Source organism: Podarcis filfolensis, assembly GCF_964270895.1.
Source record: "Podarcis filfolensis genome assembly, chromosome: 9".
Taxonomy (NCBI): Eukaryota; Metazoa; Chordata; class Lepidosauria; order Squamata; family Lacertidae; genus Podarcis; species Podarcis filfolensis.
The window spans coordinates 19,694,836-19,839,014 of record NC_139610.1 but is presented as its reverse complement, the minus strand read 5'-3'; the positions used below and the strand labels follow the sequence as shown (position 1 = coordinate 19,839,014).

Here is a 144,179-nt window from a genome sequence, read left to right as displayed (position 1 = left end):
CTGAATTGTCAAAAGCTCACAGATGTGCTGCCATGCAGGTTATAATTACAAACACACACCTCTGAGTAGCACCACTGACCACATTAATATCAAGAAAACCCAACAGAGGTATGTACAGATGAGTCCAGACCTGGGACCTTGATGCCCAGTTACTTCATTGCAGGCCTCTCTTCCAGTCGGCTTTGCCATTTTAGTTCCTCTCAGGTTGCAGTTTCTCAATAGGTTCTGCTTCTTTCCTCCCAAATGGGAGGATTTAATTAGCTCAAGTCAGGGATCATCTCTTCATCCACCCCAAACACCAGCAGGGGACACTGAAGGCTACACACATGCCATGTGCCCTGCTAGTTGTGTCTCCACAGCCACAACTTCTCACTCCTCTCTCTTGTCATTGACCAGATGTGTGTTTAGCCTTTACTCAGTCCAGTCACTCTTTCCTTCCCTCTGATTTTTTCACCAGGGACGCAGGTGGTGCTGTGGTCTAAAACACTGAGCCTCTTGGGCTTGCCGATCAGAAGGTCGGCGGTCCAAATCCCTGCGATGGGGTGAGCTCCCGTTGCTCTGTCCCAGCTCCTGCCTACCTAGCAGTTCAAAAACACGCCAGTTCAAGTAAATAAATAGGTACCGCTGCGGTGGAAAGGTAAACGGCGTTTCCGTGCACCCTGGTTTCCATCACGGTGTCCCTTTGTGCTAGTAGCAGTTTTTTCATGCTGGCCACATGACCCAGAAGCTTTCTGTGGACAAACAATGGTTCCCTTGGCCTGAAAGTGAGATGAGCGCTGCAACCCCATAATCGCCTTTGACTACACTTAACCATCCAGGGGTCCTGTAAAGGTAAAGGGACCCCTGACCATTAGGTCCAGTCGTGGCCGACTCTGGGGTTGCGGCGCTCATCTCACTTTATTGGCCAACGGAGCCGGCGTACAGCTTCCGGGTCATTTGGCCAGCATGACTAAGCTGCTTCTGGCGAACCAGAGCAGCGCACGGAAACGCCGTTTATCTTCCCACCAGAGCAATACCTATTTATCTACTTGCACTTTGATGCGCTTTCAAACTGCTAGGTTTTTTTTTAAATAAATTTTTATTAAGGTTTTACAAAAAGGAAAGATAGAAATTCTCAAAATAAAAAGCCATACATTACAGAAAAAACAAAACACACAGAGATACAAAAAGAGAATCACAATTAATTAAAAAAAAGTTAAATTAAACAAAAAACAAAAAAATAAAAACAAATCCATTATTCCCAATAACCTCAAATTCATATACTTATGTTCTTGACCTCCTCACGCCTCCCCACTTTTGTATTCCCGTATAAATATTTAATTCAGCAAATTCTTACCCTTTTTCAAGTATTTTAACTTCATACCATAACATATTATACATCAATATTTTTAACCATTTATCAATACCTTTTTTACATAATCTTATTGACTTTTGTCACTAATTACCACTTATTACCAATCCAAGCATAATTTTAACATTCATTAATTTTGTAGTATTTCTGAAGATAGTCTTTAAATTTCTTCCAGTCCTCTTCCACCAACTCTTCTCTCAGGTCTCGGATTCTGCCAGTCATTTCCGCTAATTCCATATAGTCCATCAGCTTCATCTGCCACTCTTCCAGAGTGGGTAACTCTTGTGTCTTCCAATACTTTGCGATAAGAATTCTTGCTGCTGTAGTTGCATACATAAAGAAAGTTCTGTCCTTCTTTGGCACCAATTGGCCGACTTTGATGCGCTTTCAAACTGCTAGGTGGGCAGGAGCTGGGACTGAGCAACGGGAGCTCACCCCGTCGTGGGGATTCAAACCGCCGACCTTCTGATCGGCAAGTCCTAGGCTCTGTGGTTTAACCCACAGCGCCACCCGCGTCCCTCTGCTAACTTACTAGGAGTCAAATACCACCGGTACATCATTTGCATATATTTTTTTTCCAGCGTGCAACATGCCGTGAATTTCAGATCTGTTTTCCATAACCTTTCCCAATCTACCATCTGAATATTATGTCCCAAATCCTTTACCCAGTGTATCATTACAGATTTAACTTGTTCATCTTTTGTATGCCATTCCGAAAGAACCTGACCACTTCTTACTTTGATTCTACCCATAGGAGCCAACTCCTCAGGCAGAGGTCCCTTGGGTTTCCCCAATAAAATATTTGAAGGAGCTGCAAAAAAATGGTGGGCATAGCCATTCAAATGGTGTGTGTGAACTGTGTCTCGTGATCCATTAGACAGGGTGGGGCTTTAGGCTTCCCCAATATTTTATTCAAGTTAGCTTTTCCTTTTTAGCTCCATTTGCCACAGCTGAGACATATTCTTTCTCCAGCTTCCTCACTTACCATCAGGCATTTATCCGAAACCCCTTTTCCTGCAGTGACACACAATTTTCTTTTCCTTTTTTTCTTTTTCTTTTGCCATGTAAGATTTTTTAACTCAGAGACTATGACAACGAGAAGTTTTTAAAAGAGTGGGAATCGTTAATTGTTTCTGTGCAAAAATTACTGTAAACAAGTTGATGCATCGGCAGGATTTTAAGTAAGTGCTTGCAACTAGCAGAAAATTAGATAAAATTAAGGGAAATAATAATTGGAAAAGTATAAGTATGGAAATGCAGAAGAACTTGGTTAATATAAGGAACCAGAAGGGGGTGTGGAAGGAAGTCCAGAGATTTAAAGAATCTCAAAGAGAAGGGTTGTGAAAAGGTACTTGTATAAATTTAGATTTGGTAGAAATGTCAGTTAATTACTGTTTTTATTTGTGAACATGTAACTGAAAAATTAATAAAAATTTATTTACAAAAAAAGAGAATTTTTCTCTCATAATACAGTAAAATTATAAATGGAGCATTTTCTTCAGTGCTTCCTAGACTTATCTAGGATATCATCAAAGGGCAGCAATTTATTGTTTATTTAACTTAATTATTGTTGCATTTCTGCTGCCACGGATTGGAAGAGGTGCTTGTGGGGCTTTTGTGCCTCAGTTGTCAAAATAACTTGACCGGCCTTGGGTACTACACACCTTGTCCTCTTTGCCACTCTGTCTTGGGCAGTAAGATCTTTTGAGACAGCCCAGTTGAATGCTGCCACTGCTAGGACCACGTGAACAGGCTGCAGGAGTGGGGAAAAATAACTAAATTGGGATGAGCACAAAACCCTTCTCCTCCCACTCAGCTCTCTGATTTAAAGCAAAAAAAAAAAAAAGTTATCAAAAGAATGTTTGCCTTGCTTCTACTTTATAGTTTATCTCTCTTGGGAGTGCTTCAGGATGCATGATAGCATATTTTTATAGTAATTACTTGTAAAGGACAGTAAATGATGCCGAAATACTATTGGGAAATATTACTTGGTTCATGTTATGTAACCATAAAATGAGAGAGAGAGATGAACAGAGATGGAGTGGAAGGACAGCAGTATGGAAATAGCAGCGGTAATATGTGTTTATAATAATGTTGATGACGGTTGGTATGTATTTTACAAGATTATTTGTTGAATGTTCTTTCTTTCTTTCTTTCTTTTTAATAGACTGGTGCGTTTCATTGCATATAACTTTTAATGTATAAATAAAGCAAAAGAAGATTTTAAAAAAGGAAATACCAGTGTTGGAGCAGAGAGAGGTCCTACTGATATTACTCACCATACTTAGAAAGCAAAGTCTTTTGTGACACCTTAAATACTAATACAGTGGTACCTTGGGTTACAGATGCTTCAGGTTACAAACACTTCGGGTTACAGAGTCCGCTAACCCAGAAATAGTACCTCGAGTTAAGAACTTTGCTTGAGGATGAGAACAGAAACCGTGCGGCTAAAGTGCTACCTTAGGTTAAGAACAGTTTCAGGTTAAGAACGGACCTCCAGAACGAATTAAGTTCTTAACCTGAGGTACCACTGTAAATGTTTTATGACATAAGCTTACCATGGGGGTTGTAGCTTATATCAGTTAGCCAGAAAGGGTGGCATTGGTTGGTCTGATGAACGTTGGGCTTCCGTTCAAAAAGTCCAGCATCCATACCCGGTTCCTCTCTTCCTACACAAGAATAGCCTCAATCACAAGATTGTTCAGTTTATTAGGAACATGGTGTTACACCACACATTCATCCCCCAGTGAATATCCCTCTGGCAATTCCAGTTGTCGGGCACAACCTGCAGCTCAGCAGGCCCTCAAGTTCCTTCCCAGCAGCTTCTCTCTGCTGCGACTCCAGACAGGTCTTCCCTTCCTCCTCAGTTATCTCTGAGGCTTCACTGTTAATAGCTGAACCTACACTCTACACATGACAGCACAGGCACTGGGTTCCGCCCAACTTTGAGGGGGTCTGTCGCAGCCACAGGAAGGCCTGATGGGGCTTGACATGGCGGTGGGTAGGCTCGAAAAGGCCCATTGCGGCTGCCGGGAGGGCCCATTGTAGCCTTGGGGAGACCCGGCAGGAACCGCCTCAGGCCGCAGAATATTGAGGGGTCCCAGCCCTCTGCATGAGAGAAACCCATGGGGTGGGGGTGTCCATTCCCTGGCAATTATTAACACTGAAAAATAACAAATTTGTAACTTCTGAGAAGGCTGATGTGGTTTGAGACCAGAAAAAAATATAAAAAAATAAAAATGTTTGTAACAGGTACAGTGGTACCTCGGGTTACAGACGCTTCAGGTTACAGACTCCGCTAACCTAGAAATAGTACCTCAGATTAAGAACTTTGCTTCAGGATGAGAACAGAAATTGCACGGCAGCGGCATGGCAGCAGTGGGAGGCCCCATTAGCTAAAGTGGTGCTTTAGGTTAAGAACAGTTTCAGGTTAAGAACGGACCTCTGGAACGAATTACAGTAAGTACGTAACCAGAGGTACCACTGTATAGGGAATCTTTGGCTCTCCATCATCCCTTGTGGCCACTGGCCTTCTTTTTTAAAAAAACAACAACTTATTTTTCAGTTATTTGCTTTTCACTGGCCACGTTGACACCTAGTCCTGACATCCAGCAAAATGTGGGCATGTTTAAGGGGGTGTATTCAATGTAAAGGTAAAGGTAAAAGGACCCCTGACTGTTAGGTCCAGTCGTGGTCAACTCTGGGGTTGCGGCGCTCATCCCGCTTTATTGGCCAGCATGACTAAGCCACTTAATTGGCCAGCATGACTAAGCCGCTTCTGGTGAACCAGAGCAGCGCACGGAAACGCCTTTTACCTTCCCGCCAGAGCGATACCTATTTATCTACTTGCACTTTGATGTGCTTTCATACTGCTAGGTTGGCAGGAGCAGGGACCGAGCAACGGGAGCTCACCCTATTGCAGGGATACTAACCTCCAACCATCTGATCAGCAAGCCCTAGGCTCTGTGGTTTAGACCACAGCGCCACCCGCTTCCCGTATTCAATGTAGGAAAGTCCAAACAGGAAGAGCATTGTGAGTGTTTGAGAGGTTGTTTACTTGACCATTTGTGGGTGCTGTAGAAGGTACTGGTGGGCGAACCACCACAAAGTGAAAATCCAGCAAAGTTGTTGAGCTTTTTCCTAAAATAATAATAATAATAGTAAAATCTTGGGGCTTTTTCTTGGATTTTTACAGCATTTGAATTGGTACCATCAATGTATCCCTTTCGCTCTTCCTACAGGTAGAACAGTTGCTTTTATTCCGGTCTCAATTTTTTTTAATGAAAGAGTGGCATGTGTGATTGTTACTATTACTCCAGATGACAGATTTGCTATGGGTGGCTTATAATGAGTTAATCAGTCTAATTCAGCCTGCTAAAAAACGACAGACTTCATTATACCATTTCACTAATTATTCCTTCTTAAACAGATACTGGTGATTGGCCACATGTAGGGATGAGAATTTGGCAGCCCATCCGCATTATGACTCGGGGCAAAAGCGCTGATCATTTTTGAGGAATTTGGCATTCCGTCTGTGCCTTGTTAATTTAAACCATTTTTATATTCCATCCCACAAGCTCCTTGTCTATAGCATGCCATGTATAATTAGCAGAAGAAGCAGCTCCCGCCTCCCCATAAAAATACATATAAATGGCAAGACTGAGCAAAATAATATCTGGTAAGGTGGCCAATTTGGCTCTACTTTTAATGTTTATGAGAAGGAAAGAAAAAGAGGCTGTGTTGAATGATGCAGATAAAAAAAAGATTTTTTTTTAAAGTTATATAATTGAGGGTTGGTTTGCATAGGCAATTAGCCTGCATGCATACTTTCTTGACTATTCCCAGGTACAAAGAGGGCATGGAAAATAATGTATTATGTGACATACAATAGATACGTTGTGTGATTGCAAGGGCACACTTTAAAGTGGCTATGATTGCACAAATTACAGTGAAGGTGACCTCCTTTTCTGAAGGCCATTTCCACGTGGACGCTAAGTTTAAGTAGAGGGAATGGACACACACAGTCCCTACTCTTCGTGATGCTCATGCGTACATGGCAACGGGATGTATTTGTGTAGGCTTCCTTTTGCTGATGCCCCACTCATGGACATTGGGGTGGGGCCTAGGAAGCACACGACATAACTGTTGTCAGGAGCTTGTGCTACACTTGAGAAGAACCCTGGTAGAGATACATGCCTGACTGGCATGTTCTCTCCCTCCTGGTCGATCGTTCGGGAGCTTCAAAAGCTTTCTTCAGCCCAAACATCACAGGGCCCAATGCCAACAGACATTGGCACACTTAGGGTTCTGCAGAGTCTTCGCAGATGCATAACAGAACTCAGCAACTCAGCATTTTGGCTAATCTACTTTATTTACATATAAACACACACAGAGCACTGCAACATGGCTCCTTCTCTCTCTAGCATCAGACAGCAAAGAGAAAATAACAAAGGCAATAGTCCCACTTCACGGAACACAGTAACACAAACATCCTATCTCCATCACTTCCCGCTTTGTGGAGTCAAAACATACACTGTCGTGTGATAGACAACAATCCCATGACTGCAATCACAGAGCAGGAATTCTATCTAACAGGCCCCACCAGACCCTCCAAGTGTCCCTATCTTCCAGGGATGTCCCTGATGTGAAGACTCTGCGGATCCCTAAGTGTGCCGATGTCTGTTGGCATCGGTCGCTGTGATGTTCTGGCTGAAGAAAGCTTTTGAAGCTCCTGAACAATTGACCAGGAGGGAGTGAACATGCCAGTCGGGCATGTGTCTCTGCCAGGGTCCTACTCGAATGTAGGACGAGCTCCTGACAGGGCCACCGGAGGAGTTGTTCCCTCTCCACATGTAATGGGCACACATGGAGGGAACCTTCTGAAAACAACTCTTTCTCCATGCAGCTGGGGATGGCTAAGAGGAATCCCGTGCAGTGCAGGCCTTGCGGGAACTGAGCCTTAGTAGCATTTTCAAAAGAAGGAAGTATTCAGTGTGCACAGCCATGTGGTAACACCATTGAGAATGGGACAAGAGGTGCAGATCCCCTTCCCATGTTTCAAACGGCATGTGGTCATTACAGTGGTACCTCGGGTTACAGATGCTTCAGGTTACAGACTCCGCTAACCCAGAAATAGTACCTCGGGTTAAGAACTTTACCTCAGGATGAGAACAGAAATTGCAGCGGGAGGCCCCATTAGCTAAAGTGGTACCTCAGGTTAAGAACAGTTGCACGTTAAGAACGGACCTCTAGAGCGAATTAAGTTCTTAACCCAATGTACCACTGTACTCCGAGCAGCTGTTCCAAGCTGTTACTTATCTCCTTAGCTCAGGGGTCGCCTGACTCCATACTGTATGAAGAAAATAGTATGCAGGAGGTACTTTAATCCACATGTGGTGGCAGTGTAAAAGGGAAAAAGAATTTTGGGGAATGGTCCATTAAGAACTTAAGAAGATGCTCCAATGTTCATCCCCCCCCATTAGAATCATTCCTGCTAGCCCCAAGTGGACAAAACCTCCCAAAACTAAAAAAAACTATTTCTCTACGTGACAGCAGCAGCAAGGATAAACTATGCGAAAATGTGGAAAGAAAAGGCAATATGGACAAAATATCAGGGGCTGTTTAAATTAATCGAATTTATAGAATTAGCCAATATGATGGCTACAATAAGAAATACGGTTATGAAAATAATAAGAAGCGAGTGAGAATTACTAGAAAAATATATTTTTAAAAAGTGGAATAATGTTAAATATACAAGCAGGGATAAATATATGAACATCAGCAAAAAAAAAGGGTAAAAGATATACAATCATACCTTGGTTTTCAAACAGCTTAGTTCTCGAACGTTTTGGCTTTGGAATGACACAAACCTGGAAGTGACTGTTCCGGTTTGTGAATTATTTTTGGAAGCTGAACATCCGACATGGCTTCCGCAGATTCTGATTGGCTGCAGAAGCTTCCTGCAGCCAATCAGAAGCCGTGCTTTGGTTTCCGAACATTTTGAAGTTGAATAGACTTCCGGAATGGATTCCATTCGACTTCCAAGGTATGGTTGTATAAGAAAAGGGGGCAGGGGCATAAAACAAGGAGTCGTAGCAAAACCAAATGGAAATTTAGTATGTCAAGGAAAGACAGGCTGGGAAGTCTTCTTTTGATAGGAAATAACTAGAGATGTTTCATGGCTGTAATCAATAATTATCATTGTATTAGATATTGTATTAGTGGCTCAAAAGAGCTGATGGGGGGAACTAGAATATCACAGTGAAAGAAATGAATGTTTGTAATGGAAAATGCAAAAAGAAAAGAAAAAAAGAAAAGAAATAGGGATGTCCTACTATACCCAACGCAGGTGGTGCTGTGGTCTAAACCATAGAGCCTAGGGCTTGCCGATCAGAAGGTTGGTGCTTCAGATCCCTGTGACGAGGTGAGCTCCCGTTGCTTGGTCCCTGCTCCTGCCCACCTAGCAGTTTGAAAGCACGTCAAAGTGCAAGTAGATAAATAGGTACCAATCTGGCAGGAAGGTAAACGGCGTTTCCGTGCGCTGCTCTGGTTTCGCCAGAAGCGGCTTAGTCATGCTGGCCACATGACCTAGAAGCTGTCTGCGGACAAATGCCAGCTCCTTCGGCCAGTAAAGTGAGATGAGCGCCACAACCCCAGAGTCGTCTGTGACTGGACCTAACAGTCAGGGGTCCCTTTACCTTTACCTTTACCTTTACCATACCCTCCAAACCCTCCAACATTTCTTCCATAAAAATAGGGACGTCCTAAGGAGAAGTGGGACATTCTGGGATCAAAGCAGAAACCAGGACGGCTTCTGTAAATCCAGGGCTGTCCCTGGAAAATAGGGGCACTTGGAGGGTCTGCTAGTCTCGACAGTGTTTGTGTGTGGATGCTTGTGACAACGGTGAAAAGTGCTATAGAAACAACACACCAGGGAAACAAACAAACATTATAGTAAAGTTTACCCGTAAACTATTATGGTGTAAAAATATGTTGTGTGCATTCCCAGCCCCCTTATCTAGGACTTTGGATTAATATGCACCACACATGTGACAGAAACCACTCCACTTGCAAATGTATATTCAGCAGGCTGCTTTATCTGCAGTTACCAGGTAACACCCAGAGCTCACTCCCTGCTTTCCCTTTCATCCTTTTCTGTTTGCAGGGGAGGTGGGTAGGGTGGGGGTGATGCAGCAGCTAATGTTCTCCAATCCATCACAAAAACCAGCCCCAGAGTTAATGTGGGAGGAAAGGGGTTATAACATGAGTAACTGCTCTGAATATTTTTTGTCACCAACTGAAGAAAAGACTGCCAGCAGTGTGCTACTGTGGGTAGTGAAAAGAACCGGGAGCTAACCAAGCCCAGGCATAGATAGGCCTCGGCGTGGGCTGAGAGACAGTACCTCACAGTTAGGCTGCAGGCAAGCAATTTAAGCTAATTCAGTGCCTTGGTCATATTACTGAACTACAAAAAGGCCCCAAACACAGCATGTCAACAAGAATCAGATGTGTAAAAAAAATAAAAAAAATAAATCCTTTCAAGAAGGAAAAACAAAATCAACAAGCTGACATTTTTGTGTGCATACCCTCCAACATTCCTCCAGTGAAAATAAAAGGTAAAGGGACCCCTGACCATTAGGTCCAGTCGTGACCGACTCTAGGGTTGCGGCGCTCATCTCTCTTTATTGGCCGAGGGAGCTGGCATACAGCTTCCGGGTCATGTGGCCAGCGTGACTAAGCCGCTTCTGGCGAACCAGAGCAGCGCACAGAAACGCCATTTACCTTTCCGCCAGAGTGGTACCTATTTATTTACTTGCACTTTGACGGGATTGGTGCTGGCCGCAATCCTTGCTGGCCAAGGAACAAGCAGAAGCTTTGATGTCAGGTGTGGAGCAGGTGGACATGGTTTGAATAAAATGACCTCATAGACAAAATTAAGACCCATAATTTGGCCTGCAAACTGGAGGTCCCCCACCCTGATGTAATGTCTTGTTCTGGCCTTTTACGAAATCTTTCCGATAGCAAAACACCTCCATGACCACTGATTTCCTTTTGTGTTGTGTAGACAAAGGCTGTGGCATTTTGCTCATCTAAGAATGTTAACATCCCGCTGAGGACATTGTGCAGAGGACTGCAGGCAAAAACATCCAGCAGCCATAGCTGTGGCAAAAATCCAGATCATGACAACAGCTTGAAGCTAGACATGAGGTAAAATGTTTTGCAAGCAACGGAATACTAGGGAGGCACGACATCTCTCCCTCTCCTTTCCTTTTAAAGCAGCTTTAAAAATGATTCTGACCTGCTGCTTTCACCATCTACCAGTTTTGGTAAAGCTCAATTCTTACTTTGCACACCCACAGACCATCTGCCTCAATACAAAGTTAGCTTATAGTTCAGACTCTCCACTGCATTAGAAAATAGCAACATAACAGATTCCAAACAACAGAAGAGTGGTCCCCGTAGCCTCAGCATGGATGTAGATGTCCCTGGGGTTCTGGTAGCGCTTTGCTTCGCCTGATTTCCTCTCCCTCGAAGAGAACCAAGCAAGAGCAGAAAACTGCAATATCTCAAAGCACTTGTTACAAAAAGAGGCACATAAGATGCAGACCCTCTTGAGTGTCCCTATTTTCTAGGGACAGTCCTAGATTTACAGAAGCCGTCCTGGTTTCTGATTTGATCCCAGAATCTTCCGCTTTTCCTTAGGACGTCCCTATTTTCATCCGAGAAATGTTGGAGGGTATGGAATTATGTGACCCCCTGAGCCATGGAGATAAGTAACTACACAACCTTTAGAAGACATCTGAAGGCAGCTCTGTATAGTTTTATTATTATTATTATATGCTGGAAGCCACCCAGAGTGACAGGGGCAACCCAGTCACATAGCCAGAGCATTAATAATAATAATAATAATAATAATAATAATAATAATAATAATAATTTATTTATAAGGCACTCATCTAACTAGGTTACCCAGCCACTAAGTGTGGTTTCAAACAATTCAAAACACAATACAACATCAAACGTTAAAAACTTTCCTGAGTTTGGAATACTTGAAGTATATCATAGAATCATAGAATCACAGAGTTGGAAGAGACCACAAGGGCCATCGAGTCCAACCCCCTGCCAAGCAGGAAACACCATCAGAGCACTCCTGACATATGGTTGTCAAGCCTCTGCTTAAAGACCTCCAAAGAAGGAGACTCCACCACACTCCTTGGCAGCAAATTCCACTGTCGAACAGCTCTTACTGTCAGGAAGTTCTTCCTAATGTTTAGGTGGAATCTTCTTTCTTGTAGTTTGGATCCATTGCTCCGTGTCCGCTTCTCTGGAGCAGCAGAAAACAACCTTTCTCCCTCCTCTATGTGATATCCTTTTATATATTTGAACATGGCTATCATCTCACCCCTTAACCTCCTCTTCTCCAGGCTAAATATGCCCAGCTCCCTTAGCCGTTCCTCATAAGGCATCGTTTCCAGGCCTTTGACCATTTTGGTTGCCCTCCTCTGGACCCGTTCCAGTTTGTCAGTGTCCTTCTTGAACTGTGGTGCCCAGAACTGGACACAGTACTCCAGGTGAGGTCTGACCAGAGCAGAATACAGTGGCACTATTACTTCCCCTGATCTAGATGCTATACTCCTATTGATGCAGCCCAGAATTGCATTGGCTTTTTTAGCTGCCGCGTCACACTGTTGGCTCATGTCAAGTTTGTGGTCAACCAAGACTCCTAGATCCTTTTCACATGTACTGCTCTCAAGCCAGGTGTCACCCATCTTGTATTTGTGCCTCTCATTTTTTTTGCCCAAGTGCAATACTTTACATTTCTCCCTGTTAAAATTCATCTTGTTTGTTTTGGCCCAGTTCTCTAATCTGTCAAGGTCGTTTTGAAGTGTGATCCTGTCCTCTGGGGTGTTAGCCACCCCTCCCAGTTTGGTGTCATCTGCAAATTTGATCAGGATGCCCTTGAGTCCATCATCCAAGTCGTTGATAAAGATGTTGAATAAGACCAGGCCCAAGATAGAACCCTGTGGCACCCCACTAGTCACTCTTCTCCAGGATGAAGAGGAACCATTGATGAGCACCCTTTGGGTTCGGTCAGTCAGCCAGTTACAAATCCACAATTTTAACCTTTCAAAATGTTGCAAATATAATGTATTCCTTCCTTTTAATGAGACAGTAGCATGTGATGTGTTATTTTGTGGTTTTTAAGATTATGAGAATGTTTGAAATATATGCTGTGACCAATAAATTATTTTTAAATGAAGAAAGAAAACATTCCCTGAACAGGGCTGCCTTCAGATGTCTTCTGAAAGTAAGATAGTTGTTTATTTCCTTGACATCTAATGGGAGGGTGGGCACCATTGTCGAGAAGGCCCTGTGCCAGGTTCCCTGTAATCTTGCTTCTCGCAGTGAGGGAACGGCCAGAATGCCCTCGGGCTAGATCTTAGTGTCTGGGCTGAATGAGAAGAGTGCAGAAGCTCCTTCAGGTATCCAGGGCGAAAGCTGTTTGGGCTTTAAAGGTCAGCACCAATGCTTTGAATTGTGCTTGGAAACGTACCAGGAACCAATGTAGATCCTTTAACCGGTGTTATATGGTCCCAGCAGCCTCTCCCATTCACGTATCCCCATGTAGAACACATTGCAGTAGTCCAAGCAGGATATATTACCAACAACAACAACAACAACAACAGCATATTTTCTTTTCTTGTGATTTTGGCATTTATGCCAGAGGCCTTACAACTCAATAGGCTGATTTCTACGCTACCAACGGTTCAGGGCATGCTTTCGGACAGTAATGATCAAATTACTTTAACAGTGGCTGAATTCTTGAGTGCTGTCCATGTAGAAAGACTGGGCCATTATAAAGAGATTTAGTGGTTGTCTTGTATTATTTATGCAAAATGATTTTCTCTGGAGTTAAAGATCTGACTGGGACAAGCCTTGTTATGTTGAGCTTGTATTTTGCACAATTTGTGTACGGTGTTTGTTTGATAATGTGTGGTTTGCCATGCCTAATAAAGGATATTTGAGAAATAATAATAGTAATGCAGAATAGGACACCCCCATTTTCATTGGAGAAATGTTGGAGGGTATGAAGAAAGAACCATGTTGCATCAGGCTGAGGGTTTATTTAGTGCAGCATCCAGTGGCTAGACAGCTGCCTTTGGGAAGGCAATGAGTATGGCATCCAGGGCAACACAGAACCTATGAATCTAAAGCAATGTAATTATCAGAAGGGCCAGGTCATTGCAGCAACCTGGGAGCCCTAAAAAGATGAAAGTAAAAGAACCAATGGTCAGAAGTGAGGTGGAAGGGGGATATGGACTGAATTTGGAAATATCAGACTTTCCCCCACTCCCACCTCAAGCAGGCTTCTAGTAATCCCCAGTAATCCGCAATATTACTTTAAGATTTAGAGCATAGTGACTCTTTAAAGGACGCCTAGTGATGTTATAGCAAAGATGAGGTTTGAAGTAGGGGCTTTCCTGCTGTTCTCTTGCATAAATACAGACACTCTTCACTTTAGGTGTGCATGTGTATGTAAAGGAAAGATGCATTATATACTGCCTAATTGGAGATAATTCTTTTAATCTGTTTTCATTACTGAAAAAACAACCGAATCTGAAAAATGAGAATGACATTTGAAATGTGTCCCACTGTCTTTCCTCATTTGTGGCCTAATGTTTTTAGGAGTTGAACCACTTGGAATATTTGTGTTCAATTGCCCTGAACAATAACAGAGTTCTTTTCTGTTGCAGATATTGGTATCATGCGGTTTGAAGTGAGTGGAAGCATAAGAACTGACTCCTTTTGGAATAAATCATTGTCCAGACCCATAAAAATATTATTCAAACTTTTACTGGCAGAACTCTTTAAAATAAAACAGAATGCATCAAATGATATGTCCAAAATATCCAGACAATGTCTTGTGGTGTCCAGCACAGGCTCAGCATCTTGCAAAATATGAAATAAACCAAACAGGCCTAAATGTAAAGGTCCCTTTCTCTTCAGAGTCTGCATTCCAGCCTCCATACTGTTTATTCTCCCTTCAGGAGAGCTTCTTTTACACCTTCATACTTCATACATCTTACATACTCCATTGAGTTTGGGAGAAAAGATGCAAAGGCAACTCCCTTCAAAATGGAGATTTGCAACTCAGTACCTTTATCACATGATATAAGGTTACAACACTCACATGTTAGCTACCAGAGAGCAACAATCAGTTAGTTAATCATTAACTTAGCAAGAGCTCTCCTTGGTTTTAATACAAACCCAAGGAAAAAAACCCCAGGTTAAAACTTCTGTAATATAGCCTCAGTCATTTTTCATTTCTGTGTCAATTTAAACCATTATACCTCTCTTCTTGTAGGTCAGTATTTCATTGGAACGATACAGCACTGAAAATACTATAGATTGACAATGCCTGTGACCCTCCACATCAGGGATGGTCAGGGAGGATGGGAATTGCCATCTGACAGCCTCTGGAAGAGCACCTATTCCCCATCCCTGTTGGAGATGATAGGTAGAAACTGACTAAGTTTGAAGGAAAAAGTTAAAATGGAAATGTGAGTCACCATTAATCTTACATTTGAAATAAAGTTGGATGCTATGTACTGCTTGTGTTGATCTATTTTGAACCTTCAGAGGCAGGATGAAGGATAGAGAAACTCCACCATGGAATCTTCTTCTCTGGCAATCACTTGTAGCTGAGTAAAATTGTCTTCCAAACATGGTCTATAAGTGACTGTGGAGGCCAATTCTGGATCCACATGTCCTTCCACAGTGGGGACATAGTTTTCCGGGCAGGAGTTGATCACAGTGAGGGTTTGCCAAACGTGTCTTCCTCTTAGCACGTTTCTCCCTTTTGTCTTGAGTTTGAGCATCTTCAAAGGCCATGACACATTTGGTAAAGGCTGTTCTCCAATTGGAGCGCTTGCAGGCCACTGTTTCCCAATTGTCAGTGTTTATACTACATTTTTTAAGATTTGCCTTGAGAGAGTCCTTAACCTCTTTTGTTGACCACCAGCATTATACTTTCCATTTTTAAGTTTGGAATAGAGTAGTTGCTTTGGAAGATGGTAATCAGGCATCCGAACAACATGACTAGTCCAACGAAGTTGATGTTAAAAAATCATTGCTTCAAAACTGATGATCTTTGCTTCTTCCAGTACACTGGCATTTGTTCACCTGTCTTCCCAAGTGATATATAAATTTTTTTGGAGACACCGTTGATGGAATCTTTCGAGGAGTTGGAGATGGCGTTTATAAGTGGTCCATGTTTCACAGGCATACCATAAGGTTGGTAGTACTATAGCTTTGTATACATGCTCTAGTTACCTCCCGCTTGGACTACTGCAACACGCTCTATGTGGGGCTACCTTTGAAGGTGACCCGAAAACTGCAACTACTGTAATCCAGAATGTGGCAGCTAGACTGGTGATTAGGAGTGGTCACCGAGACCATATAACACTGGTTCTGAAAGACCTACATTGGCTCTCAGTATGTTTCCGAGCACAATTCAAAGTGTTGGTACTGACCTTTAAAGTCCTAAATGGCCTCGGCCCAGTATACCTGAAGGAGTATCTCCACCCCCATCGCTCAGCCCAGACACTGAGGTCCAGCTCCGAGGGCCTTCTGGTGGTTCCCTCACTGCGAGAAGTGAGGTTACAGGCAACCAGGCAGAGGGCCTTCTCAGTAGTGGCACCTGCCCTGTGGAACACCTTCCCATCAGATGTCAAGGAAATAAACAACTATCTGACTTTTAGATGACACATGAAGGTAGCCCTGTTTAGGGAAGTTTTTAATGTTTGAAGTTTTATTCTGTTTTTAATATTCTGTTGAAAGCCGCCCAGAGTGGCTTGGGAAACCCAGCCAGATGGGTGGAGTAGAAATATTATTATTATTATTATTATTATTATTATTATTATTATTATTACAAGCATTTTGGTTTCCCAGCGAATGTCCCGGTCCTCAAACACTCTGCACTTCAATTGGGAGAAAGCTGCACTCACAGAGCATTCAGCTATGCAGCTGCAAATAAAATGTTTTAAGTGTGTTTTAAGTGCAATATACAAATGTGACACTAGATGGTGATGGTGAGCTAATGGCAAATTCAATGTATATTTTAAAACATTTTTTTAAAAAGCATTTTCAGAGCATTTTTTTTAATATATGTGTAGATTCAACCCATGTCTTCTCCACTCTAGAAGATGCAGTCCCAGACAGCCAGTGTTTACAGCACCATTCCCATTTGTGGGAAGCAAGATGCTGTCTACCTGTACTCCATTATATGCCTGTTGTCTTTGTCGATGGAGTTTTCTTGGCAGGGATACTGGAGTGGCTTGCCAGTTCCTGCTCCAGGTGGCTCATGTTTGGTCAAAACTCTCCACTATGACCTGTCCATCTTGGGGGGGGGGGGGGGGCTGCACTGCATAGCTCATAGCTTCTCTGAGTTATTCAAGCCCCTTCGCCACAGCAAGGCAGTGATCCATGAAGGGGATGCAGTGATCCGTGAAGGGGAAACCTAGACAGCATCTTAAAAAGCAGAGACATCACCTTGCCAACAAAGGTCTGTATAGTTAAAGCTATGGTTTTCCCAGTAGTGATGTATGAAAGTGAGAGCTGGACCATAAAGAAGGCTGATCGCCAAAGAATTGCTGCTTTTAAATTACGGTGCTGGAGGAGACTCTTGAGAGTCCCATGGACTGCAAGAAGATCAAACCTATCCATTCTTATGGAAATCAGCCCTGAGTGCTCACTGGAAGGACAGATCTTGAAGCTGAGGCTCCAATATTTTGGCCTCCTCACGAGAAGAGAAGACTTCCTGGAAAAGACCCTGATGTTGGAAAAGATGGAGGGCACAAGGAGAAGGGGACGACAGAGGACGAGATGGTTGAACAGTGTTCTCAAAGCTACATCATGAGTTTGACCCAACTGCGGGAGGCAGTGGAAGACAGAAGTGTCTGGCATGCTCTGGTCCATGGGGTCACGAAGAGTCGGACACGACTAAATTACTAAACGACTAAACAACAACAACATACTCCATTAACTAAGTGTAGATGTCTATTTTCTGTCAGAGGTTGTACATCCACCTGGTGGATCACACTTTTCCTTCCTGTCACAGAGGAGCAAGGAGAGTATACAGCCATCAAAATGTGGATGGGTTTCATAGGGAGGAAGAGACAGCAATATTTAAGACCAAAGGGGGCTATAGTGGCAAATATTTGGCTCCAGCTTTGTTTGAAAGTCATTGGCAAGTTGACTCAACCTCATTTTCAATTTTGATGAGTAATAAGAACTTTATTGCACTCACTGCCATCTATCACTTGGTTGTTATTGTGGGAGAAGCTGAGAATTTGGATTAAAATGATTTTTGAAACTTGTATAGACAGTGAAAAATGACATCTCAAATGAACATATTTACTTACAAGTTTAATCTTCTTTGAGACAAAGCATATTGTAGTATTTACAGAAAGTCTGCAGTAAAAGAAACTTCTTTTTTGCAATAAAAAGGGCAGTATTGTATCTCAGAAGTGATTTCTGAAGTGGATTTTATTGTATTCCGCCTTAACTATTTCAGGAGATATTGGCCTGATTCTGCTTTCATTGCTGGGTAATAAAGCACAATGAATAATCTATAGGCCAACAGTTTTAAAACCAAATTATCATAACATTCAGTGTAAACACAGTATAGGTTTTGAATACTTTACTGTAGCATTGGTTTTTACCAAAATACCTAGGGGAAAGATGCCAGTTAGAGGTTTAAAAGCATCCTATCATTTTTACCAATTCTCTAGTAATGTGAAAAAACAGTTACTAAATTCCAGAATTATATGGTGCCATCCACTGGTCACAGGAAGGAAGCAGCCTAGCATGTCTCTGGGGGAAAACATGTGGTCCAATGAGGAAAAAAAAGCTATTTCTAATTATCATTGAGAATGGGAAAAGTAGGCTGCCCTAATATTTACAAGTCAAAATTTAGAGGTCTTTCATATTCAGTAATATGTAAGACCTGTTCTAAGGACTTACGAGTCATTATTACTTTTCCTTATGTCTTGACATTTGAACCGAGGCATTCAGTACCTCTGTCTATGGCATGGATTCACTGAGGACTGGCTATAAAACTTATTAATTGATTAGTGTAAGTCAGGGGGCCAGCAAACATTTTCAGCAGGGGGCCAGTCCACTGTCCCTCAGACCTTGTGGGGGGCCAGACTATATTTTGGAAAAAAATATGAACAAATTCCTATGCCCCACAAATAACCCAGAGATGCATTTTTAATAAAAGGACACATTCTACTCATGTAAAAACACGTCCGTGGGCTGGATTGAGAAGACGATTGGGCCGGATCTGGCCCCTGGGCCTTAGCTTGCCTACCCATGGTGTAAGTTATACAGACACACCCTTGTTATGTTTTCATTCATGAGTTGTTACACATAACCAATTGGGTATGGTGGGCATAAATATTTGATCTGATACCCATTTGGATTCGAACATTTTGTCAAGTCAGATGTGAACTGTATACGTAATATGATGATGTTTTGAATTTTTTTAAAGCACACAAACACACACATTCAGTTTTCAGTATCAGGAATGGGGAAGGTGGGCAAGCCTCATGTCTTAGGGCTCTTTTCTTTGCCTGGTAACAGAGATACAGTGTCCTTTTGTGACCCAGTTGTAGAAAATGGAATGGGGAAAGCTGTTTGTTTTATCATTTCAAAGGCACCTCTTCCCATGGAGATTATGCCATCACAGCTTGCAATTTCATAGGCTCTCTGTTAGTGGCTTTATTAAACCTTTATCCTTTTTTTAAAAAAAATATAGTTGCTCACATGTATGTCCCAAGTGCTTGGATAATACAATTCCAGCTGCTTAATTGAATGTGATTGTGTAACAGCTCAGCAACCTAACCTTGCAAAACCTACCATTTCAAATAAACCACCATAGTAGTTAAGAGTTTCTCAAGCCTAGAGCTAAAATATGCTCTCTGGGAGCACACCTCTCAGTAGATTCTTGCTGCATCCACCATCTAATAAATATTTGATCCAAAGTTGTTGCTGATTTTGTACAGCGTCTCCTGCAGTCCTGTGTATTAATGCAAGTTGGCTTTATCAAAGAATACTCGGAGAGCAATTAAAAATATAAGGAGGTGCTTCCATTGCTCTCCACAATGACTTAAGAGAATGTGTGCTTGTTTTTTAAAGTTTATGTAAAGGCTGATGAAAATGGTTTTGAATTTGCTGCCCAACTTTCATTAAAGGTTTTAACTGCATGATTTCTTTTTTGATATGATATTAAGAAAACAATATCCTTTGGGGAACGTAGGAACATCGGAGGACGTGCAAAGCATGTTTTAGTACTGGAAGAGAGATCATACACCAGGCTGCCTTACATTACAGCGCAGGCGAGATTGAGGCGAATGCGTTACTGACGATTCCTTTAAAAGGACGTGGAAATGTGTTATAAATAATGAAATCAATGCGTAAGCTCTGTTTCAGTAGGACTTGTTCGTAAGTGTGGGGTAGTGGTGGCATATTCCTTTTCAAATACTGGAAAATTTATCTAGGCAGAGGGTTCTTGATGCCTGGCTAGCAATATTGTGCCTGCCCCCCGTACCCCATAAGCTCATTTTCAAAAAATTGAGCAAGAGCTAAGTGGGGAGCCACTGACTCCTTCCTCTGTGCACCAAGACACAAGTGGAGAGATATTTGACAGCCTCCTTCCTGGTGGCAACAGCAGCAGAAGCTTGGGCCAAATTCTCCCTCGATTGTGCACTTCAGCCATTCACTTTTATTGATTGTATGTTGTGGCATGAATGGGAGCAAGCAGCTGAGGCACACATAACCATGGCTGTTATGTACTGAAGTTCTCACCCTAGGCCAGCAGGGGGATACTGTAGATAGTTTTCACTCAGGTCCACATATGCAAATAAGGGATTGAAAGTGACGTTCAGTGATTGGATAGTTACAGAAAATGGTTACTGTTGCATTGTAGTGGAGCTCTATATAAGCAGGCTGCCTGAACCCTTCAGTTCAGTTCAGTTATGGCCTGTGAATAAACAAGAGCTGTTTGAAGAATCGCTGATATGTTCACCCACAACTTAACAATGGCATTCCTCTGTTGACATTTATTCTTGGATTTTGTGTTTGTGTGTTTTAATGGTCCCTTTCTTTTGCCAGGGCCAAACTAGACATGATGCTAAATTTTTAATTTCAAATCACATCAGTTGAAAAAGAAAAAAATATTTTACTTAGTGGGGTTTGTATTGCTTCCTTCACCAGACAACTACTGACGGTGATTTTAATTTCTTTTTATTTTAATGTGAATTGAGAAAAGCAAAGTATTTTTGAAGCTTCAATTTTTTATAACTCCATAAATCCAGGACTTATCTAAAGGAACTTTGATGCTATGAATGTCATCTAGTTCTGCCAAAATACCAAACGACAACAACCCCCAAACCCATCCCATACCCTTTTAAAATGTGACTCTGGGGGGGTATTATTGGGTTATTGCTTTTATTTTTATTTTATATACTGTGATCATTTTATGCTAACCACCCTGAGACTTCTGGGTATAGGGCGGTATATAAATTCAGTAAATGATGATGATGATGACGACAACAACAACAACCTCAAACCCATCATAGACACTTGTTGATCTTCCCATTATAGTCTATATACAAGCCTTCAGAAACTGAAGCAAAATGCAACTCCACTTTGGATCTGACCAAAATAAAATGTCCATCCAAATGTCCATCAATCAGGTATTCAAGTCCTCTTTCTCTTTCTTTCCAAGCTATTAAACTCTGAGAATATGAAGCATGGCTGAATCATTATGTGGATACTTTTCTTATCTAAAACTCACCTTTTCCTATTTTCATCCACTGTTATTCCAAAATTATTTCCAATTGGTTTCTCTTTTTGTCACACTGGTTTCTTTTTTAAAAGTTTCTTCTGAGTTTACCTTTAGCCTCCAACTTTTGTTTCCTTTGAAACTAGTCTGTGTTTATTTTCCCTGTGCTTGCTTGTTCATCTGCTTGAATGACTTGAGGTTGTCTGTCTTCTGGGTATCATTCCTTTCATCTTAAAAGCATAGTGTTTTTCTGCAGAGGTGAGTTTAAGCTTTTGAGTGTCCTCCATGGAACTAAACATGGTTATGGGAATATAGCTAGCTGAACAGGAGAGAAGGGGATAAGAGACGTCATAGTGGACCAATCCAGGTTGTTAGTTCCATGGCAAACATCAGGTTTAGTCAAATAGACCATCATTTGTTGTTTCTGCTTTATGATCCTATTGGACTCCTCTGTTAAATTAGCAATCTTGGCTCTATTCAAATGTCATTTAGGCAAAGCTGAGCACTCATTTTGTCTGTGGAATCCACAGAGCAGATTTGATGCAGGTTCTGACTCACACATAAGTGCAACCTATCAGTATAAATTATCATGAGTGCTTTTCATTATTAGCTTCTCAAACAGGATACATTTAAGTGAGCGTTTATTAGGAGGGAGTGACAAGATAACTCTTGAGGTATTAAAGAATTGGTTTCCCACCCTCTCTGTAGGGAGTAAACTAAATCCATCTTTCAAAGAGGGGCAAAAAGCTGTTGTAGAAAAGGTCAATACAGCACTTCTCTGCAACTTCGGGTATAGCACAATATGTGCCAAAACCATCATTATCATCGTCAATAGGAATATTATGATAGCTCTGATGTCACTCCACAAGGAAATCTCAGCCAAGTAATAAACAGTCTCTCAGCACAATCCTATGTGTGTCTACTCAGAAGCCAGTGCTACTGAACTGTGAATGGAACCTACTCACAGAGTCTCTGCTAAGTGTGAATAGCTGCAATGGGAAATTTGTGGCCCTCAAGACTCCAGACGTGGTCATGGTTGAAGGGAGTTGTGGTCCCCAAAATGTGGTGGACCACAGGTTGCCCATCCTTTTGGTAGAGGATTTCAGTCTCAGTCTCTCATGTGCATTTCATGCCCCTTCCACTACCATACAGTAGAAGTAACCATTGGACTGGGCTGTACTGTGTACATTTGAATTTGAGAGGACGGACCTTCCTGATTCCACAATCCATAACTCCTTTTACAATCTGGAGATGGATTGTGGAGCCAGGGAGATGCCATGCTACCTGAATGGCAGAAGCTGAATCATCTGAGATGGAGGGGTGGCACACAGCACCATTGGCAAGGCCAGGCCTGATCAGGAGTTTAAAACCCCTGATACATCAGCATAGGTAAGGGACGAGAGAGTCAGAGACTGCGGCCTTTCCTAGTGAGCTGCTACTAGTATATTCTTTAGACCTCCGAGGGAATAGGGATGTCAGAGATTGCTAAACAGTTTGAAACTTCTGGGTTCAGATCTCAGACAGAATGAGTCTAGCCTTCTGCCTTTGCCTGTGCCACAGAGCAGTGCTTTCTGCTTTCTGCTCTCAGCTTTGGCTGCTGATTTCAGGAGCACTGCGCTATAAAGTGTATGGTCTGGTACTCTAGACTAGGATGCAGCCATCCATAGTCTCAGCCTGGGCTGATCCCAAGCAAGCCCTTAATCTGTTTTCAGAGCTCTGAAGACTCAGCCAGGTTTGGTCTGAAACGGAACTAGAGGTTCTCATAAATAATCTCAAATGAGATGCTAACCTTTACTAATCCTGGATTTTGGCACTATGCATCCCTCCTATGAATTTCAAGGTAACAGCAAACAAGGTACCATGCAGCTGCAGTTTAGTCTTGCAAAGCACTCATTTTTTGCCTTAGCAGAGCATACCAAATAGCCTAGGCTCGCTTGCCAAGAACCTCTAGCCCTTTGGATTGATGGATGTCCAAAGGGTTTAGATTCAGGCTAATTCAGGTCTTATCTGAAGTGGCACGTGCAGCCCCGTTTATCACTGGAGTAATTGCTACCATGTACCACAAATTAGCCATGCCGTGTTCACTCGCTCGGTTGCTGCGGCAGTGGTGAGGAAGCAAAGTGCAGTGACATTTTACAAAAGTCACCAAGTGCGGCTTGGAGTCGCTGTTAAGGTTCAGCGTCGACATACACAGCCTGGAGCAGATAAACAGAGAGGCAATGGCAGCATTTTTGAAAAGCAATCCTCGCCAACAACAACCCAGATTTAGGAAGGAAACAAACGCTGCAACAGACAGCAGCTGACCATTCACCAGCGGCTCATAGAGGGCAAGAAGCTGGTGGGAATCATTTGTTTATTTTTGGAGAGCTCCTTAGATCAGAGGCAGGGAATCTTTTTCAGGCAAAGGGCCACACTCGCAGTGACTTCACCCTCCCAGGAAGCAAGGCCTGAGCCAAGAGAGTGAACAGACTGGACAAGACAATGTTCTGGGATTTAAAAATTGACCATGACTTTATTGATTCCGTCTGTAGGTTGGACTTTGCTTATGCATTGGGTGTATATCCTTCACAGCCTCCCTGGTGGAGGACAGGGTCAAGCCCAGGATTAACCACTCATCCACAAGCCACAGGTCTAATAATAATAATAATAATAATAATAATAATAATAATTTTTATTTATACCCCGCCCTCCCCATCCAAGGCCGGGCTCAGGGCGGCTAACAAGCAATAATAAAAACAAGTTGAATGAATACAACTTAAAAAACAAGATTAAAATACAACATTAAAATATTGAAACATTAAAATATTAAACTGCAGCCTCATCACAAGAGGAGAAAGGAAAAAGAAAGAGGGGGAGGGAATCAAATTGGCTCCAAGCCAAAGGCCAGGCGGAACAACTCTGTCTTACAGGCCCTGCGGAAAGAAATCAGATCCTGCAGGGCCCTGGTCTCATGAGGCAGAGCGTTCCACCAGGCCGGAGCCAGTGTTGAAAAGGCCCTGGCTCTGGTTGAAGCTAATATAACTTCCCTAAGGACCGGGACCACTAGGGTGTTGCTATTTATGGACCTTATTTATGTCTACACATATGACCCTCCCAAGCCACTGAAGGAAGCTTCATGGCCCATGGGGTCAGTTGCAGCCAGCCTTTATAGGGTCCCACGCCCTTCTTACCTGGCCTGGCCAGATTGGCCAGGAGTCAAATAAGGCTATGGCGGGAAAGCCCCCAGCCAGCCTGGAAATTCTCCCATGTCTCACCTTGATGTTGCTCTCAAGGGGGAGGAGGCTGGTACAACTGGTTGCAACAGCCATCCACCCTGTGATCAGGTAAGCAGCCATTTCCATCAGGGCAACCTGCCAGTGGTTAGTGGGTCCAGAGGCAATAAAAATAATGTATTATTTATTTATTTTTTTAAAAAGATATTTATTGAAATTTTCAAAAAATAAAGAAAAAACAAAAAAAAATAAAAATAAAAAACACACATATAATTGCATTCCTTTCTTTCAATAACATATTTCCTTGACTTCCCCACACCTCCCCTTCTTGTATTCCAATTCAATTTTTAGTTCAGCAAGTTCTTATCCCCAAATTTTACCTTATTATATTTAATTCATTTTAGTTAACCAATTTTAACATAAACCTCAGTCTTTATGCATCAGTACTTATTCTTAATATCTTTTTCTAAGGTCGACCCCAATTCCCTTTCACGAGTTCCCCATTTTAATATAGGTAACAAAACAAAATACATAAAAACAAAGTATAATTGTACACCCTTTGGATTCCCAAAGCCCCACTCCCCACCTTTCCAGGTTTCGAACTCCAACAAATGTCCATCAGTCTATCTGCAGTCAGCCTGGTGACCTCACATCCGAGGCTCTTAATTCTCTCTCAATTCCTCTCTGCCGGTTTTTTTGATAGTCCTTTATATTAAACACCAAATCTCGGAGAAGCTCTGTCCCAATAAGGTCCATATTTCTTCCAGCCAGACCTCCATATTTAAAAGTGTAGTCCAAGTCTTGTTTCTTACTTCTTTTAAGTCCAAATGTCCCAGAAACTCCAGTTTCCACTTTAGTCAAGTTTGTAATCCATAAGTCTTCAGATCTCCACAGGAGGAGATCTCTCCATTCCTCATTCTTCCATTCAAACCAGATTTTCATAATCTCATTCTTATTTTCCTTTATATCTATCTTAGCAGGCCTCTGGCTCTCCTTAATCATCTGCAGGATTATAGCTCCTCCTTCCTTTCCCTTCAAATCTTCATATATCTCTTTCCCCACTTTCTCAAATTTCTCAGATTTCTTTTCTTCTTCAGCTGCAAAGATTTTTAGTTCAGCTACAAAACCTTTTTGTTCAGATACAAAGACTTGAATCAAGTCCCTTCCAGATTCAGCAAGTTTATTTACTGTTTCATTCAATGTTGTGACATTTGTAGCCAAAACATTGCTTTGTTCTTGTAGCTTTCCCAGGAGAAGGAAAGCCCTTTCCAGTTCAGTCAGTATTTTTCCACTTGCAGCCATTCTTGTAATGTCCCAGAGCCCCCTCTAGAGGAGTTCTGGTTACTTAGTATTCCTTCCAGTTCCAATTCAAAAGTCAAATTAACTTTTCCTCTTTATTTTCAACAATTTATTCCCTGAATGCAACAAATATAACCAGCAAAGGCAACAAAAACAAAGTTCTCTCCCCCCCCCCCCGCTTTGACAGCTAGTTTGACAGCTGTCAAAATCTTCTATGTCTCTTCAACAGGCTCTCTCACGGATCGCTCCCGGGTCCTGGGTGTGTGTGTGTGTGACAGTTCCACTCTCAAAATTAACTCTTATCCTCCAGCAAATTCACTTATACTGCCAAAACGTGAAATTAATTACTTTTATCCTCTCAAGAAGAAGGTGTTCTCTCAACCTTAGTTATCTAGTCCTTGCTTTAAAATGTTTACAGGACGGGGAGACGGACTTCCTCTTTGCGCCTTCCCCGCTCGTGCCAAATCCAAAAAAGAAATTTAAAGTCCAATTTCCGTATTACTCACGGGTTGTTACTTTTAGTCCAAATGTTCAAAGGAAAAAGTCAGCGCTCTCCGACCATGGCATGCGGCTTCACTCCGTAGGGGAAGCAGTCGACTCACAGCACCGCGCCGCTCCCTGTCCCCCGTTCCGAAGCCTTTAAAAAGGCTCCTTCATGGGTCGGGGGGGGGCGCAAATGGTGCCCGCCGAGTCACCAGGTCCACAGGCTTCAGCGCCTGTGGTTTCTGAGGGTCCCCGCGTCGCCGCCACGGCAGGACCCGTCCCCTACTGAGCAGATTCCCTCCGGAGCTCGGAGGGAATCAGCCATTAGTCGATCGCGCTAACCCGGAAGTCTCAAAAATAATTTATTATTTATACCCTGCCCATCAGGCAGGGTTTCCCCAGCCACTCTGGGTGGCTTCCAACAAAATATTAAAATACAATAGTCCATCAAACATTAAAATCGTCTCTAAACAGGGCTGCCTTCAGATGTCTTCTAAAAGTCTGGTAGTTGTTGTTCTCTTTGACATCTGGTGGGAGGACGTTCCACAGGGCGGGTGCCACTACCAAGAAGGCCCTCTGCCTGGTTCCCTGTAACTTGGCTTCTTGCAGCGAGGGAACCGCCAGAAGGCAAATGTGGGGGAAGGAACAAGTGTGAATTTTACTTTTGTTTAGTAAAAGAAAAGGTAAAGGTAAAGGATCCCTGGACAATTAAGTCCAGTCAAAGGCAACTATGGGGTTGCGGCGCTCATCTCGCTTTCAGGCCGAGGGAGCCAGTGTTTGTCCACAGACAGCTTTCCAGGTCATGTGGCCAGCATGACTAAACCGCTTCTGGCACAACAGAACACTGTGACGGAAACCAGAGTGCACGGAAATGTTGTTTACCTTCCCACCACAGTGGTACCTATTTATCTACTTGAACTGACATGCTTTCAAACTGCTAGGTTGGCAGGAGCCAGGACAGAGCAATGGGAGCTGACCTTCTGATCAGGAAGCCCAAGAGGCTCAGTGGTTTGACCACAGCACCACCTTTTTATAGTAGGTTCATTTCTACATGTGCCCACACGCACCTCTACTCACCAGGCAGGCAATCAAAAGGCAATCAAGGATATTTCAGCCAGGCAAAAACATTCAATGGGGTATGAAGTATGGCCCCTTTCACTTTTTATATCTCACTTGATGTAAAGTCCTTCCAGATGTTCAAACTATTATTATTTTTTAAAGCACTATGCAAAACAGTTATTTAATTTATTATATTTTTCATTGCCAGGGGCAGTGCATTTGAATTTTTCTTTCACCTCGGGGATCAAAGTGCTAAGTCTTTTCAAATCCTGATTCAAAATGATGTTATCTGCACTTCTCAGACTACTGTACAGATTGGAACCTGAGTTAGCCAACAGATTTTGCACTTCTCTGAATGTTGTGGTGCAGTTTTGAAGTATCAAGATGCTCATTTGCTAATTTAAATATGTATTTTGGGACTGATGGCGGCAAAGAACAGGGTAAGGAATTCACCGAGTTTTTCTTAAGTCCTGTTGCCCAACTAGAGATTTCACCAAAAGATCTGTTTCCTTATTGGAAAATACAAACTTAAATGAAGGCAAGCACTCTGAGGCACTCAGAGTGAGAGGGGCATCTAACCAACCATCTCACATTGCCATCTGGCTCAGAGCAATACAATATGATATTTCTGGAACCTGAATGGCCCACCCTGCTGAACACTGCGCAACAGGGCAGAGTGGTGAAAACAGGTGCCTCCTCAGCTCATTTTCATGGTGAGTTGGCAATGAAAGGCTCACAAAAGTCTAACAACAGATCCCGGGCTTTGAGCCAGGTTGATGTTCCCCTTAGGGAAAAGAGAAAGAAAATGTATCTCAAACCTCGTATGTAGTGTGTGCTTATCTGAAGCCTACAGTCTTCAAATCTCTTGGCCATTTCATTTGTACAATTCGCCCCTCAGGGCTATGGGTCCCCAAAGACTTCCTCCTAGGATAATCTCTCCTAGTGGCAATGAGCAGATGAGTGGGATAACTGGATGCTCATTATTTTGATCGAACAAGAGCAGATTTGAGTAGAAAATGAGAGTGGCTGAATGAAAACAGCAGCCGTGGGACAATGGGCTTTTGTGAGGAGGAAACGATGAATGGTTTTTGCTGAAGCAAATGAGCTGATGAAGGCCTTGCCTTTGAGCAAACCTTTAACCACTGGATTTAATGGCACTCAAAATCAGAAGCAGGGGTCAATGCAGCACAATGGATGGAGCCATATGGAGATACGGGCCAATTCAAATGTGCAAAATTGGCATGCTTTCTCACATTTAAAAAAACAAGCAAACTTGCCTGCCTTTGGAAAACTTGCGCATCCGAGAGGAAGTTGACACAATTAGATCAACTCCAATGTCTTATTCATTGACTTCAAGCTTTCTTGAATAGTGTTGTAGGGTACGTTTCTAGGCTAATACTGTTCTTCCAAATTCACCCTCCATGTGGCTGCTTGAATTAGTCAGTCAACTACCTGATGCTATTGACTACTATTATGTAGTATTGACTTGTGATGAAGTGTCATCTGCCTAAATCTCATTTGTATTAGAACTCTCTAACCATTTGTGGGGGACACATGACATGTTTTGTTTCAAGGCAGCAGTATGCAATGATACTGCGTTTAGATTTATTTAAGGAAGTCAGACCATCCTCCACCAGGGCCAGGGCCTTTTCAGTGATGGCTCCGACCTGGTGGAATGCTCTGTCCCATGAGACTATGGCCCTTCAGGATTTAACCTCCTTCCATTGGGCCTGTAAGACAGAGCTATTCCACCTGGCCTTTAATTTGAATTCAGCCTGATCTTTTATTTCCCTTCTCTTCCCTCCCCCTCCCCTTTTATGAAGATCACCCATTCTGAGACCCCACAACTAATTCTCCCCTGGCCTCCACGCTGGCCCAAGTAGGATCAATTCAACCAGCTAGCCCTGGGATTATCTAATTGATTTATGAATTTTGAATTTTATTGTTATTCAGGTTTTTATACTGTATTTTATGCTGCTTTTATAATTAAGTGTTTTAAAGTGTTTTAAATTTGTTGTTAGCCATCCTGAGCCCGGTTTTTGAACCAGGAAGTAAAGGTAAAGGTAAAGGGACCCCTGACCATTAGGTCCAGTTGTGGCCGACTCTGGGGTTGTGGCGCTCATCTCACTTTATTGGCCGAGGGAGCTGGCGTACAGCTTCCGGGTCATGTGGCCAGCATGACTAAGCTGCTTCTGGCAAACCAGAGCAGCGCACGGAAACGCCGTTTACCTTCCCGCCGGAGCGGTACCTATTTACTTGCACTTTGACGTGCTTTGGAAGTGCTAGGTTGGCAGGAGCAGGGACCGAGCAACAGGAGCTCACCCCGTTGCGGGGATTCGAACCGCCGACCTTCTGATCGGCAAGTCCTAGGATCTGTGGTTTAACCCACAGCGCCACCTGTGTCCCTGAACCCGGAAGGGCGGGATAAAAATAATTTTTATTAGTAGTAGTAGTAGTAGTAAGCAATATGTTTCTGACTCCGTGTGCACCACATTTTTTGCCTCTAGCTGATAGGTTAGTTCACTAGTAGCTGGGTAACCCCCATCCCACCCCCAGGGTGAGTGCATGTCCCTTTGTATATGATGAGAATTCTCGCACAAGCTTGGAGCAAGACTGTGAGATGTTTTGCATATTTATTAGTCAAGAACGGCTTCATGAAGTGAAGGCTGATTGAACTGGAAGCTTCATAATGACAACAATGTAGTTTTAAAATGGAACTGCCTAAGAGAATTGAGGCTAGTTTGCATGTGCATTTTAATATGCACCCACTTGCATGTAGTGCTGCATATAATGAGCATCATTTTAATTTTTAAATATTAAAGCAGATAAAAACTCAGTAAACCTGATCCACGTTTGCTTTGAGCACACTGATTCCCCCTGACTCAACAGACCTTTATAACCATATCCGCTATTAAACACCTTGGCTGAGACGATAGGCCTGTGCAGATAAAGCTGAGGCAATGTGCATGGAATAGGAATCCGTAATCACTTGCTTCTGTGGATTAAGAAGCAAGTGACAGACTTTATACCAACAGCTCTGCAAGCATCCCCTCTATTAACTTTCTAAACCTCACAAATTCATTTAGCTTCTCTACGGCTATGTGAACTATATGTAAATCTGGGGCTTTCCAGACCGAAATGAGTTTCCTTTTCGCACAGCCAACCATCCACCTATTATCTATTCCTTCCTTCCCCTCTCCCACCCACCTATTCCTTAGGCTATGAATAGGTAACAAACAACACATTTTAAAACATAGCACATAAAGTTCTAAGAAAAAGCATGGGCTTATCCCCAGCTACTAAAAGCTTCAGGAGGTTCCCCTGCCCTCACACACACAAAAAACAACAACACATAAAGTATTTGTTTCCAGAAAATGCTCAGGTTGACTTTGGTAGACTTCCAGATGGACAGATGTTACAAGCCTTGCCCACTGCATCCTTGGTTAACCATATTAATCATAATGGGTTATCAAGGAGGCTATCAGGGTGAGCACTAAATTTGCTAAGAAGGGTGAACTGAAGACCAAAATCTAGAATAAAAAGAACAACTGTTTTTCTAAGAGTCTCCTCTTTAGGAATCAGGTGACCCATCCATCACAGGACCTACAGCCTTTCTCAGATGATGGGAAACGTCAACCACCACCACACCCACCTGCTTTAGACTCTTCTTCTTTTTTAAATCTCCCCATTCCTATCCAATCAACCACAGCTTAGACACTCAGATTTGAGACTGGTACTTGCAGGTTGACGGGGAAAGAAAACAAGGATTAGGAAAACACCTATGACACTTTGCTCTGAACTTCTTGGTGATCTTTCCTAGTGGCTTCCATATGAATATTAGACAACAATGACATGTGTTAAGTTGTGGGTGAACATATCAGAGGACACAGCAATTCTTCAGACAGCTCTTGTTTATTCACAGGCCAGAACAGAACAGGGCTGAAGGGATCAGCCAACCTGCTTATATAGAGCTCAACTACATGGCAACAGTAACAACTTTCTGTAACTATCTAATCACTGAACGTCACTTTCAATTCCTTATCTGGATATGCGGACCTGAGTGAAAACTATCTACAGTATTCCCCTGCTGGCCCAGGGTGAGAACTTCAGTACATAACAACATGGACCCTAGAGGAATGTTGTGGGAAGATATCCATATATGATCATTCTCTTCATGGTGTAGATGGGTGCTTCCCTTGTAGAATTTAGCAGGGAGGAGGTCATGGACAAAACTAGAATTAGTTGACTCTGCATGTGATTGGCTCTGGCTCAACCTATTCTTTGGTCTGCCTGGCTTCCTTTGCATCATTCACAGTGGCACCAGCCACCACCACCTCATTTCCTATCACTTACCAGTAGACCTAAGGTGAGGAACCCTTTGTATGTTATTGGACTTCATTTCCCATCAGCCCAAGGCAGCTTGGCCAATGGCCAGGGATGATGGGAGTTGTAGTCCAAGAATGCCTGAAGTTCTCCATCCCCATAGTAGATCTTTCTGCTGGTGCTGGTATCTTCAGGGGCCATACAGGGAGTATGGAAAGAAGGATTCAATCCAAAGTTTCAAGTTAACTTTTTATGGGCCCTTTCTCCCATCTTTGCCCCTCTCCACGGTGGACCACAATCATGAACTTTCTCTTTTTTTGAGTTTATAGTTAAAGGTTTTCAACTCTACATATTTTTCATCAGGTGGATATGGAGTTTATTTTGGCTCTTCGCCTGAATCATGCAGTTATGTGTAGCTTTTAAAATCCCTAGTTTAAAATGGGCACATAAATCACAAACGTGTCTTTACTGAAGAGAAAGGAACACACATTGATATTCCTGGTAACTGGCTAGACAGATGTCCCCTGAGCGAACGTCACCGCTATTCACAATCTGTAGTAGTGCTTAGTGAAAATAGGCAATATAAACTGATATCCCACTGGTGCGTGCCTATGAGGTATTTATGCCTGTAAATAAAATAGGCAAATCAGCAATGAAATGATTGTTCCACATTAAATGTTGAAATATATCCTGCATGTGTCGTTGAACAAGTATTCCAGGAGACGTTTTCTTCAAAGCATTTCTGGAGCAGAAAGGGAGGGCTATGAGATTGAAGTGGCATATCAGTTTTTTTTAGAACACAATACATATCTACACATTAGCATTTGCTTTGCTCCCACAACATAAATACCAGGGTGAATCATAAAAACATTTTTCCTGGTTTCTCTCTCACTCTCAGTATATCAAAATGCAAAACTGCTAAAGTATTGCTAAGGTAAAAGATGGAGAAAAATCCTGTGTGTGTGTGTGTGTGTGTGTGTGTGTGTGTGTGTGTGTGTATGTGCAGAGCAATATGTTTTGTACCAGCTTGGAGGGCTACAAGGTGCCATTCAACCATCTTTTTTTAAAAAATAATTTTTTTATTAAATTTTCCATTTTAACAATCCAGTCAAATGACATTAAATATTCCAAATTATACAAATAGATATCATATAGTCCAAATATTCTGCCAAATTATAAATTTTTATTGGGACTTCCCATGCTTCAAGTTCAACCATCTTAGGGACTCCACTCCCTAAGATTTGTGTAGCGTTTGCTCCTTAGCCTTTTCTTCTCCTGAAGACATTCCACATGGCAGGGGAGATTTAAGATCAGAGTTTTCCTTCTCCTAGATTGCCTCTCTCCCCTGACTGAGAAACCCCATCTGCTCCTCACTTCCCTTTACAGTTTGTGCAGAAATTGCCTTGTGAGTCGAGGACCTGCCACCCACATAGGATTATAATAAGACACAAAGACACATTATTTTAAGTTGATGGGCAAAATTAGGCCACAACTTTATTGGTTACAGCATGTGAGTGGTATTGCCTTAGGCACTGGATAAAACAGCAGTACATGACCCCACCCTGCACAGCGGGGAGTCATTTCAGGGGTTAACGACCAGTGGGAGGAGCTTGATGATGCAAATACAACTGGAAGCTTCTCCATGACATCACCGGGGGTCGTGCCATGTCCCTAGCCACCAGCAGGGCATTGGACAGGATCCACGACCGCCGGATTCCTTTAATGGAATACCCAAAAGAGGAGGGGTAGATGATGGCCATACCCAATTCTCCAACACAGTACACACATTCCAATGCCTAACCGCCAATAGCAGGAAGTTGTGATGAGTTGCTGCGAGGTAGGCGAAAAAACCAAGATGCTGGTGCCAATTTGCCCAATGGAGAAAAAAGTCCTACCAGGCCCCTTGGGCAACCAAGGCAACCAACTTTGTCCATAGCAAGGTCAATACGCACAGGAAGCTGACCTAAAGGGAGGGAGGGTGGGAGATCCGATGCATGCAGGAACCGACTGGGGACAGAGTGCTGCCGCAGCTGCTTAAATGCAGCTAACCCCGCCCACCAGCCAGTCCTATTGGCCAGCTGGAAGGCTCAGCCGCGGCAGCAGAGGCAGAGGCAGGGAGCCGAATATGCCTCCCTGCCACTGCGGGAAGCTGCTCCCGCTCACAACCCTTCCCCTCTGGGAGGAGGAGAGGTCTTCTCAACCATTGGACCCACTATCAGTCTTGTCCACTCAATCCGCCAGAGCCTGTCTTCACATTCAGGAGATGTGTCTAACTCAACAAGCACCACCCTCACTTGGTTTAACCAGCCAGTCAAAGCTGTTTCCCGGGGTGTGGCTGCTGTCGCATGCTGACAGCTTCTAGGAGCCTCAGGTGCTGAGTGCAGGGCGGGGACCAAAGGGGGACAAACTACCCCAAGAAGATCATGGTGTGTCCCCCACCAGAGGTAATATCCCACCCCTAACATCCCTCCGTGGGATGCACATCATACTGCAATAAACATACTCTGATTATGCAGACGCAACCACAAGCCAAAGTAAGCCAATAAATGGGCAGCTGACCTAGCTGTGACTCCATTATAGCTCTGTTTTGCTTTTTTAAAAGTTTGTCCACCATTATTTTCTCCCGACTAACAGTGAAAGGGCACTTCTATTTTGCTGCCCTGGGGATACTCGAGAGAACAACCGCTGACCTTTTCGAGAGCTCTCTTGGGCTCATTTTACCCATCCAGAGAATCTGCAATGGCTTCAAAACCGAATTCGTCACAACAGTGTGGGCTGGTGGAGCTAATTTGCCAGATCATGTGATGTGGTAAAAGTAAGTCTTGTTCTGTCGTGTTTAAACATGGAGATATGCCTCACACACACACACATATAACTACAACAATTAGACAGGGATCCCCAACATAACCTGTTTGTGTGGGTTGCAACAGATGCTTCTTTCAAGCCTAATTTCAGTAGGGGGAGGGGACCCTGTGGGTGCAAGTGAAGGCCTTGGTGGGTGCACAGGCACCACACTGGTGACTCCCAAATTAAGGCATCATGGGCACAAGAATGTCCTAAGATATCAGGAAGTGCTAGGAATTTGCAGGCTGACAGACAGCACACTGAATTTGATTAAGTGCTATCAGCTCCCATCTTCTTTAGATCTTGCTGAAATTAATCCACTGAAAATAATTGTCCAGCAATATGCACTATGAACTTTCTGGCAGGATATTTTTAAAAATTGCAGCCAGCAAACCCCCACATTCAAGGATAAAGTAGAAGTTCATTTGTATAGTGTCAGAGCTACCCTAGGTCCCAGCTCACAAAGGACCAACGCTGCTTCGTTGTTAAGTATAAAAGTCTTTATTGAAGTTCAGTTTCACTTCCAGAGCCGCAGCGCACAGCCCCACGTCTCAAGTGTCAGACCACTGATGCTCCGTCTGAGTCTCCTCCCCCTTGACACCAATTTAAGATTCTAGCCTTGCTCCACCTTCTCCGCTGCTCCTTCCTCCTCTGGGTCCGCCTGCCCGCCGGGGTTCCACCCTTTCTAGCCTCTTCTCCCGCTGATTCCCCTGAGCCTTCTCCCTCCCTCCGGCGGGCTTTAGGAGCTGGTTCCCCATCCGGGTCTCCTGCTGTTCCGCGCGCCTGCACATTTGAACTTGGCGCGCGCGCCCAGCCAGCAGCTTTCCTTCTGACCGTTCCACTGCTGCTGTCACTGCTTCCCCCTTCGGGGGGGCTAGCTGCAACTGACCTCCCCTCCGTTGGAGGCGTGGTCAGCCCTGACTCCCTCTCTGGAGGAGACACTGCCCCTGACACATGTGACTCCTCCCCCCCACTACGCTCTGGTGGGGAAACTGGTCCCGATCCTCCACTGCTGCTTTGGGGTTCCCCTCTGGCTCCTTGTTTCTGGTGCGTCCCCCCTGGGACCCCCCTTGCCCTGACCATCGGCGCCCCCTTCTGGGAATCTTCTGATTCGCTGGAGAAGCTCATGGAATCTCTCGGGCCACTGTCATACTCCCCTACGCTGCCCTCGGATTCTTCCCCTTCGCTCTCCCAATCCTCTCTCCCCAGTGCTCCTGCTCCTGATTCCCTGACATATAGCAATGGATGGTTCAGTTGGTTAGAGCATTGTGCTGATAAGGCCAAGGTTTCAGGTTTGACCCCCCTATGGGACAGCTGTGTATCTCTGCATTGCAGGGGGTGGGCTAGATCAGGGGTCGGCAACCTAAGGCCCAGAGGCCACAAGCAGCCCATGGGGGCTGTTTAATCAGCCCATGGACCTCTGCCGCCTGCTCAGTCGGCTCCCATGCGCTGTGCTAAACCGGTGCAGAGCAGAGTGAGGACCACCTTCCGCAATGCTGGCTGGCTTCCCATTGGCTACAGGAGCCAATGGGAAGCTGCGCACGTCTCCTCCATGTGAGAAGGAGAACTGGAAATAGCGTTTACACACACACACACACACACACACACTGGCCCACCGTGGCTTCTGTAGGACTGTGAACCGGCCCAAGCCACAAAAACTTTGCCAACCCCTGGGCTAGATGATTCACAGGGTCTCTTCCAACTCTTCAGTTCTATGATTCTATGGTATGAGGGTTATAAGAACCTCTTGAGTCCCTCAAGATATATCCAATCTGTACCACACTATTTCATTACTGAATGCTTTCCTACATACCCTGCTCCCTACATATAAAACAACAACAACAACCCCAGATCAAACTAAAACAGAGAGACCTTTCTGAGCTAGTTAGTGGAAACCTGCAAGTTTAGCAGAAAGGCAACACACACACACACACACACACACACACACACACACAATTTACTGCTGCTTATATGATTTTGCTCTTATTTCCAACCTCATTGCAATTTCATTGATACAATCGACAAACTGTGGAACTTAATTTGATCAGCAAACATCTAAACTGTCTTGATTTCTTGGACTGTTTTGATGTACCCTCCTTCAACTTAACCCACCCCTTAACTTGGCCCCAGAAGGCATTTGCTGTAGGCAGTGCCAACAGCAGTCCGGTCAAAATTGTGATGCATTTTAAGCTGTGATTTCCACAGCTCAGTTGTGGTGAAATTTATTCATGGATTTATTAAATTTCTACCCTGCTTGCCAACCCATGTTCCTGAAGCAGTTGTCCAAATGAACAGATTTAATCCACTATTCGAAGCCTGCCGTTTAATTGGGTTGTAGGTTTAATTTATTTTATTCAGCCCTAAGAAATTCTCTAGTGCAAACCACACTTTCTTTGCTTTGACTAATATATATTTTGCACTTTTCCTAAGTATCTGTTCAACATGGTGTGCAAATACAAATGCCTTCACATATTGCAGACCTCACTGTAATTCTGTATTCTCTCCTCAGTGGGCTTGAGTGCTATTTAAAATAAAATAAAGAAACATGCATCATGTGGCCGCCGAGACCACATAACACCGGTCTTGAAAGACCTACATTGGCTCCCAGTATGTTTCTGAGCACAATTCAAAGTGTTGGTGCTGACCTTTAAAGCCCTAAACGGCCTCGGCCCTGTATACCTGAAGGAGCGTCTCCACCCCTATCGTTCTGCCCGGACACTGAGGTCCAGCGCCGAGGGCCTTCTGGCGGTTCCCTCATTGCGAGAAGCAAAGCTGCAGGGAACCAGGCAGAGGGCCTTCTCAGTAATGGCGCCCGCCCTGTGGAATGCCCTCCCATCAGATGTCAAAGAGATAAACAACTACCTGAGATTAAGAAGACATCTTAAGACAGCCCTGTTCAGGGAAGTTTTTAATGTGTGACATCTTAGTGTATTTTTGGTCTTTGTGGAAGCCGCCCAGAGTGGCTGGGGAAACCCAGCCAGATGGGCGTGGTACAAATAATAAATTATTATTATTATTATTATTACAACTCTGGCAGATTTGCCAGGCTGCCCCCAAGATTGACATTTGGGGTGGATTTCTGCCTCTATAATCCCTTATCTTGTCATGTATAGTTTCCCAAAACACCCTCACTTTTTTGTGAGTCCAACAGATATGAAAGAAAAGATCCATCTCCCTGTTTACACTTCCAGCCATGTGCAGCATTTTACTTCACATGCTCAGCCTACACATAACCAGTGCATAGATCTTACCACCATCCCAAATGCATTGCCCGCATTCGCTCACTCCTGTTCCCCATAAATTTGTATTTCAGAGGCATGCCATCTCTGATCCTGAGGGTGCAATACAGCCATGGTGATTCATGACCACACGGCATTTCTAGCTAAACGTTCTCAGGCAGTATAACCGTGGGAGAGGTCTTGAAGAACTTGTGCCAGTCAGGGCCAGCCTAAGACATTTCAGCACTTGAGGTGAATATTCAAATGCTACATTGGGAATAAGGGGAAGGAATAAAGATCTACATCAGGAACAAAGGTGGGAGGGGACCAGCAGGGCCTCCTATTTGCCAAGTGGTCAATGTAAAGGTGGCATGGGGTGGAACTGCTGAGGAGGAAGCAGATCTGGCCTCCAAGAATAAGGTTACCAGATTTTTTTCAAAGAATCCAGGGACTTTTTTTAAAAGAGAGAAAAAAAAGTTTTGTGTTTGTTTTTTTAAAAAAAGTTATTTTTTAAAAAAATTAAAAAATCTCTTCTCTTTTGTGGTCTCCTCTGTTGTGCAGCCTTCCTCTGGGCCCCGACCTGTTCTCTTGGAGCACTAGCCGCCATGGAGTAGGCTCAGGTCGGGCCTGGGCTCGGCCACATGTCCTTGCCCTCCCGGTGCTCTCTTACTTCTTGTCCTCAGTGGTGCGACAAGGTTGGGGCTCCCCTCTTTTTTCTCCTTCCTGTTTCTCTCTCTTCCTTCTCTTGCTCTCTTCCTTCTCCCTCCATTGGTGCTGGAGCGCCAGTGGGCAGTCAGCTGGGTGGCTGGGTGCTCTCACTCCTGGCTCGATTTGGGTAATGGGGGGGCAGCGGTTCCCCTAGTTGATGCTGTGGGCATCCCCGGTGCCCCCTTGGCAGTGGCAGCGGCGGCAGCAGTCTCAGCAGCCCGGAGCCATCCTGGTAGCGCTTCAAGAACTGATCGCTGTCGTGACATCCGCCATTTTGCCTCACCAGAAGTCCCCATATGATGTGTCTTGTCCCGTTGAACCAATCATGCAACATTCATTCCCTGCTAATAAATCTACAACACTTAAAATATAAATCCGGGGACATTAAATGAAATCCGGGGACATTCCGGGGATGGATTTTGTCCGGGGACAGATTTGTAGCATGCCGCAACTATTGCTGTCCCTGTTGCAGTGTCAGCAACTGCGGATGATGCATTCCTTGGATATTCTGCCCCTGTGGGTCCTGCCGCCTGAGGAGGTTGCCTTACTTTGCCTCATGGGTGGGCTGGCCCTGATGCCAATCAAAGTAGGCTAGGTATATGGGCTTTGCTGCTGTTGAATGAATGAATCAATTTATTATGGTCACAGACCAGAAATATGGACATATACAGTGATAGCGAACATAGGCTAAAATTAAACTCTGTAAGCTAGAGCATGGTAAATACAGATATAAAACAATTAAAATATGTAGGATAACCACTAATTTAAAATATGCATGTTAAGACATTGGCCATTTACTGCTGCGGTTGGGTTTTTAAGTTAGATGGGCCGCCAATTTTACCCCGCTCCATTTTTTATTGTAAGCTGCCCAGATAATTTTTCTTATACTGAGCAGCATATAAATATGGGGTGGTATTCAACTAAGTTTTACTGATGAAACTTAATGAATGTGACTTAAGTTAGGCCCATTAATTTCTGAATGAAACGTGGCTGAATGTTGCACATAATGAAAAAAACAACAACAATGGCTCAATTCAGTTTGCCTCATTTTTTGTGCAGGTAAAGAGCTTTCACAGGTGCATCTGCGGGTGGCCTTTGGCAAGTTGCTGTGTTTCAGCTGCTGCTCTTCTCCATCTGTAGAACAGAAGGGGTTGTGAAGCAAAGATCAAGCTCATAAAGTTTCCACGAGGGCAAACAAGCTGCAGATAATGAAGTATTTCCCAAATTAGAAGAGTTATAATAAACAGTAGAGGTAGTAGGGACAATGCCTCCTGCTCTCTGCAGAAAATGAAGATGGGACCATTATCTTGCACACTATACGATGATTGTATCGTAACATTTAATATTTCCGTATGGCCAAATATCTGTTTCTTAGACTGAATGCCAGGATAGATACCCTTGATGGAGTGAAGACAGGAGATGAGAGGAATAATCGAAAGCATGAAGAAAAGTGATTAAAATCTGGCAGTTAAAACTTGTTTTTCTTTAACCTTTGAAAGTACAAGCAAAGATGCCAGGCAAGTTTGGGAGATGATACTTTTCAATGTCTAGCTGTGGGGCAAGGTTATTTCATGACTTTATATCAATCTTGAGCATGTCTTTAAATGGACTTGTGTGAAGGCATGAGATGTAGAAGCATGATGAATGAACATACCCTTTAGGGTTAAGCAAAAAATCAAATCATTTTTCAACAAGTTTTTCACTACGTGAGCTTTAGCTTTTGGAATACATTTACACCAAAGGAGATGTCGTTGTTCATTAAAGGCAAGGAAGCTTTAACTAGATAGAAGCCCACCACCATAATTTAGAATGACGTAACCCAGTAGAGGGACGCGGGTGGCGCTGTGGGTTAAACCACAGAGCCTAGGACTTGCCGATCAGAAGGTCGCGGTTTGAATTCCTGCGACGGGGTGAGCTCCCGTTGCTCGGTCCCAGCTTCTGCCAACCTAGCAGTTCGAAAGCACGTCAAAGTGCAAGTAGATAAATAGGTACCGCTTCGGCGGGAAGGTAAACAGCGTTTCCATGCACTGCTCTGGTTCGCCAGAAGCGGCTTAGTCATGCTGGCCACGTGACCCGGAAACTGTACGCCGGCTCTCTCGGCCAATAAAGAGAGATGAGCGCTGCAACCTCAGAGTCGGCCACGACTGGACCTAATAGTCAGAGGTCCCTTTACCTTTACCCAGTAGAACATTTTCGATATTACATTGATTAGATCAGGGAAGGGGGCCACAGCTCAATGGCAGAGCGCATGATTTTCATATATTGGACCCCAATCTCTGGCATCTCCAGTTAAAGGATATAGGGTAGAGATGGGGAACTTGTGCTGTTCAACTCCCAACTTGCATCAGCTAGCATGATCAATGATGAGATTTGCAGACAAACAACATCTGAAGGGTCACAAGTTCTCCATCTATGAAACAGGGTAAGGGGGTTTTCTTGAAGAATCTTGAAGAGTTGTTGCCAGACAGATAAGACAGGACTGAGTTTGAGGAATCAATAATCTGACTCAGCATGAGGCATCAAATACTCTGGCAGTTCCATGACTTCTATCTCCTCACACTTTCCCTTCCAGCTTTTGAACAGCCCCCTCCTTCTAGCTTCACATATCTTCTATTGCTTCCCCAAGGGCCTTCAAAGCCTCCAGTGTTCCATACATTGTTCAGTGTCTGTATTGGCTTACCCACATACATCGTAGTTGAAAATGTCTCCTTCAACTGCAGTCTCTTCTAAGGATATTTCCATAGCAACTGTCACAGAGGTGCACATTTAAACTAACTGCAGTGATTGGAAAGACAGGTAATTCAAAATGAAAGAGTTTCTGCTTTTCAACATGTAGGTACTATGGAGGTAGAACACAAGGTTAATAGTGGCCATATCAATTTTGTATACACTTTTTTGGGCAATTAAAAAAAAAAATCCTGCCTAAAGTATACTGTTTCGATTACTCTGTGTGGAAGTCTAGAAGGAATGTAAACAGCTTACATCTGCCATGTTTAATATTTTGGATTTTTAAATGGGAAGCAAGACATTAATTTTAATACTAGCCACAGGTGATTAAAAAGTGATGCTTCTGGAAATTTTAGCCTGAAGACATTGGACTGCGAATGAAATCCTCTCAGGATAATGATTTTGTACTGTGGGTGAATTTGTATATTCTATTCAGGATGATGATCAGGCAGGGAAAACACAATATGATTCAACCCACCAGCGTTGCCAGGATATTTTCATATGCTTCCCAGTTGTGTGGTGGTCACCTTAATTTTCTTATTTTTAAGAGTCACTCAGTAATCCTACTTTGGTCTAATTTTCTTAGAAATGATCTTATCATACTTGTTTGTTTTGTTGAAGAAAGTTGATTTTGGCTTAATCTGACTCTTATACCACAATCTGAGGTAAGGTTACATAGAAATAAGTCCCAAAGGTTATTGACTGGAGTTTATGAGCCCCCCCCCCAAAGCAAGGATGGGAAATCTGAGGCCATCCAGATTATGCCGGATTGTGACCATCATCAATGACCATTGGCGAAGCAAGCAGAGGCTGATGGGAGTTGGTAGTCTGACAACATCTGGAGGTCTCCATGTTCTCCACCTCCAACCTAAAGTGAATTCAGGGTTAATCTAGGGGGTCCTTTTCAGGTGAACTTTCTGTAGGCATTTCAAGCACAGATGTTCATGAAAGAATATTTAAGTCCTATTCAGCCCTCACACAATTAGGATCACACCTTCCAGACACTGGTAACGTTCTAAATTGCATGGGAGCCTATGAACACTAAGCAGCCTCCTCACCTCAAATCGTCCTTCTCCCCTTCTGGTGTTGGGGTGGGGACGCCGGGATGGGACTCAACAGCAAGAGTGGGTGGTCCCATTCCCCCCCTCATGCACCAAAGCATAATACTTGTATAGGCTTTAAATGATTCTGGGGACAGACCTGATCCTATGTACATTTGCATCACTTTAATCACACAACCCTTGAAGTCCTGTGGGGTCTGTGGCTTCTCTTATCGAGATCATGGAACACTTCCACCCTGACCCTCAAATTCAGTAGTATTTGTTGATTTCCTACCCTTCCCCATCACAATAGGAGGGGGGAATGCATTTTATGGGCTGTGCTCACCCTGAGGGGTGAAGGCGAGCAAGTGTTTATATGGATTGCAGGCCTGCTGAACGAGGACGAAAACAAACAAGTCTGAGATTCTGATCCCCACAGTAGCTAATGAGATGCCATTTGGAAGCCCACAGGTTGGACGAGAGCATAATAGCACTCCCCTGCTCATGTTCCCCATCAAATTTAGAGCCTGCTGCTTCTGATACTGGAGGTAATATATAGCAGTCATGACAAGTAGCCATCGATAGCTGCCTTCTCCATGAATTTGTCTAATCCCCGCTTTAAGCCATCCAAGTTCTACATGCTCAAGCCAGGCAGTAGGGATGTGTGAGATTTTGAGTGTTTCGTTCTCCTCCATCTTCTCACAAGGCTTCTATTAAAATATTGGAAGGGGGAATCGAAGGGCAATTTGCTTTAATAGCATTTGCATTGTAGAAGCATATCTGTACTGGTTATGCGTTTAAATTTGATTATTTTGTGTCTTGCAGTTTCATTTTCTGAAGGTTTTGTTCTTTCCTTACAAATGAGTGACAAGGGTTGGGATTAACTCCTGGTGCTTGCTCCGACATTCTTAGGAAGATGCAAGAATGAAATTGTCAGCCAAAATTAAGTTAACAAAATCAGCGCTGGAAAAGAAGCTTATTTTTTCTGATGACACATTTCTGCCAGCTTTCCATTGTCAAAGTTCTTCTTTTTTTAAAAAAGGAGTTAAATTGTGTTTCAGTGTTTAAAGGGATTGGTGCCACTAATTTATAATCTATTTTTGAGGGGGAAATGAACACAAATATATTCTATATCACATGTATATTATAGCAGTTTAATTACTGTTCCACTTATTAAAAATCTTTGCCTTAGGGGAGAATAAGTATTTAAAGCCTTTACAGAAAAATATGAGATGCATTGATTTAAAACAAAAATCTCCCTGGTTATTTGGGAACATATTTCAGCTGTTAATTTCAGTGACCTCGTCCACACAGGCTGTTTGGGTTCAGGGCTGACCACACTGTAGGGTGGAAGTTAGGAATAATCCTAGTACGGATGAAGGGGAAATTAATTCAGTCCACATTTTCAGGCAAAGTGATCAAATTCTCCTGCACGGGACTTGTCTGTGAATTAGGTCACACCTACCAATCAGAATTTTGTGGTGCCAGTTTTGGTTTTTAAAAATGTGAAGGTGAATCTAAGCCCTTTGAAGTGCCTGGGCAAATGTGCCTGGTGCCAAAATAATTGTAATGTTGACACTTGAACGCTCACCTGGTTCCTAGTCCCAGCCAGGTGAGTTCAAGTCTGCCATTCCACCTACCACTCATAGGCTTGGGCTGCTACCTGGTCTAATCTCTTCACTGATCTGGTCCAATGTGTGAATTAGGCCCAATTGTGTTACTAACTTTGGCAAGCAATTATCCCTTCAGCAGAAAGCTGAGCACTTCTACAACCCTATATGGTGTAGCATATATTTTTTTTAAAAAAGAATAAAAATCTGTCACCCCAAAAGGGAGCACTCCTGAAGGTTCAAAATTACAAGGGGAAAAAAGCTTTAAAGTAAATATGAGGAAGATCTTCCTGATGGCACAATGCACTTGACAGTGGAATAGAGTGACATGGAATGTGGTGTAGTCCTCTTCATTAGAGGTATCTAAGCAGAAGCTGGATATCTGAATTTCTAAAGTGGTGGTCTTCCTTCATCAACATTGTGTTTGAAGTCTCTTCGAACTCCATGAGTCGATGATTTCCTATACAGTGGTAGCTCGAGTTACATATGCTTCAGGTTACATACGCTTCAGGTTACAGACTCCACTAACCCAGAACCTCAGGTTAAGAACTTTGCTTTAGGATGAGATCAGAAATTGTGCTCCGGCGGCACAGCAGCAGCAGGAGGCCCCATTAGCTAAAGTGGTGCTTCAGGTTAAGAACAGTTTCAGGTTAAGAACGGACATCCGGAACGAATTAAGTACTTAACCCGAGGTACCACTGTACATGGAAAGTCATGTGTTTTGGCCTTACTTAAATACATGTGATTTGACACAATATTGTACCATTAGCACAAAACTCCTTAGCGTAACTAAAAATGTGGTACAAGAAATCTGTTTGTTTTACTGCGCATCTTACATGGTACATTACAGCCAAGTTGTCAAAATATAAGGTTGTATTCAGCTAAGCCCTAACTCAGGGTTCACCCGCTGAAATTAACAAACCCAAGTTACTCATCTCCATTAATTGAAATGGGCCTACTTTGAGAAGGACTAGCATTGAATAGCATCCTTGGAATAATTTCTAGCTTACCCCAAAAGTCACTGTAAATCATATCAGTGAAAATTATCAATAAGATCACTAAATGTCAGGGAAATGGTATTGAAAAGTGACATTTAGAAACCTATTTCATGTCAGTCTTAATTACTTCAGCTGTGTGGCTCCATTTGCTCATCTCAGCTTCTTCTTTTAATAACACCAATATGTTTTCCAGTGGATAGCTCTTAGAACTTCAGGCACCAAAGTACCAAGATTGACATGAGCTTAAGAATCTTGGGTCCTGTTGAAACATTACCATAACGCTGTGGTTGCCATTATCCTCAGATTGTTTCCACGTGACTCTTCTCATGCCCAGTATGATTAGAGTGGATTGTGTATCACCCATTGGGATGTTGCCATGTAGCTGCATGGGAACAACCATGGAACAGAAGATCTCACACATCATGATGTTCAGATTTACAATATTGTTACCAGCCACCCTAAGCTCTGCTGAGAAGTCCACGAGATTTCAGGGGTCCTGGCACTCAACCAGGCTGTGTGTTCCTTTGAAACAAGACACGGCAGAGTCTGCAGTGTCTTTAAGAAATATGGTTTATTTACCCATATTTACACCTGAGTTTTGATGGAGAGAGTGCTGAACGTTACACCCCAAGGGTGTCTCTTGTGGCTCTGCTGATAGTTTCAGCAGGCTAGGGTCCTGAGCAGATGTCAGCCATGCTCCCCGGTCTCTGCGTGCAGCCTCTTCCAATCAACTCTACATGGAGTTGTGATGGCCTGGGACTCGGGCTCGGACTCGGAACCAGAGGAGTCTCAGACTGCACCGGATCTTTTGCCTCAGGCATCAACTGAACCAAGTCTGGGGACTGACCCTGAAGAGTTCCAGTCTGCACAGATTCCCCTGCAGCAAACACCAGCTGGGCTGAGTCAGGGGCCTGAGCCTGCCCTGGCTCCAGATGCGGGAATTACCTCATTGCCTTCAGCTGGGCCATCACTTACAGCTGCTCCACTACCGGTTGGGTCAGGGGAGGCTGAGGCGGCCCCTGGGTCTAGTAACCCACCGACGTCTCCCGAGCTGCAGAGACTAAGGTCAGAGAGAAGGAGAGACCTGAGTACTCGCAGGAGGAGTGCTCACCTTCGGGCAAAACAGGGAGGTGAGTTGCTGGGGGATCAGGACCGGCCGTTACCCCGACAAAGATAAAAGGCTGTTGGACCCCGCCCCAGGTTGCGGGAGCAACATTGCTGTATACCAGATCCTGCACCTGTCCTTGCCGGTTTCCTGCCTCGTGTCCTGCCTTGACCCTGTTGGACTGACTCCTAGCGGAACCTTTGGATTCTGGACTGGTCCTGGACTGCGTTTCACGGGTTACCCCCCAGGCCCAGCACAGGAGTTTTCCTTCTGTCCTGCACTTCAAACCTAATTTTAAGAATGACCCAATTTTCCTTTTGCCAATGGCACCACCCACTGCCCACCTGGAACTTCCCCTCCCAGCTTACATCATCAGACGCTGAAATCCTAAACCTGGTCTTTGCTTCTGCTGACCACCCCACTTGGGAAGAGGGGCTCGCAGTCCCTTGCTGCCTGGAACAGGGTAACTGTTTGTATCAATCACACATTACTTTCCTTTGTACTACATGATGGTTCTTCTCCCTAGGTAATTCCTGGCCAGGAGATGGATTCAGCCTGTGTTTTTACGCTGGTAAGCTGTCTAGCTGGGTGAAAACTTCAAGCATATAGTAATCTCCAACATTTACTAACTCTCGAAATTATTGGGGGGGGGGGGACGACTGTTGCCAAGGACTTCCAGGGAAATCTGCCCTCCCCCACAAACTTATAACATCACCCCTTTTAGAACGTGTCGTCTGACTCCAGATGTGCACAGAAAACAGGCATTTTAAAACAAAGCATCAGAAACAAAGTAAGAAACACAATTAGATTTTTAACTCAGCCCAACGTGGTAAAAGTTTCATCCAGTCCTCCTTTCTTTCTGGGTACGTACTTCAGTAAAACCTGCGTTTTAAAGACAGCTTTCACACACAATGATTATCTGAGTAATTCTAACAACAACAATTATTTATGACCCCCCCCCAAAAAAAAACATGTCAAAAGCATATAGTTAACATTTCCAGACAATCACTAACTTTCAGAAAAGAATTCCCCACAGAAATAAGTAAACCATCTGTTCCTTCATGACATTTTATACTGAGACTTCCAGGGTTCTTCGTCTTGAGCGAATCACATGGCTACACAGAGCTCCTTGTGCCATTTTCACAAAATTCTGTTTTTTTTTTCAAAAAAGATATTTATTGAAATTTTCAAAAAATAAAGAAAAAACAAAGAAATAAAAATAAAATTAAAAAAACACACACATATAATTACATTCCTTTCTTTCAATAACATATTTCCTTGACTTCCCCACACCTCCCCTTCTTGTATTCCAATTCAATTTTTAGTTCAGCAAGTTCTTATCCCCAAATTTTACCTTATTATATTTAAATCCTTTTGGTTAACCAATTTTAACATAAACCTCAATCTTTATGCATCAATACTTATTCTTAATATCTTTTTCTAAGGTCGACCCCAATTCCCTTTCACGAGTTCCCCATTTTAATATAAGTAACAAAACAAAATATATAAAAACAAAGTGTAATTGTACACCCTTTGGATTCCCAAAACCCCACTCCCCACCTTTCCCGGTTTCAAACTCCAACAGATGTCCATCAGTCTATCTGCTGTCAGCCTGGTGACCTCACGTCCGAGGCTCTTAAGTCTCTCTCATTTCCTCTCTGCCGGTTTTTTCGGTAGTCCTTTATATTAAACACCAAATCTCGGAGAAGCTCTGTCCCAATAAGGTCCATGTTTCTTCCAGCCAGACCTCCATATTTAAAATTGTAGTCCAAATCTTGTTTCTTACTTCTTTTAAGTCCAAATGTCCCAGAAACTCCAGCTTCCACTTTAGTCAGGTTTGTAATCCATAAGTCTTCAGATCTCCACATAAGGGGATCTCTCCATTCCTCATTCTTCCATTGAAACCAGATTTTCATAATCTCATTCTTCTTTTCCTTTATATCCATCTTAACAGGCCTCTTGCTCTCCTTAATCATCTGCAGCATTATAGCTCCTCCTTCCTTTCCCTCTAAATCGTCATATATCTCTTTCCCCACTTTCTCAAATTTCTCGGATTTCTTTTCTTGTTCAGCTGCAAAAATTTTTAGCTCAGTTACAAAAGCTTTTTGTTCAAATACAAAGGCTTGAGTCAAGTCCCTTCCAGTTTCAGCAAGTTTATTTACTGTTTCATTCAATGTTGTAACATTTGTAGCCAAAACATTGCTTTGTTCTTGGAATTTTCCCAGGAGAAGAAAAGTCCTTTCCAGTTCAATCAGTATTTTTCCACTTGCAGCCATTCTTGTAATGTCCCAGAGCCCCCTCTAGAGGAGTTCTGGTTACTTAGTATTCCTTCCAGTTCCAATCCAAAAGTCAAATTAACTTTTTCTCTTTATTTTCAACAATTTATTACCTGAATGTAACAAATATAACCAGCCGAGGCAACAGAAACAAAGTTCTCTTTTTTCCCCAGCTTTGACAGCTAGTTTGACAGCTGTCAAAATCTTCTTAGTCTCTTCAACAGGCTCTCCCACGGATCGCTCCCGGGTCCTGGGGGGGGGGTGACGGTTCCACTCTCAAAATTAACTCTTATCCTCCAGCAAAGTCACTTATACTGCCAAAACGTGAAATTAATTACTTTTATCCTCTCAAGAAGAAGGTGTTCTCTCAACCTTAGTTATCTAGTCCTTGCTTTAAAATGTTTACAAGACGGGGAGACGGACTTCCTCTTTGCGCCTTCCCCGCTCGTGCCAAATCCAAAAAAGAAATTTTAAATCCAATTTCCGTATTACTCACGGGTTGTTACTTTTAGTCCAAATGTTCAAAGGAAGAAGTCAGCGCTCTCCGACCATGGCATGCGGCTTCACTCCGTAGGGGAAGCAGTCGACTCACAGCACCGCGCCGCTCCCTGTCCCCCGTTCCGAAGCCTTTAAAAAGGCTCCTTCGTGGGTTGGGGGGCACAAATGGTGCCCGCCGAGTCACCAAGTCCACAGGCTTCAGCGCCTGTGGTTTCTGAGGGTCCCCGCGTCGCCGCCGCGGCAGGACCCGACCCCTACTGAGCAGATTCCCTCCGGAGCTCGGAGGGAATCCGCCATTAGTCGATCGCGCTAACCCGGAAGTCCCCATTTTCACAAAATTCTGAATTCAAGCAAATTGAACAGCCATTTTGGTGCTAAACTCACAAGTTCAGCCTCTCTGGTTGTGGGTCAGGAACTTTAAACTCACACCCCAGTTCCAAAACAGCTTCTGCAGCTGCTTCAAGATACAATTTCAGGAGTACTCACTTATTCAGATTGATTCATTACTTGCTGACTTAATCTCCATAGACCCATAGGGACGTGGGTGGCGCTGTGGTCTAAACCACTGAGCCTCTTGGGTTTGCTGATCAGAAGGTCAGTGGTTCAACTCTCCGCAATGGGGTGAGCTCCCATTGCTCTGTCCCAGCTCTTGTCATTTACCATAGATCCATAGTACATAGTACATAGTCAAATTTGATCTGCTAGCAGTGTCCTGGCATCAGTCTGTTAATTATGTGGTATTCACTGGCTGATATCACCCAGCTCACTGCAAACCAGCTTCATTAATCCTCCTTGTCCCATCTTCTTGAACTACATCCTCTTTCCTATATAATCCCCAGATTGGTGGGATCATCAATGTGACTGGAAAAAGTGGCGCCAGGTGAGAGGAAAAGCAATGCCAACAAATAATGAAAACAAAAGGAAATTCTTACGGTTTAGGGTTTGGGAGGAAATTTAAGCTCCCCCGGCAAAAAAGGCAGTACTTTCAATGCAAATGTTGAAATAATTGGACGCTAGCTTCCTGGATATATCTTGAAACAAGACCATGAATGTCGACAGAGACAAGAAAAGCTAACTTTCTACAACCCGATACTCTGGAAATGGGTGTCCGTTTTTACAGCACACACAAATAATCGCAGTTGAAATTATTCTGCTGACAACTTTGAAGAAATCAACACAAAAGCTCTTGAAGTAGATCGGTTTGTAGATGGGCACCCATATTTAATAGCACAATCCAAATCACATGCGTTGTGCTGAGAGCGATTATTTTCATTCAGGGATGTGTTCATGGGGAATGATAGCACCTTTGCCCCAGAAATCCCTGCTGCTGCTACAGGCTCATTAGCTGGCTCCCCGAGGCCTTTGAGGGAGGCAATCATTGTTTTATTTCTGCTGTGGCAGCGTGGGCCCTCTTTTCTTCTGTTCTGAGGCAATAGCCTTTCTTGCTCTGGCTGTAATTGTGCTTTGGATTTATTTTATTTTTTTAATTGCAAAATTGCATTTGATTGCTGTGAACCACCTCGGGGGCCTTTCTGAGGAAGAAAAGCAGCGCAGAATTATTATTTTTTTCCAATGAATGAAACAACCCAGAGATCTGAAATAATACTCCCAGATCCTAGAAAGGAAGCTGTCTAAACAGGCCATTATCTTTTAATCCCCTAATTATCTGCAGACAGTTCCCAGGAGACCCTATACAGTGAAAAAGACAGAACATCAGGTTCAAGAGAGAGGGGAATTCAGCATAGCTGCAAGAACACCAGAAGAACCCCCACTTTGGGTCAATTACTGCTATGTTACTGAAAGGGAAGTATTTTTAAGTATGCGTGCTATTTGACCATTTTGTTTAATTACCTGCAGCCCCATTGGCTTCAGCTTCCACTCATAGTCTTGTTCCTTTCGTTACTCTTTTGTTACTGTTTCATTCTCCTTTTATAAAAAATAAAATAAAAAAAATGTAATGGCTACACTTATTACAGTGGGGGCCCAACCTTTTCCACAATAGAATCAACTTTGGCAATTTCCCTCCTAAAGGCACAAAATGTTCTGTTTGTACAACTGGCCTTGGGCAGACAAAGGGTCCTATTTTATTGGCATTAGGTGACATCTCCTAAGCCAGGCATGGAGAATCTTTGGTCCTCCTCCAAACCTCTCTCAACCTAAGCATCAATGACAGATGGCCATCCAGGCTCTGCTTAAAAACACCCAATGAAGGACAGCCCACCACCTTCTGAGAAAATGTGTTCCATGGTCAAACAGCTCTTACTGTCAGTTCTTCTTGGTGTTTAGTCGGAATCTCCTTTCCTGTAACTTGAAGCCGATGGTTTGGGTCCTACCTGCCAGAGCAGCTGAAAAAAAGCATGCTCCAACCTCCATGTGAGAGCCCTTTGGCTATTTGATGATGGCTATAACAACAACAGCAGCAGCAACAACAACAACAATAACAATACTACAGTGGTACCTCGGGTTAAGTACTTAATTAGTTCCAGAGGTCCATTCTTAACCTGAAACTGTTCTTAACCTGAGGTACCACTTTAGCTAATGGGGCCTCCCGCTGCCACCGCCACACGATTTCTGTTGTCATCCTGAAGCAAAGTTCTTAACCCGAGGTACTATTTCTGGGTTAGTGGAGTCTGTAACCTGAAGTCTCTGTAACCTGAAGCATCTGTAACCCGAGGAACCACTGTAATATAATTTATTATTTATACCCTGCCCATATAGTTGGGTTTCCCCAGCCACTCTGGGTGGCTTCCAACAAAAGATTAAAAATACATTAAAACATCAGTCATTAAAAACTTCCCTAAACAAGGCTGCCTTCAAATGTCTTCTAAATGTCAGGTAGTTGTTTATTTCTTTGACATCTGATGGGAGGGCGTTCCACAGGGCGGGCGCCACTACTGAGAAGGCCCTCTGCCTGTAACATTGCTTCTTGCAGTGAGGGAACCACCAGAAGGCCCTCAGTGCTGGACCTCAGTGTCCGGGTTGAACGATGGGGGTGGAGACGCTCCTTCAGGTATACAGGGCCGAGGCCGTTTAGGGCTTTAAAGGTCAGCACCAGCACTTTGAATTGTGCTCAGAAACGTACTGGGAGCCAATGTAGGTCTTTCAAGACTGGTGTTATGTGGTCTCGGCAGCCGTCATATCTCCTCTCAGTTTTCCCCTTTTCGAGGTTAAACATACCCAGTTCCCTTAACCGTTCCTTATATGGCTTGATTTCCAGACTCTTGATCATCTTGGTTGCCCTCCTCTGCACGTGTTCCAGCATATCAATATCCTTCTTAAATTGTGGTGCCCACAACTGGACACAGTACTCCAGGTGTGGTCTGAGCAAGGTGGAATACAGCGGGTCTGTCAAAATGGTAAACGTTAATACACCACAACCCAGCCCTCCTATGACAACAGTATGTTTAAAATACAGCAAGTGTTCTGCTCTTTGTAAATAATTTAGTTCTTGTCATTACACAGTAATTCAAAAAGATTAAGATGTTAACAATGAGACCATTATTCATTGTAACAAAACAATAGAGTTTGGTAAATACTATTTACTTAGGGCTTTTTAATTATTGAATATTGAAACACATCGGCAAACAACAGCAGGTTATTAATTTGCCCCAAACACACACTGATAGCGATAATGCTCTCACAGTACGAAACTCAGCAGTTTTAAAACCAATTGTCATAGATTACCTTTTGGAATATTGACACTGTATGTCTCCCAGGAAGATCTTTATAGAAAAGTGTTAGCTCTTCTTCCATAGCTAAAACAAAAATATACTTTTAATTTCCTTTACAACACCAGTAGGATTAGAATTTTCCTTCACTCTGTTTGTAGGCAGAGAAGCGAAGCCGTTCCACCAAATTTCCTGGGTGTGAGGAACATCACCAGCAGTGGTCGCAACACAACTTCCTTCAGCTTTCTTATGAGCTTTTGTGTGTGGCTGCCACAAATAAAAACTGCGGCAAACATTTTGGAAGCCTGGGAACCATTTTGTAATTAAATAAAGTATTTATATCCTGCCTTTTATCTGGTCAGACAGCAGGGTGAGATACAGCACATTAAAATATATAAAATCACAAAATACACAAGAATAAAACCATAAAATACCTTGTATACAATAGGAGCAGGTAAACAGCAGGAGCAGCTTAAACCATAGAGCAAGACTGACCCAATTCTAATTTAATAAAGGTAAAGGTACTCCTGACCGTTAGGTCCGGTTGCGGACGACTCTGGGATTGCGCACTCATCACGCTCTATAGGCTGAGGGAGCCGGCGTTTGTCCGCAGACAGCTTCCGGGTCATGTGGCTAGCATGACTAAGCCACTTCTGGCGAACCAGAGCAGCGCACGGAAACGCTATTTACCTTCCCACCGGAGTGGTACCTATTCATCTACTTGCATTTTGATGTGCTTTCGAACTGCTAGGTTGGCAGGAGCAGGGACCGAGCAACGGGAGCTCACCCCGTCACGGGGATTTGAACCACCGACCTTCTGATCGGCAAGCCCTAGGCTCTGCGGTTTAACCCACAGCGCCACCCATGTCCTGCTGCTAATTTAATAAGCTTCTATAAAAAGAAAAGGAAAGAAAATGTGTGGGCAAAGAGATAATTCTTGGCTTGGCACCCAACTGATGTAAAGTGTTGGCTTCAACTGTATTTCAAATGGGAGAGTGTCCCCTATGCAGGACTCCATTGCAGAGATGTCTCTCTCTTGTGTCACCGTATAATCTGACAGCAGGAAGCAGAGATGAGCCTCCTCTGAAGGTCGTAAGACATGGGAAGGATGATAAAGGGAGATGTGATTTGCCAGGTATTTGGGTCCCAAACCATTTAGTACTTCAGCACCAGCTCATTGAATCAAGAACATAAAGAGCACCTGTCTGGATCAGGCCAATGCCCCATCGAGTCCACCATCCTCTTCTTACATTGGCCAACTGGATGCAGCGGCAGAACAAGCCGATCGGGCGCCTAGGGCGGTGCACGTGCCCTGTGCCTAGGGGCAGGGCCAGCCGTCCGTGGGGCGGGGCCAGCTGGCACAGGACACTCTGTGAGGCCTACGAGGAGTCTGTCTCCCTCCTCCCACTTGGCCACCCTACAGCTGGGGGGGGAGGCAGCGGGCAGACCGTTTGGGGCAGTGTGGAGCTTGCGGGTGCCCAAGCCACCGTGTCACTGCCAGGAGAGAACCGTGGCTCAGGCACGCTGAGTGCTGCCTGGCATTTTGTCACCCCCCCCAGTGGTGACACCCGGGGCAGCCTGTCCCCACCGCACACTCCGTCCTCTGCCCCTGACTAGATGCCTACAGGAAGCTCAGACGCAGGACTCAAGTGCAACAGCCCTGTCTGCACTTGTGCTTCCCAGAAACGGTGTTCAAAAGCATACAGAATCCCACAGTGAGAGCCAGTGTGGTGTAGTGGTTATGAGCGACAGACTCGTAATCTGGGGAACCGGGTTCATGTCTCTGCTCCTCCACATGCAGCTGCTGGGTGACCTTGGGCTAGTCACACTTCTCTGAAGTCTCTCAGCCCCACTCACCGCACAGAGTGTTTGTTGTGGGGGAGTAAGGGAAAAGGAGATTGTTAGCCACTTTGAGACTCCTTTGGGCAGTGGTAAAGCGGGAAATCAAATCCAAACTCTTCTTCTTCTTCTTCTACAGTGGTGGGAGAACAGCTAACAAGCAGGAGGATTTGATTCCTGTGTAGTTTTGGTTGCTTCTTCTTTGCTTTCCTGCATGCTGCTCCTTCCCTGGAACCTGCCTGCTCTCGGTTGGGACGGAGGAAAAAGACTCAGCATTTCCTCCTTTCCCCCACTCCCTCCTATCCATGTTTTGGAGAACTGCTAGCCCCAGCCCCCAATTGCTTGGGAGATGAATCCAGGGCAGGGCAAGTGATCCCTGGGTTGCCACAGGGCCACATCTCAGGGCCACAGGGCAGAATGGAGGGGCCTGTGCACAGTCCTAGTAAACCCCTCTCTGGTTCTGCTCGACTGGGCTTGTATATCTCTTGATCGTTGCTTTGGTGACTTCCAACATTTGAGATGAGAGTTTGTCGGAAGGCTTTTCAAGAAAATGTGTTTCGCTTTAGAACCATTGTTGCTTGAAGGCAACTTTGCCTTCCTTTCTTAAAATGGAAAGAAAGGGTTCGTTGTTAGGTTGAGGCTTGGTAAACAAACAACGGCAGAGGGTCATATTAATCATGACTTCCCCTGGTGACTTCTCCTTCGCTCAGCCTGAAATGGCTGACTCCCTACCTTTCAGGAAGCATTATTCATTTCGTTATGCTCACGCAGCATTTGTCTTGAGTGGCCTGTGATCTGCAATTGGGCGAAAAAAGGCTTCCCATCATCTCCACAAATAAGCTTTCTTGTCTTGTGGGTAAATTAGGTGTTCAGCGGCAGGCGGCAAAAGAAAAAACCCCAACAACAATCGGTGCGCACAAGCAAACACCGTGAAACGGGAGGGGGTTCAGGGGAAAGAAATGAAACACTCGAATGAACACAAAAGGAACGGCAGTAAAAAGTCACAAGAAGTTCAAATCCTGTTGTGTGATAATGCAAAGGTACTTGAACTGTACTGCTGCATTGGAAGGTGTGAGCAAAACTGTGACAGTTTCCCTCCACTCTCCGGGGGGGTTTCCATACAGCTTTCAGTGTACCAGGAAATGTCTAACTCCATAATTCAGGCATTATTTCCCAATGAGTTTCTGTCTGTGTATATGTACAAGTATATAATCCCCCCTCTCTTCCCTTTCAAGTACAGTACAGCTGCTTTAGCTGGAGGATGTCAGTGTAGCAAAGGAGCGCAGTCGTGTCTCTGTATGTAAATAGAGTGCAAATGAAAAGCTGGCGAAATTGAGGGCTCTGTGAGTCCCTTCTGATCGGGGAGTTTAGGATGCTTGATGTGTTCATTTGCATTTTGCAATTTGCATTCCAATGAGATAATACTAGATTTGGGGGAAGGAGGGGGGGGGAGATAAAGAGCTCCTGGTGAAATTGGCTATGCTTTTATTGAGATGCTATCAGAGGCCACTGGTGAGTTCCAGAAAGCTCAGAAATGGGAGGAGCAGCACTAGGCAAAATTGAACATACCCAGTGTGTGATTTAAACTTTCTTGCGGAGATCACTGAGTGTCTGCTATTTCTGGAGTCTAGGGGAAGACTACAAACTGATTTCCCTTTTCTCTCTAGATTTTAATTAGTGCACTGCCCTGTGTTCAAAATCAGCGCGTGCAATTGGCTATTTTCAAATCTCATCGGTTTCCTCTGCAGAGCTTATCCTGTGGGATGTTCAGAATGGAGAACAATCCCAAGGTGGGTGCGAATATTGTTCAGGAGAAGTTTATCACTATGAGCAAAAACAGTCCCCAAGCAGATTGAAATGGTTTTTCAAGGAAATGGGAGCCTAGGCTGAAAAGAGAAGCAAAGGAATGCAATTTCCAGGATATCTTAGATCCGGTGGGCAGGAATGAGGAAAGCACTTTCTTCTTTTTAAAAAATCATTTTTATTAGTTTTTGCATATATTTCCCAAACAAAAGTTCACATCGCATCACACCATCCTCATTTTGGCTATTATAGCCTGAGACTTCTCTCAATCCTGTCTAGTGATTTTCAAGTTTGTTATCTGATCTTGCATTTTATTATTATAACGAATGCTTTTAAACTTTGTTTTCCTAATCATTTCCTTCCTAAATCATTTTACAATAATTTATATAGTCCTCCTTACAAAACTTCTTGTTTTGTAAGCGATGTTAGATTAATGCAATTGTCTTTCAAATAAATCATATATTTCTTCTAATCCTTAAGGAAGTCCTGGTCTTTCTGGTTCTGAATTCTCCCAGTCACCTTTGCCAGTTCTGCATACCCCATCAGTTTTATTTGCCACTCCTCCTTCATTGATAACACTGGTCAACAACAAATTTGTTGTCTGCATTTTTTCAGTTGATTTAGGACGAACTGATGCGCTGAATCCAAAAATCACATTGGTTTTGCTCAATCAGGTCAAGTTTTTGAGCTATGGCCACATGTCTTTTTTATGTTTTTGCTCACATGTACGCTTGTGTGGAGCATTGTAGAATAAGTTGTGGGGGTAAAATGCCATGTCTAATAATTGTTTTGATTGGAAATGATTATTTTAATGACAAGAAGTATTCAGGTCTGATAGTTCTGGGTGATTATGTCGAAAAGGGATCAGTTTGAAGTCATAAAACCTCGAAATCTTCCATAAATTGGTGCGGCAAAGCATAAAGTTGGGGGATCAAAACTAAGTTAATGCTTATTTTGGTATTAAACTTGGTGACCAGGATAAAGCTTGGGCGCCACACATGGTGTGCAAGACATGCACCCAGACTCTATGTGGGTGGACCAATGGCAAGAGGAGTCTGAACTTTGGAATTCCTGTGGTTTGGAGGGAGCCGACAAACCATGTCACTGACTGCTACTTCTGCGCTGTTGATGTGACTGGGATCAACAGAAAGAACCGGAGCAGCCTCAAGTATCCTGATCTTCAATCAGCACGTCGTCCTGTAGCTCATTGTGATGAAATTCCAGTGCCTATCTTCGGAGAACTTCCTGACATTAGTGACGAAGATGCCTCCAGTGTTGAAGGACATGAAGAAGAAGTGGTTCTTGAAGATGATGCTCCACATCCATTTTTCCAAAAGGAGTTGAATGATCTAGTTCGCGACCTCAGCTTGTCAAAGGACTCTGCCAAACTGTTGGCATCCAGATTGAAGGGGAAAAACCTCCTCTCTGACAGTGCTCACATCAGCTTCTTCCGCAACAGGCATCAAGAGTACCTCCATTTTTTCTCGGAAGAGAAGGACTTGGTGTACTGTGCAGATATTGCGCAGCTTCTGCTCAAGCTTGGAGTGCCACAGTACGAACCCAAAGATTGGAGATTGTTCATTGACAGCAGCAAGCAATCACTGAAATGTGTTCTGCTACACAACGGCAACCAGTTTGCCTCTATACCCCTGGCTCACTCGACTACACTGAAGGAGAACTATGAAGCGGTGAAGTATGTGCTGGAGAAAATTGGTTATGATCAGCATAAGTGGTTTATTTGTGTTGACCTGAAGATGGTGAACTTTTTGTTGGGACAACAGTCTGGCTTCACCAAGTACCCATGTTTTCTGTGCATGTGGGATAGTAGGGACCGTGCTCAGCATTACATGAAGAAGGACTGGCCTGTGTGGGAGGAATTGGTGCCTTGCAGAGAAAGGAACGTCATCAACGAACCTCTGGTGGACAGAGACAGAATACTCTTCCCACCGCTGCACATCAAGCTCAGCTTAATCAAGCAGTTCACCAAGGCTCTGGACAAGGATGGTGACTGCTTCACTTACTTGTGCCAGGCTTTTCCAGGATTGACCATGGAGAAGTTGAAAGCTGGCATCTTGGACGGTCCTCAGATCCATCAGCTCATCAGAGATCCAGAGTTCGGAAACTCAGTGAACGAAGTGGAACTGGAAGCGTGGAAAGCATTTGTTCTGGTAGTGAAGAACTTTCTTGGCAACAATAAGGCCAGAAACTACGCAGAACTTGTCAACAACATGCTGACTGCTTTCAGAAACCTGGGCTGCAACATGAGCGTCAAGATGCACTACCTATTTTCACATATGGACCGGATTCCTGAGAACCTGGGTTCAATGAGTGACGAGCAGGGGGAGAGATTCCATCAGGACATGAAAGAGATGGAGACCAGGTATCAGGGTCGCTGGGATGCAGTCATGATGGCTGACTACTGTTGGACTCTGAAGAGAGACCTCCCTGCCGCTGAGCATTCCAGGAGTTCCAAGAAACGGAAGTTCAAGCCCTGAAGTTTGAGAAATGGTGAAGCAACATGCAATTTACGTGTACTTACCTTTATCAATGCCCACCATTCAGTTTACAGTAATCGATGTTTCTATCAGGTAATCAATATATGTTGTTGGAAAAACATTTTTTCTCTTAAAAACGTATTTAGGATGATATGTGTTGACAAAAATCAGATGATAATGCCACAAAAATGTAATCGATTTTGTCACAAGATCTGTTTGTTTTTTCCAAATCAACATAGCACAAAAACCTGACCTGATGGAGAGAAACGGATGCCATTTCCTGATTCAGCAGTGCAAATATACCCTAAATCAGTTGTAGAAATCTAGACAACATTCAAAAAGTAAAAAATTGTTGCCCAGTGTAATTCTTCCTGTTTCCATCTTCGGGCTAATAGTATTCTCACTTCTGTAGTTGCGTATAAAAACAAGTTTGTATACAGTCTATTAATTTCTGTACCTACAATAAGGAGGAAAGCACTTTCAGCCTGGGTTCTATGATGGGGTAGGAAACTTCAGGCTGTGGGTTAGATGTGACTTTCCAGGCTTCCTTCTGGCATGATTTCATACCCTCCAACATCTCCGATGAAAATAGGGACATCCTAGTCCATAAGAACAACAACAACAGTTTTTAAACCCCCTCCTATCTGACTGGGTTGCCCCAGCCACTCAAAACGGCTCCCAACAAATGTAAAAGCATAACAAAACATCAAACATTAAAAAAAAAAACCCTCCCCTATACATGGCTGCCTTCAGATGGCTAATTCCTATGGAGGTGGTAAACCCAGGGCTCCCCCCCCCCCCAGCCGGAACTCACTGGAACTCTGGCATTGCCAATATAAGAGAACAAGAGAGGCATTCATGTTGAGTTTCGGCATCTCCTTTTCTCTGTTATCTGCATGGATGTGTGTTCAGAGGAGACGGCAGGAATAGGAACATGCTTTTGGCATCTTTAAACAGCATTCAGCATTCATTCAGCAGATGCCGCCATGGTTTACTAGTTCCATTTCCCACAATAGTGGGTGTCAGCCTGAGAGGGGGGAAAAATCCAAGGCTTAAGAGAGCAGAAAATGATCTTTATGACAAAGTAAGAGAATACTGCAAATTGAATGGAATGTGCATTGAGCTAGTAATAGAATGAAATTATTTGGAAGAAATCTATGGTGGAATCCATTTTTCACGGAGGCATAGGGGGGAAAAAAAGGCATGCTACTGAGTGGGCAGGAATCTCCTGTCAACCTTTCCAGGGTGACAAAAAGAAATTATCATATCGAAAGATGCAGCAACTGCAGAGAAGCGGCGAGATGAATAATGGTCTAGATGGCGTAGGACTGTAAGGCGGCCCCTTCCAAACTCAGTCCAACACCGATAGCTTGGGAAAAGCTTGATTCTTATCACTGCTCTCTATCAGCAGGTATTTGTTCATTCCCATTAATCTAACATGGGGCTTGTTGTATTTCCTCCAGGCGTATTCCCTTTCCTCCCCAACACATCCTGTCTTTGATTAGATTGCAAGCCTGTGGGCTGTCTTATTTTTTAATCTTTATAATGCGCCTAGCTGTTTTAGGCATAAGCATTGTCAACGAAAATAAACATCCCTTTGGGCTCCGAGCAGCAGAAATTTCCACTCAGATTTGAGAGGTAGGAAAGTTCGGCACCGCCACTGCAATGGGGGCTGCTGCCTGATTTTCTGTTTTTATTCATGGAGAAAGCTTAAAATTTGTGATCAGGTTAGGGCAGGGCAATTCCCCCTTAGATGTACTGCCAACTTCCTTCTTTATAAAGAGAGCCAGTGTGTTGTAGCGGTTAAGAGCGGTAGACTCGTAATCTGGGGAACCGGGTTCGTGTCTCCGCTCCTCCACATGCAGCTGCTGGGTGACCTTGGGCTAGTCACACTTCTTTGAAGTCTCTCAGCCCCACTCACCTCACAGAGTGTTTGTTGTGGGGGAGGAAGGGAAAGGAGAATGTTAGCCGCTTTGAGACTCCTTAAAGGGAGTGAAAGGCGGGATATCAAATCCAAACTCTTCTTCTTTTTATATAAAGTCAGCAGCAGAGTAGCCCATGCAATAGCATGGACATCGTTTTCTTTGTAATGCCTTGGATAGGCATGGGCAAACTCGGCCCTCCAGATGTTTTGGGACTACAACTCCCATGATTCCTAGCTAACAGGACCAGTGGTCAGGGATGATGGGAATTGTAGTCTCAAAGTATCTGGAGGGCCGAGTTTGCCTATGCCTGGCCTTGGATACAGCATGGTCCCAGCATTGTGGGGGTAAAAGACATTTGCCACACAAAAACCACACACCTCTAATAAATGGTAAGAAACATCTCTGGTGTTATCCACACACACCCCCCAATAAGAGAACCCTGAGATCCTCTGGGAGGAAGGCAGGATATAAATTCAATAAACAAACATAATTTAAATGTAAGGTAAAGGACCCCTGGGCAGTTAAGTCCAGTCAAAGGGGTTGCAGTGCTCATCTCGCTTTCAGGCCGAGGGAGCCAGCGTTTGTCCACAGACAGTTTCTGGGTCATGTGACCAGCATGACTAAACCGCTTCTGGTGCAGTGGGACACTGTGACGGAAGCCAGAGTGCACGGAAACGCCATTTACCTTCCCGCCGCAGCGGTACCTATTTATCTGCTTGCACTGGCATGCTTTTGAACTGCTAGATTGGCAGGAGCTGGGACAGAGCAATGGGAGCTCACTCGGTCATGGGGATTTGAACTACCAACCTTCCGATCAGCACGCCCAAGAGGCTGAGTGGTTTAGACCACAGCACCACCCGCGTCCCACTCAAACATACAATGAGCTCCCCCCAGGCATCTGCCAGAGCTTCCCACTGTGAGGATGTTGGATTAGATGTGCTATGGGCCTGATCCAGCAGGCTCTTATTATGTTCTAATGTTATATAGCTCCAATGCTCTCTTGAGATGGTTTCTGTAACTCCAAATGGGTTTGTTTTAGGAGACATGTGCATCTATCACAAAATTTGTGGTTGAAGCCAAGGGGCGATATCCACTTGTCTGCCATCAGAATGAACTTCCTTTGTGGAATGAGATTTCTCCTTCCTATCAAGGTTGGGTTCCCATGGGTGCACCCAAACCTCAGCACCATCCTGCCCTTCCCTGCCCCAGGCCTGCCCAGATAAGAGCCCAGATAAGAAGAAGCGATGCTGGTACTGAGAGGGTGTCTCTGGTCCAGCACACATACTGCCGCTGGTTTAAAGTATGCAGATGCCATGATTGGGGGTGCATGCAAGCCTCATCACCAATGTCCCAATGCACTTGGGCTTCTCTCAGACCTTTGCACATTGAGTGCAGAAGTCTGGAACTTCTCTGTGCATTCAAATGTTCATGTTTAGAAGCCTTCCCACAACCCAGAGTCCTAGGATACCCGGTCCTGCTGTGGCTTCTCAAGTATGTCCGGCTAAGTGTGTTGAGAAGTCTTCAATTTTCTGTGCTCAATGCATGAAGGTCTGATAGGAGCCCACAAGAGTGGAGCCACTGTGAGTGTTGTTTGCCCCGCTACATAGTTTTAACCCTTGTGTGCCCAGGTGAATGCCTGAGATAAATTCCAATTTAAAAAAAAATACAGAAGGGAAAAGGTTAATTTTTAAAATTTGAGATTTAAAACAAGTGTATCTTCATCTCTCTCAGGAATGTGAATTGCGAGAACTTTGTGCTTAGATTGTATATTGTACAACTCTTGAAATGCAATTGCATTTACCTGAGATACCAGAAGATGTAAGTTTTAGAATTGAGTAGTGTGTGTAACACCTACAAAGGAAAATGAGTATATTGCTAACCTCGGGAAAGAATACAAATACCAGCATTTCTAAAGCTGCTTCAGCAACTGTCAGAATAATAGCCTTTTTTCCTTATTCACACCATTTTTTGAATATACAGCAATTTCAATGAGATCCTTTGGATATAATATTTTATGCATATACGTTTTGTGGGGTCTGACATTTTCTTGATTTTCTCAGTGTGATTTCACAGTTGTGTGTATATTTTTTTTAAAAAAAAACCTTGGTTGATAACAAGATTCACTGTATCAATCTGGCTTTGGGGTCAAATGAAACCCAAGAAAACATAAAACTAAATCTCTGACAGATGGTAATAAGCACTACTCCTTGTCAATTTTTTTTATCCCCCTTCCAGATGTTGGACTCCAACTCCCATCAGCCACAGTCAGCATAGCCAAAGTTAGGAATGATGGATATTGGAGTCCTAGGCTATCTGGAAGCCACTGGTTCCTCAGCCCTGCTTTAGTGTAACCTTTATTTTGTTATTAAAACAGTATGTTCGCAAAGGTGTAAGGTGGTTCCATCTTATATGAATCTATTCATAGGAAAACTTGACCAACACACACCCTCAAAAAGTCCATTCACAAGCCACCAATATAGTGGAGATTCATTGTGGATATATTTGTCGTCTGGACAAATGGCAAAGAGAACTTAGAACAGTTTATAAACTACATTAACCCTGTTCTTCCAGCTGCCAAGTCAACATTCAATAGCACCAATGATGATCCACACATGCTCTTCCTTGATGTCCTCACCGCTGAGAACAACCGGATAATCAGCAGTCTCTGCAACAAACCCACTGATTCCCACACCTACCTAGACTGGAAAACCTGCCATCCATACCTCTCATTCATGAGATTTGGGAGTAGTTACTGAAACACCACACAGCAAGACATACCTCATCATGGCTGAGAAACAGATGAATTCTGAAGTTGCATAAGACTTACTTAAAAGTTTTAATAATTTTTAAAACACTCTGAGTCTGTTGTTGTTGTTTAGTCGTGTCCAACTCTTCGTGACCCCCTGGACCAGAGCACGCCAGGCACTCCTGTCCTCCACTGCCTCCCACAGTTTGGTCAAACTCATGCTGGTAGCTTCGACAACACTGTCCAACCATCTTGTCCTCTGTCGTCCCCTTCTCCTTGTGCCCTCCATCTTTCCCAACATCAGGGTCTTTTCCAGGGAGTCTTCTTTTCTCATGAGGTGACCAAAGTATTGGAGCCTCAGCTTCAGGATCTGTCCTTCCAGTGAGCACTCAGGGCTGATTTCCTTCAGAATGGATAGGTTTGATCTTCTTGCAGTCCATGGGACTCTCAAGAGTCTCCCCCAGCACCATAATTCAAAAGCATCAGTTCTTCGGCGATCAGCCTTCTTTATGGTCCAGCTCTCACTTCCATACATCACTACTGGGAAAACCATAGCTTTAACTATATGGACCTTTGTGGGCAAGGTGATGCCTCTGCTTTTTAAGATGCTGTCTAGGTTTGTATTGACCAGGAGTTAAGGGTGATTTTAAAATCATTCCTGCCTTGTCTTTCACACATGGACATATTAAAATTCATGGTCTGTGCAAGGATCTAACTTGCCTATCTTAAATAGATAGGCGAAAGCTTCTTGCCGTTAGGAACACAAATCTTCACTATAAAGAAACTGTATATTTCTGTTCCTACAAGGAAAGGAATCGGGTGGCAGGATAAACAGGAAAACAATGTGAATCTGTGCACAAGAATTTCAGCATTTTGTTGCTTATTTTCAATCAGTTCTCCATTACCCTGTTCTGGGGAGGGGGGTGTATCAGTGACAGCACTGATGAGAAGATAACTGAAAACAGAACCCAGGAAATATTTCTCTTTCCTGGGAGAATGTCTTCAAGCCCATCTAGGGAGGTTTAAACTGCAATCCTATGCCTGCTTCTGGCAGGAGTAGAGGATGCTGCTGTATACTAAATCAGACATTGGTCTATCTCATTCGATTTTGTCAACCCGGAGGATTATTATCATTGCTACAAAAACCCACGCCTGCCCCCTCTCTCTGCCAAGCAGTGGCCAGAGCGCATGGGGTCACAGGCACACATACCAGGTCTGTGTCCCTCTGGAGAACAGAAGACACGGCAGAGGCTGTTGTGCTTTAAGAAATAGAGTTTGTTCGCCTATTTACACCCTCCGTCTGCATGGAAGGGGTCCAGATCTTACAGCATGGCCCCAGAGCATTGCAGGCAGTTCTTCCTTCACTATCACCAAAATGGATCTCCCCCTTTCTTCTTCCCAGAAACCCCTTGCCACCCCCCAGCGCAGTTACCCTGGCAACCTTCCAAATCTCCAGTCTATGGTCACACCTGGGACAAGGTAAGAACCCTCAGTGGCTCTCTATTGTAATGCTAATGCTCTTCCCTCAGCCAGCCAGCCAGACTGGCTTGCATAAGGCAGCTGAGGAATCCCCTTGCAGCTTATATTCTCCCTGCGTATCACAAAGAATCCAAAATTCCAGCATTTATTAATTTCTAGGGTTTAGGGCGACCCCCCCATTTCCATAACATTATTATTATTTCAGACAGGGGTCTTTCACAGCCCTACCTGGAGACGACAAGGATCAAACCTGCAACCTTTGACATGCAAAGTGGGGGCTCTATTAACACTGACCCTTCCAGTGTGGTGTAGTGGTTAAGAGTGGTAGTCTCGTAATCTGGGGAACCGGGTTCGCGTCTCCGCTTCTCCACATGCAGCTGCTGGGTGACCTTGGGCCAGTCACACTTCTTTGAAGTCTCTCAGCCCCACTCACCTCACAGAGTGTTTGTTGTGGGGGAAGAAGGGAAAGGAGAATGTTAGCCGCTTTGAGACTCCTGAAGGGGAGTGAAAGGCGGGATATCAAATCCAAACTCTTCTTCTTCTTCTTCTTCTTCTTCCACATTCAGGTTGCCTCTTTCGGGAAATTCAACATTTCACAAGCATCAACAGTTTTTATTCCTGTACATATTTTGGTGCTGACAGGCCAGGCCATCTGCATCGGACAAGTCTGTGCAGCTTCATCCCATACATCTTTAAATGCACATATCTTGCTTTCTGTGCATGTTCAAAAGGCCACTGTTATTGCAGCTCCTATCAGTTAACAGCTCACTTCTGCGGTGAGACTGAGTGGGAGAACAAGCAGAAAATTATATACATTTTTCCCCCTGCCGGGCTGCTTCTGGAATACTAATGATGTGAAACTGACAGAGCTACCAGCATCCTCTGGTTGCTAATGAATTCCTATAATGCATTATGTACCTGAGCGCCAAAGAAAAGGATAAGCAGATGAGCTGAAAATCCAGTTTCCCAGGAGACAGCCTGGGAAACATGTAAGAAATATTTAGCTAGGTATCATCAGCATCCACAAACTAGTGTTCCAGTGGTTTCCCTTTTGGTCTCTCCCCTCCCCCCTCTAAACAGTGCTAAAGAAAACAATATTTGAAAGATGGTTATGCCCTTTGGGACATGTTCAGTGCTATAGGATTTTCTGTGCTTTTCTTGGATTCAGCCACACGTTTCTACATGGCTTGAGGGAGGGCATGTGATACCCTGTGATTGGAAAGAGCATCTAATCTGCCAGATGGGTACTAGAGTGCACATGGGCCAGCACAAATGAGCAGCCTACATATTGTCTTTATAGAACCATCTCCATTTGCTTTCCTCTGCTTTCTCGTTGCTGATTGTAAATCTGCGTGGTATGCATCCCAGCTTTGTGTCTGCTTTCAAGTTGTGTGTATTTCTGCAGTAGCTGCTTCGCCTCCTTCTCAAAAGGCAATTGATGCCCCTCATTTAAACCTTCAAACCCTCCAACATTACTCCGATGAAAATAGGGACGTCCTATTGGTGCTGTGGGTTAAACCACAGAGCCTAGGACTTGCCGATCAGAAGGTTGGCGGTTCGAATCCCCGCAACAGGGTGAGCTCCCGTTGCTGGGTCCCTGCTCCTGCCAACCTAGCAGTCCGAAAGCACGTCAGAGTGCAAGTAGATAAATAGGTACCGCTCCGGAGGGAAGGTAAACAGCATTTCCATGCGCTGCTCTGGTTCACCAGAAGTGGCTTAGTCATGCTGGCCACATGACCCGGAAGCTGTGTGCCGGCTCCCTCAGCCAATAAAGTGAGATGAGTGCTGCAACCCCAGAGTCGGTCACAACTGGACCTAATGGTCAGGGGTCCCTTTACCTTTTTATTCAACAGCAACATCCCACCCATCTGACTGGGTTGCTCCAGCCACTCTGGGCAGCTTCCAACATAGATAAAAACATTAAACATTTAAAAACTTCTCTATCCAGGGCTGCCTTCAGATGTCTTCAAAAAGCCAGGTAGTTGTTTATTTCCTTGACATCTGATGGGAGGGTGTTCCACAGGGAGGGCTTTAAGTTAGTTACTTATCTCCTTGCCTTGGGGGGGGGGTCTTACAACTCCATACCCTCCAACATTTATCCGATGAAAATAGGGACATCCTAAGGAAAAGTGGGACATTCTGGGATCAAAACAAAAACTGGGACGGCTTCTGTAAATCCAGGACTGTCCCTGGAAAACAGAGACACTTGAAGGGTCTTAACCTTTCCTTAAAAATCCACTTTCCTGGAATCGTTGGCTCCCTTATTCGGCATGGTATACCACCAGTTAGACATCTTGCGCTACAATCCTTGCAATCTCCCTTTTAGTCTCTACCCCAGGACTGCGCAAACTGGTGTCCCACCAAGCAGAATGCAGTCCTCCCAGGGGTTTGATAAATCTCCTGTTTTTGCTTAGTGGACTACAGTACATGGCTGGCTCTTTTAGCTAGGTGGGTGACCAAGGATACAGTCAAAGTGAGGATTTTGTCATGGAACTTTGAAGTGTCAGGCATAGCTCTAATGGCTTTAGCCCAAACGTAGCAGAGTTTTCCTGCACAGCGAAGAAGCTAGTTGAGGTGGAAATGACTAGTCAGCTAGACTCAGAATAACTATTTACAGGATTTATTAAAAGGAAAAATAAAACCAGCAGAGTTTCTGCATACAAAACAAAGCAAAATAAATCCTTTCTTTCTCTCTCTCTCTTAACCATACACAGCACTTCTACTCCTAACACACCTAACACACCAAACTGTGCTAGCAATCCCTAGATAACAGAGTTGAGTGCTGGTCGTTAACCAATCAGAGTAAGTAGTTTCTAGGTCAAGCTGACCTTGGCTTTCTGCCAAGAGTAAATTGACACGGCCTTGAGTTAATTGTGTGAAGCCAGAATCTGTAAGTTTCCCATGAGAACCAATTAACAGAAACTGAACACCCCCTCACAGATTCTGCTGGACAATTAACATCAAATACACCTATGTAGGAGATTATTTTTCCAGCAAACCTAAACCCTTGCACATTCGCTTGTTCTTTACCTTTGCCAATGGTTTAGTTAACACATCTGCTACATTTTCTTCACTTGATACATAAGTACAGGTGATTACATTGTCTTGTACACAGCAACGCACATTTTGGTATTTTACAGAGATATGTTTGGAACGCGATTTGAAACCCTCTGTTTTACTTAAGGTTATACAAGCTTGATTATCAATGTAAACTTGTACTGGTTCTCCACAATTTACATTTAAATCTGTTAACAAATGCTTGAAATAAATCACCTCGTTGCACAATTCACTCAACGCGGCGTACTCTGATTCCGTTGATGACACACTTACAACATCTTGCTTGCGTGACCGCCAGCTGATTAAAGCTCCACCGACCATTATGACTAGTCCTGTGACAGATTTTCTATCCGGCAAATTTCCCCAGTCACTATCACAGTAGCAACTCAACATTTCATCCTCTGAAGAATTTAATTGTAACATATAGCCAATTGTCTGTTTGAGGTATCTCAGAACTTGTTTTACCCCTTTCCAGGCATTTAGTGTGGGTTTTGAGACCAATCTACTTAATATGCCTACTGCATAGCTAATATCAGGTCTGGACCACTGTGCTAGATACAATAAACTTCCAATTACAGAATGATATACATCAGGATGTTCAAATTCAGGACTCTCATCTGTATGAAGTGTTTTTATGAAACCTGGATCCATAGGCACCACTGCCCCTTTGCAATCCTGCATCCTGTATGTAGTCAGTAGTTGTTTAACTTTGTTCTGCTGACTAATTAGGCAGCTGCCATCTTGGGCCCAGCACACTTCCAACCCTAGATATGTCCTAACCGGGCCTAAGTCCTTCATTTTGAACTTACTGGACAATTGCTTGGCAAACCTTTTAGTTTGTTTATCTGTTTTGCAAGCATACAATACATCATCTACATAAATCAGACAAAACTCTTGATCACTGCCTGTACCACGTACATAAACACAATTGTCAGCTGTACTCTGCTTGAAACCAAATGACACTAAAGCCTCATGGAAACATTTGTTCCAAGATCTTGCAGCCTGTTTGAGACCATATAGAGCTTTATTTAATTTCAACACTCTATTGGAACCTGTCTCATAACCAGGCGGTTCGGCTAGATACAGGTCTTCTGATATTGATGCATGTAAATATGCAGTCTGGATATCAAAATGGTTTAACAGGAGTTTTCTCTTTGCTCCAAGCGTTAGAATCAGCCTTACACTGTCCCCCTTAGCAGTAGGGGAAAAAGTCTCGTCATAATCTTTTCCAGGCCTCTGAGAGTATCCTTGAGCCACTAAACGAGCTTTGTATTTGTACTTTCCTGTCACCAGAGGTTTAAGTTTGTACACCCACCTGCAGCCTACAATCTTTGCCCCCTCAGGCGCTGCTACTGGTGTAAAAACCTTGTGCTCATTCAGAGAGGACATCTCTTCCTCCATTGCCTGCTTCCAGAGCTCTGCCTCCTCTTTTGGTAACTTTAACACCTCCTGAAAACTCTTGGGCTCTGCAATTACACTAAACACATTTGCAGTATCTGGAGAAAAACGCACCGGAGGCACTCCTTTGTTTTGTCTTTTAGATCTTCTGGGAGAAAATTTTTCTTCTGACCCACTTTCCTCCTCAGAACTATGACCTCTCTTTTGTTGCTTAGCAACTGGTCTCTGGCTAATTCCACTTTCTTGAGAGCTCTTATCTGAACTTTCCTCCCCCTCAGACTCTGATTCTCTATGTTTACCTTCAGAGTCATGAAGCTCCTGGGAAGGTTCAAACCAAACCTCAGTATTGGCATGTAGTCTCTCCCAGCCACTATGTTCACAAAAAGTGGCATTCCTGGAGATCACAATGCCATTTGTCCCTTCAGCAAAGCGGAAACCTTTTCCCAGCTCCTGGTAACCCACAAACACTAACTGTTTGGTCTTAGGATCTCCCTTCTTTCTCATTTGTTTTGGAATTAATACCCAGGCTTTTGATCCAAACACATGCAAATGGTCAATTTTGGGTTTTTTTCTGAAACAATTTAAAGTATGGAGTTGTACCTATTGTTTGATGAAAGAGCCTATTTTGGAGATAACACGCGGTGAGCATGCTCTCCCCCCAATAAGACATGGGCAAATCAGCATCATCAAGCATGGCAAACATCATGTCTTGTAAAGATCTGTTTTTTCGCTCTGCAACGCCATTCTCCTCTGGGGAAAAAGCGTTCGTTTTTCTATGCCCAATGCCACGCTTTTGTAACCAATCTCTAAAAGCATTTGACATAAATTCGCCACCTCTGTCCGTCTGAATCCTTTTGAGTTTAATGGACAGAAATCTTTCCACAGATGCCACCCAGCTTTTAAACTTAGTGAACACGTCACCCTTATTCTTCATGGGATAAACCCAAGAGTAACGCGTGGCGTCATCCACAATTGTTAATGAAAAACGCGATCCACCCCTGCTTACAGCAAACGGACCAATTACGTCCATGTGAACCAGCTGTAGCGGTAACTCACTAACTCTGTCACTTCTGGGGTAAGAGACTCTGTGGGTTTTAACCTTTTTACAAACATTACAATCAAGGTACTTGTTACAACTCTTTAAATTACCCCCATCAGCCAATTCGGACATTTTTAGTATACTTTTCCAGCCAGCATGCCCCATTTTCCTATGCAATAAGTGCACACAGTTGTCATGTATAGCTTTGTTATTCACTGCAGGCTGAGATTTACTGACTACTGCTGCAACTTGAGATCCTGCTTTAAGCCAAAACAAGCCTCCCTCTGACTTAGCAGTGCCTAAAATCTCACCAGCCTTCTTAATAATGCAACTGTCTCCTTCAAAATACACTTTAAACCCAGCTTTTAGCAAACAATCTACAGACATCAGATTGCTCCTTAATGAAGGCACATAAAGTACATTTTGCAGGCATTCATGAAGACAAGGAACAAAAACTGCACCCCCCGAAATCACTTCGGAAGTACTTCCGTCTGCTAGAGCCACCTGGCTGCGCTGTGCTGAGTTCTTGGAAACAAACAATTCATCTGAATTTACGATGTGCCGAGACGCTCCCGAATCGACCACCCAGACAGCTTGTTTCTCATCAGCAATCTTGACCTCGGCGGTCACCAGCTGAGCCGACTGTTTTTGTTTGAAGAACTTCTTTTTCCGCTGCTGCTGCTGCTGCTGCTGCTGCTGCTGATCTCGTCTCTGCTCCTGCACCGGCAACTGAGACTTGACCAACTCAGGACATTGTCGTTTTAGATGCGCTGAAGACCCACATCGGAAACAACGCCTAACAGCAAACGCAGACTCCTCACCGGCACGCTGCTCTTGCTTCACCCCTGGCACGGCATGAGAACTCCTTCCAAACCGCCCGCCTGTAGAAGCCTCTGCAGCCAACGACCTTTCTTGCCTCTTCTGCCATTCTTCAATCAAACGCCCAGTAACGTAACTGATTGATAAATCACGCTCCTGTATGCCTTCTAGAGACAAAACTAAATTATCCCAGCTTTCCGGGAGAGAACTCAAAATAATAGCCACCTTCTCCTGCTGGTCTAACGCACAGTCTCTTTCCTGTAGCGCAGCAAACTTTAACTGTAAACTGTGTAGGTGTTCCTGCATTGTAACCCCAGGCTGTAACATTGCCTTGTACAATGCCTTGCGAATGAACAGCTTGGAAACCGCTGTCTCACGCACATGGAGTTCTTTAAGTGCTTGCCACACACCTCTAGCTGTCTTGATTCCCCTCACATACGGCAACTGGGAATCTTCCAGCCCCAAGACAATTGTGGCCCTTGCTCTTTGGTCTTTATCGAGGTCTTCATCATCAGGCTTCGCAGGAAACTTACTCACCACTTGCCAGAGACGATCCCTCTGCAGCACTGCCTGCATGCGTTCCGACCACAGCAAGTAATTGGAGTCATTCAGACGCTCAAAAGCCATCTGAACTGGTTGTGAGGCCATCTTGAGAGCGATGTCCCTGGAACCCGGAACCAGCTACTCACGACCACCGAGAGAGAAAACAGGAACCACAGCACCCAGCACTCACACGCTGCAGCTGTTGTCCTTGTGTCCACTGCGTCACCAGCTCACAACAGTCAGGAACCAGCCAGTGTCCATCTGCTGCACCAACAGGAACAACAACTTCTGGAACTACTGGAACCAACGCCGTTGATGCTGACACCACCACAACTCAGGCTGGCAGCACAATACCCATAACCTCATGGAACTTTGAAGTGTCAGGCATAGCTCTAATGGCTTTAGCCCAAACGTAGCAGAGTTTTCCTGCACAGCGAAGAAGCTAGTTGAGGTGGAAATGACTAGTCAGCTAGACTCAGAATAACTATTTACAGGATTTATTAAAAGGAAAAATAAAACCAGCAGAGTTTCTGCATACAAAACAAAGCAAAATAAATCCTTTCTTTCTCTCTCTCTCTTAACCATACACAGCACTTCTACTCCTAACACACCTAACACACCAAACTGTGCTAGCAATCCCTAGATAACAGAGTTGAGTGCTGGTCGTTAACCAATCAGAGTAAGTAGTTTCTAGGTCAAGCTGACCTTGGCTTTCTGCCAAGAGTAAATTGACACGGCCTTGAGTTAATTGTGTGAAGCCAGAATCTGTAAGTTTCCCATGAGAACCAATTAACAGAAACTGAACATTTTGAAGGATAGCTATGGTTTGCATATAGTATCAGAAAATGTGAATTTAACAACAACAACAACAACAACAACAACAACAATATTTATACCCCACCCATCTGGCTGGGTTTCCCCAGCCACTCTGGGCGGCCCCCAGCAGAATAGTAAAAACACGATAAAACACCAAACACCAAAAACTTCCCTAAACAGGCCAGCCTTCAGATGCCTTCTAAAAGTCAGATAGTTGTTTATTTCCATGACATCTGAAGAGAGGATGTTCCACAGGGAGGGCTTCTGGGATGGGTCCCCACAGAGCTTTAGGTGAAGGTAAAGAGACCCCTGACCATTAGGTCCAGTCGTGGCCGACTCTGGGGTTGCGGCGCTCCTCTCGCTCTATAGGCCGAGAGAGCCGGCGTACAGCTTCCAGGTCATGTGGCCAGCATGACTAAGCCACTTCTGGCGAACCAGAGCAGCGCACAGAAACGCCGTTTACCTTCCTGCCAGAGCGGTACCTATTTATCTTGTACTTTTTGGCGTGCTTTCAAACTGCTAGGTTGGCAGGAGCAGGGACCGAGCAATGGGAGCTCACCCCATTGCGGGGATTCAAACCGCCGACCTTCTGATCGACAAGTCCTAGGCTCTGTGGTTTAACCCACAGTGCCCCCCCGTCCCTAGCTTTAGGTAGGTTTGCCTTTAAATGCAAAGTGGATTGAATTTCTCCTACTTCTCTCTCCATCCCTAAAACTCACACACACACACCTACCTCCGAGCACTCTTACCCCCAAGACCACCACTCCAAATTATAAAGGGATTTCACAGGAGTTGCCTATTCTTATCTGTCAGTTGTTGCAAAAGTTGTGAAAAACAGTTATGCATTTTTCCAGCCCTTCCTAAGCCTCTTTGAATACAGGAACCACTTTTTCCCCCCCAAAAGAAAAAAGAAATTGTGCATGCACAAAACTTATAAGTGAGCTGTGAGGGATAGGAATTGTAAACTCCTATGGATATTTCGAGCTGAAGGGCTATGTAAAGAATGTTTTGATAAACATATATTTTAAAGTATATATGGCAGCCTGAATCCAGGGGCTTTCCCAGCATTAAAAAAAGGAGGGCAGCGGACAGATTGATGTACTCATTTCTCCCGAAGCCCATTTATAATATTTTTTTTAAAGCAGGTATGTTTTTAAAAAACAAAACAAAAAAACCCAGGAGGCAGAGAATTCATAATTCATTGCATTGCACACTGCAAACATCAAGTAAATTGTCAGCAAGTTAAAATGTGTGCTGAATATGAAATGACACTTGTTTCTTGCTGGGTGTGATGCATGTAAATGGACTTCAATCAAATCCTTAGGAAAGAATCCAGTTCTTTTTGTTTTATATGTAGGCATGTGACTGTTTTTCCAAAGTACCACTTGCAACGGAAGTTCTTTACTGTGGCTCTCTCCCCTGAGGAACACCCCCCCGCCCCCCAATATCTGATTGCAAGCCTTTTAACTTTGCTCAGCAGTTCTACAGGTTCACTTTGCTAGCTCACTTTGAATTTTACTTCAGTGAAACTCTTGCGTGCAACTCAATTTACCATCCCCAGTGACTTTGTTCAGCATATCTTCAAAATACCTATGCATAGTTCATCTGGAAGCAATTTCTCGTATTTCATGGCGGGCCACCAGTGCTGAATTTATGTACAGTGGTACCTTGGGTTACAGATGCTTCAGCTTACAGACTCCGCTAACCCAGAAATAGTACCTCGGGTTAAGAACTTTGCTTCAGGATGAGAACAGAAATTGTGCGGCGGTGGCAGTGGGAGTGGTATTTAACAATAATATCTTATGTTCTTTAAAGGAGAAGTTGTGAATTGCAGAATTTTTTAAAATCATCATGGTATTTAACAATAATATCTCATGTCCTTCAGAGGAAAATAATGCATTTTTGATGTTTTTAATAATATATGCATATTTTCACTAATATATGCATTTTTGCACAATTTTCCCTACTGTATGTGTTTTTGCACACATTACTGGGTCGTAGAATTGTACTGCAAAAATCGGAGAAGTTTGCATTTCAAAGGACCACAATGTTTCAGTTTGCATATTGCTTTGTGATGTGCAAATTAGAGAGATTTGCCTTTAAGTGTAAACTGAATTGACTTTCTGCCCCATCCTTTCGGGCACCCCCAAAGAAAAAGGGGCAGACAACAGCCAGAAGGGAATAGAAAGTCCAAGGAAAGGGGAAAGATCCTGCAACAAGCAGAGCCATTACTGGTAGTTTACCAGTACAACTAACAAGAACTACACTAATTCTGGAAACTGCAGAAAACGTGTGGTTTGTTCTGACTACAGCATCTCCTTGCAGGGCTGGCCCATGATATTTTGCTGCTTGAGACAAAAAGCAAAATGACACTCCTCATTTCACATACAGAAACAGACCAGAATGTCAGCTGAATCTTCCTTCCATACTACAGTGGTACCTCAGGTTACATACACTTCAGGTTACAGACGCTTCAGGTTACAGACTCCTCTAACCCAGAAATAGTGCTTCAGGTTAAGAACTTTGCTTCAGGATGAGAACAGAAATTGTGCTCCAGTGGCGCAGCAGCAGCAGCAGGAGGCCCCATTAGCTAAAGTGGTGCGTCAGGTTAAGAACAGTTTCAGGTTAAAAATGGACCTCTGGAATGAATTAAGTACTTAACCCAAGGTACACTGTACTAGTAGAACAGCATCCTCCAAGCTCAGTCTGCCAACACCTTGCCACCTCTCAACAGTATCCATTGCCTGAGGCACCTGTCTCACTCTGCCCAATAGTAGGGCCGACTTGCCACTTTCCTCTCTTCTCCCATTCAGGGCCGGATTTAGGTTTGATGAGGCCCTAAGCTACTGAAGGTAATGGGGCCCTTTATATGTCCAGCTGTCCTTTGTCAACAACAAATTGTCACTGTTTTTTTTTTTGGTGTTGAATATATGCTATATGGTAATTTACGGACCTCATAGGTATCAAAAGCCATTTGCAACCAGTGATATTTTAGGGAGCAGGCTAGCAGGTGGGGCCCATTAGTTACATCATAGGAACCTACACAACACAAAACACTGTTGATGTATGTAGGTTTTATTTTATTTGTTTTTTATCTTATATTTTGGAAATGTACATCCAGTTTCCACACACACACCCTTTGTTTATCCGGCACTGCTGGTTTTAAGGAGGTGCCTTAGATGCCCTGTTTGAGTCCTCTCCTAATGTCCTTACGGATGAGGAACCCATTCTACAGATCTTTGAACATACGGCAATAAGATGCATAGTTGCAGCTGTGTGCCAAGACCATTAACTCTAACAAAACCACAGCATATTACCAGCACAAACCTTTGTAGTGCAGTGACTTACACATACCAAACTGCACCACTGCATATTATTAGCACAAAGTTTATACAGCGGTACCTCGGGTTAAGTACTTAATTCGTTCCGGAGGTCCGTTCTTAACCTGAAACTGTGCTTAACCTGAAGCACCACTTTAGCTAATGGGGCCTCCTGTTGCTGCCGCGCCACCGGAGCACAATTTCTGTTCTCATCCTGAAGCAAAGTTCTTAACCTGAAGCACTATTTCTGGGTTAGCGGAGTCTGTAACCTGAAGCGTATGTAACCTGAAGCGTATGTAACCCGAGGTACCACTGTACTACATACTTTTGTTTCTAGCGTTCCTGCTGAATGTTTACATCGTCACTAAATACAGACTCAGGTGAAGTCAGCTGCAATGCTCTTTGGGACATTGCTTGCATAGACCTGCTGCTTTCATAAAAGAAAGTGCGGGAAAATCCGTGTGAGTTTATTTTCTCTGAAGGAAATGACACATGAGAACCTGTCTTCCAGGCAGCTTTATATTTCTCACATTCTAGGTGAAGTAATAAGAGGCTGAGTTTGAATGTAAAACAACAACAACTCCCTGAGACTATGTCAGATGCTACATTGTTATGAAACAATGACCTAATATATGTCTTACTGTATTATTTTAGGATGCACTTATGAGTCATAATGCGTATGAAGTCTTGCCCTGTGGACATCATGGAATTTTTGTTCCTCCCACTTTTTTTTTTTCTAAAGCAGAGCTACTTCGGATGCATGTTTGCGATAGCCAAGCATTTTGAGGAAAGGTGCACGTTAACAATGTTGCTTAATAAAGGAACTAATTTGCCTTTAAAGCAATTAAATAGATTTGTGTGATAGCAAAGCCTGAATATGGACACAGCTTTGATATATTGAAAGAAATGGAAAACATTGTATAAGACAGTGTTATGGGTTTGCAAGGGGCAAGGATTCCGTAAAATTTCTGGGTGCCCAGTTAGCCCCATAATTTCTGAAATTAGTAAATGTGGAGTTTGAAGTCAAGCCAGCTTCCTAGGGAGCTGGGCTTAGGTGAGGACAGGTGAGGGCAGGTGAGGACAGAGTCATTTCCCTGCACTGTAAATCTCGTGCACTGCCAAGGAGGATGTGGATCCTAATTCCCAGTTTAATCCTGTATCCACTAAGAAATGAGTCTCAGGTACAGGATTGCAATCTAAGATTATTCATATTGGCTTCTTCAAGCATGCAAGCATCCAACTGCACTGGGGCCATTGGTGCACCAATGGCAGTCTAAGAGCAATTGACTACACAATTAAAAACCCATCAAGTTAAATAAGAAAGTTCCTCTCCAACTTCTAAGCCACAGTATTTGTCCCCTGTCCTTCGGATGGGATGTCACTATAAGGCTGAATAATGTTTTCAATACCTTTTAGACAGAATTAATTTAATTCTGTTTTGTTCTTTACGATTCCTAATTATCTCATTGCTACGTCTGAGGTTTCCAGATGGCACAAAAGAGGATAAAAGGTGTAGGGAAACTTCCTTAAAAGCATGCTACTCTGACTGATATTGTCAGCCCCATAATATCTATTTAGTTCAGTGTAATTAAATAGTAAGGAAGACACTACCCATTTCGTGATATTTCAGCTTTGGGGAAGGAGAAGCAGCAATATCCAGAATCTAAAAAGGGAAATAAATAATTTAAAGGGAAAATGTTACTAATTGTTATTCAGATTGTTGCAGAGGGTACATTGGTTGCCTCAGACTAAACTGAAAGGCATATATATACCATGCAAAATACATTTTGTGTACTGGATGTTTCTACTGCAAATTCCAGGCTGAGATTCTTGGGCAGGTAATATTAAATCTGGGTCAATCAACATCTGAAGGGGCAATCAACAAAATGGAGAGGGGAGCAGGACTGTACCTGCTGGCTCTCCTCCGTTGCTCCAGCCATTGATTATAATGCCATGCTTCATGGAAAGCTGTTCCTGAATAAGTCTGGCCCAACTCATAGCCTTGGACCTGGTGTTCACCTCATGCCACTGCCAAGAAGGCCCTCTGCCTGGTTCCCTGTAACCTCACATCTCACAGTGAGGGCACCGCCAGAAGGCCCTCAGTGCTGGACCTTGGTGTCCGGACTGAACGATAGAGGTGGAGACGTTCCTCCAGGTATACTGGACCGAGGCCATTTAGGGCTTTAAAGGTCAGCATCAACACTTTGAATTGTGCTCGGAAACATACAGGGAGCCAGTGAAGATATGAACATGCCAGTTCAATGGGCAATTGATTTGATCTCTTTTTTGAGGATGGAGAATCATGTCCATTGGGCATCCATGTTGAGTGTCCAAATCAGATACAGAACTGTCTGTGTGGTGGAGGGCAGAACACGTAACACACTTTTCTGCCACTGAAGATGCACCCTAATTGCCACTGAAATTTGAGAACAGCTTAGAGCATAAAGATTCTGAAGATCAGTACTCTCTTCATCCGTGATCTCCCAGATGGTTCTATTTTTTAAAAACAAGATTTTATTAAAGCTTTTTTGTAATACAATAAGAATGCCTTACCTGTAGAAGTTAATCAGGAACTATCCTAGGCTTCTTCAGACATGTCCTGAAAACTGCGCTGTTTAGACAGGCGTTCACAATATGAATGTTTCTTTTAACCAGCCGTTATCTACTGCTGTTTCAATTATGTTTTGAATTACGTTTTGTGGATATTTATTGACTGGCTTTCCTGCCTTTCATCTGTTGTAAGCCAACTTGTTCTATTTTATGGAAAAAGAAGATTATAAATTTTCAAATTAAAATAGGGATAGAGGGTGCTGCATATGCCTTCCTTGCATTCCTTGGAGCAAGAGTGAAATAAAAGGTACCTGTTTCAGGTGTAAGCATTAAGACTGCATGTGATTCAGAAGAAAGTATACCTCAGCTATTAGGAATTTGGGAAAGGTGGAGTTGAGTAGCAGGGGTAGCTAATGTGATGCCATCCAAATATTGTTGGAATACAACTCCCATCATCTCTGAATATTGGCCATTTTGCCTGGGGCTAATGGGAAGGCCCTGAAGGTTCCCCATCCCTGGTATATAATATCTAGAGCAGGTATAGGCAAACTCAGCCCTCCATATGTTTTGAGACTACAATTCCCATCATCCCTGACCACTGGTCCTGTTAGCTAGGGATCATGAGAGTTGTAGTCCCAAAACATCTGGAGGGCCGAGTTTGCCTATGCCTGATCTAGAGGTATAGAGTTTCTAGAGGAGCTATAATGCGCCGAATATATGAGCTATTGGTTTTTGGACTTCCAAATTCCAAGTGATAATGTCAGCTTTTCACAAGCTATTCTCAGTTAATAATCAAATCTGGTTGGTTGGCTTCCCTCTGTCTTGGGAGACAATAGAAGAGTGCATCTTCAGGGGTGCAAGCAAACAATTGGAGACTCACTGTGCCTGCTGTGGCTGTAGAGACCGATATGGAAGACCCATGTTTCATTGCAGCTGGGGTAGATGAAGATGTCCAGTTGTGCTTTTGCAGGTGTGCCATGATGCTTCTTCATTCTGTGCTCCTCCCAGCAGTTATTCAGCCTCTGGCCACTGCTGTAGATACATGACCTGATTGATTGTCTCCAAGCACTGTGGTTGTCTTCCAGGGATTCCCACATGGTGGGGTCAGCAGTGGAACTCTTGATGTATATGTGTTCCCCTGAGCATAAGCACATCAGGTGTATACCCAAACTCTATCCTCCTCGATTTTTCAGGATAGCCTTTGATCTTACTCTGCACTGAGTCGGTCAAGGAGGCAGGATGGAATGCAATGATCACAATGTGATAGCAAATGGAGAATGTGTGGATATGACTGGGTGAAGATATCTCTAAAGCAAGATTTCTACATCCTACACAGACCATTGTTTGTGCTGGAGGGGAAGAAAAATCTTAAGAACATGCCTTGGTGGATCAGACCCAAGAACTGCATAGTCTAGCCTTCTGTCTCCCACTATGAACTGCAAGATGCCTCTGCAGGACATGGAGGTGATAGGCAACCCCCTCTCTTGCTTGACTCTAGCATCTGGTATTCACAGGGACATTGCCTCTGTATATTGAATTCTAGCAGAGGTTTGCACCGATGTAATCAGACAGGTGAGTTAAAGATGACAAGATTGCTGGCTAATATCTAATTCCCCATTCTCTCTTTTCAACCAGATGGCACTTTTGTTTTCCCAACAAGCACGTCCTCCCCTCTCCATCAGGAGAGCAGATTTTAGGAGCCAAATCAAAAGTCAGCGTAAGCTTTGCCTTGTTTTTAAGGCAGCATTTAAAAACCATTACCTTGTGTGCACTGGTCTGACATCTGTTTCCATGGAAGCGGAACTAGTAATGGAAGCAGCCCACTAGAAGATGAGTCAATTTTTGCTGCTGTATTTTCCCCCCTTCTCACTTCTGTTTCCATGGAAACAGATGTTGGACAAGTGAAAAGGATGATAGGATTTAAAAAAAACCCAATAATAATACACGCACACATGCATGTCTGGACGTTACCAAAAACACCTTTCTTTCCCCGCCCCCTATATTTCCATCAGCTTACAAGCAATTCTCCCAGAAAGGCAGGTGACAAAGGACTGACAATAATTATGCAGTTTTATAGCCTGTAGCAGCTGCTCCTGCAAAGAGTGCAGCGTTGAGCCACAGAATTCCAGCATCAGGTTGTCTCATCATGTCTGCAGCATTTGAGAACACAAGCAGTACGGGGGAAAAGGCTTCTGCTGAGAATACTTTCAAATAAATGTTTCTTTTTAAAAAATACACGAACACCATGCACACACATTTTTATTTAATAGCCAATTATATGTTAATTCTATTCATGCTTTGTTTCCCCTGTCCCAACTTGGAAGCTCAAATAAGAGAAACCCCCAAATATGTCAATTAACGCATAACAGCAGGATTTATTCTGTTTTAATAAAAAACAGAAAAATCTGTTCAGGGTTTTCCCCCAGTTCTCCGGAGAAGATTTGAAGATTGTCAATTTTTCTCTTCCTCCTTTGACCATTTCCTAATGCAATGTATTTCTCATTAATTGATGGAGAGTAGTAGGGGGGAAATACGATTTTTCTTGGCATGCCACTGGTGTAGACACCCCCCCCCAAATTATTGCCACTTGTTTCATTCAACCCTCCTCCCCAATTGGACAGATTTTTAGCATTTTGAAAGTCCAGCCCAGCACTATTACACCATTATATAATGCCCCCCTGGTAACAAAATATATTTAGACTAAAGGCATTTGCTGTTATTTAATAGCCCCTGATAAAACTTTGGAAGTCACTGGAAACTCTTTGGAATTCATCATGAATCTGATTTTTAATAGTCGGTGGAACCAAATGGTATTTTCATTAAAAACATAGGTGCCTTTCCTCCCTCCTGGTCTTTAAGTCAATAAGACAGGGAATAACTGACTACCACTCAAATAGTAAAGAAAATGAACACACATAGGGCAGTTGCCTCCAAATTGCCCATAGTGGTCCATTCATGCTTTGAGAATTGTATCAAACTAAAGGGCCTGGATCAATAGCTGCAGACATCTATTAATATTAATTTGAAATAGCTTGTACCAAAGCTGATCTTCTGCTGATAAGGTCAAAGGATGAGAAGAGATTGGCAAAGGCAGCATATAAAAATCTTCTCTTGTTAGTGGCACAGTTGCAGATCCCCGCGGGACAGAATCAAACCATTATTGACTTCAGATCAGCCTCCTCTCAACTCTGCCCATTCCTTCTGTGGGAAAGTTATTTAAGTCAGAGCAAAGTTCCAAATTGCTTAATAGAAGACGTGTATATATTTAGACAGCCACATCAATCAACAGGTACGACAGTCCCAATTCTTGTGAACGAGGTCAATGACAATGAGTTTTCAAAATTCAGTGTTATTGAAATTGGCTTGGATCTAGACTATGTGAGTTGCACTCAGGTCTCGCTGAAATAAATGGGATGTCTAAAGCGTTTCATTGCTTTCAGTGGGAAGGAAGTTCAACTATCTTTGTGGATCCAATAATCCAACACACTATATTTTAATAATAATAAATTGTTATTATTATTATTATTATTATTATTATTATTATTATTAATCATAATACCCCAACCATCTGGCTGGGCAGCTTCCAACAAGAGACTAAAAATACATTAAAACATCAGTCATTAAAAAATTTCCTAAACAGAGCTGCCTTCAGATGTCTTCTAAACATCAGGTAGTTGTTTATTTCTTTGACATATGGTGGGAGGGCGTTCCACAGGGCGGGTGCCACTACCAAGAAGGCCCTCTGCCTCGTTCCCTGTAACGTCGCTTCTTGCAGTGAGGGAACCGCCAGAAGGCCGTTGGAGCTGGACCTCAGTGTCCGGGCAGAACATTGGGGGTGGAAATGCTTCTTCAGGTATAGTGGGCCGAGGCCGTTTAGGGCTTTAAAGGTCATCACCAACACTTTGAATTGTGCTCGGAAACGTACATTAGATTTATATCTCACCTTTCTTCTAAGCTATCAAGGTCTGCATGCATAGTTCTCCATTGACTATTTTGATACAACCACTACCACATGAATTCAGACTAGAATGAGAGAGAGAGGGGGGGGATAGCCCAAAGTCACCCAGTGAGCTTCATTTTCGAGTGGGAATTTATAAATATATAATTTTTAGGTAAGCAGATAGCACCCGCAGGGTATTGAACCACCCGTAGACGATTGGTAGGTCTTGACAAGATCTAAGGAACTGCTAGGCTAAGCTGGCTCATGTTGGAGTGGAAATTTGAACCTGGGTCACACACTCCTAGTCTGCCATGCTAACCACTACACTGTACAGTCATACCTTGGATCCCGAACGCTGGAACTAGGATGTTTTGGCTCCCGAACGCCACAAATCCGGAAGTGATTGTTCTGGTTTGTGAATGTTCTTTTGGAACCTGAACGTCTGACGGGGCTTCCACGGCTTCTGATTGGCTGCGGTAGCTTCCTGCAGTCAATCAGAAGCTGTGGTTTGGTTTTTTAATGTTCTGGAAGTTGAACAGACTTCCAGAACGAATTCCATTCTACTTCCAAGGTACAACTGTGCTAACTTCCAATATGGATTGGTGATATATGTAGATAGGCTGGCAAAAAATGTAGGTCTTTCAGCCAGACCTTCGGGAGCCACACGTAATCTGTCTTTCTAAACGAAGGGTAAAATATAAGCTTGATAATAATGAAAGAATACTAGTTTTCAATCTTCTCGTGAAACATTGCTGTCTAATTGCTAGTGCCTATGGAAGGGTGGGAAACCTACCCACAGGCTCAATGTGGTCCTCTATACAGTGGTACCTTAGGTTAGAGATGCTTCACGTTACAGACTTTTCAGGTTACAGACTCTGCTAACCCAGAAATAGTACCCCGGGTTAAGAACTTTGCTTCAGGATGAGAACAGAAATTGCATGGCGGCGGCGCAACAGCAGCGGGAGGCCCCATTAGCTAAAGTGGTACCTCAGGTTAAGAACAGTTTCAGGTTAAGAACGGACCTCCAGAACGAATTAAGTTATTAACCTGAGATATGACTGTAATCAGTTCTCAGGATTCTTCCTCAGTCCCCCCACTCACTGACCTTGCTTTGAACACTCCCTGAGTGCTTTAGCCTTTCTGGAATGTGTTCTTGAACTGTGCTAATGCCTCTTGCCTACCCGGATGGAGTGTGTGTGTGTGTGTGTGTGTGTGTGTGTGTGTAAACCTCTGGTTTGTGTGTGACTGTAATGCAGCCCACTGCACAAAAGTCAGAGTCACAACCATCCCCCAACCCACCACTTCTCTTGGCCTCACCCAATTTTTGCTTCTGGTCATACCCATTTGAGCCTCTGGCATGCAGTCCCCAGGTGGCCCATGATGGAATTTGGCCCTCAGGTTGAAAAAGGTTCCCCTGCTCCAGCCTACTGTGTACTCTCAGCTGCAAAGAATGAGGCCAAAGATCTGGTAGATCATTGGCGCCATCTATGGGGGGCCATGGGGGGCCAGGACCCCCCCATATTTTCAAGGAGGGCCTGGGCTCTACCCCCCCTCCATTCCACTTCAGTCCTCAAAAGGACACACCAGAAGGAAGCGTCTTCGCCCTGGTGCGCCCATATGAGGATTGCCAGAGTGCCTTCCAGGAAAGAGCTCAAGCAATCTCGTTTTTTTAAAAAAATTATATTTTATTGATTTTCCATACATTCATGCCACATTACAACTTCTATTAAATTTTCCATTTTTTACTTCCTTCGGCCTCTCTGCCAATCATCCAAACTCTAACTTCTTTAATTACACATTTCCAAATTTTGCTATTGCCTTTATGCCTACCCCCCACTTCTATTTTGCCTTTTTACAATATTTCTTGTGTTGTTACAGAGCTTCTTTAAATGCCACTAGCGTTATTCCACTATCACTTATACATTCCCAGTACTCAACTAATTTTCCCCAGTCCTCGATGAACTTTTGATCTCGTAGATATCTGATCTTCCCAGTCAATTTATCAAGTTCTGCATAGTCCTGGACTATGAGCTCAAGCAATCTCAATATCTCTCTCTCTCTCTCTCTCTAAATTTTTATTAGTTTTTAACATATCATTTTCAACAGTAATTAAACATACTTTAACATCTTATACAATTTTTTGACTTCCATCAATCACGTCTGAAAATCTTCCAATCTATTCACTTAATATACATTTCTTACTTTCACTATTACCTTTAAAATCTCATAACTAATCTCTCTATTCTTTCTCCACTTTGCAATATTTCATATCCTTACAAAACTTCTTGTAGTCCTACTAGCGTAATTTGTTCATTACAGTTGCTCTTCAAATAATTCATATATTTCTTCCAATCTTCTGTAAATCTCTGGTCTCGCAGGTTTCGAATCCTTCCTGTCATTTTGTCTAATTCTGTGTAGTCCATTGATTTTGCCTGCCATTCTTCTTTCGTCGGAATTTCTTCTTGCTTCCATTTCTGGGCTAAAGATACGGTGGGTAGATGAGGGGTGTGGGGCCAAGTTGGCCTGGCCAGGTTGGGGGATGGTGCGTGTGTGACGTCACACCATGTGATTTGTTGTTGTTGTTTATTCATTTAGTCATGTCCGACTCTTCGTGACCCCATGGACCAGAGCATGTCAGGCACTCCTGTCTTCCACTGCCTCCCGCAGTTTGGTCAAACTCATGCTGGTAGCTTCAAGAATACTGTCCAACCATCTCGTCCTCTGTCGTCCCCTTCTCCTTGTGCCCTCCATCTTTCCCAACATCAGGGTCTTTTCCAGGGAGTCTTCTCTTCTCATGAGGTGGCCAAAGTATTGGAGTCTCAGCTTCAGGATCTGTCCTTCCGAACACTCAGGACTGGTTTCCTTAAGAATGGAGAGGTTTGATCTTCTTGCACTCCATGGGACTCTCAAGAGTCTCCTCCAGCACCAGAATTCAAAGCATTAATTCTTCAGTGATCAGCCTTCTTTATAGTCCAGCTCTCACTTCCATACATCACTACTGGGAAGACCATGATGGGCCCCCACAATGTTGGTGGCAACTCGGCACACCTGTGGTAGATAGAAGGAAAGGAGCATTGTGCATGGCAAAAGTGTGTTCTTACCACATTTTATTGTATTTCAAAGTGGCCACAGTTCCACCATCCAAGCATGGGATCCAGGCTTGATATGAACTGAGCTCTCTAACAGAGTTCCGGGTGTGACCTCCAGGGTTTCTGTCAGTTCTCCCTCTCTGATCGTGGCATCCTTAAGCCCCTCAGCCAGCCTCCAAGTGAATATAGGATTGTTCTCTTAATGTTGTCATAAAAAGTCATAAATCTATTTTTAAGAACCGAAAGGCATGAAATTGATTTGATGGTTTTCATATGCATGACATAATTAATGCTATATACTGCCTAAATTGGGAGCAGTTTGATGTGAAAAATACATTTCCCCCCCAGGAGCTATATAAAATATACACTTACCTTCGCTCCTTCAGAGTTCTGACAATAAAGCAGTGATTTTCAAATGTAGCTATAAATGGTTATCTTTTTAAAAACCCAGTGGTTTTACAAAAGCCAAATGTTCCAATCTTTCTCATTCTTATGTGAATGTATACATTTATGAACACTTTCGTTTGGGCCCAGTGTCCAAAGCAGAAATGAAGAGACTTGAAAGGATCATTTAATTTTTCTTGCCAGGGCTGTCATCTGAGTTTAAAAACAAGAAATGCCTAGATTGCTTCAGTTCTGTTGCTTGGGGATTATTTTTGTTTTCTTTGGAGAATCAAGGCATTTTGTATTTTTAAAAGATGTAATATTTGAAAGGAAATGATCGATTATGTATTTAAAATACTCGGGGCAACAAATGTTGCTGTCTTCAGACCTAAAGGTGAATATTACCAGTTTAAATTGACCCCCCAAATTCTGGATACCCCTGTCCCAAGGAAGAACACAGGGGTGCCACGCCTATCTTCCCTTGATGTTGCCTCTCGGTTGCACTTATCTCCCTTTGTTAGTCTAGTACAGGCATCCCCAAACTCGGCCCTCCAGATGTTTTGGGACTACAATTCCCATCATCCCTAGCTAATAGGACCAGTGGTCAGGGATGATGGGAACTGTAGTCCCAAAACATCTGGCGGGCCGAGTTTGGGTATAGTATTTAAAACAAGGGTGCTCTCTTTTAAAGAAAAACCACCTGCGACTAATATAGAGATTTTAAAGGGAGGAAATAGTTGGGTATTTCTTATTCACATCATGAAGCCTGGGATAGAAATGTAATCAAGGTTCATTCTTATCACTTCCTCTACATATTCCACTGATATCCTCCGCTGGTAACACCATGTGCTCTGGTGCAGTCAGTAGAACTGATTAACAGCAGCTGAAGGTCTGATCCCACACACATGAAAAGGCAGCAAATGACAATGAATATGTATTCTGCTAATGGCACGCCACACTGACTGCTTCACAGCAACATAGACAGCTCCATTACGTGACAGTGTTCCGTTGGGTGCTGGGAAATATAAGGGTTCTTCTGGAGAACTGGCATTCATGTGCTCCCAAAAACAACCCCCCCAAAAAAACAAAAAATAGGGGACAAGCCCATATCTGTGTCAGGGCATGGTAGTTCTTTTGCTGTGCCATCAGGTTAATGCAGAAGCCACTTTGTGCAGGTCATCTGAAGAGACCAACTTGGTTTGGATGGTATCTCGGCTTCAGAAGCCTAGATGTGAACGAGCCTTTTCTCCACACATCGTCCCTTGTCTCTCCTCCCTTTGCAGCGCCGTTGAATTCAACACGGAAGTCTCCGGTTGACCACAGTTTCCAATTTCATTCAGACCAGGAAACTATGATCACCAGCTTCAGGACAAATCAGGTTCTTAAACCAGGGTATGATGTTGGCTGAATTCCACTGAACCGCAGGAGTTAAATGAAAACCTGTTATTTATTTCATTTCCTAAATGAACACTAGAAAGTCAACATTAGATCTCATTAGATTTTCAGGGACAGTCCTGGATTTACAGAAGCCATCCTGGTTTCTGATTTCATCCTAGAATGTCCCGCTTTTCTTTAGAATGTCCATATTTTCATTGGAGAAATGCTGGAGGTTATGGAGTTAGGCGACCCCCGAGCCAAGAAAATAAGTAACTATACAGCCTTTAGAAAAGGCTTCCTCAGGCTTGGCCCTCCAGATGTTTTTGGCCTACAACTCCCATGATCCCTAGCTAGCTGGACCAGTGGTCAGGGATGAGGAAAGTTGAGGAAACCTGCTTTAGAAGATGTATGAAGGTAGCCCTGTATGGGAAAGGTTTTTTAAAATGTTTAGTGCTTTATTATGCTTTTATATATGTTGGAAGCTGCTCAGAGTGGCTGTCAGATAGGTGGGGTATAAATAATAAAATTATTATTATTATTATTATTATTATTATTATTATTATTGAATAGGACATTCCTATTTCCATTGGAGAAATGCTGGAGGGTAAGAGAGCTGCCTTTTAAAAAATCTGTATAACAATTTTCTATCTCTGTTTCACAACTGTATGTGTCCAATCAGTGATACCACTGATGTGCTTTCCTCACAAATGGCTAAATATATAACTAAGGTAATAAGCTTAGGAAACTAGATTTGAAGCATTGGCTCTGATCCCTAGCAAGAAAAAAATTGCAGATGCGACTGTAAATAGGTGTAAATCCACAGAATGAAATTGCTATACAGATTTATTAAATCAGATTAAAGCAGCTGATATAATATAGAACACATGGCATATAAAACTCAGACGAAAAGATGAACAACTGTACTTTATTGTAGCAACTTCAAGTACTTAATTTTCATTTGCCATCTGACTAATGTACACCACGGCAACAGCAATAGAATAAAATTTACTTCTGCATCAAACTAAACCACTAAAATATTAAAATCTGATTCATATACTGCTATTTCTAGCCTTTATTGGCATAAGTTAAAACAGCAAAATCATAAAATCATGCAAAGTCATCCAGATACATTGACAATCCAAACACATACAATATAAAAAAAGACTAAATAGCCACCATTGAATAAATCAGGCAACTTTAGATTTAGCTTTAAAGATCTTGGCTAAGTACTGTACCACGAAACAATCTTGGTAGTATCATCCTTCAACAAATATTGGATTACAGGCTCTTTGTAAATCAATATTTTGAGCTGTAAGCGAGTCACTAGGAGATCTCTGCAATGGGTGTTGAGAAGAGGGCAATCCAGAAATTATGTGATGTATTGTATCTGTTTTTTTTTCTTATTACAGGAACATAATCTGTTCTGGAAGGGGATTTTTTGAAACCTTCCAAGCAATACAGATGAGGGGATTGCATTTAGACGAGCTAGCATAAAAAATCCATGGTGGGGCTGCAATCCTAAGTAAGCAGGTGAACATGCAAAAGGCTGGGAGGAGTAGAGTTTTTGGATTTCATGAACTAGCCACCTCTGCTTGATGAGAGAGAAGATTTGTGACTCATCCTATAGAAGAAGGAAATCTATTGCAATCCCTATTTGCCTGAGTTTGAGGGTAATATTAAAAAAAATGTAGAATTATGTGTACAGTGGTACCTCGGGTTACAGACGCTTCCGGTTACAGACTCTGCTAACCCAGAAATAGTACCTCGGGTTAAGAACTTTACTTCAGGATGAGAACAGAAATTGTGCTGCCACGGCAGTGGGAGGCCCCATTAGCTAAAGTGGTACCCCAGGTTTCAGGTTAACAACGGACCTCCAGAACAAATTAAGTTCTTAATCTCAGGTACCACTGTATATCTCAGTAAATAAGTTAGTAAAGTTTTCGGGTCTGTATTAAAATGATTTTTAGCCAGTATTTGAAAGTCATAATCCAGCCCCTAGATTCTAGGAGATACTGGCCTAACTCTGCACATATAGCCAGATAGGAGATACATTTTAGAGCTCCTATGATTTGTTGGATTTGTCGGAAGAAGGATGCCCTCGACTTTGTTGTTATGTTATCCATAAGGGAATCCCATAAATGAGTTTCAGAACAGTTTTTTGCACTATAGGCCCTATCTGCTGCAGGCACATTCTGATTACCATCAAGAAAACAGAATCGTTTAATTTGTGCTGCAAAGCATTTAGCTAAGTGATCTATCATCTTGTTATGATAGATCACCTATTTTAGATAGCAATAAAAGGTGATCCCTAAGTATTTAAAGCTTTCAGCTTTTTCGATTTCTTGATCACCAATACACCATTTAGATGGATGCCAACTCTTTGAAAATACCAAGATCATGGATTTTGAGTAATTAATTGCTAGGTAATGACAGTAATGAAATAATGCTTTTATATGCCTTTGGAGCCCAAGTCTGGTGCAAGAGAAGAGGACAGTGTCATCTGCATATAAAAGTATAGGAACTGCCTTAGATCCTAACCTAGGAGGGTGGCCATTCACAATGAGTGGATGTTTCATATCATTCAAAAATCGATTAAATGGGTGTAGGGCAAGAATACAGCCTTGTTTGACTCCTTTAATAGTTGTAAACCTAGGTGATAAGTGGCTGTCCAGGGAGGTCTTCACCTGATACATAGTGTTCATCTGCAGCTTTTTTTATCAAGAAAAGTCATCAGGGTTCTAGCCCAATAGCATTCAGTTTCTCCCATAACAGCCCTCTGGGTATCGAGTCAAAAGCACTTTTCAGATCAATAAAGGCCACATATAACTTTCCCCTTTCAGATTTCATATATTTATCTGCTAGAAAGGCAAGTGAGAGACAGTGATCAATAGTTGATTTCTCTTTTGTAAATCCGATCTGTTCAGGGCCAATAATTGTATTCATTTTAATCCAATCCGACAGATAGCACTCTAAATGTTTAAAGTAGAGTTTACTTATAGTGGACAGGAGACTAATAGGGAGATAATTACACGCCTGCTCAGGATCACCTTTTTTATAAATTGGGATAATTACAGAAGTTAACCACGATTTTGGTGTAATTCCATATTGGTCTATAAATGTGATGGTCTGGGATTCAGATTCAGATGCTGAACCTGAGGAATTCCAGCCTGCACAGGATTCCCCGCCTCCAGAATCAGCTGAAAGGTCCTCACCTGTGCTGGGTCCTCAGGTGCAGGCACCAGCTGAGCCTGCTCTGGCTCCTGAGGTGATGGAGGACCCATTGCCTGCAGGTGCTCCACTCTCAGCCCTGTCAGAGGAAGCTGAGGTTGCCTCTGGGTCCGGTAACCCTCCAGCCTCTCCTGAGCTGTGGAGGCTCAGGGCAGAGAGGTGGAGGGAACTAAGTTCCCGCAGGAGGAGTGCTCGCCTCCAGGCCAGGAGGGGTGAGTCACCTGTGGATCGGCGCCGCCCTATGCCTCGGGGCAGATAAAAGCCAGCCAGCCCCAGTCCCAAGTTGTGGGAGCAACTTTGTAGGTTGCCAGTTCCTGCCTGAACCCTGTCCTGCTCTCCTGCCTGCGTTCCTGACCTCACCTGACTCCCTGCCCTGCACCCAGCTCCAGCTTTTACGGACTGCCTCCATATTGCTCCTTTGACCTCGGACTGGACTCGGCCCTCGCCTCTCGGTTGATCCACGCAACCAGCACAATAAGAGTGGGAAATGTTAGCAAGTGGTGATGCCCACCGATTTGCATACTTTTTCAGAATCTCAGCAGAAATCCCATCAGAGCCAGAAGCCTCACCGGGTTTTAGTTCCGCAATAAGTTCCATAATTTCATCTGAGCTTACTGGGGGCCAGTTTGGTTTATTATAGAGGACAGGCTCATCAGCATTTGGAAGAAAGCAGGGTGAGGCGTTGAATATTTTAAAATAGTAGTCCACCCAGGTTTGGGAGGCAATAGTAGGTAGAAGTTAACATCAGAGTGTAGATTTAGAGAACAGATACAATAATCAACTACACTATGACCCCTTATTGAGATAAAGGTAAACTCATTGTCACCATAACTACATTATGGGCAATACAAAATTCCATACATTTTAACCCCACTCTGTTAATTAATCTATCCTTAAAGGAGCGGGGAACAGACAGTGGGGTATGTATTATATCATGGGTAGGCAAACTAAGGCCCGGGGGCTGGATCCAGCTCAATTGCCTTCTAAATCCGGCCCGTGGACGGTCCAGGAATCAGTGTGTTTTTACATGAGTAGAATGTGTCCTTTTATTTAAAATGCACCTCTGGGTTATTTGTGGGGCATAGGAATTTGTTTATTTTTTTCAAAATATAGTCCGCCCCCCCCCCCAAGGTCTGAGGGACAGTGGACCAGCCCCTGCTGGAAAAGTTTGCTGACCCCTGTATTATATCTATTCCTTCAAAGTCAATCCATGCGTTTAAATCGCCGATAATAATACAGTGGTACCTCGGGAAGCGAACGGGATCCGTTCTGGAGCTCCATTCGCATCCTGAATGGAACACAAGACGCGATGGCGCGTCTGCGGGTTGCGTTTCGCCACTTCCACGCATGCGTGTGACATCATTCTGAGCATCTGCACATACGCAAGCGGCGAAACCCAGAAGTAACGCACTCTGTTACTTCCGGGTTGCCGCGAAGCGCAACTCGAACGCGCTCAACCCAAAGCACATTCAACTCAAGGTATGACTGTAAATTGGGCAGATGGATTTTTTGGGGATAGAGAGAACATAACAACTTGTCCCAATTAGCAGTTAGAATCATCTCATCTTCTGAGAGAGGGAGGTAGACATTTACCAAAATTACCCGTTGCTTATTCATAGTTATTAGGTAAGCTTGGGCTAATGAAGGATAAGTGCCAAGAGGACTTGTTTTGAATGGCAGACCAGATCTGATTAAGACCAATATGCCAGCTTTGTGGCAGCCTTTGGAGAATTGTCTAGGAGCGGATAAGTTGTTGTTGTTGGATTTGAGCATACAATTTATTAGTACAAAGACGTGTGCATTTGTCTCCTGTTCCTACCATTTCCAGCAGTTGGAACTCAGCAGCCCATCTTACGACGACAACATTGCAACCTCTTACTCTTCAGGCTTCAATGCTTGTGCTCCACCCAAGGCCAAATCTCCCCAACAAGAGATGCCAGGTATCAGATGCTGAACAGCTCAGGAAACACCCTTCTTCAGGCATATGTGAAACTGACTTTTGAAAAGTGAGCAATTCTCGAGAGAGTTTTCTTTGCAGGAGGTGGCTGCTAAATCTACAACCATCCACCATGTTCCTCATGAACCATATCTCTTCAGCGCTCAAAGGCTTCAGGTTGTAGCAGGTAAGTTATATGAAGAGAACCCGGCAATGTTTACCTCAGTCGCTAACCAGGTTTCTTGAAGTAACATACAATCAAAGCTTTTAAGATGTTCTATGAGGTCTGGTCACTGCCCCATCCAGCAGTGTTCCAGAAGATGAGGCGAAGAATCCCAGTAGGGGCACCTGCTGATTGACAATCAGGTTCTATAGTTTGATCCAAAGGTCTTTAACTGTCCTGAGAGACATAGTCATTTATTTGAGGGGCACTAGGGAAGGTTGAGGTAAGTTCCATATCCTCTGAATTTAGGCCTATCATTGGGGTTTGCATTTTACAGTTCAGCTGTGGAGATTCTTAGTTTTCAATGAATAAAAGCTTTGCACCATTGCTCTCACTAGTTTCCCTCAATTATTGGGGGTGGAAAATTAGGTGTATTATCTTTAGATCTGAGAAAGATACTGTTATTGGTTTGAAAGGGCACTGCTGAGACATTCTGTCAGGGAACTGCCATCGGAACTAGCGGAGGAGGCGAGGCTCCACAGCGATGCTGGAGAGGGGCCAAGCCGGGAGAGAGACAGGTCTCCGGCTGGGGAAGAAAATCAGCGCAACACCAGGGATAGAGGGGGGCCGATGGGGAAAGCAGAGAGGGGGCTCCAGGACTCTTCGCAGGAGACCAGCGAGGAGAGCACAGGTCCTCCGCTGCCCACACCCACCTTGCGCAGAAGACTTCCGTGCAGGGAAAGTAGGCGGCGACTTGGCATCAAAGAGCTTCTATGCTGGAAGAGGTTTAAGAAACGCCCACTGACGGATTCTGCCAGCGACTGAACAGCCACGGAGTGGATGGCTGTCCAGCGAGAAACGGTTTAACCAGCCAACCTAGCCCAGAGTGGCAGTAACTTACGCACAAGCAACCCCTAAAGCCATTACACATTCCATTTAATATCTGAGTCACAGATTGGTCGATTCGTAGATGGCTTCAGAGGGTTTGGAGATTTCTCTTTACTCGTGGGTAGGCTTTCCTTTAACAGGTCATGTTTTGCTATAATTCTCTGCTGCTCCTGCTCAGAAAAGGTCTGTGAAGGTTCTTTGAGATCTTCTTCCAGGATCTCATTTTCCAATGGCATGTTTATACCCAGGCCTGGGTCATCTGGTTTACGTGCCCAGGGAGCAGTGTCCTTTTGGGGAAATTTTATGGTAGTTTCTGGAGGGTAATCTTTGTCCCTTTCTGCTAGAATCGCAAAGCAGTTGGAAACAGACGTCTGTGGTGGGTAAAAGTCTTCAATTCTTAGCTGTTTAGCAGCAGGTAAGATGTAATCCTCACAAACTTCCAGGTGTTTTAATTTAGCTTTAGATTTGCGACAATTTAATCCTTGTTAGTCCCAAGGCAATGTATTTTTAAGGTTTGCCCATCTTTGTTGCAGCTCAATATAATTTTTTTGGTAGTTTTAGTACTCAAGGTAGTATCCTGGATATTCAATGGTTTTGGTCATTGGACATTTTGTACTCACATTTATAATCACTGGGCCATTCCTTTCTAAATTGGTCACCAGAGTGTTGATCCAAATTCCTCATCATCTCGGTATCTCATTTCTCTCCAGAGCCCAGGATTTGTCATCTTAGGAATTGTTTCTGTCGCAGGAAGGAGTAAGTTTTCCCTCTCGTTACTTTGTACATTATTATTTGATAACAGATTTATCTCTGCCATAACCCATTGTTTTGCAGGGTCATTTTGGGGAATGATCTGGCCATTCACTGTACCATCATCCATCACATCTCTGGGTTCGACTTCCCCACGACTTGTTCTCCCTTTTCCATTTTTTATCTCCTTTATCACTTGTGACTTAAATTCCTTTAATTTTAATTTCAAGCTCATTGCTTCTTCTGTGTTGCACAGTTTAAGTCCTGTTAAACAGGTTCTCAATAAGTCTAGCCTTTCCAAGATTTCTATTTGGGCCATGGTTGGCAAAGTCCAATATTGATGCATGAAGGCTTTCTCTTCTGAAGTAAAATTTTCTATCCACTTGATAGTGGAGTACAGTGGTACCTCAGGTTAAGTACTTAATTCATTCCAGAGGTCCGTACTTAACCCGAAACTGTTCTTAACCTGAAGCACCACTTTAGCTAATGGGGCCTCCTGCTGCTGCTGCGCCGCTAGAGCACGATTTCTGTTCTCATCCTGAAGCAAAGTTCTTAACCTGAAGCACTATTTCTGGGTTAGCGGAGTCTGTAACCTGAAGCGTATGTAACCTGAAGCAAATGTAACCTGAGGTACCCCTGTATTGTGGATTGTGTGTAGGTGGTATCTTCCATTCTGGTTTTTATGTCTCTTGTTTGTAATATACATTTTCTTCCAGTTGTTTTACAACATTTAAGAAAACTATAGAACAGTTTCCTTGGGAAGTGTCATAAAATGAACTCCTGCTTTGCAATGGGCCGACATTACCAAACATTATCATTTCAAATTAGGCTAGTTCCAGTCCAGGCTCTGAGTCATCTACCATCTTTATAACTGCATAAAGTGTTTGCTAGCAAGCCTGAATTAGTACAATTCACACTGATAAATATTTATGGACCTCCAACATGCCCTCCAACATTTCTCCAATGAAAACAGGGACGTCCCATTCTATAAGCATAATTTTACTATTTATAACCACACACATTTTACTGGTTTACCCCAGCCACTCTGGGCAGCTTCTAACATAAATAAAAAACATAATAAAACATTAAGCATTTTTTTTATTTAAAAAAACTTACACAGGATTGCCTTCAGAGGGCTCAGGAGTCAAATAACTCAATATCTTCCAACATTTCTCCAATGAAAATAGGGACATCCCAAGGAAAAGTGGGACATTCCAGGATTAAATCAGAAATTGGGATGGCTTCTCTAAATCAGGGATGTCCCTGGAAAATAGGGACATTTGGAGGGTTTTATATTTGTCCTATAGTTAGCCAGACATTTTCCTGACTTGTGGAAGGTTACTATGCTGTGTGACTAATAAAGCCCATCTTTCAAAAATTTAACACTTGCCTGCTGTCTCACTGTTTTACAAGGCAAGCACTTCTGAGATCAGGTTTTATATTTTTCTTAGCACAGAAAGCCTGCAAGATTTAACAGTGACATTCTTCGGGAGGTATTACCCAGCCAAAATAAATATGGCTATTGTGCTCCAAGCGCTTCATATAAATCAATCTGACACAGACAAAAAAATATCTGTTTCTGCTAGGACAGGCAGAGGGATGGATAAAAGGAAAGCAACGATTTTCAGTCTGTTTATCTATATTCAATATTATATTGGCAATTCCGCTGAGGTCAGTGTTACCACTTTTCAAGGAGGACGTTGACCTATGCTTAACATTTAGCAAGTGCCAGAAACACTCATTATTTCTGCCAGAATAGCCAGTGCAGTCTATGAATCAGACGAGGACAAATCCTCAGCCAAAAATAGATGGGCACCACTTAGCGTTTACAAAGTACGCTGACCTTTCTTGACATAGGACTCTGCACATCGTTACACAATAATCAGTGCTTGGGTTTTTTTTGCGTCATATTGAAAAGGAGCACCTCAATTCACCATCCTGAGGCGGCTGGTGTTCTGTTTTTTTACCCATTGCTGGTCTGAACTGGGATGTAATGCAGTTGCTGTAAGGTTTTTGTTTTTGTTTACAGTGGTACCTCAGGTTAAGAACTTAATTCGTTCCGGAAGACCATTCTTAACCTGAAACTGTTCTTAACCTGAAGCACCACTTTAGCTAATGGGGCCTCCTGCTGCTGCCGTGCCGCCGGAGCACAATTTCTGTTCTCATCCTGAAGCAAAGTTCTTAACCCGAGGTACTATTTCTGGGTTAGCAGAGTCTGTACCCTGAAGCGTCTGTAATCTGAAGCGTATGTAACCCGAGGTACCACTGTATATGTAGTTCACAAGTATTTTTATATACAGTGGTACCTCGGGTTACAGATGCTTCAGGTTACATATGCTTCAGGTTACAGACTCTGCTAACCCAGAAATAGTACCTCGGGTTAAGAACTTTGCTTCAGGATGAGAACAGAAATCGCGTGGCAGCAGCTAAAGTGGTGCATCTCGTTAAGAACAGTTTCAGGTTAAAAACAGACCTCCAGAACAAATTAAGTTCTTAACCTGAGGTACCACTGTATATTCTAAACTGTGCTTACGATGTCTATGACATTGTATGTAAAATGTATTTTATGTTGGTTGGGCATAGAAATTTGGTGTGTGGAGGTGGTTAGCCTAGGAAAATGGGGTAGAAACACTTAAAATAGGAACGGGGAATCAAAGAATTGTAGAGTTGGACGGTACCATGAGGGTCATGTAGTCCAGGAACTGTAGTCCTCCTAATGTTGGTAGACTTCAACTCCCAGCAGGACCAGCCAGCAGGACCAATAATGGAAGGACAATGGGAGATCACCCTTGGGTGGGTCACAGGTTCCCCACCCACAACTTCCATAAATACATAACAACTAAGGGAGAGAGAGGTCAGAGGATATGTCAGGTGACTGCCATTGGAACAGGGGAGGGTGGCAGGGGGATACAGATAGCCTCTGATGCTGCTGAGGAGCAGCACCTTGTCCAGCGGTGGGGAAAGCCACACCTCCAGTGAAGCAGAAGGGGAAGAGGGCAGCCAAGTGAGGAGAGGGCTCGAAGATGCTACTGGGAGCTCAAGCGTATCATCTAGCCCGGCTGGCCAGCAGACAGACACGCCATTTCCGTCGCCCAGTTTACGCAGAGGGGTGAAACATAAGGAGGGGAGGAGGAGATTTGGGGTGTCTAAGTTCTTATGCTGGGGGAGAAACTGGAAGGGGCCACTCCTGGAATCTGCGACTAAGACGGAAATGAACTTTGTGTTTCTGCACTGTATATAGTTTGCACCAATAAAACCTGTAAAAGACAGGTCAGAGTCCTGCCTGGTTACTTGCGAGCAAGCACCACCAGCACCTGACAGGATAAGTCTGGGCCAGCCCAGAACCCACTGTATCCTGAGACACCCCTACAGCTGTCGTATGATAGCAATGAGCCCAGTCTGGGCTTCTTCATGCCCCAGGCTGGGAGGTGGCACAACAAAATAGTATCCCTGCCCCTCTTCCATCCTGTTCAATGTGAGCAGTGGGGCTATGGATGCAGTGAAGATTACATTGCAGGGGGCTGGACTAGACAGATCCTCAGGGTCCCTTCTATCTCTAAATTCTATGATTCTATGATTGAAAGCAACAGAAAGCCCTGCAAATGATTAGATGTTTATATACAGCTATGCCTTTTTTTTTCCTACTGAGAGACCACCCCAATGTTTGTTTGTGTGCTTTTTTTATTAAATCAATTTTCTCAAATTGCAGATGCCTGTGGCAAATTAAAGCTGGGCTTAATTCACCACTATATCTCAGAAAGCATTATCTCCATAGGTATGAATTTTTTCAATAGAAATTCTCTTATTTTCTCCCTTGGCAACTCAAGGTGGAACGTTTAATAATGAATGGGGGTCCTGCCCCAAGACATACCATGGTATTCCTTAAAAACAAAACTATCCATTGTAAACCACTGCATAGTACGAAAATGTGTTTAGAGTCGCCCGCTTTGCTCTCCCTTGATTTCATTTGAAAGCCATTTCCCCATCCTACTGAAAAAAATTCTTTTATCTGTATTTTGCCAGCTTCTTCAATTGTTTGTCTGATATTGATCAAAGGAGATCAAAATGTCTCTGTGTATACATAAAAATTAGGACATTCATCACTCTCAAATGTTAAGGATAGTTAAATGCGCAGAACTAGCACTGCTCCTTGAGGACAGTTGTTTTTGTTGCTTCTGCTTCTGCTGTTGGAATTTATTATTACATAATGTCTGGGTTGAGGGGAAATCTTGGATCTAGCACACCGTTCAGTTAGTTGCTATATTAGGAAACTCAAACCTGGTTGTTTTCCTCCCTTGTTCCAGTCTCCAAAGCATCTCAAACTGCCAGTGAATTGGATATTTGATTATTTCTTAGAGGAACGAAAAACATATTAAAATATATCTCTGTTTTATCTCCTCTCCGAAAAGAGTGAGAAAATGAAAGCCACCTTGAAGCAACCTTTCAAGGAATATGGAACAAAGCAGCTCTTAACCATTTTTTACTCACTCCCCTGCCCCCAACCCAATTTTGCATAGGGAAGGGGGAGGATTTAGGCCCTGGTAGCGCTAAGATTTCCTCGGAGGCTCAACTTTAAGCAGGGAAGTATTCTGCTTGAGTTCCGCAGGGCGCTGTACATGCTTTTCCTTGCTGTCGACATTTCCATCCATGTGAGTCAGTGTAGACTGAGTGAATGCAAACTGCATCAGCTTAAGGCAAGCTTCCTCAACCTCGGCCCTCCAGATGTTTTGAGACTACAATTCCCATCATCCCTGACCACTGGTCCTGCTAGCTAGGGATCATGGGAGTTGTAGGCCAAAAACATTTGGAGGGCCAAGGTTGAGGAAGCCTGCCTTAAGGGGTTACAAGTTCTAATATGACAATGCAGAGTCAGAGAGGCCCATGTAGTGAGATGCAGTGGCATAGCACAGTCAGGTGGTACCCGGTGCAGAAAATTTCTTGTCACCCCCCCCACATTGAAATCTAGTTGGACTCCCAAGAGACTGCGACCTACTCACAGTATAAAAAGACTGCCTGTGATCTACCCATTGTCATTGCCAGTTGTTGTTGTGGCCAAAGTTTTTGAGCTTTTTGGGGGTTTGGATCTAGAATTGAGGGAGGTTTTGCTTCTCCTCTTCCCTCCCTCCTCCACTTGTTTGCTCGCCTGCCTCCTTCCTGTCCTCTCCCTGCCTGCCTCCTCCAGCAGCCTGGGAGCGCAGGGCTGTCAAACCGAAGAGGGAAGGGGGAACACTGCAGCTTCCCCCTTCCACTATGGCTCGGGGTAGGCAGGAGTCACATGTTGATGTGATGTTTGCCCGTTCTTTTGAAAATGTTTGTACAGGGGGAGAGAAAGAGTTAATAGGTAGACGAATAGGAAAGCCAGAGGCGGAGCCTACCTGTTTATAAAAGGGCTTAGCCTAAGGTTTGGTTAGTGAGTTAGTTGGTTGGGAAAGCAGTTGGCAGACAGATGGAAATAGAGAGACAGTGCAGTTGGTACTTGTGTGAGGGGAGGTAGAAGAGTTAGAGACAGAATAAAACAAGACTAAGAGGGAAAAGGGTAACAGCGTTTCGAATATTTGTGTTTGCAATAAACTACAATCTTCATTGTTAACTTAAGAAACTGACTGAGACTAAGTGATTTACCAGGGAGGACCTGGTTGGTGGCAGTGGATTAGTGGTGTATGGGTCAATAGTCTGTGAGACGACCGGGGCCTCCGTACGAATGCCACAGTCACTCCCCTCAGAGATGACACCCGGGGTGGTCTGCCCCCACTGCCCCCACCTTGCTCCACCCCTGGTGTGATGTACAGAACATAACAACACCCATGTGAACCAAGGAAGAAATACAAGCAGTGACAAAGAGGCATACGCTTCAGCTGCAATAGCACAAGCCAATAGCAACATGAACTGGAATGGAATATTGCCCTGCAAGGATTGCTAGAGCCTTCCAGGTAGGCATGGTCTAGCAGTGGCAGCAGTTCCACTGTGCAGCCTGGCTCTTCCTGTGTGCTTTGGCAGTGGTAGTCAAGGCTGCGGCTCAGAGGTCAAGCATCTGTCTTGCATGGCTCAATCTCTGGCATTTTCAGGTACAGCTGGGAGAAAACACTGCCTGAAACCCAAAAGGACTGCTGCCATCAGTGTCAAGATGGACCAATGGTATGACTCAAAATAAAGGGGCTTTGTAAGTTCTTCTCCACAACAACCATGCACATTGCTGCATGGGATGGTGCTGGATGGGGGCAACATGGAATGCTCATAATCTCCAGACTACAATTCCCATCAACCCTGATCATTAACCGTACTGGATCTGGAGGAATGCAGTCTCCTCATGCCTCCTATACAAGCGCATCCAGGAACTGCCTTCTACCTGTGAGGACCGATGAGGAGACTTCTTGTTTGGCGATCACTTGTAGCCGGGTCAGAATGTCTTCCATGAACAGTGAGTCCGTACATGACTGTGGAGGCCAATTCTGGATCCACACATCCTTCCACAGTGGGGACATAGATTTCTGGGCGGTCATTAATCATGGTGAGAGTTTGCTAAACGTCCCTTCCTCTTAGCATGTTTTTCCCTTTTGTCCTGAGTTCGAGCGTCTTCAAAGCCCATGACACCTTTGGTAAAGGCTGTTCTCCAATTGGAGAGCTGGCAGGCTGGTGTTTCCCAGTTGTTGGTGTTTATACTACAGTGCATAGCTGAACTATTGAATTTGCTCCCCCGGGACACCAACTTGGATGGCTTTCAAATAAGAGCAGGCAAATTCATGGAGGAAAACAACAGTGATTGGCTCCTAACCATGGTAAAGGTAAAGGGACCCCTGACCGTTAAGTCCAGGCATGGATGACTCTGGGGTTGCGGCGCTCATCTCGCTTTACTGGCCGAGGGAGGTGGTGTTTGTCCGCAGACTAAGCATGACTAAGCCGCTTCTGGCGAACCAGAGCAGCACACGGAAACACTGCTTACCTTCCCGCTGGAGCGGTACCTATTTATCTACTTGCACTTTTACATGCTTTCGAAATGCTAGGATGGCAGGAGCAGGGACTGAGCAACGGGAGCTCACCCCGTCACGGGGATTCGAACCGCCGACCTTCTGATTGGCAAGCCCTAGGCTCTGTGGTTTAGACCACAGTGCCACCCGCGTCCCATGGTAACCATGGTAGCTATATTCTCATTCCACTGTCAAAGGTGCTATGGCTTTGAAGACCAGTTACTGGGAGTGACAATGGAAGGAGTTATGCTCATGTTCTGCTTAAACACATCCCATGGGCGTGTTGTTGGCCACTGTGAGAGCAGGAGTTGAACTATGTGGGCTTTTGCCCTAATCCAGCAGGGCTGTGTTTATGTTCTTTGTGTGTGGGGGGGTGCACCCTCCAACACCCACACCTTGTGAGCTCTTGAGCATGGGACAGATATGCAGCTATTGGGGAGGGGAACAGGGCACCTTCTTTCTGTTCAGTGGCCAAAGGAAAATGGGAAGACCTCCTTTGATTGACAAGAGGCCATGGACTGATAAAAGGCAATGAAAGCTAGTGGTCCTTGACATGTTAAGTGGAAGGGAAGTCCATAAGGTAACTAATTTAATAAAGAATGGCTTTGTTTTTGCCTGTTTTTAATCTACTGCCAATCGAAGGGGATGCGACTCAAAAGCTCAACACTCAAGTGTCTTCGGAACTCTTGGAAAACACTGAAGGCAGCCTAATTAAAATGTAAGAGTAATTCATTAACCTCCGAAGCCTATGTAAAGCCCAATAATATTTAGAATTTCATTAAGCGAGAGGGAAAAAATCTAATTACGCATTATCATTATTTTTATAGCTTGAAATTACCGTTGCTTCCATTTAGCGTGTTTATAGACCCTCACATATTTTGCTTCTTTTTCAAGTTTAAGCCTTTCTGAACATCACAGCAGAATCCTCTCCCTTCCAGCTTTCTGATTTTATGCGTAGGCTGTGGGGCGGGGATCCCTCTATGCTTCTCTAGGGGAAGGAATGCTGCACATGCTCAAAAACATTCAATCAGAATCATAGAACTGTAGAGTTGGAAGGTACCCCAAGGTCATCTACTCCAACCCCTGCAATGCAGGAATTCTGCCCACAGCTGTCCCTGGGTGAGCTCGAATCACCAACCTTTTCGTTAACAGCCAGATGCAGAGGCGCTGAATGCTTTGGATGGCAGGTAACTTTTGCCATACTATCCTATACACATTAATGCAAAAGCAAGCCCCAGTCTCTTCAATGGGGCACAGTCCCCTAAGTGTGAATAGGACCACTGTCAAACTCCCTTCTGCCATTTCCTCCCATTGGCAAAAGGTGGCATTTTAATACAAGCTCAGTGTTAAATAGGGACACGGGTGGCGCTGTGGGTTAAACCACAGAGCTGAGGACTTGCCAATCAGAAGGTCGGCGGTTCGAATCCCCGCAATGGGGTGAGCTCCCATTGCCCGGTCCCTGCTCCTGCCAACCCTGCTCGAGAGCCAGTGTGGTGTAGTGGTTAAGAGCGGTAGTCACGTAATCTGGGGAACCGGGTTCACGTCTCCGCTCCTCCACATGCAGCTGCTGGGTGACCTTGGGCCAGTCACACTTCTTTGAAGTCTCTCAGCCCCACTCACCTCACAGAGTGTTTGTTGTGGGGGAGGAAGGGAAAGGAGATTGTTGGCCGCTTTGAGACTCCTGAAGGGGAGTGAAAGGCGGGATATCAAATCCAAACCCAGCAGTTCGAAAGCACGCCAAAAAGTACAAGATAAATAGGTACCGCTCTGGCGGGAAGGTAAACGGCGTTTCCGTGCGCTGCTCTGTTTCGCCAGAAGCGGCTTTGTCATGCTGGCCACATGACCCGGAAGCTATATGCCGGCTCCCTCGGCCAATAAAGCAAGATGAGCGCCGCAACCCCAGAGTCAGTCACGACTGGACCTAACAGTCAGGGGTCTCTTTATCTTTACAGTGTTAAATAAATATAAAATTCTGGTAGCAGCGCCTATGTGGCCTATTTATTTATGTTGTACTTATATGCACACATTGCCCAGTGGCAAAGGTTATCTGGGCAGTTTACAAGTATAAGAAGAGGCGGGAGGAGAAAAGGAAGAAGCATCGTTTTTGCCGCTGAGATAATGCCATATGTCATCAAAATTTTGCCATTTGTATTGCTCACTTTTTTTGGGTAAGTGTGTAAAGAAGATGCTAGCTTGAATGTTTGTCAGATATTATCAGCATCTTCCCTCTCTATCTTCTGAGTGATACTCCCTCCCTCCCTTTTCAACTTCCTTTTCCTGTTATGCGCAAATAAGATTTGACACAAACTGCAAAAAGTTGACCGAGAGAGAAAGAAAAGCCCAGGATTACATAATTCCAAACCCCCAACCCCCTTGGGCTGTCTCTGTCTCCCCTTCCCCTCTTTTGTACAGGTCAAATAGACATCGTTGGAAGACTTCCATGCACATCTATGGCAAACTGAAAATTAAGCGGGAGAGACACAAACAAAACAAACTGTATCTAACTTGACAGCATTACGAAGCTGAGCATTGCCTAGACAGGGAGCACATTTCTCCATCATGTCAACCATATGAGAGGCATTAAATGGGCTGACATATTGTAGGGCCTGTATAGTGGAGCCACACTTCAATGACAGTCTATTAATGAACAGTGCTTTCGAGTTTAAGATAATGGGTGACATATAAGTCCATTCAAGGAGAAAGAAAAAATGCAATGATGCTCCCTTCCAGTGTCATGACTATATGCAGGCTCTGCTGACAATGCCGGAGAGATGAACAGTTCCCATTCCTAGCTCTCAAAGCAAACCAAAGAAAAGCCATGAAACTTATTAATGCAATGTGACTACCAGAAAGTGATGGTCCTGAAAAAAACTTGATTTGTCCTTTTCTTCTTGAAACCCCTCCCCGGAACCCATTTTAGAGCTCTCTTGACTTTAATGCCTTGTGTTTCTTACTGTGCACCCATGTGGAAACCTGTGTCTAACATTATTTAAGATGATATGGGGAAAGACATTATATGTTGTTGTTTAGTCGTTTAGTCATGTCCAACTCTTCGTGACCCCATGGACCAGAGCACGCCAGGCACTCGTGCCTTCCACTGCCTCCCGCAGTTTGGTCAAACTCATGTTGGTAGCTTTAAAGATGATAGCCATCTTTAAATATCAGAAGATGGAATATCCAGGGGAAGCTGGAGCAAGTTTGTTTCCTGCTGCTCTGGAGGGTAGGGCCCAAACCAATATAGTGGTACCTCAGGTTACAGACGCTTCAGGTTGTAGACACTTGAGGTTACAGACTCCGCTAACCCAGAAATAGTATCTCGTGCTCCAGTGGCGTGGTGGCAATGGGAGGCCCCATTAGCTAAAGTGGTACCTCAGGTTAAGAATAGTTTCAGGTTAAGAACGGACCTCCAGAATGAATTAAGTTCTTAACCCGAGATACCACTGTAGATCCAAATGACAAGAGAGGAGATTCTGACTAAACATTAGGAATAACTTTCTGACGGTAAGAGCTGTTTGACACAGGAACAGACTGCCTCAGAAGGTGGTGGACTCTTCTTCATTAGAGGTTTCTAAACAGAGGTTGGATGGTCCTCTGACATGGATGCTTAGTTGAGATTTCTGCAGGAAGTTGGACTAGATGACCCTTGGCCTCCCTTCCAACTCTCCAATTCTATGATTTACTGACATTTTAAATGTATATTTTATTTTTTACCTAAACCACTTAGAGGTTTTGAAGATGAAGTGGAACACAAATCCTGTTACATAAATAAAATTAAAATAATTCTTGAATGCTCCCTAGAGACAGTACCATTCAAAGTATGGTTGAAATGTTCAAAAGGAATGTTGGAAATGGAAAACATTTTTTTCAAGCACAGCAAAATCTTTTTTTTTAAAAAAAAAACAACAACTTCAGGCTGCAATCCTCAACTCATTAAACCTCATTAGACACAGTGGATTTTACTTCTGAGTAAACATGCATAGGATTGCCCTGATAGGTTTAGTCCTATATTAAATAAAACTTGGATGACATTTTAGGGGCCCAGTTCTTTTCTTTCAATAGTTTAATTTAGTACAGTCTCTTATACATCTTCGTGCCATTATTGCTGAATCAGTCTAATATGACTAAGAAGACATTCTCCCTGATACTGTAACATCATGTTTTTGGACCAATCTTGGGAAATAATTTTGCTTGCATTTCCAAGTGCCAAACGAAATTAGTTGAAACTGCGTAAGAGTTGACTGCTGTGTATCCTCAGAGAATTCCACACTTAATTACCAAGAAATAACACGGCCAGTTGTTAATAAAGAACAACCACACCGAATAATACCAGAAAAGAAGCAAATCAAATTCCATTCAGATTAATAAAATGAAAACACTTGAAAAGCAGTTGAAAAGACATTATAACATAAAGCTGGATTTTTGTATAAAGAGTTTCTTACCGTCCTTTTTTATTTCAATATTTACAGAGAGATAGAACCCAGCCTCTTGGAAAATGGTGTTGTCCCAAGTGAATCTCCACCCCCCCCCCTGTCTCTCCCACTTCCTCACTCTTCACTTCTACGGATGCTGCTACATGCCCACTGCCTTTGCTCTCCTACTTTTAAGGCTTGCCGTGTCCTGGGAGATGGAGAGTCTGGGATGCTTTCTAATGACACCGTGTAAGCCAGCTGCTACCCGGGTTCTGCCTCCTCATCTACCATCATTTCCTAACTTTCCCCCTCATCTGCCTCTCAGCTGTGACCTCCCGCAAACCACTGTTGTAAATCTATACTGTCTTCTTCTTCCTCCTCTCTGGAAAGGTCAGGATGGGGAGGTGGTCTCCACCGTTCCTCCTCTGCCCAGTCCCTGGCATCCACACTGTCAAAGAATTTTCCCAGATGGAGGCGGGCAACTTGCAATGTCTCAATTGCCCCCACACCTGGAAAGAAGACTCAAAACAAGAACAGCCGTACCTTGGAAGTTGAACGGAATCCGTTCCGGATGTCAGTTTGACTTCCAAAACGTTGGAAAACCAAAGCAGAACAGTCATTTCCGGTCTGTGGCATTCGGGAGCCAAAACGTTTGGGAACTAAGCTGTTTGAAAACCAAGATACGACTGTAGTTATATCGTTGAAAAAGAAAAAAAAGAAAAGGCTATATGTATTAAAATATCACAAATTGAAGGATCTGCCAATTTGCCAAATGATTAGGGACAGGCAGAGGAATCAGTAAGGATGAGTGAAGTATCCTGCATCCCCTGAGCATGTAGGTTCCCACATTATCTGCTCTCGGAATGGGAGAAGTGTTTCACTCCTTTGTTGAGTGAGCCTTGGACAATCGAAGCCCAACCTGCGTTCTCTGGCCCAGTTGGTTGACCATGGCACACAGACCAGGAAACAGGCTCACGAGTGCCCCTTACCCTCGTAATACCTCAGGGTGGCAGTGAATTAAGGATTTACTTTTCCTTAAGTGCCCATGGTGAACTGCATCGAATCAAAAGAGCATACCCTACAGTGTGAAGCAGGCAAAATCAGAGAGTCCCAAGTACCAGGGGCTCCTCACAAAATCCTACTTAGCCCTGGAAAATGGTGGCTAGCCAAAGCCCACACTATTGAGGGAAGGGGAAAATAATAATAATAATAATAATAATAATAATAATAATAATAATAATAATAATTTATTTATACCCCACCCATCTGGCTAGGCTTCCCCAGCCACTCTGGGCAGCTTCCAACAAAACAGTAAATTACAGTAATGCATCAAACATTAAAAGCTTCCCTAAACAGGGCTGCCTTCAGATGTCTTCTAAAAGTCTGGTAGTTGTATTTCTCTTTGATATCTGGTGGGAGGGCGTTCCACAGGGCGGGTGCCACTACCGAGAAGGCCCTCTGCCTGGTTCCCTGTAACTTGGCTTCTCGCAGTGAGGAAACCGCCAGAAGGCCCTCGGCACTGGACCTCAGTTTCTGCGTAGAAGGCACTGCAAGGCAAAAAAATGGAACAAAGGAGGTGGGGAGACCAGTCCATCCTGTCCCATTGAGTCCTCCTGCCCAAATCTAGCTGGGAGAGACCAACCTGAGTCTTTCCAGTTAGGAAGCAGGTGAGGCAAATTTGCCCGGACTGACAGCAGGGGTGAAGAACTGCACTAAAATAACTGGTGAAATGTGAATTTTTAAGGACAGTTGTTCTTTGGTTTGAATATTGTTCTGGAAAGTGTATATTAGATAGGTTCACCTTTAGACGAGAACTGAATCAAATTTATCTCCCATCTCTAGTGTGAATGCGTCCTATATACATTTGCAAACCCTTAAATCCAAAGCTCTTGTCAGGAGAACTTTGTACATTCTATGTGCGTGCATAGCTTCTCAGACCTTCCAAAGAACACATGCAGGTTCAGGCACAGTTTTCCAAGTGCAATTTCCCCATTCTGAGTGTCTGCAAAGAGCTACTCAATAGGGGGGCTGTGATTGCGACAACTCCCTGTTGAGTCGTCAATTGGTGGCGACCTTAGATGCCTTGGTGTGTAGTGTGTGAAACAGACTTGGCGTCCCTGATATGTGAGTGTCTCTGAGGTGCTGAATATGTTATGACAAATGCAAAATATTAGCAATCGCTTTGTGGGCAATGTTACTTATTTCTTTCCGGGGGCGGGGTTGGGATAAAGGATGGGGAAATCCACAATTTTGGAAATCAAGGCCTGGAGGAGGAAGGAAATATTTCTATAACCTCAAGAAAGCTCAAGAAAATTAAGACATAGATTATGAGGAGTTAAAATCTGAGCCCACAGGGAAACAGAAAGAGACTGCAGATAATCACCTGATTCCAATAATCAAGATGAAATGGGTGTTCTGCTGTGTTTTGTATCAGACTGTTATGAAGGTACATAAAGATGTGGAACACTGAGGTTATTTTTGCCTTTGTAACAATGCAGTAGGAAGAAGTTTCTTCACAGGTTTATTGATTTTCCTCGCGCCTTCATGTTTCATTATTGTTAGCTGAGCCATTTTTCCACCAGTAACACAGACAACTGATTTTGGGTTTGAACTTAGCTAAAAGTACAAGCCAGAGAATTGAAAGCATTGTGTGTGTGAAAAAGTACGGTTTGGCCAAAAAGTACTGGCTAGAAAACATTCATCCAACAGAGCCAGCAGTGTGCTGCATGCTCAGTGTGGAAGCAACAAGAGGCTCACACTCACTTGAAGAGGGTGCCATTTAACATTCCATTAAATATTATTTTCCTAATTTTGAAAAGGAAAGAAAATGATCGTTGCTTTAGGCTGCAATCTTAACCCAGTTTACCTGGAAGCAAGCCCCACTGAATTCAATAGGGCTTTCGTCTGAGCAGGCATGGTTAGGATTGCACTTTTAGACTGCAGCTAACCCTGCACTTGCGGGATGTGGGTAGCGCTGTGGGTTAAACCACTGAGCCTAGGGCTTGCCGATCAGAAGGTTGGTGGTTCGAATCCCTGCGACGGGGTGAGCTCCTGTTGCTCGGTCCCTGCTCCTGCCAACCTAGCAGTTCGAAAGCACGTCAAAGTGCAAGTTGATAAATAGGTACCACTCCGGCGGGAAGGTAAACAGTGTTTCCATGTGCTGCTCTGGTTCACCAGAAGCGGCTTAGTCATGCTGGCCACATGACCCGGAAGCTGTATGCCGGCTCCCTTGGCCAATAAAGCGAGATGAGCTCCGCAACCCCAGAGTCGGTCACGACTGGACCTAATGGTCAGGGGTCCCTTTACCTTTACTTTAACGCTGCACTAGCACTGTCAGGGTTCTGGAGAAAAGTGGAGTCACAGCACAATATACAGCCCAGATGTTTTTGATGGCCACAGCTAAGGATGGATGAATCTGATAACTTTGGTTCTCTCAGTTTCTCATTCTTTTGAATCTTAAATTCTGTTTCTCACATATATTCAGCAATCTGCAGATACAGTGGTACCTCAGGTTACATATGCTTCAGGTTACAGACTCCGCTAACCCAGAAATAGTGCTTCAGGTTACGAACTTTGCTTCAGGATGAGAACAGAAATCATGCTCTGGTGGCAGCTGGAGGCCCCATTAGCTAAAGTGGTGCTTTAGGTGAAGAGCATTTTCAGGTTAAGAAAGGGCATCCAGAACGAATTAAGTACATAACCCGAGGTGCCACTGTATAGAGATATAGCCTGGAAAAGAGGAGACTGAGAGAAGATATAATAGCCATCCTCAGACATCTAAAAGGGCTGTCACATGGAAGATGGAGCAAGCTTGCTTTCTCCTGCTCTGGGGAGTAGGTGGCAAACCAATGGATTCAACTTACAAGAAGGGAGATTCCAGCTAAACATCAGGAAGAACTTTCTGACAGTAAGAGCTGCTTGGCGGTGGAATGGATTCCCTCTGAAGATGGTGGACTCTCCTTCACTGGAGGTTTTTAGCAGATTTTGCAAGGTAATCTGTGAACTAGTTGAAATTCCTGCATTGCCGGGGGTTAGACGACACGAACCTTCCAACTCTACATTCTGTTTTTCTATATCATGAAAATTCACCAGCATTTTAGTGCAAATATCTCCTACTAAACATATTTCTATATGCAATTTTGCAAAGCCGTTTCCCTCAACACATTGCACATTTGTATTTCATTTTCAAATATATATGCACATTCCTTGGCTGGAGAACGGCATTGCAAAATTCAGAGAAGCATGAATTTTGAAGAATGGCTGTGCTTTGGTTCACGTGTTGTTCTAGAAAGTGCAGATTTGATAGGTTCTCCTTTAAAGATGAATTTAAATCGAATGCCTCCCCCATCCCAGCCGGAGCAGAAGGGGAGAGGAGGGGGAGATCAAGTCCAAATGGAAAAGCAATAGGGCCTGGATCCCATGCCAGCCGTGTGCCATCAGAACACCCCATTTCACAGCTTTCTGCTGGGCTATGCTGTTGGGGATGCCACCAGAGGGCCTCCTACCTGCCTGCATGGTCAGGGAAGTTTGCCACTGGTGGAGTGACTTGTGTGATGCTGCTGGCAGCCAGGTTACCTGGGTAAACCAAGTAGAGAAACACCTCATTGCAATGTGTGCCACACTACCAGTCCAGTGTAAGCAGGGAGAAGGGGTTGAATTGCTCTGCTATGTTTTAATTTTTCAGTCCAGTTTCAATATCAGGACCTGACAGTGAACAATGTTATGTCACTGACCAACACTGGTCATGAAGTGCCTTTAATATTAGACTATTTGGCGGTCCTGCTTCCCTTGAAATCTCATCCTTTTGATTTCCTTCCTGTTCTGCTACAGATGCCTCCTAGCATTTGTCCTCAGCCACATCATGTTAGGAGCCAGGTAGCAGAGCACAACATGACTGATTCAACTGAGAAACTTCAAAAAGATGGTTTTACTGATTAGCACAATTAAAGCATCTGCGCTTTCCGTTAGGAAACCACTTCAGTCACACCAAATTCATGCGCTTTTTTGTCTGCTGAGACCACATGGTGCCTCTGTTATATTTTAGAATGACAATCGTTTTTAAATTTTTAGAATATCTTCCCCTCATGATTTGACCGATGGGGGCGGGGGGGGGGAGAATACTCTGATATTTGGGCTGCCTAAGACCAGCATCCTACTTGCGTCATTATAGTTCGGTGCAGTTTATTCTCTGATGCAAATCATTCCATACACAGAGAAAGAATGAAGCATCCATAAATTTTTGTTATTAAGACAAGCTCATTAAATAAGGATGCCAGGGTGAAATTAACGAAGATATATTTTAAGTAGTAAATTTGATTTCCCAAGCTGAAATGGCTGGTCTAGTGTAAAATGTATTACATTTGAGGAAAGATCCCCATTGGTTTTAAGATGCAACAATCTCATGTTGAGAATTAGGATGTAGGGAAGCTTTGGTATCCTTTAATGTGATTTATCATGGATCATCAGTTAAAATCAGTTGCCCAGATTTCTGTATCTACACAGAAAGGCCATGATTTTTATCCAGTGAATTTTTACATTTAGATATATAAGAACCGAAGAAGAGCTCTGCAGGATTAGGCTAAAGGACCATCTAATCCAGTTTCCTGTTCTGACAGTAGCCAATCAGATGCCTACAGGAACCCTCAAAATAGGACCTAAGCACAACAGCATTCTTCCCACTTGTAATTTCAAGGAATTGACACTCAGAGGCACACTGCGCACTGGAGGAAGAACATAGCGTGGCTGGTAGCTACTGATAGCTTTAAAGGTAAAGGTAAAGGGACCCCTGACCGTTAGGTCCAGTCGTGGCTGACTCTGGGGTTGCAGCACTCATCTCACTTTACTGGCCGAGGGAGCCGGCGTACAGCTTCCGGGTCATGTGGCCAGCATGACTAAGCCGCTTCTGGCGAACCAGAGCAGCGCACGGAAACACCGTTTACCTTCCTGCCGGGGCGGTACCTATTTATCTACTTGCACTTTGACATGCTTTCGAACTGCTAGGTTGACAGGAGACATAAATTATGTCAAAAATTAGGGGGCATCTTATACACAGATAATGCTGAGGCCATTTTCTTAAATCTGAGTCCCCCAAAATAGGGGGCATCTTATACATGGGGGCGTCTTATAGACAGAAAAATACGACATTTTGCCCATATAATTTTTACTGCTGTTATTGCTATGAACCAATGCAAGATTATAAGTAAGTTTATATTTTTAAACTTACTTCCCAAGTTGTCATCTGATTCTTTGTTAAGTGCGGTAAGAAAGAGGAGTCAGCTTACTTCATAGCTGGACTTGATCAAAATGAGGTTTTACAGCTTAATTCCTATGCTTTTAATTTTTTGCCAATGGTGAGATTTTAGAAGTCTATTCAACCCACACCTGGGAGGATAAATTGCAATTAATATATCCTCTTCTACCAATTAAAACCCATCCCACAGAAAAGCACTTCAATAAGCTATCTGAACTTGTCAAATAAGTCTCTTGAGTTTTTGATTTTAATTTATTCCAAAAATGGGGAAATAGGAATTGACAGATTGGCAGAAAGGATGAAAATCAATGTGCTTAGCTCCCATCAATAAAGCCGCTTTGTGGCAAACAGGAGGAATATTTCATCTCTTAGACACAGATGTAATAGCTATTTCTGCGCTAATTTTATTGATACCTTAATTCACTTTGGCTGCATTCAGAAGGCACTTTATCCTGTCTTCATGATGTCTCCTTGCCTGGTTGTTTTTGCATTTTATGTGATCTTTCACATGCCATAAAAGCCACTTCTGGAAATCTACTGAAATCTAGCAGAGGTTTACTGCTCATGCAAAATATAGTGTGACACTATATTGTTAAACAATATAGCATGACATTATATTGATTAAAAAAGCCACTATTGTATAACACAAGTTACTGAAATGTAAAAGGGACATTAGAAATTAGGACAGAAGTGCTAGCATTTTGTTGTTGTTGTTGTTTAGTCGTTTAGTCGTGTCCGACTCTTCGTGACCCCATGGACCAGAGCACGCCAGGCACTCCTGTCTTACACTGCCTCCCGCAGTTTGGTCAGACTCATGTTTGTAGCTTCGAGAACACCGTCCAACCATCTCGTCCTCTGTCGTCCCCTTCTCCTTGTGCCCTCAATCTATCCCAACATCAGGGTCTTTTCCAGGGAGTCTTCTCTTCTCATGAGGTGGCCAAAGTATTGGAGTCTCAGCTTCAGGCTCTGTCCTTCCAGTGAGCACTCAGGGCTGATTTCCTTAAGAATGGATAGGTTTGATCTTATTGCAGTCCATGGGACTCTCAAGAGTCTCCTCCAGCACCATAATTCAAAAGCATCAATTCTTCGACGATCAGCCTTCTTTATGGTCCAGCTCTCACTTCCATACATCACTATTGGGAAAACCATGGCTTTAACTATACAGACCTTTGTTGGCAAGGTGATGTCTCTGCTTTTTAAGATACTGTCTAGGTTTGCCATCGCCTTTCTCCCAAGGAGCAGGCGTCTTTTAATTTTGTGACTGCTGTCACCATCTGCAGTGATCATGGAGCCCAAGAAAGTAAAATCTCTCACTGCCTCCATTTCTTCCCCTTCTATTTGCCAGGAGGTGATGGGCCCAGTGGCCATGATCTTCGTTTTTTTGATGTTGAGCTTCAGACCATATTTTGCGCTCTCCTCTTTCACCCTCATTAAAAGGTTCTTTAATTCCTCCTCACTTTCTGCCATCAAAGTTGTTTCATCTGCATATCTGAGTTGTTGATATTTCTTCCGGCAATCTTAATTCCAGTTTGGGATTCATCCAGCCCAGCCTTTCGCATGGTGAATTCTGCATATAGGTTAAATAAGCAGGGAGACAATATACAGCCTTGTCGTACTCCTTTCCCAATTTTGAAGCAATCAGTTGTTCCATATCCAGTTCTAACTGTAGCTTCTTGTCCCACATAGAGATTTCTCAGGAGACAGATGAGGTGATCAGGCACTCCCATTTCTTTAAGAACTTGCCATAGTTTGCTGTGGTCAACACAGTCAAAGGCTTTTGCATAGTCAATGAAGCAGAAGTAGATGTCTTTCTGGAACTCTCTAGCTTTCTCCATAATCCAGCGCATGTTTGCAATTTGGTCTCTGGTTCCTCTGCCCCTTCGAAATCCAGCTTGCACTTCTGGGAGTTCTTGGGCTTGAGCCTTCCTTGCAGAATTTTAAGCATAACCTTGCTAGTGTGTGAAATGAGTGCAATTGTGTGGTAGTTGAAGCATTCTTTGGCACTGCCCTTCTTTGGGATTGGGATGTAGACTGATCTTCTCCAATCCTCTGGCCACTGCTGAGTTTTCCAAACTTGCTGGCATATTGAGTGTAGTACCTTAACAGCATCATCGTTTAAAATTTTAAATAGTTCAGATGGAATATCATCACTTCCACTGGCCTTGTTATTAGCAGTGCTTTCTAAGGCCCATTTGACTTCACTCTCCAGGATGTCTGGCTCAAGGTCAGCAACCACACTACCTGGGGTGTACGAGCCATCCATTTCTTTCTGGTATAGTTCCTCTGTGTATTCTTGCCACCTCTTCTTGAAGTCTTCTGCTTCTGTTAGGTCCTTTCCACTTTTGTCTTTTATTATGGTAATCTTTGTACGGAATGTTCCTTTCATATCTCCAATTTTCTTGAACAGATCTCTGGCTTTTCCCATTCTATTGTTTTCCTCTATTTCTTTGCATTGCTCATTTAAGAAGGCTTTCTTGTCTCTCCTTGCTATTCTTTGGAAATCTGCATTCAATTTCCTGTATCTTTCCATATCTCCCTCACATTTTGCTTGCCTTCTCTCCCGCTATTTGTAAGGCCTCGTTGGACAGCCACTTTGCTTTCTTGCATTTCCTTTTCATTGGGATGGTTTTAGTTGCTGCCTCCTGTATAATGTTACGAGCCTCTGTCCATAGTTCTTCAGGCATCTGTCCACCAAATCTAAATCCTTAAACATGTTCCTCACTTCCACTGTGTATTCATAAGGGATTTGACTTAGATTGTATCTTACCGGCCCAGTGGTTTTTCCTACTTTGTTCAGTTTAAGCTTGAATTTTGCTATAAGAAGCTGATGATCTGAGCCACAGTCAGCTCCAGGTCTTGTTTTTGCTGACTGTATAGTTTCTCCATCTTTGGCTGCAGAGAATATAATCAATCTGATTTCGATGCTGCCCATCTGGTGATGTCCATGTGTAGAGTCGTCTCTTGCGTTGTTGGAAAAGCGTGTTTGTGATGACCAGCTTGTTCTCTTGGCAGAACTCTATTAGCCTTTGCCCTGCTTCGTTTTGAACTCCAAGGCCAAACTTGCCAGTTGTTCCTTTTATCTCTTGACTCCCTACTTTAGCATTCCAATCCCCTATAATGAGAAGAACATCCTTCTTTGGTGTCATTTCTATAAGGTCTTGTAAGTCTTCATAGAACTGGTCAATTTCAGTTTCTTCAGCACCAGTGGTTGGTGCATAAACTTGGATTACTGTGATGTTAAAAGGTCTGCCTTGGATTCGTATCGAGATCATTCTATCATTTTTGAGATTGCATCCCAGTACAGTTTTCACCACTCTTTTGTTGACTATGAGGGCCACTCCATTTCTTTTATGGGATTCTTGCCCGCAGTAGTAGATATGATGGTCATCCGAACTGAATTTGCCCATTCCCGCCCATTTTAGTTCACTGATGCCCAGGATGTCAATATTTATTCTTGCCATCTCATTTTTGACCACATCCAACTTACCAAGGTTCATGGTTCTTACATTCCAGGTTCCTATGCAATATTTTTCTTTACAGCATTGGACTTTCCTTTTGCTTCCAGGCATATCCGCAACTGAGCATCCTTTCGGCTTTGGCCCAGCCACTTCATCAGCTCTGAATCTGCTTGTACTTGTCCTCCGCTCTTCCTCAGTAGCATGTTGGACGCCTTCCGACCTGAGGGGCTCATCTTCCAGCGTCATAACTTTTATATGCCTGTTGCCTTTGTCCATGGAGTTTTCTTGGCAGGGATACTGGAGTGGCTTGCTGGTTCCTGCTCCAGGTGGATCACATTTGGTCAAAACTCTCCACTATGACCTGTCCATCTTGGGTGGCCCTGCACGGCATAGCTCATAGCTTCTCTGAGTTATTCAAGCCCCTTCGTCATGGCAAGGCAGTGATCCATGAAGGGGATTGTTATGTACTGAGTTGAATAGGATCCAAACTGCAGCAGTCTGATTGGTCCTAGAACAATAGGATCCAAAAGGCAGCAGTCTGATTGGTCCTAGAACAATAGGATTCAGAATGCAGCAGTCTGATTGGTCCTAGAACAATGCAGCAGTATGATTGGTTGGCAGGAACCACCCAATCATGCTCCAGATAGAAGTGAATCCACAACTTGATTGGCTTACAGTAGAATTCCGGAATTAGCCAATCATGTGCAGCCCATTGTGTAAATAATGTATATAAAGCAGATACTTTGAGGGGACTTTCATTCATTCATTCCTCCTCACCACTATGAGCTGAATAAAGAGCATGAAATCACTTTGCGACTCTGAGTATATTTCAGGGATCATCCATGAAGGGGAACACAAGTTACTGAAATGTAAAAGGGACATTAGAAATTGGGACAGAAGTGCTAGCATTATAACCAGCAATAACTCCATGCATAAATACTGCCTTTTGTAGTGTTTTTTGGGGGGGAGAGTCAAGAGAACTCAGTGTTCTTAATGAAGGCATGAACCCAATAAGTGTATAGGGGTCATTAAATGGCACACATCTTTATATTTTACTTTTATTTTTTAACCAAAAAAAATTTTCAGTAAAAGGACAACAAAAAAGAACAAAAAGCAATACATAGCACTGTAAACACATTTATATACACATTTTCCAAAATGAGAACTAATAAGAAAATGAAGAAGAAAAGTTATAAGGAAACAGACAAAAGGAAAAGGAAAAGAAGAAAAAAGAGAATATTACCAAATTCTCGCTTCAAACACTACAGTATATAATCTTAGTTAAAATGTTTTAAAAGACTTCCACCGCATTCACCTCACGTCTCTTAGTTATCTTGCTCGCATTTACATCTGTTCTTCAGTCATTTCCCTTCCTTGAATTCTTTCATAATCAATCAAATCTTTATGTTCTCTGTATTCTTCACAAGGTTAGTCTAGATACAACCAAACTTTTGTATTTGAGCCCTGCTTGCATAAATAATCATTTAAACATTTCCATTGTTTCTGAATTATAATTTTTGATTTATGACTTATTAAATCCCTCAATTTTGCTAATTCCAGGTACTCACAAAGTTTACTTATCCATTCCCCCTTTGTTGGGATATAATTTCATTTCAAGTGACTGACTACCAACATTCTCGCTGCTGTTGTTGCGTACAGAAATATGTTAATTTTGTCTTCTTCTTTTTTTTTTACTTACCTGGCAGGGCACACATCTTTATATATGATTGTCTTGGGCTTCTACATGTACATTCTTGGACTCAGAGTACTGGAGATTAGCATCACTGGATACCAGCCATGGTCCAAACCCCAGCAGGAGACCCACTGCTGACCCAGCAGCCCTGCTAGTTTTGACTTAATAATATTTTTGTTATTTATACCCCATCCAACTGGTTGGGTTGCCCCAGCCACTCTGGGCGGCTTCCAACACACATAAAAACATAACAAAACATTGAACATTTAAAAACTTCCTGACACAGGACTGCCTCCAGATGTCTCCTAAGAGTTGTGTAGCTCTTTATCTCCTTCAGTGCTTGTCTAAGAACGCTAACAAGCGGGAGAAGCCAGGCCACTTTATTACACAGAAATTGCTTAGAAGGGTACCTGTACATTTCACTTCATACCTTTTTTCCAGGAGGGCTGGAGACTTATAATTTCTAAATTATGATTCAAATCTCAATAATTTATGGGGCCTCTACCTGAGGGTACCAATAAAGGCCTCTGTGGGTCCCATGGCACCAACTTTGAATGTGGAGTCCACCAACACTACAAGCTCCCAATCTCAGAAGTAGATCTGTGCTCTTGGGTGAGTTTAATCCTACTGCATTACACTATACATGGGACTAGACCAAATAGTTCAGTGAGCAGCACGTTAGCCAAGTCTAGTATGGTGTGAATCAGCTCTCAGTGTCCTCAAAAGATAGGGAAGCCAGAGGTTCACTCACTCCTTCCTTCACTTTCCACAGTTTTCTTCCACTTTTAAGGGTGCTTGTTTTTATTGATATCTTTCCCACTTTTTTATTATGATTAAGAAAGAAGCTGCCCCCCATCAACTGAAAATAGGATTGTTCACTTTCTTTATGCAGAGGGGAGACCATAGAAAATAATAGCAGAAATCTGTTTTCCATACTATTAGGTAGTGGGTGGACATAGCAGGCAACACAGAGATTTCTTCAAGTAGTTCTTTATAAGTAAGCTGGAACTGAACTGAACTGAACGCACCTCAGCCGGCCTGCTTTTATAGGCAGCCGGCTGTCAACATTGTAACAACAACAGCCCAGGGTTTTCCGCCTAAATTAACTTACGTGGACCTGAGTGAAAACTATATACGCAATACCCCCTGGTGGCCAGGGTGAGAACTTCAATACATTTGTTGTTGTTTAGTCGTTTAGTCATGTCTGACTCTTCGTGACCCCATGGACCAGAGCACGCCAGGCACTCCTGTCTTACACTGCCTCCCGCAGTTTGGTCAAACTCATGCTGGTAGCTTCAAGAACACTGTCCAACCATCTCGTCCTCTGTTGTCCCCTTCTCCTTGTGCCCTCCATCTTTCCCAACATCAGGGTCTTTTCCAGGGAGTCTTCTCTTCTCATGAGGTGGCCAAAGTATTGGAGCCTCAGCTTCAGGATCTGTCCTTCCGGTGAGCACTCAGGGCTGATTTCCTTCAGAATGGATAGGTTTGATCTTCTTGCAGTCCATGGGAATCTCAAGAGTCTCCTCCAGCACCATAATTCAAAAGCATCAATTCTTTAACGATCAGCCTTCTTTATGGTCCAGCTCTCACTTCCATACATCACGACTGGGAAAACCATAGTTTTAACTATATGGACTTTTGTCGGCACACATACTATTTGTAAGGCACCAAGGAGCCTGAGTTTCGAGCTGCAGGATCCAGGCACCTTAACACTTCTGCGCCATTTTGCTAGAGGAAGTGACTGTTAGCCCACTCCAGGCTGAGCTGTCATTGCCACACTGTAGATATTGATCCCTTGTGTCAGCTGATCCGTTTTGTGGGTTCAGCTGACACAAGGAGCCTATAGTCCTATAAAGCCAATGGTTCTGGCCTGGTTCTTCAGTCTCTTCAACTTTTCACACATATATCGCCTTCAGAGCAGCATCAGCCCAGCACTACTTTGCTCATAAGAGATTTTCCAAGGGGCACAGAGTATAACAGGCTGTTGTTGATATGCAAGTTGTCATTATTTCCATTATTGGTATGTAGCAAACCAGTCACACCTTCCTCTTCTCACTTGTCCATAGCAAGACACACACACACACCCCGTATAGGCAATTGAGGCAAAACTGATAGTCAGTAAAAGAAAATTTAAACAGACATGTCCATTAAAGTGTATGTTGCTCATTCATTCAATAGTTAAAGGATAAGGGGTATCTCGGCTACAAAAATAACTGTGTAAAGATAATGCATTATTCCATTTTTAGACCTCCAAAGCTTTTAGCTGTGCACTCAGACCAAAGGACAACCTGCAAGCGTAATGAGCTTGGTGAGCTTGAGTTGTCCTTTTCAAGACTCTTAGTAATCATGGAATACGAAGTTGATAAACAAGAATAAACTGCTGGCCAATGTCTATATTTGTAATGACCTCTCAGACTTATTCATCCCTCCATTATCACTAATGGAGACTAATCTTATTTGAGACAATCCATGAGGAGTTTTTTCTGGCAAATAAGTGGCCCAGGTAGAGATAAAAGATGTATGTACTACTACGTAGGCAGCCATAGCACAGGCCAGCAGCCTGTTTAATAGGAGTCATAAACTATTCTGGTTAACCTAGTTTAATGTGCATTAATGTTTTAGTCACACACAAAAAACATTATTCAAAGATGTGAATTAAAATATCAATTCACAAAACCGATATCTTAAAATTGTTTGCTCCTTTAGAAAACAGGCATTCAGATTCCAAATAGCTGATTCAAAATCACATGATGTTTGTTAATTATGAACTGAAAAACAGTAACACATAATTTATGTAATGAACCTCATGGGTGTAAGTTCAGACAGAGATGAGACATTGTCAACACACTGATCAGGGAAGAGGGGTTATGGTGCTAGCCATGACTAATGTCATGGCAATCTGTCACAAAATTCACAAGCTATCAAGCTGTTGGGTAATAAATAAATGGAGGGGAAATATTTCTTAATGGGAAGCTGCCATGGCCTATGTGGCTGCAGGCCTTCAAAACACACTTTCCAGATTTGAAGGTCTTGGTACTACTGCTAAACAGAGCGCTCCACATCCAGAAATGGTTCTATTGGGTCTGTGGAGAAACACTGGCTCCCTCGGCCTGAAGCAAGATGAGCGCCGCATCCTATTCTTAACCTGAAACTGTTCTTAATCAGAAGCACCACTTTAGCTAATGGGGCCTCCTGCTGCCACAGCACCGCCACTAGGCGATTTCTGTTCTCATCCTGAAGCAAAGTTCTTAACCCGAGGTAATATTTCTGGGCTAGCAGAGTCTGTAACCTGAAGCACATGTAACCTGAGGTACCACTGTAGAATGAATTAACTAGTACATTCCAAATGAGCCCTGAGTGGCAGTCTTATATACCCTTAATGGAATTTAGAAAAAAGAAGAAAAATCTACTTGTATAATACTGTATTCTTGGCGGTGGAGATGTAGGTTTGCTTTCTTCATTTTAAATTAGTTCCCCATTCAAGACACTGCAGAGTGAGCAAGCCTGGAATCTCCTCTCGCTCGGCTCTTTCTACGCATGACAAATGTGATTCCTCTTGTAAGGTGGACACTGTGATCATTATGCCGCTTGCATTCTGAATGGGGATCTATCATTCCCATTAGGCAAACACAGACACACTGCATTCCAGGGAAGAAAGAACTACCTGAGCGATGCCGCTTAAGGAGGTTCATTTTTCAATGAAGCAATAGGCCATGCAGCATGTATATTAGGCTTCTTAAACCGTAAGCAGTAGATGCATAGTAGTAATGACAGCCATCCATCTCACAAAAGACAGTGACTGGTGTTGCCCTCGAGTTCTGAGCAACATGAACATCAGAAAGCACTCAGTCTCACAGCATCATCGCAGGAATCAGGCAAACGGGCCTGTATATGTGGCCCTGAAAATAATCAATCATTTATATGCTTTCTTTGCCCCCCTTCCCTTCAGCTCTTTTAGCAGGCTGGAGAAATCTACTGAAGGAGTATAAATAACTGTTGTCATAAAGCTGAAATTTGATGCAGCCGAACCAAAGGCATACGGGCATATTTTGAACGCTGCGCTATCAAGAACTCTTAAAGACGTGCGGCTATATTTAGAGTGCAATTTTGGGCCGTCTGCTTGGGCAGTCAAGATAAGCAGAGGCGATTGCTTCTGAACTCTTTGAAAGGCATATGGCCATAATGCATTTGAACGCTGGTCTATCAAGATAAGCAGGGGAGTTTGCTTCTGAACTCTGGCGTGCAGCCATCTTGATAGCGCATATTTATTCAGACGTACGTCCCGATGAGTTCAAAGGGTCTTGAGCCTTCGTAGATGTGCTTAGGTGAGGTGCAGCCTTAGGTGCAACATGAGTAAGCTGATTTAGATTGTATGTTGTTATAGGCTTTTAAGTTAGAAACAAAATTAAAAAGCTAAAATTAAAAACAAAATAAATATTTGATGTATTGCAACAAATTGCATTTTCTGCTTCTTTCCTTTTTTAATGGGAGGGCTGTAGCTGCTTCAAACGCACAGGCTCTCAGTTTCAATTCCTGACATCTCAGACCCTCCAAGTGTCCCTATTTTCCAGGGACAGCACTGGATTTATGGAAGCCGTCCTTGTTAAGTTGTGGGTGAACATATCAGACAACACAACGATTCTTCAAACAGCTCTTGTTTATTCACAGGCCAGGACAGAACTGAACTGAAGGCTTCAGCCAGCCTGCTTATATAGAGCTCCACTAGAACGCAACAGTAACCATTTTCTAAAACTATCCAATCACTGAATGTCACTTTCGATCCCTTATTTGCATAACTATCTACAGTATCCCCCTGCTGGCCCAGGGTGACAACTTCAGTACATAACAGTCCTGGTTTAATCCTGGAATGCCCCGCTTTTCCTTGGAACATCCCTATTTTCATCAGAGAAATGTTGGAGGGTATGGAATTAGGTGACCCCCAAGCCAAGGAGAAAAGTAACTATACAACCTTTAGAAGACATCTGAAGGCCGCCCAGCATAGGGAAGGTTTTTTAAAAAAAATAATAATAATGTTTTATTATGTTTTTATATATGTTGGAAGCAGCCCATAGTGGCTGGGGCAATCCAGTCAGATGGGTGAGGTATAAATAATAAAATTATTATTATTATGGAATAGGACATCCCTATTTTCATTGGAAAAATGTTGGAGGATATGACATTTCCAGGCAGAGTTCAGATTATACCTTTTACTGAAAGCCTAGAGTACCACTGCCAGGCCATGTAGACAATACTGAGCTAGGTAGACCAATGGTATGACTGTAGACAACACCTTTCTAGACTCCTAAATGCTGTAGAATACAGCCCACTAGAACATTCCACACCTGCTTCTTTGACACGAATGGGAGATTCACCTGACAGCTACCGTTGCCACCTCTCCACTCCCCCAAAACATTGAGGGGCTTCAAAAAAAGAGTGGCAATGTTGGGGTAACAAACATGGTTGGAGGCTTTAGGTGGCAGCGGTGTGAATATAGAACACAAGAAGTAAGCTTTTGGGTAATTACTGAATGGCTTGTGTTCATCTGAAGCCGCACTGAAATAAAAAATGGCAAAGAGGTTGGGAAGAAGAAGAAGAGTTTGGATTTGATATCCTGCTTTATCACTACCCGAAGGAGTCTCAAAGCGGCTAACATTCTCCTTTCCCTTTCTCCACCACAACAAACACTCTGTGAGGTGAGTGGGGCTGAGAGACTTCAGAGAAGTGTGACTAGCCCAAGGTCACCCAGCAGCTGCATGTGGAGGAGCGGAGACACGAACCCGGTTCCCAAGATTACGAGACTACTGCTCTTAACCACTACACCAATATGTATGGAATGGAAGTATTGTATTATAAAACAGCACTGTTACAGGAAGGTACAGTCATGAATTTGCCCGTCGAGATACATTCTTTTGGTTGTTTAATTTCCCTGTTCCTTGGACTCAACACAGTGGGGTCTCAAAGTGGCTCATGACGTATTTTTTAAAAAAGAGAAATCACTCAAGCAGCATAAATGCAACAAGACCAAGGGTCTCTGTTGTAAAACCATCAAAGAGCAAGCGACTCCATAAAATAATGTAAAAACACACAGAGAGGCAAAGCCGATTAATTCTGCCTCCAATATAGCTCAAAAGACTTTCTAAAGAAAAAGAAATTAATTGTGCTTCTAAAATTAGCCATCTTCCAGAGGAGTGTCAGAGGCAGGGGGAACAACACTAGCGCATCTCATTTCAGTGAATGAACGGAAGAAGTGCATTCCTCACCCAAATATTGCCAATACAGTGGTACCTCGGGTTACATACGCTTCAGGTTACATACGCTTCAGGTTACAGACTCTGCTAACCCAGAAATAGTGCTTCAGGTTAAGAACTTTGCTTCAGGATAAGAACAGAAATCATGCTCTGGCGGCGCGGCAGCAGCAGGAGGCCCCATTAGTTAAAGTGGTGCTTCAGGTTAAGAACAGTTTCAGGTTAAGTACGGACCTCCGGAACGAATTAAGTACTTAACCCGAGGTACCACTGTATACAAATAGTTCCTCCCTGAACATGTATATAGTGCAACTTCTCTTGTTTCAAATCGTTCCTCAAAACCCACGTCCTGTGAATGTCTTTCAGCTTATTTATCCATTCCCATTCCCAACTGTAACTGAGTTTTAAGTAGGCGTAAACATATTTGCTCTCCTTCTGCCTTCATTGCCCTTAGTTCTCCCTCCCTCCTTCCCTCTTTCGTTTCCCCGCTACATTATGGGAGCAGGGATTTTATAGGAATGTTGCCTATGGCTGTGTAAGGTCCCACATACGTGAATGGCACAATATGGCTGAATATGTCAACAATCTTATCACGGGAGGAGTGCATATGAGCACACTTTGGATGTTCTCCGGTAAATGTTTTTCCACATTTAAGGATCATACAGGGTCCAATATTTCTTGAGAGTTCAGTGATTTAAGTTGTAACATTTCCTTTACTACTATTAAAGGTAAAGGGACCCCTGACCATTAGGTCCAGTCATGGCCGACTCTGGGGTTGCTGCGCTCATCTCGCTTTATTGGCCAAGGGAGCCGGTGTACAGTTTCCAGGTCATGTGGCCAGCATGACTAAGCCGCTTCTGGCGAACCACAGCAGCACACGGAAATGCCGTTTACCTTCCCGCTGGGAAGCACTTTGATGTGCTTTCGAACTGCTAGGTTGGCAGGAGCAGGGACCGAGCAACAGGAGCTGAACCCTGTCACGGGGTTTCGAACCACTGATGTTCTGATGGGCAAGTCCTAGGCTCTGTGGTTTAACCCACAGCACCACCTGCATCCCTTACTAATATTACAGTATGCTTAATTTGAGGCCTACACTAAAAAAAATAAAAAATGAGGGTTTCCTCCCTGCTGAAGAAGGTCCTTGGTTGCATCCTACATTGGGACCACAAACCAGTCCTCATATTTAAGGCTCACATAGGCTTCAATATTTCTTAAGAACCAGTGATTGATCATTTTCATTGCTAATATTGCAATAATTGGTGCTTAAGTTTACCTGAACATCCAGCTCAAGGAAGAGTTATTGGCTGCATCCTACATTTGGACCATCATTTGGTCCTCATAAAAAGATTCTTCTTCTTCTGTGGTTTTTCTATGGCCGATAACATTGGCTGAAAATAGCAGACTGCTAATCATAACTCCTTTGTTAAAAACTACTCTGTTGTTGCCATCTAAGTCTGTGGACGTCTGGCAGCCTTTGTGATGAAATGTACATGAGAAGCTCTGTTTAGCAAAACGTCCCATTTCCGTACAGCTTCACTATTGGAGAAAACCCATAATAGGTTTGCCAAAAGTTTTTTTCCCCTCCCTGTGGCGCACCATATTTTAGTAGAGCACAGTCATTCACTCAGTGCAGCAGTTGGAAGGTAGCCCACACCTCTTTAGAGAGAGCATTGAGGCATGCAGTGGCAAGATCTCTCCAGACAGACTGGCAGTGCTGACAGCTGCTGCCAATAGCTTTTGCTTTATGGGTTTGGAAACCCTCATATTTAGGTTGTTGCTTTCTAGATAACCATTGAAGCAACCCTCGGTTTTATTTACTTCTGCCGAGCGGCAGATGGATGACTTTGGCCACTATCTGCAACCTACATTCACCAGGGAAGCTGAAATGGCTATCGCAAGGCTAATCTGGAGATCACAGGTGGCAGAATTCCAACTGAAGCCAGAGATGTTTGCAGGGCTGATTTGGGTAGCCACTCAACTTTTTCCTCTTTGATACCAGGCAATAAATTGGAAAGTGTATGAGACAATGAGAAAGTGTCCCTCCTAATAAGACACTTTAAATGATCAGAGTTCAATTAGCAGATTGGCTTTATGCTAGAGATGTGCCAAAATTTTGAAACGTTTCTTTTTTGATCACTCATTGTCAGTGCTGGATTTACGTATAAACTAAACAAGCTATAGCTTAGGGCCCCACTCTCTTGGGGGACCCCAAAAAAATTAGAGGGGGAAAAAACTGGATGCACATTTCCAAAACATAAGATAAAAAATAAATAAAATAAAACCTACATACAGCAACAGTGTTTTGTGTTGTGTAGGCTCCTGTGATGTAAGTAATGGTCCCTGCCTGCTAGCCTGCTCCCTAAAATATCACTGGTTTGCTCCTTTATATATATAGGGTGCCAACATTCTGCATGGACTAGTTGCATGTCATATATTCAACACAAAAACCAGTGACAATTTGTTGTTGACAAAGGACAGCTGGATATATAAAGGGCCCCATTACCTTCAGTAGCTTAGGGCCTCATCAAACCTAAATCCGGCCCTGCTCATTGGGGAGGTGGGTACAAATGAAATTCCCATAAAAAAACATTTGGAAAGAGCAGCACAAAACTCTCTCTGCAGTTTCTTGCAGGCTCCCCTTCCTGAAATGGCATAGCAGCTATGTTGTCTCACGTTGTACCATGTTGCTCCCAAGACATTCCAGGCAGTGTGGTCAGCAGAAGGTTTGGTGAGACTCTTTCTGTGGTTTTCCACCATCTGCACTTCCTTGGTTTTTTATAACTTGAAAATTTGAGAGAAATCCCCCTTAGACTTATCTGCACAAAAGAATGAGATGAGAAGTTGGATTCACCCTTTTGCCTCCACTGTACTGACTTTCCTCCTTTTTGCACTCTTGGTAAGCACAGAGCAGTGATTGACAGGAGACCAGCAGTAGACAGGAGGCCATAGTTACATTCGATTAGATTTCTCCACCCCACCATTCCTCCTCCAGGAAGCCCATGGTATTCTCCATGTTCCTTTTCTCCTTCACAGCAATCCTTTCAGGTAGATTGGCTGAAAGACAAAGGTTGACTAAGATCACACAAAGAGCTGAATAGCAAGCAGGAATTTGAAGTGCAATGGGAGGTCTTCAGCAAATGACTTTCTCAGCTTCTAATTGGATCCCTGTTTAGGGAAGTTTCTAATGACTGATTTTTAGTTTTATTTTGCAAAAATAAAACAAAAACAAATTTCAAATATCGACATATCACTTAGAATAATCAATACAAAATAAGATGGCATAAAAAGAATAAAAACGACTTTCCTCCACCCGTATGTGACTTTTTCTTTTTAAATTTTACTTCTCTCGTTGCGTTCTTATGCTATCTTATACCACCATTTCTGTTATGCCTGTTATTACTCTCTTCTCCTTGCCATATCTTAGACTTCATATCAATATTTCAATACCAAAACAATATATTCCTTTATGCAACTACATTCTTTCATCATTTTTTGGTTTGATTTTCCATGTTATAATTGCGGTCAATTTTGCCATATTTATAAATTCACAAAATTTGCTCTGCCAATCCCTTATTGTTGGAGCTTGTTCCCCTTCGCATTTTTTTGTGATCAAAATCCTGGCAGCTGCTGTTGTGTATAGGAATATGTTTTTCATACTTTTGTGGATCTCTTTCGTTACTAAACCCAGAAGGAAAGCTTCTGGTTTTTTCTCAAATGGCATTTTAAATATCTTTTTTAGTTCTTCGTGTAGATTGCACCAAGACTGTTTTATGATCCTGCATCCCCACCAAATAAGGTACATTGTTCCTTTTTCCATTTTACATCTCCAGCATACATTGGGTTTTTGTTTGTAAATTCCAGCCAATTAATGATTGATGTTTTAATGTATTTTTTATCTTTTGTTGGAAGCCGCCCAGAGTGGGCAGGGTATAAATATATTATTATTATTATTATTATTATTATTATTATTATTATTATTATCCCAGGATGTCCCATTTTGGCTGCCGCGAGAGCACAGCCCCCAAAGATGCTTGTTTTAGGGGGCTGTTCTCTTGCGACAGTCACCAGACTTCTTTTGGGGGGCTGTGGTCTCACACAAGTCACGTGACTCGTGTGGGAGCACAGCTCCGGAAGACGTCCATCCCGATTTTCCTCTGTGCCATGTTGGAGGGTATGCATACCTCAGAGAGTTGGTATGAAGAAACAAATGGGCGAAACCCTATATGTGCCACCCTGTGCTCCTTCAAGGAAGTGCAAACGGTATTTTTTAAAAAATAATGGTCAAAACAACTTTGTGTTAAAATATAATTCACTGGCTTATTTTAGTACGGTATTTATTAATAATTATTATACAAATTTTTAGACCACTTTAGGGAACAATGCCACTGAAGCGGTGTGCACAGTAAACAAAATACAAAAAAAAACCCTGTATTTTAGGTGGGAGAACCGGACGTTTCAGGCTCTGAGAAGATAAACAATGTTCAGTCTTCCACTTCCTGTATATCACTTTCTCTGCACGGTGTGTTTCCTGGGCCAACTACACAAGGAAGTGGATGGAGTGGTCTTCTTCAGGCAGAACAGAACATACCAAAGGAACTGGCTTTTGCTTTTTACAAACAAGCTTCTTTATGCAGCAGTATCTGATTTCATTCTGATTTCTTCTTCTTCTTAAAATGTGCAGCTGTTTAAAGCCAGCAATGTCTCTGTATGCATTCCTGCGCATGGGTGGTGAACAAAAACGATCACACAACATGCATCTATTAGCTCCTATTTTTCTGGAGAATTGCATTTTGGAGACTAGGGCAGAAGGTTTTTTTTTTCAGCTGAGCAGGGGAGAGCGTACCCACCTATACCCAAATTAAGGAAACCAAAGTTCAGCCTCCATTGTGAAGAGAGATAACTTGCAAATTAGAGCCAAACTACTTATTTCCAAACTATTTTATTTCTAAAAAGAAATCTTTCGTCGAAGGAGGGTGTGCATCTCCAAGTGCGTGTCTGTTATAACTGCAGCACTTTGATGGATGTTTCTACTTTGTGCAAGTCAAAATGTTGGCGCGCTGGATGCAAGCCTCATTAAAATCAGTGGGAATCTTTCCAACAACTACAGTGCTCGGGGAATACAAGCATTTATCCAGCGGATTTCTTTTACATGCAGTACAAATATCCAGCATTTGTATTTCTCCAAAAGTGAAAAGCAGTCCGGATCAAAGAGGCAGATGGCCACTCTGATTAGCCAATATGGACAAGTAACAAATTCCCTAGCCCTGTTCAATGTTAAAGCAATTTGTATTGTTCAGCTATTAGTCGGCTTCTGCATGCCATTTGAATTGCAGCTCTTGTTTAATGTTCATAAATGCCTTTGGCAAGTTATTGATCTGATTCTGTAAACTTCAAACTCTGCCTCTCTCTTTTTGGTCTTCCCTCTGTGTAAAATAGAAGCATTTTTTAAACCTGGTTGAAAAAGAGGACCATTAGCAGAATGAAGCATTTTTAATGATGTAGCACGAATCCCTCTAAATAGCAAAAGAAGCTTCTTTAGTGCCGTGTTATCTCTGAGGTGAATTTTACAAGATCAAAGAAGAGATAGCAGCAACATCAATTGCACAGTTTTTTTTACAAAAGCAATAGGCACAGGAAGACAGAGAATGCAGCAGATCTGCTTTTTCAGAGAGCATGTTTGCCACAAAGGATAGTCTCTGTAGTGTTCTGTTTGTTGCCATCCCTTAACAGAAATTGCAGGGTATGTTCACATTACTGCTTGCTCCACAATACACGTGCTCCCACTGCTAAATTTTCTGAAGGCACATTCATGCAACTTTTGCCACCACCCATGTCAGTCCTGTAGTTCCTTGACAGATACTGAAAGCTGATGTGCATTTTTTTTGAACCATGTTCACTCCATCTAGAAAAAATGTAAGCCATATGCATTTTCTCCTTCTCCTTCTTTAAATTTGTATACTGTCCTATATCTATATACCTGAAGGCAGGTCACAACATAAAAGGACAATAAAAAACACAAAATACAGTGGTACCTCTGGTTAAGAACTTAATTCTTTCTGCAGGTCCGTTCTTAACCTGAAACTGTTCTTAACCTGAGGTACCACTTTAGCTAATGGGGCCTCCTGCTGCCGCCGCGCCACTGCCGTGTCATTTCTGTTCTCATCCTGAAGCAAAGTTCTTCACCCGAGGTACTATTTCTGGGTTAGCGGAGTCTGTAACCTGAAGCGCCTGTAACCTGAGGTACCACTGTACATAATAAAAACAAAAACAAAGAGAACTCCATAATCCCCCCTTTAAAAGGGCATCAGATGTCAATCAGCCAAAAGCCTGGTTAAAGACGAATGTTTTCGCCTGGCACCTAAAGGTATATAATGAAGGCACTCGCCGAACCTCCCTGGAGAGAGCATTCATTTCAGAATGGTGCGAAAATTTGAGGCAGCCATTGTGCATACACAGATGAGTGTGCATGCGCAGATGACAGATTCATGAATTGCAGTTTCAGGCGAATGGGTGTTGTTGTTTCAGGAGCAAGGAAACATCCCCATCCCCTCTTCTGATGTGAATACGCAGTGGGGCGAAACATTACTGCATTATAATTTTTCTTTTTGCCAGTCCTGAGCCTGCATGGCCACGAGAGAAACTTCTTTTCCTTTTCAAAACCTTGCTCGTAGTTTTGTAAAGTTCTGTCGTGCCCCCGCCCCTCGTCACATCAGAGTTTGCAGGTGTCAAGGGGGCTGCAAAAACGAGGGAGCAGGAGGCATGGAAATGAGGGTGAAATCAGGGTCAGCTAGGTTGGCAGGAGCTGGGACAGAGCAATGGGAGCTCACCCCGTCGCGGGGATGCGAACTGCCAACCTTCCGATCGGCAAGCCCTAGGCTCAGTGGTTTAGACCACAGTGCCACCCGTGTCCCTAAAGAGGTGTGTAGCCCCTAGTAATAACCAGTGCTTTTTTTCCTGGCAGTATGTAATGATACACCTTTTATGGAGGAAGGCACTGGGAGAGCTCTCGGACCTCGTCAGAGCATCGCGCCTCCTTCTCTAAGCCCAGGAAGCAATTGCCCAGCTTAGGGAAGGAGGTGCAATCAGGACCAGATTTAGGTTTGATGAGGCCCTAAGCTACTGCAGGGAATGGGGCCCTTTACATGTCCAGCTGTCCTTTGTCAACAACAAATTGTCACTGTTTTCTGTGTTGAATATATGCTATATGGTAATTTATGGACCTAATAAGTATCTAAAGCCATTTCCACATAACAAAATATGTATTTTATCAAAGTAATTTTTGAACTGAAATACATTCCATGCAGAATGCAGGCACCCTATATATAGAAATGAGCAAACCAGCGATATTTTAGGGAGCAGGCTAGCAGGCGGGGCCCATTACTTACATCATGGGAGCCTACACAACACAAAACACTGTTGCTGTATGTAGGTTTTATTTTATTTGTGTTTTATCTTATATTTTGGAAATGTACATCCAGGTTTTTTTCCTTTATTTTTTTTGGGGGGTCCCCAAGAGAGTGGGACCCTAAGCTACAGCTTGTTTAGCTTATACATAAATCCGGCACTGAAACCCGTATTGTTGAACTGAAATACAATTAAGAAGTACAGTGGTACCTTGGGTTAAGAACTTAATTTGTTCTGGAGATCCGTTCTTAACCTGAAACTGTTCTTAACCTGAGGTACCACTTTAGCTAATGGGGGCTCCTGCTGCCACTGCGCCGCCATCACGCGATTTCTGTTCTCATCTGGAAACAAAGTTCTTAACCTGAGATACTATTTCTGGGTTAGCTGAGTCTGTAACCTGAAGCGTCTGTAACCTGGAACATCTGTAACCCGAGATACAACTGTATACTTATAGTGAAATACAATTAAGAAGAAGTATATATACTTTATCTTAAATTTTGGAAATGTACATCCAGTTTTTTCCCCTTTACATTTTTTTGGGGGCCCCAAGAGAGTGGGGTTTAAAGCTATAGCTTGTTTAGCTTATACATAAATCCAGCACTGTGTGCAATGCTCTGACAGGAGCTTGGAGCCCTGTTGCCTCCTTCCCAAATCTGGGCGGGGGAGGCTTCTTCACCTGGGCGGCAGGTGTGTGGGCAGGTTGTCGGGCGAGAGACCATCAAGCAGCTAACACACCCTCTCCACCCAGCTTGGGCCTCAGGCCATGCTTGCTGGTGAGTTCCGGCACTTTCCCCCCTTGAAATAAAGCAGTGGTAGTAACAAAAGATCTCAATCAGAACCAGTGAAGGCGGTGAATGTCCTGTGTGAGTGCCCGGAAGCAGTTGGAGAATGGATGGCGGCTAACAGATTGAGGTTGAATCCTGACAAGACAGAAGTACTGTTTTTGGGGGACAGGGGGAGGGCAGGTGTGGAGGACTCCCTGGTCCTGAATAGGGTAACTGTGCCCCTGAAGAACCAGGTGTGCAGCCTGGGAGTCATTTTGGACTCACAGCTGTCCATGGAGGCACAGGTTAATTCTGTGTCCAGGTTGGCTGTCTACCAGCTCCATCTGGTACGCAGGCTAAGACCCTACCTGCCGGCGGACTGTCTCGCCAGAGTGGTGCATGCTCTAGTTATCTCGCACTTGCACTACTGCAATGTGCTCTACGTGGGGCTACCTTTGAAGGTGAGCCAGAAACTGCAATTAATCCAGAATGTGGCACCCAGCTGGTGACCGGGAGTGGCCTCCGGGACCACATAACACCGGTCCTGAGAGATCTGCATTGGCTCCCAGTACGTTTCCGAGCACAATTCAAAGTGTTGGTGCTGACCTTTAAAGCCCTAAATGGCCTCGGTCCAGTATATCTGAAGGAGCGTCTCCACCCCTATCACTCAGCCCGGACACTGAGGTCCAGCGCCGAGGGCCTTCTGGCGGTTCCCTCATTGTGAGAAGTGAGGTTACAGGGAACCAGACAGAGGGCCTTCTCAGTACTGGTGCCCGCCCTGTGGAACGCCCTCCCACCAGATGTCAAGGAAATAAGCAGCTATCTTATTTTTAAAAGACATCTGAAGGCAGCCCTGTTTAGGGAAGATTTTAATATTTAATGCTGTATTGTTTTAACACTCAATTGGGAGCCGCCCAGAGTGGTGGGGAAACTCAGTTTATATATATATATATATATATATATATATATATATATATATATATATATATATTATTATTATTATTATTATTATTATTATTAGTGGCAGCCTATGATAGCAATGCTCAGCAATGTAGGAGGAGGGGATCAGGAACTCATTCTCTCAGACCGAGGTGTTTTTTCCAACTCTGGTGATGCTTCTTGGAAGTTTCCCGGAGCATCTCCTCCGTTGGCTAGACATTACCCTAACGTAAGAGAGCACATGAACTAACGTGATCAACCTTGTCATTTCAATTCTTCATGCGTTGTCTATTGTCTCCTGGATTAGCGAGTGAAGTCTCATTTCCCTAGCACATCGCCATAGGCTAAAAGTTTTTGAAAGAGTGCACTTGCAAAAGTGTCAGATGAAATAACAATATGTCATGAAGAACACTGGCCTTAGATACTCCTAGCTGTCTAACTTTTAAGGTGCCAGGAGACCTCCTGATTTTCTTTTAATCGCCCCAATAGCTTTCGGAAGGCCTGGCTGCCTAGCTGTTCTGCAGTCAGGCCATCTTTGCAGGTCATCTTTAAAGGTGTCTGAAAACTGGAACCAATCAGTCAATGTCCCAGACAGTGGCACAGTGGATGCAGAGTGTCATTTGGCAATCAAAATCGGGCTCAGATAATAATTGGTGGCAAAGGAGGGGGCAATTTGAGTCAGAAAGTGCAATGGCTGCTGTGGTGCAACTATGAAGCAATATTTAATGGTCACTGAGGACTAGTGTACTACAAAGGCTTCCTCGAAGGGTATCCACCACCACCCCAAATTCACAATCTATCCATGTGTCTCGAAAATAGGCATACCTAATATTCCTGAGAGATTTTACTTTCTTGGGCTCCATGATCACTGCAGATGGTGACAGCAGCCATGAAATTAAAAGATGCCTGCTTCTTGGGAGAAAAGCAATGACAAACCTAGACAGCATCTTAAAAAGCAGAGACATCACCTTTCCACCTTGTCTGTATAGTTAAAGCTATGGTTTTCCCAGTAGTGATGTATGGAAGTGAGAGCTGGACCATAAAGAAGGCTGATCGCCAAAGAATTGATGCTTTTGAATTCTGGTGCTGGAGGAGACTCTTGAGAGTCCCATGGACTGCAAGATGATCAAACCTATCCATTCTTAAGGAAATCAGCCCTGAGTGCTCACTGGAAGGACAGATCCTGAAGCTGAGGCTCCAGTACTTTGGCCACCTCATGAGAAGAGAAGACTCCCTGGAAAAGACCCTGATGTTGGGAAAGATTGAGGGCACAAGGAGAAGGGGATGACAGAGGACGAGATGGTTGGACAGTGTTCTCAAAGCTACCAGCATGAGTTTGACCAAACTGCGGGAGGCAGTGGAAGACAGGAGTGCCTGGCGTGCTCTTGTCCAGGGGGTCACGAAGAGTCGGACACGACTAAACAACTAAACAACAACAACAATATTCCTTTCATCAGATTTACTGCTCCACCTCCAGTAGTGCCAAAAGTGCTGTCCAACTAACTAGACCATAACAGTATTTCAGGAAATGGCACATCCTCACTTCCCAGAGTGGTCCCTCGTTTTAGCCCTTTACATTGATGCCACATTACCCCTTTCCGCTGTCATTACCACCACCACTTCATTCATCTGAGGCTATTGGACTTCACTTACTTGGGGGGGGGGGGCGGGAATGAAGATTTTGCATGCTACCCTCATTGTAGTGAATGTGTGTAAGAAATCACCTCCCACTTTCAAACTTCACAAAACAAGCATTCAAACTTAATGGCAATTGTCCTTTTCAACTTCTAGATCTGTTAATGGGTCAAATGGATCTGGGCTCGATCCCAGATCCCCATTTGTGGTGGGCCTTCAACTCGCCTTGCATACAGCACAAAGGTGGGGGCTGCTGCTTACAAAACACACATTCAAAGTTCTCTTCTGAATGTGGAAGTGATTGCGCCATTCTCTGCTTCCTTGCCATTGAGTTCGCTTCTCCCCCCCCCCCCCACATTTTTACTGCGTTCTTTATTTAAAATATGCTTGTTGTTTTGAAAATGATCTCTTGCAAATCCTTGAAAGGCTGCTATTCAATACAATCTCATCAAATATACAATGAGGGTGTCTTGAAAAATCTTCAAATGCATCTTCAAAGCTAATGAAGCCCAACAGATTCTAACAATTTGAGAAACATCTGCTTTTTTTCACCACATCAGTTGAATGAGAAGAAGCTAGTTCATTGGAACTTTATGTTCTTCATGCTTCAAGAACTTTCTAAAATATAAAAGCAGTGCATTGAAAAGACAGATGTTAACTTCACCGAAAGCTATGGAATATGGATGCCAGTATCCATAACAAGTATTTGATAACTGTGAGAACATTATATTCCCATTCACTGGAGAACCTACATTGCAGCAAAACAAAAATAATTAGTAACGAAATAACCCAGAGAAGAACACAGCATAATTGTGATAACTAACAGATTCAAATAGTGCCACAGGTATCCTATTCTAGTATCGAGAATAATTTTGAGGCAGAGAGGGCCTTTATTGATGTGGGTTATCAGGAATATGATTCAAGGATTAAATACTGCCAGCTTGAGATCCAGTTGAAGAGAGAGAACTCTCTACCTAGAGAAAAAGAGGATCTGATGTTTGATTTTACACCTGGGCTGGGAATTCAAATCCTCCAATGAAGAACATGAATCCAAAGTAAATCCAAGGCAGTGTGCCTAAGACCCCTCACTGCCCTGGAAACTTACAGTGGGGAAGGTAGTTGGTGTATCTGGAAGTCATCTAGTTAGCACCAGAGTGGGCTTCAAACAGTAGACCTGATTTCATATGTAGGTGATGAGCACTGCTCAGAACACCTTTGAAGCAGCATTCATCTTAGCTGGAAGCTTTCTGCAGGAGCTTTCCATGGTCCTGAAGAACTTGACTTTCCCCTACTATTTGCATTACTAGAATCTGAATCGCCTGCCTGGTTCCTGCTGGCCAGGATTTGATGACCCCAACTTCAGCTAAGCCTCATTCAGGTCCTGTGTGTCACCAGGCAACCTCACACCCTGGCCCTACCATAGGGCAATACACCAATGTCAGTGATACATCGAAAACTCTTGAAGATGCAGTTTCTCTTCGCAAACAGCACTGACAGGCAATGTACTGTTTGGAAAGAGAGAAACATCATACATGCACTGAATGAAGTCAAGAGAGATAAAAGAACAATCCCATTAGTTCTCAACATCTGTTTGCAAAAAAGACGGGTCCCATTAAAATATCATTAAAATCACATTTTAAACTTTTGATTAATAAATGTATAAATTAATGACATCAATTAATCAATTAATGTTTCCACTGCTAGCTCACCATTGTATCCTGGTGCAGTAATTTATAGTATGTTATCCCTTATCTTGGCAATTTATAACCCAATGTGCTTATGGAATCATAAACTGTAGGGCTGACAATTCTGTGGGATGCAGTGTTCAGACAAAACTGCAAAGGTTCAAGAAGTCAGAGGGACTTGCACCGGTGCAGAAATTCAGAATGGTGTAACTGAGCTGATTAGGAATGTACAGATGTCAGAAGGAGTGGGTGGGAACAGAGCAGTGGAATGGAAGAAATTAAAAGGAAGTCTTGTCATGTCAAATAGAAGGGCCACAGAAACCATTGTCTGAGAATCTTGAAAGCTGTGGCAGCTGAAGTAGTATGAGACTACAGTAGAAGGACCCACAACTTGCCTCAATATGATGGCCTTCTAACCCCTTGATTGGTCTGTCATGTGTAGGGTTGCCAGCAAAGGAGCCTTGTTACTCACACTACAGTATAATATAAGCAGCCCAAAAACATCAGAGTTGCACCAATGTGACTAAGGAGGCAAATTTGGGGTTTCCTGCTTGGATGAATCACTTAAGGCTCCGCCCCCCTTTCAATGGAAAGTATGCAATATTTCAACCAAACTACAGTGGTACCTCGCAAGACGAATGCCCCGAAAGACGAAAAACTCGCAAGACGAAAGAGTTTTTCATTTTTTGAGTTGCTTCGCAAGACGAATTTCCCTATGGGCTTGCTTCGCAAGACGAAAACGTCTTGCGAGTTTGTTTCCTTTTTCTTAAAACCGTTAATACCCAGGGAATCCATGCTTCGCAAGACGAAAAATGCGCAAGACGAAAAAACTCACAGAACAAATTAATTTCGTCTTGCAACGTACCACTGTACTTTAATTTTTTTAAGCTATACACCCACTAATGTGAACAACCTAAAAAAAAGATACACAACATAAACATTGCTGCAGCATTGAAAGCCACACTAGACAAAGAAGCAGGCTTCCTGTACTCACTCTTCTCTTGTCTAAATGACCCTGGCCCCTCTTCCCACCCAAAAATACCAAGCACATCCTCCCTATCCCATTCCCTGTCCTGAACCAAAAATAATCCTGTTGTTGTTTAGTCGTGTCCGACTCTTCGTGACCCCATGGACCAGAGCACACCAGGCACTCCTGTCTTACACTGCCTCCCGCAATTTGGTCACACTCATGCTGGTAGCTTCAAGAACACTGTCCAACCATCTCGTCCTCTGTCGTCCCCTTCTCCTTGTGCCCTCCATCTTTCCCAACATCAGGGTCTTTTCCAGGGAGTCTTCTCTTCTCATGAAGTGGCCAAAGTATTGGAGCCTCAGCTTCAGGATCTGTCCTTCCAGTGAGCACTCAGGGCTGATTTCCTTAAGAATGGATAGGTTTGATCTTCTTGCAGTCCATGGGACTCTCAAGAGTCTCCTCCAGCACCATAATTCATAAGCATCAATTCTTCGGTGATCAGCCTTCTTTATGGTCCAGCTCTCACTTCCATACATCACTACTGGGAAAACCATAGCTTTACCTATACGGACCTTTGTTGGCAAGGTGATATCTCTGCTAGTACAGTAAAATTCAAGACTTGCCAACAAAACCCTCAGCAGCAGTCATATGAGTAATTATATTAAATATAATAATAACTTAAACTGTTGCTTTGTCTTGTATTATTGGAGGGTTCGCATTTTAATTGTTAACTTTCTTTTTGTAAGCAGCCTTGATCATTCTTTTTAATGAAAAGTCAGGATAATATATATTTTTTAATCAATGAATAAAAGGACCTTGCTTGCTATTCTTAGGGGGGATGGGGATTAGTGGCCTATTTTGCTTGTATCTGGCAGAAAACGACAGAAGTGTATATTAATTTCATGCAGTCCCCTTGTGGGCAGAGATCAACATGGGTAGCCCAATGGCCACCAGTTTGCCCCTACTTTAACTGGTATTTCTTCTTACAAATGTAGCTTTCACATGATGACCTCAAATATAACCATCCTTTATTGCAAATTGTGGCATCTTCTTTGGTGGTTCTTTCTTCCCCTTCTTTTTTCCTGATCTTACTGAATTTTGCCTTTTTGAGCGCAGCAGAGGGGATAGCTGAACTGAAAATACATTGCCTTCCAAATCACTCAGTGCACATGCTTATTAATTCACAATTTAAAGCCATTAATTTATGACAACAGTACTGGCTTGACAGGTTGGGGGATGACAGCCCTAATTTGTATAAGGAACGATCAATTTATGTTGGGCATGAACCATTTAGAGAACAGGACATGTCCACTATTCCAGCAAGTGTGCTTGTTTCTAGAGTGCTGCAATTGTACCTGCTCAGAATAACTTCATGTTCATTTTCTTTTTGACTGGGAGGAAATGGCTTACTTTTAAGAGGTTGACAAATGTTAAAGATTTCCACTTTAGTGGTTTACAATGATATCAAAGTGGCATTCCATCTTTCCACAGATCAGTTTCCTTGGCAACCGGAAGCACACAGTTCATTTCAGAGGTGACTGCAAAGAGAGAGTAATTGAGGTGTGTGTGTGTGTGTTAAGTACAAAAAAAACCCTCCTAATGTGGATAATGATACTGTACATAATTTACTGCTCGGCTATGCTGATTTTAAAAATCTTCAATAAATTGTACAAACAGCCATTGTCAAACACCTGTAACTTTTAATTATTCATGGTGTGATAGATTCCACTTCCATGGAATCAAATTATAAAACACTTCTGTGAATCTGATAGGCACACAATACTCAGATTTCAGCACTGCTGCCGTGGAACAAGGTTCAAGGAATACAGTCTTTATCAGTAGTCTTTGAGTAGGGATGTTTTCTGAAGGCATTATTGAGAATAATTTCATATTATGACATACACTTTTCTCTCCTCCCCTCCCCCCCCCCAAGGAACTTGGGGCAGCACACATGTAGTTTGCCAGTTTTATTCTCACCATTGCCTTGTGGCATGGGGTAGGCTGAAAGCGAGTGATGTCTGGCCCAGTGTCACACAGCAAGCACCTGGGCTGTGTGAACCCAGTTCTCCTCCAATATTCCATACCCCTGGGATATTCAACATGGAATAGGAGCCAAATCCTAGGGGCTGGGGCCCCTTCAGCCCCCCCTAAAATATTTGAGGGGGCCAGACACCCCCCCCAAAGTTGTTGAGCATTGCCACTTGAATGGTGCACATGCACCATGTCTTGTGATTGATTACGTGAGGCGGGGCTTACCTGGGCCCGCCCAATATTTTGTTCAAATTGGCACGCCTACAACATGGTGCCATGGACTCCAACTCCCATCAGCCACAGCCAGAAGAGCTAATGGCCAGGGATGACTGGAGTTGGAGTCCAACCACTTCTGAACAGCACTACATTTACTATCGCTGCACTCTACCATCTTGGTTTGAATATTGGGCTTGTTGGAGGTTTGTGTCAATGCCTGTTGTCAACACCGTTTACCTTCCCACCGGAGTGGTACCTATTTATCTACTTGCACTTTGACGTGCTTTCGAACTGCTAGTTGGCAAGAGCAGGGACCAAGCAATGGGAGCTCACCCCATCGCGGGGATTCGAACCACCGACCTTTTGATCGGCAAGTCCTAGGCTCAGTGGTTTAACCCACAGCGCCACCCGCATCCCAGTTTATTATTTAGTTTGAGCCATTTAAATGCAACTGTCTCTAAGTGGTAGACTCTGAGCTTAACAAATACAGCAGGGTTAATATCAGTTAAAAACCAACTATGGTGTCAGAAATGACTTCGAATGCCTGCTGAAATTAAAAGGTCCTCACAATGCACCAGAAATTCAACAGGGAGGGGGCTTGTCTGATCTCAGCTGGAAAGGAAAGCCACAAAATGGGGTCTACAATACTGAAAGCATGACTCCTGGTGAATATGAGCTGCACATTGGAGCCATGGGGGACCCCGAACAGGGGCTTCCCCAAAGATTTCGGTGCTCAGACAAGTATTACAGTTTTGGGGGAAATTATCAGTGCCAGTACTATCTACAATCCTTATCGGCCCCAGCCAGCATGGATCTTGAGGAATGCAGCTATAGCTTATTCCACGTATCTGATATAATTTTTTGCTATGCACTGAATAACTTTGAATGAAGAAAATTGCTTTTCCAATCTACGATTAATGTAGATAGATTATCTACCAACCATTGAAGGGAAAAACATTTATTCCAAGACATAACGATATTAAACAACAATTACATTTAACAGAGCATTAAAACACAGTGAACTCTCTAATTAGAGAATATGTTGATATTCATTTCACTAAAAAAATGTTTAAGAAACTTGACTCACATTAATCCTTGAGATTTTTAGACTAACATTGCAGTAGCTACTAAACAGTGAAGATCTTTTATAAATGATTACTCTAAACTGCGGTGGTTTTGTTTTTGATATTTTTTCTTTTAAGCTCTGCTCCACCATATAATTTAATCAGCTAATGAGTAAATTTGATTCAATTTGATTATTAAATTTAAAATGTCAAAGTTTGCAGTGTTCCTTTCATGCATTATAGCATAATAAATGTTCTCCATATTGAGCAGCTTATTTTCTGGAATAACATTGCTGCTTCTACGCCAATGTATAGCAGAGTGGAAATAGCCAGTGTTCTTGCCATACAAAGACACCGCTCCAATCTTGGGGAATCCAAGCAGGGAGACAACTCTGAACGTAAGAGCCAACTCCTAGGGGCTGAGGTCCCTTCGCAACCCCCAATAAAATATTTGAGGGGGCTGGGTGCCCCCAAAGTTGATGGGCCATTCAAATGGTGTGCATGACCATGTCATGTGACCAATTATGTGGGGTGGGGTTTACCTGGGACACCTAATATTTTATTCAAGTTGGCACCCCTGCCTCTGAGACTACCTTAAACAAGCTGTCCATCGGTTACAGAATCACGTGCTCTTACTAGAAGACGACTTACTAGAACAAGATACAGTGGTACCTCGGGTTACATACACTTCAGGTTACAGACTCCGCTAACACAGAAATGTTACCTTGGGTTAAGAACTTTGCTTCAGGAAGAGAACAGAAATCGAGTGCTGGTGGCGCGGCAGCAATGGGAGGCCCCATTAGCTAAAGTGGTGCTTCAGGTTAAGAACAGTTTCAGGTTAAGAACGGACCTCCGGAACAAATTAAGTACGTAACCGGAGGTACCACTGTATTTGAGTAGAAGGGAGTTCATGAAAGGAAACTTTCCTATCCCTCTACCAGCCATCAGTCAGCATCCGGGGATTGAAAGGCCAGCTGGCTAGCCCCCAGCTGGATCGTCTCCTTCTCAGCTGTGCCACTGCGAAGATCCATCCACAAAAATCAGTGACTCAAGCCTCCCAGACTTGAGCACACTATACTTAGCAGTGTAAACTGCACAACAGAAGAGGCTGAGGCTTGAGGATACATACTATGAACTACGGATTTATTAAACATAAAGCAAGACAAAGAAACATGTTGTCTCTCCTTGCCGTCTTCTCAGAGAGAGAGTCAAAACAAATGCAATACAGCTGAAGTTCCGCTTATGCCAGCAAACTGTGCTGGAATGTAAACAGACATGTGACATGTAACAATCCCATGTCTGCAACTAAAGGTGGAATGGAAACTCCCAACACCATCTTGTGCCCTCTGGAAGTCGCATCAGAGGATGGACTGCCCTTCAGAATAGCCTGTGATGGCACTTGGAGAAGAGTTGCAGCAGGTAGTGGGAAATCACACAAAACTGGATGCAGACATGTTGCACCATCGCAGCCGAAGAGATATCTTGCAGCTTTGGGCTGGTTCATCTTGTAAGTTCTACATACACTGGGGACACAGGAGCACTCTTTGGGCTTATGAGCCTTCCCTCATAGTGGGTAGAATCAATCAGAGGGAGAGAGCACCTTCACAGTCCCTTTAGCCCAAGGTTGGGAGTGTATGCATCTTGAAAATGGGCATAGGCTCTGATTTGCACAATAGGAGAAGGGGTGTGAACCAGAGTCTTACTTCCATTGCGTACATGCCATTACCGCATGTTGGGATGATGTATGAACAAGGCCTTTTGCAGGGCAAAGTACCACAAAGTCTTGTGAAATATGTCTATCCTTCATGTTGAGAATGATCCACTGACCAGCTTCTGGTGCCCAGCCTGAATCAAAAACCTTCTCACTTTAGAAATTATCATACTTTTCCGTGTATAAGACTAGGTTTTTTTCTTTAAAAATTATGTTAAAAAGTGGGGGTCGTCTTATACATGGATAGTGCATAGGGTGGACGTTTGATAGGTTGCTGCCGCAGTTGTCAGTGGCGATTGGGCTTGTTACTGGTTGCTGCGTCAAGGGCTGGTGTTGATTGGCTGACACTGCAGCAATGATGCAATGATAGGCAGCTTCTGCCAGAGAGGGGACAGCCACATGCAGGTGAGCGATTTTCGCCATTCCCCCCTTAAAAAAGCTCAACAGCTCTGAACAATCCACCCCCAAAAAGCTCAACATTTCCCCCCATTTTCCTAAATTTGAGTCCCCCCAAATAGGGGGCATCTCATATATGGGGTCGTCCAATACACGGAAAAGTATGGTAGATCTTGATAGAAGTGCCAGCTTGTTTATTGAATGATTTATGGCACTGTACAAAATAATTGCAGAAACGGAGACAAAAATCTTGTATATGCAGTAAAATATTTAAAGGCATTGGACAAATGTGATGTGTCTAAAATAAAATGCTGATAAGCTGAAGAAAATATGCTAGATGTTGCACAACTGGGGAGAAAACAAAATAAAAATCAAGCCAGAACACCAAGCCCCAAATAGCTTCATGGTGGATAATATGCCTGTGTATGTTTTGTCTTTTCACGTTTCTCCAATTTGGGTGGTTTAGTGGGGTAGGGAACCTTCTTGTGATTAGGAGGAAGGAACAGATATTAGGGTGTAGAGTTCAGGTGGATGGTGTCAGTGGTGCTTACACTTTAAATTCTGTGTGGGTCTGAGTGATTCTTTATTCCTGCACACTTTGAAAATGGGTTTTCAAATGTCCCTGGAAAGTCACCCCGTAATTTGTCATACTCCAATCAGATAGGTCATCCACAGAGCCTACTTCAGAAAAAAGATGGCTACCTCCATGATGACTGTTCAGCCAAGCTGGAGCATATCTTTTAAAGGTAAGAGAAAACAGAAATAAATAAGTCGTTGGACCGTCTCATAATGTGGTCCATATAAGCTCCACATTCTCCTCCACCACAAAAGGTCTGAAGACTTTTTCTCCCTCTCCCTGACAAAAAGAATAGCTATGGATTTCCACTCTCAGCCTTCACTGGAAAGAAAGATCTGACAAAAGTGAGGAAGGAATTTTGCCCAGTACTAAGGAGAGCACAACCAATGCCCATTATTTACTGCAGCCTTCAACCTCCATAATCTCTGACCATTGGCCCTGCTGGCTAGGGGGGAGGGGAGCTCTAGTCCAAGACAGCAAGAAGCAAACAGGTCAGAGAAGATTGCTTTACAGAATAACATGGAAAAGAAAAGGATCAACAGCAGCAAATTGTAAATGTTTGTACTCTGCCTTTTAAGACAAACAAAGTAGCTTCTAGTTACAGCTAAAAGCAATACAATTACAATACAAATGCAATCTAAGCATCAGGTAGCTTCAGCAATATAAGGCCAGCATACATGAATCAAGAGGGTTTTAAACCTAAGAAATCAGTCCACAAAGGATAAGCAAAACAAGTAAGTAAGAGTCCATTTATAAGCAACTAGAAAGGGAGACTCAGTAAGGAGGTATTTCTGTGGATGTGAGGCCACCACTGAAAAGGCTATGCCTCTGAATAATAATAATTTCATTTTTAATACCCCACCCAGTTGGCTGGGTTGCCCCAGACACTCTCGTAGTTGTCGGCTAATCACAGAAACAGGTATTGATGAAATTTTCTCACTGTAATATAGGACCTCTTGAAGACATTTTCTTCAAGTAAAGAGTGAACTGGTACTGAAAGTTAAAAACAAAGCAAAAGGGAAACCCAGCAACCAAAATATATATTTTGATTGCTATTCAGACACTGTCTTGCTTACCTCCCCCCACCCTGCTGGTGCTGTTGCAGTTCAACAAACTGCCATGAATAGACAACTCTAGGAATCTTTGCTTGCATGCCATTTCTTTTTTTAAAATGAAAGTTATTATAAAACTGAAATTAGAATGTTAAAGAACAGTATCAATTACAATAATATATACGGTACACCTGGGACACGGTTGGCGCTGTGGGTTAAACCACAGAGCCTAGGACTTGCCGATCAGAAGGTCGGCAGTTCGAATCCCCGTGACGGGGTGAGCTCCCGTTGCTTGGTCCCTGCTCCTGCCCACCTAGCAGTTCAAAAGCACGTCAAAGTGCAAGTAGATAAATAGGTACTGCTCTGGCGGGAAGGTAAACGGCGTTTCCGTGCACTGCTCTGGTTCGCCAGAAGCGGCTTAGTCATGCTGGCCACATGACCCGGAAGCTGTACGCCGGCTCCCTTGGCCAATAAAGCGAGATGAGCACCGCAACCCCACAGTCGGTCATGACTGGACCTAATGGTCAGGGGTCCCTTTACCTTTATACAGTACAGCAATCATACAATTAATATCCATATCAATTTCATAGTGCATATTCCATTGGTCCAGTCATGTAAAAGAATAAACATAATGTGCCAATTGTTATATAAATCAGTTAGGCATATTTTCATAAGATACCATTTACGACAGTGATTCCTCCATAATGTTCCATGTGCTGGGAATGGGCTCCAGCCATGTTTTCTCTGAGGTAAATATGAACTAAAGCTACAAAATATTAATAATAATAATAATAATAATAATAATAATAATAATAATAGATTTCCATGCCATTTCTGAACAAGATGTTGGCCTGCCTAGCCCC

General features: G+C 43.4%; 1 long non-coding RNA gene across 1 annotated transcript; it reads right to left on the bottom strand.

Moving 5' to 3' along the window:
- Positions 1-80,377: 80,377 nt before the first annotated feature.
- On the bottom strand, positions 80,378-82,443 carry LOC310742661. The gene is made up of 3 exons (XR_014538640.1): positions 82,378-82,443; positions 82,041-82,120; positions 80,378-81,298 (listed from the first exon to the last, which is right to left on the bottom strand). It is a non-coding gene; the product is annotated as an uncharacterized lncRNA (long non-coding RNA).
- Positions 82,444-144,179: the final 61,736 nt, after the last annotated feature.